The sequence below is a fragment of the Amblyraja radiata genome, chromosome 14 (assembly GCF_010909765.2).
Source record: "Amblyraja radiata isolate CabotCenter1 chromosome 14, sAmbRad1.1.pri, whole genome shotgun sequence".
Classification (NCBI taxonomy): Eukaryota; Metazoa; Chordata; class Chondrichthyes; order Rajiformes; family Rajidae; genus Amblyraja; species Amblyraja radiata.
Window position 1 is genome coordinate 8,923,484 of NC_045969.1, and position 132,973 is coordinate 9,056,456.

The window sequence follows — 132,973 nt, forward strand, 5'->3', positions numbered from 1 at the left end:
TACGGACTGACGCAAAACTGCATTTCGTTGTACCCATACTCAGTATTTGTGCAATGACATTAAAGTTGAATTGAATTGAATTGAATTGAACCTCCCCAGGGCACAAAACAAAAATGTTAACGCCGAGTGCCGGATGTTCGAGCTGAAAGCAAACACTGTCGGATATGATAGCATCTGAGCCCGGTTGTGTGTGTGGTCGGCCAGCGAGGCGTGAAGTGGCTGAGGTTGGGCGAGGGAGGAAATGCAAAATGGAAAGGAAGTTGAACAGTTAAGCAACAAAAACCAAAAACTGCAGCCCCTGGTAATCTGAGATAACAAACAGAAAACGATGGAGAAACGACAGCAAGATCAGGCAGCGTCTAATGGCAGAGAAAAGTTAACATGTCATGTCTGAGATCCTGCATGAGAATTCATCAGGTCTGAAATGTCAATAAGAACTGCAGATGGTGGTTTACAAAAACAAGGACGCAAAGTGCTGGAGTAACTCAGCGGCTCAGGCAGCATGTCTGAGAACATGGATACGTGACGATTTGACCCTTCTCCTTCCCACCCAAATCATTTCCCCGCTACCTCTTCAGGTAGAAGGTACAGGAGCCTGAAGACTGCAACGACCAGGTTCAGGAATAGCTACTTCCCCACAGCCATCAGGTTATTAAACTTGGCTCGGACAAAACTCTGAACATTAATAGCCCATTATCTGTTACTTGCACTTTATCAGTTTATTTATTCATGTGTGTATATATTTCTATAATGGTATATGGACACACTGATCTGTTCTGTAGTCATGCCTACTATGTTCTATTGTGCTGAAGCAAAGCAAGAATTTCATTGTCCTATCAGGGACACATGACAATAAACTCTCTTGAATCTTGAATTCCCTCCCCAGATACTGTCCTTTGCAACCATATGAGTTGTAACACCTGTACCTATACCTCTCCCCTCACATCATCCAGGGATCCCGTCAGTCCTTCCAGGTGATACAGAGGTTCACCTGCATCTCCTCAACTTCATTTTGTGTTCCCAATGGAGAACTCATTGAAGTGTCTCTGTTTATGACTGGACCTGCGGAAAGTGTTAGCGAAAGGCAGACCAAACCAGAACTGTCACAGAGGAATGGCACTGGAGGAGAAGGGTGTGGTCAAATGTGATCAAGATCACGTCTTACTTGGGGATGTACGGGTTTGTAGGTTAATTGGCTTTGGTAAAAAAAATTGTAAATTGTCCCTAATGTGTAGTATGGTGCGGGAGGCGCTGACTTGGTGGGCCAAAGGGCCTGTTTCCGTGCTATATCTCTAAAATAAACTAAAATTACATGCAGGTTGAAAAGTGTGGTGAGATTCCACGGTCAAAGTCATAGGAGATGGCATCATGACATTGATAAATGCCCTTTACAGTTTTGTGTTTGTTTGTGTCACGTTTGTGCAGAAGAGTTGAATAGTTGTACAATAGTACAAGTTCAAGTAGCTTCAGGTCAGTGTTCTTTTGATCCACATCCAAAAGCCCAGACATTCATCAGAAATAGGTATGCATGTTCTGAAAGCAGACAGTTGGTATAATGATAGCCTGGTCAAATGCTGGATTAAGCGATCTGAAAGATAAATTGACTATATTAAAAAAATGTGGGGGATCATGTTTGGGACAAATGAGATTCTACACAGCACTGGATCAAAAGTCAAGAGTGTTTAATTGTTATATTTTCTATGGACTCCTACACTCTATGGACAATGTACAGAAACAAATTAACCTACAAACCTGCACATCTCCAGAACGTGGAAGGAAAAGAGAAAGCCCACATGGTCACGGAGTACGTCAAGAGTGTTTTATTGTCATGTGTCCCAGATAGAACAATGAAATCCTTCCTTGCTGCAGCACAACAGGATATGTAAACATAGTACAGTAAACAATATGATAAACGAGAGAGAAAAAAAAGTGCAGTGTGTATATATACACCATCTGTAATTCGTCCAACAATGGTGGTGTCTTCGGTTAACTTGAAGATGGAGTTCGCACTGTGTCCCGCTACACAGTCATGAGTATAGAGTGAGTAGAGCAAGCGCTGAGCACACAGCCTTGAGGTGCTCCCATACTGTTTGTTAATGAGGAAGAAGTATTTCTGCCAATTCAAACAGACTGTGGTCTGTGGATGAGGAAGTCGAGGATCCAATTGCAAAGGGATGCACAGAGACCCAGTTCCGTGAACTTGGTAACCAGTTTAGAGGGGATGATCCATACTCCCCCGTGCAAACTCCATACAAACAGCACCCATGGTCAGGATTGCAACTAGGTCTCTGACGCTGCAAGGCAGCAACTCTAAAGCTGCACCATTGTGACACCAACAATAATTCTCTAATCTCCAATATGAAGGTTAATTTTACTCAATCTTCACATTGAAATTCTGGGAAATAAATCAGTGGAAGTACTTTGCCCTGTTTCTCATGCCAGTGATATCATTATTTATGTAAGATCAGAACCAGGCAAAGTATTCCAAATGAGCTCTCACCAAAGCCCCAAATAATCTCAGGAAGTCTTCCTTTATTTTATACAACCTAAGATTGCAGCTATTTTATTTTACGAGATGTCTCACTTCAAAGTAAAAATTGGCATCTTCATATGATTTTGATCTGAGATGTTAGTTTTCCCACCTACTCAACAGAGGAGCTGCTAGGACTGAGATTTTTCATATCAAGCCAGATATTGTACATTAAGACACTGTCCAATGACGTAATCACACATTTCACATTACACAAAAAGCTCACATAATGTGGTGGCAATATTTACTGGTAGATATAGAGTTATACAGATGGAAAAAGGCCATTTGTCCCGACATAGCAATGCTGATCTGTGCTAATCCTATTTTTCCCATTCTCTCTTGTCCAAAAGCTTTTTAAAATGTTGTCCTTGTATCTCCATCTACCAGCTCCTCTGGCAGCTTGTTCCATATATCCACCTCCCTCTGTGTGAGAACGTAACCCTCGTATCTCTTTTAAATATTTCCCCTCTTATCTACAAATTATTTACTCTAGTTTTTGACTGGAAAAAGACAGTGACTCTTTACCCTATTTATGTCCCTCCTAATTTTATAAACCTCTATAAAGTAACCTTTCAGCCTCCCTTGGCTATAAAGAAACATAGAAACATAGAAAATAGGTGCAGGAGTAGGCCATTCGGCCCTTCGAGCCTGCACCGCCATTCAATATGATCATGGCTGATCATCCAACTCAGTATCCTGTACCTGCCTTCCTCTCCATACCCCCTGATCCCTTTAGCCACAAGGGCCACATCTAACTCCCTCTTAAATATAGCCAATGAACTGGCCTCAACTACCTTCTGTGGCAGAGAGTTCCAGAGATTTACCACTCTCTGTGTGAAAAATGTTTTTCTCATCTCGGTCCTAAAGGATTTCCCCCTTATCCTTAAACTGTGACCCCCTTATCCTGGACTTCCCCAACATCGGGAACAATCTTCCTGCATCTAGCCTGTCCAACCCCTTAAGAATTTTGTAAGTTTCTATAAGATCCCCCCTCAATCTTCTAAATTCTAGCGAGTACAAGCCGAGTCTATCCAGTCTTTCTTCATATGAAAGTCCTGACATCCCAGGAATCAGTCTGGTGAACCTTCTCTGTACTCTATGGCAAGAATGTCTTTCCTCAGATTTGGAGACCAAAACTGTACACAATACTCCAAGTGTGGTCTCACCAAGACAACAACAATTCCAACCATTCTAATCTCTCCTTATAACTGAAGTCTCCCATTCTAGGCAATATCCTAGTGAATGCCTTTTGCACTTTTACCAGTACTACTTCATCTATTCTAAACTGTGGTGAGCACTACCGTTGTGGTAGACGAGAGGTGGGTTGGGATAGGGGAGGTACCGAGATCTACCTCAACCTCGACTGATAACAATCCTGGATAGTTAAAAGCTTTGGGGGCATGTTAACTATATTAAAGGCGCTATGTAAATGTAAGCTGCGATTGCCGTGCTGGGGAACTAGTAGCTTTGGTCCAAGACCTAATCGTGGAAAACAAAAAGTATCCGCTGTCCACCTCATTTTGAATTGCAAAAGCGCAATCGAGGTCTCAAATAGGTTGGGTTGGCTGTCGTTCAGTTTTTGCCGTTTGTGAAATAAAGACAAAGGGCGAGAATGTATCCAGCTCCCTGGAGACCACTGTGAGCGCAAGTGCTCAGAGCGCCGCTCCCTTCGTTTCCAGGGTGATGGAACTAAATATTTGATGCTGTGTCCATTCGGTACCGTTCACCCAACCACTGTTACGCACTCGCCCTTTCAGCGGAACTCGCAGGGAAATGTTGCACATTCCATGGACAACTCCCGTCTCTTTCAACCTCGTCTTTCCCACAGTAAATCGGTAAGTCGAGTTCAGCAATAGATTCGATTTCCACAAAGCTACGAGATATCTTGACCCTTTGAAAAACAATGCCAACACCATGCCTCTCCGTAAACGATTATTCTGCTTTTGTTTTATTCCATAACAGCTTACTATTTAGGGGCATTTTCTGAGATTAGTTAGTTACAAATCGTAATGTGACACAACGCCAATTTAAAAAAAAGGAATTCAATCTTCAGAAACAGAAACATTATTTTTTTAAACGATAACAAACATCAAACGTCACAAAGCTTGATAATAAAATGGGTTCTGTTGATTATCTACAGTGTTTTTGTTTGAAAGGTGGGTGCTGATGACATAACAGAGGAAATCGATAGCTGAGAGTTTTTACTGAACACCATAAAGAGTGAGAGAAACGTTGAAGATGAGAAGTTGATAAACATGATAACCATTTCTACTATCTGGCCTTATCCTAATAATATTAGCATAGAAACAAAATTAATAAGACATTTTTGGTGGTTGCATCTGTTCCAACTCCCTCTGCTCTACCAATAATTGCCATTTTTTCAGTCAACATGACTTTTAGACTTTAGAGATACAGTGTGGAAACAGACCCTACAGCCCACCAAGTCCATGCCGACCAGCGATCACCCCGTAGACTAGCACTGTTTTTACACAGAAGGGACCATTTACAATTTTACCGAAGGCAATTAACTTACAAACCTATAGTGTGTAGTGGGTACAAACCTTGGTCAAAAACCTCTCCTATCCTAAGTGTGGGAGGAAATCGAGGCTTCCGTTGAAAACCCACGCGTTCACAGGGAGAACCTGCAAACGGCGTATAGACAGCAAACGTGGTCAGGGTTGAACCTGGCTCAATGGCGCTGAAAGTAACTCTACCGTTGCGCCACCGTGCTCTCCTGAACAAACTTTTACATAATTGCTGCCATGTTTGTGGATGCATTTTTTAAGAAATTGTCTACCCATTTTTGCATGTAACCAATAATACTTTAATTATGTAAACCAATGTCTCAATTCCATGTTGTTGCAAACATGAAAGCCTATATTAGACCAATGATCAGTAATCAGACAGAGAGGGGGACCTCGTTGAAACTTACCAAACAATGAAAGGCCTGGATAGAGTGAACATGGGGAGGAATATTTCCACTAGTGGGAGAGTCTAGGACCAGAGGGAACAGCATCAGAATAAAAGGATGTACCTTTAGGAAGGAGATGGGGAGGGATTTCTCCAGTCAGAGGGTGGTGAATCTGTGGAATTCATTGCCACAGACGGCTGTGGAGGCCAAGTCTTTGGGTATTTTAAAAGCAGTTCTGGATTTGTAAGGTGTCAGGGGTTATGAGGACAAGGCAGAAGAATCGGGGTTGAGTGAGAAAGATAAATCAGCCTTCATCGAATGGCAGAGTAGACTTGATGGGCCAAATGGCCCAATTCTGCTCCTATAACATGAACTTATGAAGGTTCTTGATTGGTAAGGGTGTCAAAGACTTCGGAGAGAAGGCATGAGCATGGGGTTGAGAGGGAAAGATAGATCAGCCATAATTGAATGACAGAGTGGACTCGATGGGCCGAATGGCCTAACACTGCTCCTATGTCTTATGCATATGAATTTAAGGCAATTGGTGAATATAGCTGCAAGGAGAGATATTTTTAGAGAGCTGTCATCTGATATGAATTGCTGCAAGGTTGATAGAAGCACATACAATATTAACTTTCACAAGTATAAAGTTGAAAAAACCCAGAAGATGCTGGAAGTACTTAGAAAGTTAACTTTGATGCTTTGCCAATAGCTGTATCTCACCCTTCCGAAATGCTGCCTGACCAGTTGAATATTTCAAGTGTTTTATTTTAGACTTACTGTTTTACTTTGAGTGAGAAATAGTTCTAATTAGATAGTTCCCAAAAACAAAATGGAATAATACTCTCCTATGTTGTACGACTAAGCATCTAATGAAGCACCGGACAGCACGAACACTTTCCCAAAAAGTTAATCTGCAAGTCAAATCGGTAGTAAAGAAAGCAAACTCAATGCTAGCATTTATTTCAAGAGGGCTTGTATACAAAAACAGGGGTGTATTGCTGAGGCTCTATAAGGCTTTGGTAAGGCCGCATTTGGAATATTGTGAGCAATTTTGGGCACCATATCTGAGGAAGGATGTGCTGGCTCTGGAGAGGGTCCAGAGGAGGTTTACAAGAATGATCCCAGGAATGAGTAGGTTAACCTATGATGAGCGTTTGTCGGCACTGGGCCTGTACTCACTGGAGTTTAGAAGAATGAGGAGGGACATTAAAACATGCAGAATAGTGAAAGGCTTGGATAGATGTGGAGAGGATGTTCCCACTAGTGGAAGAGTCTAGGACCAGAGGTCATAGCCTCAGAATTAAAGGATCTTTTAGGAAGGAGATGAGGAGAAATTTCTTTAGTGAAAGTATGGTGAATCTGTGGAATTCTTTGCCACAGAAGGCTATAGAGGCCAAGTCAGTGGATATTTTTAGGGCAGAAATAGATAGATTCTTGATTAGTACACGTGGCAGAGGTTATGGGGAGAAGTCAGGAGAATGGCCTTAGGAGGGAGAGAGAGATCAGCCATGATTGAATGGTGGAGTAGACTTGATGGGTTGAATGGCCTAATTCTACTCCTATCACTTATGACCTTATGACTAGCATATACCAGAATATATTTACATAATGACTGTACCTTCCCTTAGAAACCAATATTCATTGACAGGCTTAAGCAGGGTGTGCCTTTAAATGACAAGCAACAGTGTTAATACGCATCGTCAAGGACTGCTCTCACCCCAGCCACAGACTGTTAACCCTCCTACCATCCGGGAGGCGCTACAGGTCTCTCCGTTGCCGGACCAGCAGGTCCAGGAACAGCTTCTTCCCTGCGGCTGTTACATTACTTAACTCTGCATCTTGGTGATTTCCAGCCCCCCCCCCCCCCCCCCCCCCCCCCCCCCCCGGACACTCCTTCCCCCAGAAAAATTGCACTACTACTACTGTATGTATGTATATATACTTATTGCTCATTATTCTATGTTCGCTCTTCTGGGGAGATGCTAACTGCATTTTGTTGTCTCTGTACTGTACACTGCACAATGACAATAAAGATTGAATCTGATAAAGATAAAGATTGAATCTGAATCTAAAGCACACAAAGTGCTGGAGTAATTAAGTGGGTCAGGCAACACCGCAGGAGAACATGGATGAGTGACGTTTCGGGTTGAGACCCTTCTTCAGAACCAGCATCTGCAGTTCTTCGTTTCTGCAAGCAACTGTGTTAGATCAGATTGCACAAGTATCCTACATTTATCAAAAGTTATTTTATTAACAGTAGGAGGAGAAGTGAATACTGCCCCTCCCTTATCCACTTGCAACAGTCCAACATTTACAACTGCACCCCTGTCTCCATTCCACACAGGAGAGGTTATCTAAGGACTGCATATGTAAAAATGCAAGCAAATCAAAGCCCAGATGGAACAGATTACCACAGAAGGCACAGTTCAGCAATATTTTTGAATAAACCGTATGCCTTTGATCTGTGTCATTGGTTAGCACCTGTTTTCCTTTATATTGTTGCGGCGCCTGCTAGCGCACGCAGATATCGAGCCCGGCGTTTGGAAGCCGCGGTCACGTGACTCGGGAGGAGCTGTTGTTTTCGCATGGTTTTTCCCTTGCGCGCGTTAGTTCAGCGCTGACCACCGTCGTGGGCAGACGTGTCTGATAAGCCTGTATGCTGCAACTTGAACTTTTGAATAAAGATCTGTTGAAAACTCCAGTAATCATTTCTCAGACCACTAAAATATATAATTTAACACTTTCCAGTTTTGCTATTTATCATATATGTTTTTCAAAATTATTACATTTACTTATCACAGCTAAAATATTGTACCTTGATACAATTACCATAACAGCTCCTAATCCATTCTGCCACATGTCCTTAAAACTTACCATCTAATACTTTTACGAATGTGAACAAGATAGACCAGATTGCGGTGAACTTTGTGCATATTGCACATCACTGCCTGCAGTACCTTTCCCCAGTGGCACAGGGCTGATCAATGTCACCATCTGCACCAAAGGGGGAATCCCATGAGACAGAACAAACTTCAGGAAGTGCTGGGCATCAGGTGCAAAATTGCTAACGTCCCATTTGCAGGAATGCCCTGAAGGCGTTTTACAGCTCACTGCTTTGAACTACTTCCCCGCTATAACCCAGCACTTCATGCCTTGTTGTGTAAACCAGCATCTGCAGTTCCTTGTGTCTACATTTTAAATGTCGCCGACTGAAACGTTTGAAGTCTAATCATATAGGTTCAATATTTTATATATATATAGATACACAATTTAAAATATTACAATCAATTTAAATACAGTAAAATTAAACTTTGGAATAATTCAAACATTGACTTTTTTCCACAGGGTCAGCAACGTGAATGACGTTGGGTGGATATAGCAACAAAGAAATGCAGATGCTGGTTTATACCTAGGATAGACACAAAGTGCTGAAGTAACTCAGCAGGTCAGGCAGCATCTCTGCAGAAAAAGGATGGGTGTTGTTTCAGGTTGGGGCGTTTCAGTCTGAAGATGCGTCCCGACCTGAAACGTCACCGATCCATGTTCTCCATAGATGCTGCCTGACTCGCTGAGTTACTTTGACATTTTGTGTCTATATAAATTGAGAGACTGTTTGTCCACCAGCTAGCCCTTCTGTAAAGGTGAGGGGCAGAATGCAGAGTCAAAATGCCCCCCTCTCCCCAGCACTCTGACGCTATGCCCAGGGTTGAATTCAAAAATGGAACACCAAGCCAAACCAAAAGAAAAAACATATTACAGGGCTGTTTAGAAAGAGAAGAGTAGGGCTAATCAGATTTTTCTGATGAAGACCCACCGCAGGAAAATTGAACCAAATGGCCGTCTGATGTCCATATGATGATACCTTGAAAAAATCAAGTGAATAATAAAATAAATGAATCACCAAGTGCTAAACTTTCTGGCATATAATGGTAAATTTTAAGAAAGATAATCCAAACTGTTCTTTTGTATTCTAACATATGTTTTTTATTTTTATTAGTTATTTATGTTATGACATCGGATGGAAGCTGTATACCAAATCTCGTTGCGCTTATGTGCAATGACAATAAAAGATATTATTATTATTATTATTATTATATGTTGCATTTTTAGAATATAGAACAGTATAGCACAGAAACATGCCCTTTCACCCTCAATGTTTGTGCCGAAAATGATACCAATACGAAACAAAATCTGTTTAAAAGTTAATGGTGTTCTCCAATATTTATATTTTATTTTTTGTCTTTACAGAAGCTGTGTATGATACTGTACCTTTCGGAACGACCTGCATTATTGGAGGTTTTACTGTGATATCTCATCCAAATGAAAGTTTTCACCAGCAAAGATGCAAATAGGTTATATTCCTGATCATGGCTAGTGAACAGGGTTTGAGGGACAGTTCCTCAGATCAATCCTCAAGGAGACAAGGGAAAGATTCTACTTCCAGTAGCGACAATTCCGATAACAAGACAAACAACAGCAGTAAGAGCAGCACCCCTCGAAGAAATAGTGCGTACACAGAATACTCTGAGGATTTTGACAATCACTGCAGCACTGCTGAATCATTAAAAAGAGAAAATGAAAAAGAAAAAGTGCAGGAAGCAAAGAAAGTGAAAGAGAGTGTTCAGAAAAACAACAACATAGACAATCGAACAAAAGGTATGCTTCTTTTTTCAGTCGATAAACAACATTAATGCAGTAAGATTGCTTAGAGAGGCTATGCCACAACTAATGACGTTAGTAATGATAACATTGCCAGGAAGTTGAGCCAGTGATTTGACATTTTAACAAATTGGAGAGGGTTCCTCAAATTCTCCAGTACCAGTCAAATTCCCAGGGAGTCATGAAGTTCATAGCAAAATGATTTGAGTATAAGAGCAGGGATGTTCTACTGCAGTTGTACAGGGTCTTGGTGAGACCACACTTGGAGTATTGCGTACAGTTTTGGTCTCCTAATCTGAGGATAGACATTCTTGCCATAGAGGGAGTACAGAGAAGGTTCATCAGACTGATTCCTGGGATAGCAGGACTTTCATATGAAGAAAGACTGGATAGACTCGGCTTGTACTCGCTAGAATTTAGAAGATTGAGGGGGGATCTTATAGAAATGTACAAAATTCTTAAGGGGTTGGACAGGCTAGATGCAGGAAGATTATTCCCAATGTTGGGGAATTCCAGAACAAGGGGTCACAGTTTAAGGATAAGAGGGAAGTCTTTTAGGATCGAGATGAGAAAATTATTTTTTACACAGTCTTCAGATCATCATCTGCATTTTTTTTTTTTTTTAAATTTTGGATAGCCACGACTGATCCATATGTTTCCTTCTGTAGGTTTGAGTGGGGGGGGAAGAGGAGGGGGGGGAGAGAGGGGGGGGAGGGAGGGGGGGGGAGAGAGGGGGGGGAGAGAGGGGGGGGGAGAGAGGGGGGGGGAGAGAGGGGGGGGAGAGAGGGGGGGGAGAGAGGGGGGGGAGAGAGGGGGGGGAGAGAGGGGGGGGAGAGAGGGGGGGGAGAGAGGGGTGAGGGGAGGGGGAGAGGTGGGGAGCAGGGAGGGGGAGGGAGGGTGGAAGGAAGGGGGGGGGGGAGGAGAGGGAGGTGGGGGGGGGGGAGAGAGAGTGCCTTTTTACTTCAACCCAAACCCAAACAACTATTTGCAGGCAGTGCTTTTTTACCTCTAACCATATTTTCATTTTCAAACCAAATTAAGGGTACTCACAGTGCTGTAGACATTTGTCAGTGTCATTCAAAGCTCTGATTGAGGCACACCACTTGCAGAGACTGATTGAGGCACACCACTTGCAGAGACTGATTGAGGCACACCACCTCCTGGTTTTATAGTCGCTCCCCCTCCCTCCAGCAGGGGCAGCAGAGAGAATGGGGAATGTTGTAAAAACATTAATATCTCTGTCAATTTTCATCGACGGGAAAAATCCTCGGCACACACGCGGCGGAGGGGGGCTCTGAGCGAGGTGGCCAAAAATGACGGCCGTAGGTGGCGGCGTACTCTCGGAAACCGCAGCACAGAAAGCCGAAACCGGTCAAGAACAGAGTTTTAGTAATATTAGATTAGATTAGATTAGATTAGATAGCCTTTATTGTCATTCAGACCGAAGTCTGAACGAAATTGAAGCAGTCATACATACAATACAATACAATAAAAAACAACAATAAACACATATTAACATCCACCACAGTGAGTCCACCCAACATCTCCTCACTGTGATGGAGGCAAAAGTCTTAGGTCTCCAGTCTCTTCCCTCCTCTTCTCCCTCTGCGCTGAGGCGATACCCCCCGGGCGATGTTACAACTGTCCCGCGGCTCAAACACCGCGGCCCGGGGTGGTCGAAGCTGCCGCCCACCAGTCCTGCTGACGCAGCCGCTGGCCCGCGGCCGAACCCCGGACTCAGGCCACCGCTGCCAGAACACCGTCCCAGCCACTGGAGCACCGTTCCAGCCCCGAGCCGGATCGCCCTCACGTGAGTGCCGTTACCGTCTCAGCCTCGCGCCAAGCCGCCCCGACTGGGCGCCGCTCCTCCCTCGGGCTGGGCCGCCCCGACCGGGCGCCGCTCCTCCCTCGGGCTGGGCCGCCCCGACTGGGCGCCGCTCCTCCCTCGGGCTGGGCCGCCCCGACTGGGCGCCGCTCCTCCCTCGGGCTGGGCCGCCCCGACCGGGCGCCGCTTCTCCCTCGGGCTGGGCCGCCCCGACTGGGCGCCGCTCCTCCCTCGGGCTGGGCCGCCCCGACTGGGCGCCGCTCCTCCCTCGGGCTGGGAACGCCGTACCTCCCCGAGCTCGGCCACTCCGACGGGAGCACCGTTCCTTCCTCGGGCCGGCCGTCCTCACGGGAGCGTCACAGCCCCTCACGGAAGCCCTGTTCCAGCCCCGAGCCGGGCCGTCCTCACGGGAGCGAGCTCAGTGCGAGTCCTGGCGGGCTCTGCCTCCTGAGCCTCGAGGTCGCCAGCTCCGCCATTAGGCCTCAGCGCAGACGGAGGCAGAGAAGGGGAATACGACAAAAAAGTCGCATTCCCCCGCAGGGAGAGACAGCAAGCCCCGTTTCAACCCCCCCCCCCCAAAACAGAAACTAAAAACCAAAACTAGACTAACCAAAACGAAAATAAACAACCCAAAAAACACAAAACAAACAGGACTGCCGGAGAGCCGCTGCAGCCAGAGCCGCGCCGCCACAACATATATAGATTATATGATATGAACTTAGTTTGTGTTAGAGGCTTCGGAAAAGGAAAGGTGGTTGATGATGACACCGAGGCACTGGAGTGCTTCCATTTCTAATGAAACAGTCTCAAGTGTGAGTGATTGTCGATCAGAAACATCGAAGAAAAGGGGAAAAAATACCGAATCATGCAAACAGTGGGCTTTGCAGTGATTGCAATAAAATGTCATAAATCACAGAAGATTAGTTAGTTTATGTGTTAAAAAAAGTAATTGCTTATTATTCACTCCTATATTGGTTGGGAAACATGTACCATCCAAGTAGTTGCATTTCATGACATCATCGCTGGAAAATAAAATTGTGATGTAATTACTTCAGCCTTATCAGAGTTGAGCCCGCGGTCCAAGAAATAACATGGGCAAATATTACTTTGAACACTTGGTCGCCCAGAGCATAGTTCATGGTGAGCCAGAACATACATCGTTTACAAATACAAGAAAGATTATATCATGTGTAGGAAGGAACTGCAGATGCTGGTTTAAACTGAAGATAGACACAAAATGCCGGAGTAACTCCGCGAGATAGGCAGCATCGCTGGAGAGAAGGAATGAGTGACGTTTTGGGTCAAGACTCTTCTTCAGACTAATCTTCGGATCGAGACTTTGGAAGGAGTAGGAGGGGGACCCACAGCCCCATTTATATCAACGGGTCGATGGTTGAAAGGGTCAAGAACTTCAAATTCCTGGGCGTGCACATCTCTGAAGATCTTTCCTGGTCCGAGAACACTAACGCAATTATCAAAAAAGCTCATCAGCGCCTCTACTTCCTTGAGAAGATTACGGAGAGTCGGATTGTCAAGGAAGACTCTCTCTAACTTCTACAGGTGCACAGTCGAGAGCATGCTGACCGGTTGCATCGTGGCTTGGTTCGGCAATTTGAGCGCCCTGGAGAGGAAAAGACTTCAAAAAGTAGTAAACACTGCCCAGTCCATCATCGGCTCTGACCTTCCTTCCATCGAGGGGATTTATCGCAGTCGCTGCCTCAAAAAGGCTGGCAGTATCATCAAAGACCCACACCATCCTGGCCACACATTCATCTCCCTGCTACCTTCAGGTAGAAGGTACAGGAGCCTGAAGACTGCAACAACCAGGTTCAGGAATAGCTACTTCCCCTCAGCCATCAGGCTATTAAACCTGGCTCGGACAAAACTCTGATTATTAACAACCACTTTCTGTTATTTGCACTTTACCAGTTTATTTATTCATGTGTGTATATATTTATATCATGGTATATGGACACATTTATCTGTTTTGTAGTAAATGCCTACTATTTTCTGTGTGCTTAAGCAAAGCAAGAATTTCATTGTCCTATACAGGGACACATGACAATAAACTCACTTGAACTTGAACTTGATCACTTCCTGAAGAAGTTTATATTGATATATGAGGGCCCTTTGTTCAATTGTGAATTATTACATCATAACTGAGTCACCCAGATGTATGTATGAGAAGGAAATGTAGAAACAATGAACTGCAGCTGCTGGTTTACAAAAGGACACAAAGTCCTGGAGTAACTCAACGGATCAGGCAGCATCTCCATATATTAATGCCCCTGTCCCACTTAGGAAACCTGAACGGAAACCTCTGGAGACTTTGCGCCCCACCCAAGGTTTCTGTGCGGTTCCCGGAGGTTCCCGGAGGTTTTTGTCAGTCTCCCTACCTGCTTCCACTACCTGCAACCTCCGGCAACCACCTGCAACCTCCAGGAACCGCACGGAAACCTTGGGTGGGGCACAAAGTCTCCAGAGGTTTCCATTCAGGTTTCCCAAGTGGGACAGGGGCATTAACACAATCTTACGTACACCAGGGACAATTTTACATTTATACCAAGCCAATTAGCCTACAAACCTGTACGTCTTTGGAGTGTGGGAGGAACCTGAAGATCTAAGAGAAAACCCACGCAGGTCACGGGAAGAACGTACAAACTCCGTATAAACAGCATCCATAGTCAGGATTTAACTCTGGTCTCTGCCGCTGTGAGGCAGTAGCTCTACCGCACGTCACCGTGCCACCCTTATAGGTCATTTAGTTATTTAGGTCAGACACATTTGCAGTATTGTGAGCAGTTTTGGGCCCAATATCTGAGGAAGAAGGTGTTGGCATGGGAGAGGGTTATCTGGAACCAAATAGCGATGTTTTGTGCATTGTGTGGCAGGTTTTCTGACTTGGAAACATTTGTCCTGCACTCCAGTCTAGTCCAGAGCAACAGTGTTCCCATGCCAGCAAGTGAAAATGGAGACAGAAGATATGGAAATAAAACAAAACAATTACATAATTTTCACAGAGCAAACACCCAACTCATTTCTTGCTTCAGAGAATACAATCTGAGGTGCACTGAGGATTTTCTTAGCTATTAAACTCTTCCTAGCTATACAGAAAGCAGAAAATAGATGACTGAAGGTAGATAAAAAATGCTGGCGAAACTCAGCAGGTGAGGCAACATCTATGGAAGGAAGGAAATAGGTGCCGTTTCGAGTTTCGCTCCATAGATGCCGCCTCACCCGCTGAGTTTCTCCAGCATTTTTATCCACCTTCGATTTTTCTAGCATCTGCAGTTCCTTCTTAAATTAAATAACTGATGTATGTGTAACGGGTAATTGTAAATATGCGCACAGCAATGTACCGTATTGATAGTTGCATAGAAATGAATCTAGTGACTATGTAGAAGCACCTTATATTTGATACCTTTTGAGATGGACAACATAATATACCGGCACTGTTACTCTTTTCTTCCATAGTACAACCCAAAGCAAGATTGAAAATGCTGCAAAATTGGAACCAAAATGCCTTAAAAAATAAAACACAAAAAATGACTAAATTTACCAGTATGGAGCAAGCTTGTGATTCAGTGACACGGCACATATTGTCAGCCAGACTGAACAAAACAAAGGAATTGAAGAATGAGGTGTATGACCTTCAGAGAGAGCTGGAAAACGCCCGGTTGGAAAACAGGTTGCTCAGGCAACTTCAGTTCCGACACATGAAGGCCCTGGTGAAGTTCGAGAACGAGCAGAACAACCTGCCCCAGTTGTTAGCCAGGCACGAGGGCGAGGTACAGATGTTGAAGGAGATGCTGCGGAAGTCAAAGGAGCAGGACCGGTGTGTGGCAAAGCAGCTGAAGGAGGCCGAGTTGGAGCTGTGGAAAATAAGGAGCTCTCAGCAGAAGCTGAAGACAATCTGTGATAAGAGGAACCTGGAAGAACGGGACGAGCTGACCTTTAAGCTGACGGACCTCACAAAGAAGCTTGAGATCGACCAACAAAAAATCCAGGTGAGCAGTAAATAATATGGAATAAAAGGGGGGGGGGGGGGGGAGAAATGTGGATGCTGGAATCCTGAGCATGAAACATTGTTTTATTGGTGTCCAACTGCATCCGCATACGCTGAGCGGTCAGTACAGTTTTACACTGGGTGAGATTTACAGTCTGTATTAGTAACTGGTTTTATGACTTTGATGTCTTGTCCTGTCACAAATTAAGCTTCCATATCCAAACCCTCCTCATCACAATCACACACCACTTTCCCTATGTAACATCACGGCTGTGACCACCAAATTAGATTGGCCTAGCCGGTCCCCCTCCAGAAAGCTCAGTTCATCCAGCACATCTGATATTAATTCTCTTTCCACACCAATTGCCCATCCTCATGGACTATTATCTCCCAGTCCCTCAGGTAGAAACATAGCAGCATAGAAAATAGGTGCAGGAGTAGGCCATTCGGCCCTTCGAGCCTGCACCGCCATTCGATATGATCATGGCTGATCATCCAACTCAGTATCCCATCCCTGCCTTCTCTCCATACCCCCTGATCCCTTTAGCCACAAGGGCCACATCTAACTCCCTCTTAAATATAGCCAATGAACTGGCCTCAACTACCTTCTGTGGCAGAGAATTCCACAGATTCACCACTCTCTGTGTAAAAAATTATTTTCTCATCTTGGTCCTAAAAGACTTCCCTCTTATCCTTAAACTGTGACCCCTAGTTCTGGACTTCCCCAACATCGGGAAGAATCTTCCTGCATCTAGCCTGTCCAACCCCTTAAGAATGTTGTAAGTTTCTATAAGATCCCCCCTCAATCTTCTGAATTCTAGCATGTACAAGCCGAGTCTATCCAGTCTTTCTTCATATGAAAGTCCTGCCATCCTAGATCCCTAAGAACTTTGCAGAGAATTGTGGACGCAGCCCAGACCGTCACACAAACCAAACCTCCCTTCCATTGACTCGATTTACACTTCACCCTGCCTCGGCAAGGCCACCAGCATAAACAAGGGCGAGTCTCACCCCAGTCACTCCCTCTTCTCCCCTCTCCCATCAGGCAAGAGGTACAGAAGTGTGAAAACGTATGTACACGACATGGAAAATTGTTATCTACTTTAGTGAAGAAATGACAAAAACAGAGTAAACAGAGATAAATAGAGATTGAAAGATACTTAAGTACTTGTCAAATAATATCCAGGTTAATGTGCAGGATCAGAAAGCAATTTTGAGTAACAATGATATGCTACTTTTATTGGCTTGAGCACTTGAGTACAAGAGATGAGACATCTTACTCCTGGTAAAACATAACGTGAAAGTTACCCATCATACTTGCATTAGAGGGAAAGCAGCAAAAGGACCAGCAGGTTAATTCCTGGGCCGTTAGGCTTGGTGTATGCAAAGACTTGGGCTGAACTCTCTTGAATGAGAGGTGATCTCATTGAAAGCCACAAAATTCTTAGGAAGCTTTATGAAGAATCTAGTGAGTTGATATTTTGCCCTGAATGGGGTGTCTGGAAAAAGGGGTCAGAGTCTCAAAACAGTGCGTCATTCGGGCAGACAAATTTCTTCAAGAGCAAGGCTGCGAATCATTCACATTGCCATCCAGCGGAGTTGCGGGGATGCAGTTGCAGTTGCGGGGATATGTAGTTAGTGCTGGAGAGTGGCCCTGATTGGTTACTCCTGGTTATGTTTCTTATCTTCTTTTTTAATGTAACCAAATATATGTGCAACCAACAAACATTATTCTGACCAGAGGAGCCTGTACACACTATGGATCGCTATTCTTGATTTATTCTTATTCAATAACTGATGTATAGACAAAAATGCAGATAATTGGGCTTACTCCCCAAAGGCATGCAAGACTGCCAATGATTGACTATACATCATCCCTTTCATCTTTAGGTGTGCTAATGCCCCTGTCCCACTTAGGAAACCTGAACGGAAACCTCTGGAGACTTTGTGCCCCACCCAAGGTTTCCGTGCGGTTCCCGGAGGTTTTTGTCAGTCTCCCTACCTGCTTCCACTACCTGCAACCTCCAGCAACCACCTGCAACCTCCGGGAACTGCACGGCCTCACATTTATCCACATTATACTGCATCTGCCATGCATTTGCCCACTCACCCAGCCTATCCAATTCACCTTGCAGCCTCCTAGCATCCTCCACACACCTAACACTGCCCCCCAGCTTTGTGTCATCCGCAAACTTGGAGATGTTGCATTCAATTCCCTCGTCCAAATCATTAATATATATCGTAAATAGCTGGGGTCCCAGCACTGAGCCTTGCGGTACCCCACTAGTCACTGCCTGCCATTGTGAAAATAACCCGTTTACTCCTACTCTTTGCTTCCTGTCTGCCAGCCAGTTCTCTATCCACATCAATACTGAACCCCCAATACCGTGTGCTTTAAGTGTGTATACTAATCTCTTATGTGAGACCTTGTCGAAAGCCTTCTGAAAGTCCAGATATAACACATCCACTGGTTCTCCCTTATCCACTCTACTAGTTACATCCTCGAAAAATTCTATAAGATTCGTCAGACATGATTTACCTTTCATAAATCCATGCTGACTTTGTCCAATGATTTCACCACTTTCCAAATGTGCTGCTATCCCATCTTTAATAACTGATTCTAGCAGTTTCCCCACTACCGACGTTAGACTAACTGGTCTGTAATTCCCCGTTTTCTCTCTCCCTCCCTTTTTAAAAAGTGGGGTTACATTAGTTACCCTCCAATCCTCAGGAACTACTCCAGAATCTAAAGAGATTTGAAAAATTATCACTAATGCATCCACTATTTCTGGGACTACTTCCTTAAGTACTCTGGGATGCAGCCTATCTGGCCCTGGGGATTTATCGGACTTTAATCCATTCAATTTACCTAACACCACTTCCCGGCTAACCTGGATTTCACTCAGTTCCTCCATCTCATTTGATCCCCGGTCCCCTACTATTTCCGGCAGATTATTTATGTCTTCCTTAGTGAAGACAGAACCAAAGTAGTTATTCAATTGGTCTGCCATGTCCTTGTTCCCCATGATCAATTCACCTGTTTCTGACTGCAAGGGACCTACATTTGTTTTAACTAATCTTTTTCTCTTCACATATCTATGTGTGCATATTTAACTATCTTCAGCTAAGTGTGTGTTGGGGATAAAGGTGACTTGTGATGAAGCAAAACAACTTGAAAGTCTGTACCCTGTTCTTGGATAGCTGCCCTTTTATGCTTTGTTGTAGAATACTGTGTATTTTTCCCCTTTTCAATACCAGTATCCCCAAGAGTACAATCTCCAGTGTCCCCTCATTATCTAGATTGTTCAAATGAAATCTAATTAAGTTTAACAAGACCCATTACATGGAGGATCAAAGCCAGCAGACAATGAAGAGGAACTTCACCCTATCAGTCTGGGCTGAATCAAGGGCACGGCCTGAAGAAGGACCTCGACCCGAAACGTCGCCCATTCCTGTTCTCCAGAGATGCTGCTGCACCCGCTGAGTTACTCCAGCATTTTTTGTCTACCTTGGGCTGAATCAAGACCACATTCCAGGGGCAGAAGACCTTTTGAAGCTACCACACATCATGTGACTTTGACATCATGCGACATTTTGATAGCATGGTGCATTCTGGCTTCCCAGAAAATTATTGGGCTAAAACGGGAATTGCTATTAAGGGAATCGAGGGAAATGGACCAAGAGCAGGCAGATGGGATTAGTTCATATTAGCGATGTTATCGTGGGCCAAAGGGCCTGTTCCTGTACTGTGCCGTTCTATGTTTCTAAGTTCTTTGATGGCATTAAAATATATAAAATATTGGTCTCCCTAACACTGCTTGTGAAAGATGCATATTAACTTCAGTTGCATAATTCACAGAAAACACAATACATTTTGCTGCTTTTGTGGTTCAAATATATAGTGATCTTGATATCTAGTTGATAGAGTTACGATGAGTACAGAGGTGGCTGATTAGTCCAATCTGTGCTCGATCAGTTCCTTCCACACAGGTGACAGAGGTATGGGTGATGATGTAGCATCCATTGTTTCAAGAGACTCTTTTCTTCTTTGCTTCCTCCATTCTAGCTTCCCCATATGAGCGAGCACCGCTTTTTACACGGGTAAAAATCACTAATCATTGCAAATTAATGCACTAGTTCAGCAAGCAATTCGTAGAACAAATAGTCCAATGTCTCTTATTGCATGAGGATTTGAGTACCAGAGTCTTACTACAATCAGCCCACATTCCATTTTACAGCATGTCCACACCTTGTTTTAAAGATGTTTTTGGCCCCATTCCCATTGGGGAGGATCCAATTCAACATTGGCACAAAATGGAGTGGGAGTAGTTAGTGCAACAGAGGAGGGCGAAATCTAACTTTCATGCTTCAGGATGGAGAAGGCTGGAGAATGGGGTTAGGAGGGAAAGATAGATCAGCCATGATTGAATGGAGGAGTAGACTTGATGGACCGAATGGCATATTTCTACTCTTATGACTGAGTTGGCTGATCATATGTCAAGAGTCAAGAGTGTTTTATTGTCATATGTCCCGAAGCGGAACAATGAAATTCTTACATGCAGCACTAGCACAACAGGTTTGTAAACATAGTGCTCAATAGATAATATAATAAACAAATTTTAAAAATAGTTCAATAAATAAAAAAACCAATATAATGCATAATCCCTATAAACAAAGCCTAAAGTCCATTGTACGACCCAAGCATTTCGTAGTTCCAAGTGTAGTAGGGGTTTGTAGTGTTCTTCTCAGCCTGATGGTTGAGAAGAAGCTGTTCCTGAACTTGGATGTCACAATCTATTTACTTATCTATCTATTTATTTATTTATTTATTTATCTGCCCCCTCTTTTTTTAATTATTATTTATTTATTTACTTTTCTCCTCTCTGTCTCCGTCTCCCTCTCTCCCTCTCTCCCTCTCTCCCTCTCTGTCTCTGTCTCTCTCCCTCTCCCTCTCCCTCACCCATTTATCATATTATTTACAGTGCACTGTGTTTACATATTCTGTTTTGCTACAGCAAGCAAGAATTTCATTGTTCTATCTGGGACATATGACAATAAAACACTCTTGACGACTATACCTTCTTCCCAATTGCAGGAGGGAAATGAGAGCGTGACCTGGGTGTTGTTGGTTTAATGTTTAAGAAAGAACTGCAGATGCTGGAAAAATCGAAGGTAGACAAAAATGCTGGAGAAACTCAGCGGGTGAGGCAGCATCTATGGAGCGAAGGAATAGGTGACGTGAAACGTCACCTATTCCTTCACTCCATAGATGCTGCCTCACCCGCAGAGTTTCTCCAGCATTTTTGTCTATCTTGGTTTAATGTGTTAATGAACTCTGCAACCCACCCATGCCTCTGCAGGAGTCACCTGTATTGCTAGTATATTTAAAGAAGAAACTCTGTTTTAGGTGGTAGAAAAAAATCACTGATGTCGTGATTGAAATATGTAACAGAGTATGACACACTGGTCAACCTATGGGAACACCTTCAGCAACAGATTGGTTCCACCAAGATGCAGCACAGAACCCCACAGGAGATCCTTTTTCCCTGTGGCTATCAACCTATACAGCACCTCCCCCTCCTGTCGTAGGGTTGACTGATTCCCCTTCCAGCCCCGCCCTCCCCCCCCCCCCCCCAAATCTTTACACATCCCAGTCCTGGACTTTCCCCTCGTCACTTTGATTTCATGTTTCATGGATGTTGTTGTGTTTTTATGACTGTTGGCAGACCAATTTCCCTCCTGGGATAAATAAAGTTCTATCGTATTATATCGTGTCGTATCCTACATCCAACAGATTTTGGCACTTCTTCATAAGCCATTGAAATTAAAACAAGTATTCAACTCTCTGTTCCTCTGTTGTCCAAATGGACTTCAGATAGTTTGGTTTCAGTTGTGAGCCCTTTGATTGTGATGCCACCTTAGCAGAATAACCTGTATACTATAGACTCAAAATGCCGGAGTAACTCAGCGGAACAGGCAGCATCTCTGGATGGAAGGAATGGGTGACGTTTCGGGTCGTGACCCTTCTTCAGACTGAGGTCTGTCCATTATGCATGTGGTGAATCTCTGGAATTCTCTGCCACAGAAGGTAGTTGAGGCCAGTTCATTGGCTATATATAAGAGGGAGTTAGATGTGGCCCTTGTGGCTAAAGGGATCAGGGGGTATGGAGAGAAGGCAGGTATAGGATACTGAGTTGGATGACCAGCCATGACCATATTGAATAGCGGTGCAGGCTCGAAGGGCCGAATGGCCTACTCCTGCACCTATTTTCTATGTTTCTATGTACAGCTCAATTAGCCATTGATCAGAGGGTTGCATGTGGCCGTGGAACTATTCCACCGATGAGCCCGCAGTTCAGGAAAGTAAGGGGATGTGTGAACACAGTTTTGTCCTCAGTGGCAGTATATTCCTGTGGTTTTCCTGCAGGTGCTTATTTTTTTCACTGTATCTTTAGGACATGGAGAAAATTCTGGAGTTAAAAGGTAAAAGTTTCAATCACCAGCTGGCTACAGAACACAGAAAGACACGGGATGCACTTGATCAGATAAAGAAGCTAGAATTGGAGCAACGGAATCTGAACCAAATGCTGACGGTATTACTTTAATTGACCCATTGAAAAGTGATCAATTTGTTTAAAAATTAAACAGTGAGAAATATAAGCACTCTCTTAAATCACCGGTTATAAAGTTGCAATATTAAAACTAGCTGGAGACTAATTTAGTACAGGCCTGATTTTGATACTGTGGAAGACAAAGTCATTTGTGCCTGTTGTTTTGCGAAGGAAGATTCTGTACTTCATTTCTTTACCGTTCTTCCTCCAAACTGCAGCCCCTTCTTGGAACTCCCCTTCCCACTACCCAGGGTGGTGTAAACTGACAAACTCTCTTGACAATGTTTGTATTTGGGTCGTAGCAGGGGACTTTGACCTCTCGTTGGCCATAGTCACCAACGATGATGCTGTAGCAGTAGATTATCATATCTTTCAGGTAATTAGCACCTTAGCCGCTGTTTGGATGAGAATGGTGGAAGGGCGTGTCTTCTAAACGCATGCAAGCTCACTCACAGAGACCTTCAGAGCTTCTTCTCAGATATGACTTCAAAACACAGTCTTTTGATGAATAAATGCTTTATTGTTGCTTGAAAACAGTGAGATACATCCAAGTTTCTTCCAACTCGTTACTACAATCTTCTTCGAACTCCTGCTTATCACTTTAGACATTAGCAAACTCCTCGTGTCTCCGTAACACTGGCAAGATCCGCATGATCCCACTTGATCTCCTTTAGATCTCCCATGGACCCCGCATGGCCCGCATGGTCACTAGGGGCGCTGCACTGGCAGCAGCCTCTACCTACAGCCTGTCTGTTATTTCTATCTTTTGTTTTATTTTTAGTTAGTCTAAAGTCTTGTGTTGGGGGAAACTTTTACTTTTCTATGTGGGGGAGGGGGGCAGGGTAAGGGGGAAACCGTTTCCCAGTCTCTTCCGGGCGGGGACGCGACTATTTCTCCGAGTCGCGTCCTCGCCCCCCCACCTCGCGGCCTACCAGCTGGATCGGAGCGGCCTTTCCTGCCGGGGACCGGGAACCGGACCAGGGCTGCTACAGCGGCGGCGCAGCGCTGGAGTCACCGCGGAGCGGGCGATGCCTACCCGGGTCGCCGTTTGGAGCTCCGAAGCGTTGGGCCGCTGCTCCAACATCGTGGAGCTCTGGTGCGGAGAGCTTCCAACGCGGGCGGCGCTGACCGTCATCGTGGAGTCCTGGGGCGCCTTGCAGAGGGTCTCCAGCAGCAGTATCCACCCGGCGCGGCCTGCGGACTTTGGAAGCCGCCGACTCCGGTAGGAGGGGGCCGACTCTGGTGTCCACGCCGCTGAGGACGTCCCGCAGCCCCGACGTCGGACTTACAACACCCCGGCGAGCGGTCCTGAACATCGGGCCGCCCATAGCGGCAACTGCGGAGGGCTTGGGGAGGCCCTGACCACGGGGAACAATGGAGGAAGAGACTGACTTTGGTGCCTTCCCACACAGTGGGAAACTTTGATTCTGCTGTGTGGGGATGTTTTATGTCAAACCCTATAGTGTGTTGTGTCCCTTATTTATTGTATGGCTGTATGGGAATTTCATTTCACTGTGCCATCTGGCACATGTGATGAATAAATCTATCTTGTATCTTGTATCTTGTATGGTAGAAGGGTTAAACATCCCCATCGTCTCTCCAAAACTAGTCTAAAAACTAAACTCCTGCGCAAGCATCTAAGCTCCAAACAAGCCCAAAAACACGTCATAAATCCCACCCACAATATAACGGGCAGTCTAAAATTTAAAGGCACATGCCATCCCCAATGACATGCAAAACAGGTCAAATGGCCACTTCAGATGCCATCCCTCACCAACGTTAACTTTCCATTGAAAAACCATTGGAAGTGCACCAGGAGGGGGTCTCTAGCTGATCTCTGAATGATTGTATTCCATCAATAAAATCATAACTAATGATAACTAATCACATGAGCTTATAATGTCTTAAAACGTCCATCACACAGCACCATATTTGGACACCAACCATTGTTCTTCCAGAAGCCTTTGTTTACTGTAGTTCACCAGAATATCAGGAACAAGCATGAAACTAGACTGTAGCCGTGACATTTTTATACAATGATGCAGCAAATATTACCAGTCTGGAAGCAAGCAAAGCATTTATCTTAGCAAACTGCTTATGAAGAATCCATAGTATATACCATTACAGTGGGTTGAGGAGATAGTTAAGGAGAAAGTTAAGGGGATTCTGGGGGGATAGTGGACAAAGTAACATTATAAAGAGGGGCTGAAATATTGCTCCAGTTGATTGAAATGAGAATAAAGCTGCATTTTAAAAAAATATTGCTTTCTTATTAAAACTTTCAACCTTATGGATTAGATAGGGTATTGAGTGCTGGTTTCTGAGTGCTGGTCAGGAATAGTCCCAGATTCATACTGGGTGGGGCAACAGTGGTCTGCTGGGGTTACTGTGCCCGACACTCCTGAAGCAGAGAAATGTAACAACCATCTGGGATTTCTGCTGACCAACTAGCTAGACCTTTGGGGCTCTGGAGACGAGTCCAGGATATAAAACCAATTATTATTATTAAAAAGTGCACAAATTTTCAGATTGATACAGAAAAAATAGGTGTGTGGATGGGGCATCGACGTGGTGTATATCCATTAGTCAGTAAGGAAATCCCTTCAAGAGTAGGATGGAGCAAGTAGGAAGAAGGTTAAATTATTTTAAAAAGCAAAAAATAAGTACGATGGATAAAACTATTAGTGTTGCGATTCGGCACAATGGTAAATATCACCTCAATCATAACTGTGTCTGAGCATCTGACTCACACCATGTACACATTGCTCCTTCATAGCGAGCATAGACTTGCTTACACAGAAGATAGACACAAAGTGCTGCAGTAACTCAACGGGTCAGGCAGCATCCCTGGAAAAAAGGAATGGGTGACGTTTCGGGTCAAAAGCCTTTCTTCAGACTGAAGACAGATGGAGCCTGAAGAAGGGTTTTGAGCCGAAATGTCACCTATTACTTTTCTCCAGAGATGCTGCCTGACCCGCTGAATTATTCCAGCATTTGGTGCCTATCTTCGGTGTAAACCAGCATCTGCAGTTCCTTCCTACACTTGTTTATTGCCTACCACTAGACTTACTCCAGTTATAGCATATTATACTTGTCTCATGACTATTCTGTTCCAAAATTCTAACTATCCTCTAGCGTTTTATGCAAACATAACTTTAAAACTGGTGACCAGCATTTTAAATAAATACCCATTGCAATAAGAGTAATGACTTGCAGGCGTTCCGAAGTGAACATTATTATCTGAAGAAGGGTCCTGACCTGAAACATCACCTATCAATGTTCTCAAGAGTTGCTGCCTGACCAGTTGAGTTACTCCAGCATTTTGTGAGGGGGGTTCTGTTTTATTGTGTAAACCAGCACCTGCAGTTCCTTGTTGCCAACATCTCTCAGATCATTATTCTTTGTTCGATTATGTTTCGAAATATTTTGTTTGCTTTCTTGTCTCTTGCCAAAACTGCCTTTATTTACGTGCATGGCCTGGCATGCCCTGGAGTTTGTTAGTAGACTGTTCACCATGACACCGTCCCACCCTATTCTATGCTCAAACATTTCTACTGGCGACCTTTGAGCAGAAACTCTGGCCAGTTTCCCACCTTGAATCTGTAACATGACAGCCAAATCATGACATCAGTTAGTCAACACAGAGTAGGATAAACCCAGGGTCATCGTAATTTGAACAACCTAAACATACACAGTGAAATCTTACTGAGACTTTTGTGTTATACGAATTAAGCCTTGTATCTGAATGTTTCCTACAAACTATCAATATAATGTTCTTTTTTACCAAGCCTTATCCAACAACTACTTGGAAATATCCCCCTATTTGTTTAGCCCTCTTTTCGGAAGCTCTGAGATTCACTGTTCTCATAATGATATAAACAAGGTTAGTAATTCTACAAAGAGCTCCATTGGCACTGGTTGAGTGGATTCCAGAGTAAACAGCACTGGGTCCATTGTTGTTTGTCATCTATATTAACTCTTTACATGACAATGTTGTTGACATGGTTAGCAAGTTTGTTGGCGGCAAACAATTGGAAGTGTTGTCGACAGTGAAGTATCATCTCAGCTTCATAACAGGATCTTGGAAATCAACTTGGACCAGTGTGAGGGGTTGCATTTTGGTAAGTTAAACCAGGGTAGGACTTACACAGTGAATGGTGGGTCCCTGGAGGGTATTTTAGAACAGGGAGTCATATGGATACAGGTACATGTTACCTGAACGTGGCAACACAGGGAGATAGGGTGGTGAAGAAGGCATTTGGCAGCTTGCCTTCGTCAGACATGGAGCTGCGTACAGGAGTTGGGTCGTAATGTTACAACTGTGCTTGACTTTGGTGAGACACACTTGGGGTATTGCGTGCAGCTCTGATCACCTAGCTAAAGCACAAGGATGGTGGCAAGGGTGCAGAAAAGATTCACAAGGCTGTTACCTAGATTGGAGAATTTGAAATGCGAGGAGAGACTTGATAAGCTCGAACGTTTTTCCCTAGATCTTTGGACACTCTGGGATAACCTGATGGAGGGATATAAAATGATGATGGGCATAGATAAGCTGGATGGTTACTGTCTTTTTCCCAGGGTAGGGAAGTTTAAAACCAGAAGTGCAGAATTAAGGTGAGGGGAGAAATATTTAAGAGACTTAAGGAGTAACATTTTCACATAGACGATGAAGGGGATAAGGAACGAGCTACCAGAGGAAGCTGAAGGCTGATACAGCTACAATGTTTGAAATGAATTGTCACAGGTACATGGATAGAAAAAGTCTTAAGGAATATGGGCCAAACACAAGCAAAGGCGACTAGCTTAGATAGACATCTTGGTTGGCATGGAGGAGTTTGGCCGAAGGGCTTGTTTTTTACACTGTGTAAATCTATAATTCTAATGTACCAGTAAGAAAAAAATTATTGGCCAAAATATTCTGTATCTCTACCTGCCCCGTCGTTGTGTCTCTAGTGGAAGTGTGGGCAAATTCTTGTTTTGTGCACTCACAGGGATTCTTTCATGCAGTTATACTGAGGGCAAAGCCTGATGCAGTTCTGGCCAGAGAGGAAATCTGATTAAATTGGGTCCCTTATTGGAGTGTTAGTCTCTAACAAATCAATAGACCACGTTCCATAAGCGTCCTACTGTTTGTGCCATTCCACAATGAGGAAATCCTCGAGCAACATACTCTTAGGTCTTTGTTGATAACGTTGAGCAGAGCTGTCGGGCAAGGTGTAAGTGTTTCTCAAGATTTCAAGGTGGCAGTGATGCGAGATTCAATAGGTACATGTTAACCTGCCTCAGATATTTTACATTATGTCTCACCTAACATCTGCAAATAGGCCTTAAATGCAAACAAAGAAACTATTTTAAGAATGCCTCATGTGCGCTCCCCACAATTTTCCATTCATTAAAACTAACGCAAGCTAATTATACTTTTTTCCCCTTGAGGTGCTTCTATTGTTAACACACTTCTTTAATAATCATTTTCCACCCAGTTTTCTCCCCTGATGCTGATTGATGTGCCATTCGTTTTTAGGGTTGAGCAGCTCGCTGGCATTTGGCCCACAAAATTGTACCTCAGGCATGAGTCTCAGTCAGGGCACAGGACTTAAGCCTGAGGCTTTGCATTGCCCAATATCCGTATGCAAACACTCTGCAGACTGTGGTAAAAGCTGAGGAGAGACCAATGATAGAACATAGGATTTTCTTAGCTTGCCTTTCATGAAGCATTGTGCATTCCCAAAAAGCGGTGGCCACTTCAACATAAAATAATTCTGACTTCTCAACCCCATCTTTATAACTGTGAAAATCTTTTGCCAAGGAAATACACTTCCTTTTGTTCACATTGTGCCAAGGTGTACTGTGAGGGGAAAATTAATTATCATGGTCAGATCCACAACACTTGTTTTAGGAGTTTTGCCTCATTAATTCTTGTTATCGGGTATTGGTCTGAAAATGAATATGCTTTAATGTTATTTATACCAATAATTAGAATCTTTTCCCTCAGGCATAGGGTCGCATGTGTGAAAATCAACAAGTTAAAAAGTTAATGTATCTTGAAGTCACATTGGCACGTCGAGCATAACCACTAACGGTAGTTCTGATAATAGACTTGCAATAAAATGTGTACGGTTCTCCTGATATTCCGTATGTGTGTAAGAAACTGTGAAGATTCTGTGAAGAAAAAATGTTTTTCTCATCTCAGTCCTAAAGGATAAAGGGGAAATCTTTTAGGACTGAGATGTGAAAAACATTTTTTTTACACAGAGAGTGGTGAATCTCTGGAATTCTCTGCCACAGAATGTAGTTGAGGCCAGTTCATTGGCTATATTTAAGAGGGAGTTAGATGTGGCCCTTGTGGCTAAAGGGATCAGGGGGTATGGAGAGAAAGCAGGTACTGAGTTGGATGATCAGCCATGATCATATTGAATGGCGGTGCAGGCTCGAAGGGCCGAATGGCCTACTCCTGCACCTATTTTCTATGTTTCTATGTTTCTAAGATAGTTTCCATGTATACGCCAATAACATTCATTGGGTATTTCATTAAAAAGTTACTCTTGATGCCTGACATTGGTGATATTCAGCATCTGGGGCAAATATAAAACCAAAATCAAGAATTTTTAGTGTTTCTGCGTCAAACTAATAAAAAAGTAACTTTTCACAAATATTCTTCACTCAAACAATAATGTTGTTTGTTATAACCCTGCCCTTCCTTAGCGATAGGTCCTTCTCACGCCACATCATTCCCCAGAGGACAGGTTGCTAGTTTGATCTTTTAGATAGACACAAAGTTGCTGGAGTAACTCAGCAGGTCAATCGACATCTCTGGAGAAAAAGAATGGGTGACGTTTCTTCAGACTGAAGGATCACGACCCGAAGCGTCACCCGTCCATTTGCTCCAGAGACGCTGCCTGACCCACTGAGTTAATCCAGCACTTTGTGTCTACCTTCGGCACAAACCAGCATCTGCATTCCCTATCTACTCAGTTTGCTCTTGTAGCCTGTCTTGATTTGCAGACATTCATTCAGTTAAACCAGAACAGATGATTTGGTTTGCTCTCAAAATATCCTTCTCCTTTAAGCAAAACTAACTCTTCATCAACTGCATAACCTGAAATGTATTGTCTCCCAGCATAAACCATAAGTCAGGACTTTTTGCAGAAAATCAGGAATTAAAATATCCTGGTATGGGAAGACTTTGTGGCTCCTACTTTTAAAAGCCCGCTCTGAACAGAATATCTTTTTAGATGATAGTTCATATGGATGATTATAGTGTGCATATGTCTGACAAGGATTTTAATTTATTTTCAGGACAAGGAAAGGCTCTTGGATGCTAGAAATATCTATTTTAATCGGTTCACAAAGAATAACACATCAACACCAAGACACAAAGGTAGATCAATCAGAGTGCATTCATATTTATACTATTACTAAAACTCTCATCTTGACCATGTTGTTTTTAAATTTGTTTTTAAAAGCGGTACCCTATATCGCTAGGATATATTTGCCACCTTACCCACCGTTCTCCTCTGCTCCAAGTGCATCAAGGTTTGTTCCGATCGGTGGAATATTACAAAAGTTATGAAGGTTTAAATAATCATGAGACCAGCAGATTGGTCTTCTCCCCTGTCAGTCACCATGAAGGTTATGCCCCTTCTGCCACCCGCTGGAGAATAAAGTCCGTGAGCACATCCAGAAGCTGCCCGTCCAGAAGCCGCCCGTCCAGAAGCTGCCCGTCCAGAAGCCGCCCGTCCAGAAGCTGCAAGAATAAAGCTGAAGCAGCGGAGTGTGGGCTGTGTTCGCGGGCAGGGGGCGGGCTGTGTTCGCGGGCTGGGGCTGTGAGCGCAACAGGCGCTGGGGACGGGAGCAGCTGAGTGAGTCCGCAGCCGGGTCCTGGAGCCAGGAGTGAGTTGGAGCCGGGGTTGGGAACCAGTGAGCCCACACCTCCCCCTCCCCTACACCCTCCCCTCCCCTACTCTCCTCTGGGAGCACCGATTTCCTCCCACATCCCAAAGACGTGAGGGTTTGCAGATTAATTGGTCTCTGTAGGGAGTGGATGAGAAACTATTAGAGATAAATAATACATACAAAACAAAAACTGAGCAAAACTCTCAATACATTATTTGTGTTTATGCATTCAGTATCGTTAGAGTTCTACAGTAGTGTGCAATGTCTTTACTCATGTGGCTCCAGTTTCAGTTTAGTTAATTGTCATGTGTGCCGAGATACAGTAAAAAGCTTTCACAGTGATCGATTGATCGGCCCCTTTGGGTGGCATTCACTCCCGTCTTTGAGGATTGTCCTTACAGCACTCAGCTCCTCAATGTCCAGCAGAAGAACCATAGATAAGGGGATTACAGCTGGCTGTGCCTGTGGTGTCCTTGTCATTTCAATGAGTAACACATGCTGTGGCATTCTGCTCACTTAGTTCAGTTTAGTTTAGAGATACAGCGCGGAAACAGGACCTTCGGCCCACCAAGTCCGCACCGACCAGCGATCCCCGCACACTAACACAATCCTACGCACACACACTAGGGACAATTAACACCCATACCAAGCCATTTAATCTACAAACCTGTACGTCTTTGGAGTGTGGGAGGAAACCGACGATCTCGGAGAAAACCCAAGCACTCACAGGGAGAACGTACAAACTCCATACAGACAGCACCCGTAGTCGGGATACAACCCAGGTCTCCGGCGCTGCAAGCGCAGTAAGGCAGCAACTCTACCGCTGCACCACCATGTTTCCCCATTAATGTCGGAATAACAGCTAACAGTAATCTCAGCATTAACCCATGAGGGAATACCTGTTCAATTCAGACACCTGGCTGGTCCTACGCTTCAAATATTGGAGAGCCCATGATTGATGTAAAAATATGTTAAAAAGATTGTCTCTGTGAGTCTTCATCACATTTATTTATATCAATATTTCTGCTTCAGTGAAAATATACAGGAAAGCAAAAGAAAATGATCCTACATTGAAGGGAGTGTTTAATTGTCATATGTACAGACAACAGGACAACACAATTCTTAGTTAACAGGCCCGTAAACACAATACATAATAACAAAATAGATAATATATAATTTAAAAAATTACAATAGATTAATACCAGTGCAAAGAAACCTTAAGTCCTTAGTGCAACTAAAGACAGTCCACACTTCATAGCTGAGGGTTGTGTTGTGTAGTGTGGTGTTCAAGTGCCTGATGAGGCAGCAATTATCTGTGAGGCGGCGCTGCGTATGCAGCTGCAGTGCGCCTGCAGTCCGTCTGTCTTTCTGCTTTCTTTGTCTTATCGTTAATGTTAGATGTATGTTTTAGTCTGTTTTTAGTGGTGTATTATGTGGGGGGGGGTGGGGGAAACTTTCTTTTAAAAAAATCTCTTCCTTCAACGGAGATGCGACCTTTTTCCGTGTCGTATCTCCGTTCGCGCTGAGGCCTAACATCGAGGAGCTGGCGGCCTCCAACTGGAATCGACCTTGAGGGCTCCGGTTGCAGAACCTGTGGACTTACCATCGCGGAGCTGACTGACTTCGCAGGCTGTGGTTGCGACTCGGCTTCGGAGGCTTCGTCCACGGACCCTGTGGACTGCAACATCGGGAGCTTGCAGGCCCCTGGTTGGCAACCGATTTTCGGGAGATCCAACAACAGCAGCTTCGTCCACCCCGAATTGTAAGGCTTGAATCGGCCCGTTCGCAGGGCCTTTCATCGCCCGGCGTGGCTTAAAATTGGCCGCGGGATCTTCCATCGCCCAGTAGGGGCTTCAACATCGCGAGCCTCGATCGCCTCAACGCAGCGGTTTGTCTGCCTGAACCCAGGAGAAGAAGCAAGGAAGAGATAAGACTTTTTTTTAACCTTCCATCAGCCAGGTGAGGAGGTGCCTGGAGGAGAATCACTGTGATGGATGTTTTTGTTAAATTGTGTTTTTTGTTGTTTTTTTATTATTCTGACTGCATGGTAACGGAATATTGTTTAAACTTGTTTTTGAATGACAAATAAAGAAATTCAAATTCAAATGTTGTTGGGTAGAAACTATTCCTGAACCTGGTAGTCATGGATTTCAGGCTCCTATCCTTCCCAATTGTGAGAGTGAAATAAGAACGTGGCCTGGGTGTTTGGGTCTTTGATAAATATCCCCATCAGTTATCAGGAAGACGTGATACAGAAAAGGGCAGGGCAAGCAATTGATCATGTTTCTCTTTGAGTCTGAAGAAAGGTCTCGATATGAAACGCCACCCATTCCTTCTCTCCAGAGATGCTGCCTGTCCCGCTGAGTAACTCGAGCACTTTGTGTCTATCGTCAATTTAAACCAGCATCTGCAGTTCTTTGTTTCTATGTTTCTTTCCTAAATGTTTCTCTTGTGAATTGGTAAGTGGGTTGTGGATGAAGTGCTGAAGAATCAGAGTGTCTGCAATATTTCAGTGCACTACTACAAGTTATGCAGTAGGGGGTGGCATTGTACCACCACAAATCAAAGGGACACAAAAACAGGGACCTGGAAATAAAATGGATTTTATTTTAATCCTATGAATGCAAATGGTTGCAGCCCTGCCCATTTCTCCATTATTGTGTCCGCAAATGTTCGGCATTGTGATCATTTATCAATGAATAATGTTTTCAGCACCAACAATAGATACGATATTCACAAGTGTGCAGCATATCTCGAGTATGCAATGTTTGTTAAAGGATAATAATTCTATTCTCTATTATTTTTTATCAAGCTAGGGATTAACCATAATTCAATCAGGGAGTGAGAAAGAGCAAGTCCAGAGAAATACATGCCCAATGTACTCAGCAGGCAAGGCTATAACAGAGGACCATGAGCATTTTAAACAGCAAAATCAAACTATCATTTTGGCTGAATTAGCTTTCTCCCACAAATCAAAGACGCACAAGAATTGCAGAACAAGAAAAAGTTAGAATTAATTTTAAATTGCAGAGAAGGGGGAGGGTTGGAAAGAAAAAAGGGAATGTCAGATAGAATGGAGGCCGAGAGACGCTCTCAGATGCAAATTGTGGGGGTGTTGTCTGCAAGTAGCCATAAGTGGTTCTTCTGTAACCATGAGAGGCATTTAATTGAAGTGTTTACTCCATTTCTCCCTCCATGAATACCGCCTGACCTGCTGAGTATATCCAGCATTTCCTGCTTTTAATTCAGATTTCCAGCATAGTTTTTTTGTTATTCGATGTGGTAGAGAAAAATAAGTGAGCTTCCATATTGCACCCAAATTTACAGAATTCATGAACTCCATGCATGGAAAGGTGTTGATTATATTCTTCTGCAATTTAGTTTAGTTTAGTGTATTGTCACATGTACCAAGGTACAGGGGAAAGCTTTTGTTGCGTGCTAAACCAGTCAGCTGAAAGACAATATATGATTACAATCGATCTTACCCATCTTACTCACTTTATCCATCAAATTCGTCTATTAGTAGCATCCAATTTGTTTCTGAATATGTGGCATAAAAATGATCCCATAAATCTTTTGCTGCTTGTCCAAAAAAATTCTGCCTGACTTATTAACATTTTCCTCAGTTCCAGTGTTATCATTTTTTATTTATCAAGCGTGAACCATGAAAGCCCAGGATAACAGTAAAAATGCTACCAAAGACCACCACCCACGGCACCCTATATGGAATCACGAATATTACACCATTTAATTGGCATTAATTTACATTTAATTTATTTTATTTTGTGTCACTATTTAGTGATTGATATGGTGGTTAGCCTTGCCCGACCTACATTAGTGTTCAATAAAATACACTCATATGTAAGGCAATGTCCATTTAATTTGGCTGCACTTCAAGCACAATTATAAGTGAATTAGTAGTGCTATTTGTGGATGTGCTTTAATAACTGAATAAAAGCGAACACATAGAAATTTCTCTTTGATCTGGCCTTTCGTGGATGCCACAGGTTTCATGAAGCTCTATTCATTGTTGTCTTTTGTTACACAGCAAATGTGGCCAAAGCTATACAGACAGAAGAATGCATTTCTCCCATCAAATTTTCTCTTCCTAATGTTCTTCCAACCCTCGAGAAGAAGGCTGGTCATAGTGAGGTAACGAATCTGATTTGCTTTCCTTATTATGTCATCTGTAATGTGGCCAGCAGCTTATATATTAACTGTCGGAAACCGTATTCCTGTAATAGAAGGAAACGCTGAAAGAAGTTAACGATGAAGATAGCAGAGCATCAAAATGGCAACAAAAAAAGGAAGACATTGAAATAGATTTTGAGGCGGAGAAATTAAGAAAAGGTACGTCTCTAGTCCATTTTTAAATTTAGCGGCGGTAACTCACCTACACTGTGAGCATTTATTTGAAACAATGTGTTCTTTGCCTACAAGAGAGGTTTAGTCATAGACTCACACAGCGTAGAAACAGGCCCTTCGGCCCAACATGTCCCAGCTACATTAGTCCCACCTGCCTGCCTTTGGCCCATAACCCTGCAAACCTATCCTATCCATGTACCTGTCTAATTGTTTCTTAAACATTGCAACGGTTCCTGCCTCAACTACCTCCTCTGGCAGCTCGTTCCGTACACCCACCACCCTTTATGTGAAAAAACTGCCCCTCAGATTCCTATTGAATCTTTCCCCCTTCACCTTAAACCTAAGTCCTATGCTCCTCGATTCCCCTACTCTCTCCACGGCATGGAGTTCCCGAGTCAGCCTCTTCTTACCAGAGACCGCGGGCTTCACATTGATAGAGTCCACAGGCCCTGCGTTTGGAGCTTTGATCCCCGGCAAAAGGATCGCAAGCTCCGTGATGTTAAAGTTCCGCAGACTCCCCGCGGCTTGGAGCGCCGGGTCGGTCTCCAGGAAAGGCCGCCATCTCCACGATGTTAGGCCGCTGTGGGGACGGAGATACGGTACGGAAATAAATCGTATCTCCATCGAGGTAAAAGGTTTCCCCACCCCACCCCCCACCCCACATAAAACAAACCAAGGAACACCAAAACATACTTTTAACACAAACTAAAAATAACAAAAAGAAGAAAGGACAGACAGCCTGTTGGCGAGGCAGCCACTGCTTGCCCACAATTAGACACCAGATGGAGGTTCCCCCGAGGTCAACCTTGCACCTTTACCTCCTTCCGTTTTGAGGCTGCCTTGGAGAGCTTGTTTTAATAGTGTGAGATGCATGTCTCATGGGTCAGCTCACAGATGCCATTGCTTCAGTATCTCTGTATGCCTAAAAATAAAAGCAGCACCTGTGAAACGTGCAAATCAGGTTTGACTTTTTTTAGAGGGAGAAATAATGCCAACAAATTTCTAAAAGTCAGCATGTCCTGATTTTGCAAACTATCTTTTGGTGACTTCTGATTAGTCACTGTTGCTACAACAGTTTCATTTATTGTCACGTGTACTGAGGTACAGTGAAACGCTTTTTTTTATTGCAAGCTCTCCAGTCAGCAGAAAGACTATACATGATTATAATCAAGACGTCCACGTATCCTGTACGGACACAAGATAAAGGGAATAACGATTAGTGCAAGATAAGGCCCAGAAAAGTCGGATTAAAGAGCGTCTGAGGGTCTCCAATGAAACATAGAAACATAGAAACATAGAAAATAGGTGCAGGAGTAGGTCATTCGGCCCTTCGAGCCTGCACCGCCATTCAATATGATCATGTCTGATCATCCAACTCAGTATCCTGTACCTGCCTTCTCTCCATACCCCCTGATCCCTTTAGCCACAAGGGCCACATCTAACTCCCTCTTAAATATAGCCAATGAACTGGCCTCAACTACCTTCTGTGGCAGAGAATTCCACAGATTCACCGCTCTCTGTGTAAAAAATGATTTTCTCATCTCGGTCCTAAAAGATTTCCCCCTTGTCCTTAAACTGTGACCCCTTGTTCTGGACTTCCCCAACATCAGGAATAATCTTCCTGCATCTAGCCTGTCCAACCCCTTAAGAATTTTGTACGTTTCTATAAGATTCCCCCTCATCTTCTAAATTCCAGCAAGTACAAGCCGAGTCTATCCAGTCTTTCTTCATATGCAAGTCCTGCCATCGCAGGAATCAGTATGGTGAACCTTCTCTGTACTACCTCTATGGCAAGAATGTCCTTCCTCAGATTAGGAGAGCAAAACGGTACGCAATACTGCAGGTGTGGTCTCACCAAGACCCTGTACAACTGCAGTAGAACCTCCCTGCTCTTATACTCAAATCCTTTTGTTGAAAGACAGATATAATTTTCACTCTTTCCCCACTTCAGGGATTCAAAATAGTTTAGTGTCAAAGTAGTACTTTGAAGAATAGTCAACATTGTTTTAAACATTGCAACCAATGTGCACAATGAGACAACACCAACAGCAACGTTATTATGAAGATAGATACAAAATGTTGGTGTAACCCTGCGGAACAGGCAGGGGTCGAGACCCTTCTTCAGACTGATGTTATTATGTCATTATGATGTTATTATGAAACCTTATTTAGAAGGTACACGACAACAAAATTTATCCAGGACATTTCTGTGGACTCATTCCAAGGGACTGGTTATTTTCCCTGAGAGGTGAGGTGGTGCCAATATTTTTGATTATTATTTAGATATGTAGACCGGCACCTTGGTCAGCATGGGCAAGTTGGGCCAAAGGACTTGTTTCCATGCTGTACAACTCTGCGACTATATATAGAGGAAGCTTGCCCTGAGGATTCTTGAATACGGGCAGTGAGTAAACCTTCATAGACTAGGTACCTTCACTAATGTTATGGTAAATTGAAAAATGCATAACCATGTCAGAATGCGAAAATACCTCTGGTATACATGTAGGTGCCTGCTTACAGCTGAAGGCAATTGCCATATTGTTTCAAAAGCCAGGATATAAAATTATTGGAAATATTCTAAAAGTTAAGTGCACATAGTTTCTTCCTTCTTATGTGAGCTTACCAAAGGCATTTTCAATTAAAATGGGAAAGAGAAACAATTAGGTCTCATTTGTTGCTACAAGAAACTGCAGATGCTGGAACCATGAGTAAAATACAAAGTGCTGGGGTAGGCAGCATCTCTGGAGGACGTTTCGTGTTGGGATCCTTCCTCAGACTGAAAAGCCAAGAGTATGAAGAAGGGTCCTGACTAAAACGTCATCCTCCATTGATTTTGCGTGACCCACTGAGTTACTCCAGGACTTTGTGTTTTAGGTCTCATTTAATGTTGAGCTTGTTAGCACCAAGCGGTTTAGCGAGTCCACGGCATTTTTAAACAAGGCTGACAATTAACTTCTCAGCCCACGAGTAGACTTCTCTTATCGCTTTCTTGTTCCTGGTTTTTGAACTGTTGCTGATTTATCTCAATTCTTGCCTGACACAGCAATGTATTTGACAGGGATTGCGGCTGCATTTAATGGGATCTTTGTGTTTGGTTACTGCTGCAATTTGGCTGCTTCGCTTATTCTCCTAAAGTGATTTCAGAAAATGTTGGTCCCTATCCTCTGGATGGACAAGATAGGAGGTGAGGTAGCACCAACCCTGTCAAGCCCTGCCAACTACGGCGGCACGGTGGCGTAAAGGTAGAGTTATAGCACTTGTAGCGCCAGAGACCCAGGTTCGATCCCGACTACAGGTGCTGTCTGTGCGGAGTTTGTATGTTTTTCCCGTGACTGCATGGGTTTTATCCGAGTTCTTTGGTTTCCTCCCACATTCCAAAGACGTACAGGTTTGTAGGTTAATTGGCTTGGTATAAGTGTAAATTGTTCCTAGTGTGTGTTATTGTGCGGGGATCGTTGGATGGCGCTGTTTCCACTTTGTATGATCCTACGACACTAGTACCTATATCGACCACCTCATTTAGTTTAGTTTATTGTCACATGTAGTTAGGTACAGTGAAAAGCTTTTGTCGCTGGCTATCCAGTCAGAGGAAAGGCAAAACATGATTCCAATCGAGCCATTTACAGTGTATAGATACACGATAAGGGAATAATGTTTAGTGCAAGGTAAAGCTAACAAAATCTGATCAAGTATAGTCCGAGAGTCACCATAGAAGTAGATAGCACTGCTCTGTGTAGATACCACTGGTTGTGGTAGGATGGTTCATTGCCTGATAACAGCCTCTGGCAGCTCATTCCATATATCCACCACCCTCTGTCGGGAAAAAGTTGCCCCTCAGGTTCCTATTAAATCTTTCCCCTCTCAACTTAAAACCATGATCTCTGGTTCTTCATTCCCCTGCAGATGCTATTGAGATTTTGCCACTTCAAGATTATAGATGCCAATGATCTAAATTATTCACATGTATAACATTTTAATAAATGTACATTTTTGTCCACCTACTCATCAGAATACGTGCAGGCAGAAAGGAGGTGGAAGGACATGGTCGAGAAAGATATCTTGGAAAACCTGGAAAAGGATAGAAGGGAAAAGCAGGAGAAAGAAAGAGATGCCCAATTTTTCAAGGAAGCCCTTGAAAGTGGAGACCAAGAACAAGAGGAAATCAATGAGATGAAGGAAACAGAACAGCAGAAAGTTGCAAACGATTCACTGCTGGACGATACCAAGGAAATAGATGACTCTTTTTCACTGTCAGAGTGCTCCAATAAAACTCCTTCCAGGCTCCGGAGACGTTACAGATTCACAGAACAAACTGAGAATCTACACCAAGGACTTCCTGTTTGCAAACTATCGTATGCGGCCCAAAATAACATCAAAAGGCGACAAGACAAGCTGGAAAGCAAGGAGTCGCTGGACCTGGGCGCTTCCTTCAGCAGTTACGAGCCATCCTTTGGGAAGCTCAGTAGTCGGATGAATGAACTGAGGCAACACACTGAGGACAGGCCAAGCGAGAAACCCGAGAACCGCCTTCCGTCGCCTTCAAAGAATGATAAGAAGAACACCTTCATAGAATCGTTATTTCGATCAGGCGATACTATAGAAAATAAAATCTGCAAGGACAGTGAGGCCGACGCCTCTGACAAACTAAAACAACTGCAGAAAAATAAACAGACCAGTCGAATTCAGGTTACCACTAAAAACAGATTGAATCTTCTGGATCCTGAGTTGCTGCCTGTAAGGGTTTTGGAATCATCTGCAGATGAAAATGAAAAACTTGTTTTACAATGATTAAATAAATAAAATTATAAACTTTTTATGAAAAGAATTTCAAAGTTATATCTCTTTTTCCAGCAAACAACGGTTGTCATTTGCTAAACTATGCAATTAACCTCCTGGGTATATTAGGCTATGACATTAACATGCACCATATTTTTTTTTAAAAGGGGCAAGTATATGGGTTCTGAATGTTGATCATAGTTTCAGGACAGTGAAAGAAAGGAGGAGTGACAATGTTGGGGAAGAGAAATATTGCAGTGATGGAGAGTGAGGATGGATGTCCAATAAAAATATATCAAGTTAGAGCTAATAAATAATAGAGGCGTGTTTATATTATTTCCAGGTATAGTATATACTAGACCCAAGTGCGGACCCGTTGGGCCTGGTTCCCCAAGGCAATATTCCACCACTGACCCATAGCCCCCAACTGCGCAGGCGGGGCTGACGGGTTCCCAATGTGACGCGAGTCACGGCAACCCTCCCTCAACTGCGCAGGTGCGGCCGGCAAGTGGGAGCGCGACTGCGACGTTTTTAAACTTCAAAATGGCAATAAACTGTAAAATATATGATTAATGTGAACGCATCTCACTCTCCCTTTTGTCCCATATTCGCCTACCTCCATTATCCTCCCTCTCCCCACCCTCCACCAACCCTCCTCTGCTTCCTCCCCTCACCTTCTCCCTCTTCCCCCTCCCCTCCTCCATTACCTCGCCATCCCTCTTCCTACCCCTATCCTCCTCCATTCCCCCTCATCCCCCAGCACTCCCTCCCCTCCTCTTCACCCTCCCTCTTCTTTCCCCTCTCCTCCTCCCCTCCCCAACTCCCTCCCTCACCTCTCCCTCCCTCTCCTTTCCCCTACCCCAGTCACTCCCACCCCCCTCCCTAACCCCCTCCCTCTATCCCCCTGCTCCCCCACTCCTCACCTTCCCCGTACCCCCCCACCCCCCACCCCCACCCCACCCCCACAATGAAAATCGCGATGTTTTAAAAAAAATGAAATTCTCAATGAAAATCACGTTTTTTCTTTAATATAACCTAAACACAATGTTAACTGTTAATGAAACCGGAAGGTTTTTTTTAGAATAAAATCAATGTCAATGAAAATTGAGATTTAAAAAAAATGAGATTCGGGATCCCATTGTGACGTCGAACGCTGCTGATGGCAGGGCAAGTGGGAAAGTATTTTTTGTAAAGTTAAAATTGTCAATAACTCTGAACAAAACGTGTTTAATTTACATCACAGGACAATGGTGAGTAAGGTGGACCAAAAATTGTAGCACTATCATGTACCGTTTAGGCGGAGTTTTGGGATGTCACGCACAAGCAAGCATACAAACAAGCAAGATGAGAGTTTTAGTAATATATAGATGCCGTTAACTAGTGGGAGAAATATTGAGAAGGATTTTGAGGGGAATACAGATATTTTAAAATGCCATAGAATGAAAGTGGGGGATATATAGACTGGATAGCAATGGGAGGAGTTAGCAAAGCCATAGAGGACTTTCTAGAGTTTCCATGTTCAAGAGAACTTTTTTGATCAATACATTTCTGGTTCTACAAGGAAGGCAGTATTTTCGGACATAATGCCGTTAGGTCATGAGGAACAAGCATGAATGGGTGAACATTTAAGTAGTGATGATCATTATATCATAAGCTTTCGAATAGCTATGGGAAAGCCACAGTAGAGAGAATGAAAAGAATGAATACAACTAGAGGCCACAATTATATAAAGTGGTATGAGAACAGAGTTCTCGGTGTGCTAGTGATTTATGTATATGGCTCATTGAAAGTAGCGGGGCTGTTGTGAAAATGTTTTTTTTAAAGTATATGGCATCCTGATCTTTACAAATAGATGATTTAGGTGCAAGTTCAAGAAAGACACCATTACCTTTATAACCTTTATAAAACTCTGAATATTGTGTCTTGATCCGGCTGCCAAATCTTAGTGGAGACATGTAGGCCTTCAGGAAGGGTGAAGAAGAGATTTACCAAAATATTTCAGGAAAGAGGATGGACTGTAGAAGCTGGGATTGTTCTCCTTAGGAAAGGGAATGTTGGAAGGGCATCCTATGGAGGTATTTGAAGTCATTAATGGATTTGGGAGAGTAGATGGAGAGAAACCATTTGCACGGGATAAGAACATAGGATGAAGCTAATTGGTAAAAGAACAAAAAATAACAAAACACTGCAGTGGTTAGGGCTTGGAATGCACTGCCAGGGATGGTAGTTAAGAGGGGCCTGGAAAAGTATCTGAAATAATCTGCAGAGCTATCTGCATTGAGGGAGAGTAAAGCTAGCTGGATTAATGTTACAAAGAACAATTCTGTGATTTGTGAGTGTAATATTTAAGTTTCGATTCTTCCATTTTTCATGTAGTAAACAAATGCTGACATGTTTTACACTTTGTATGCACATAGATATCAATATTACTCATTCCATTGGCTCATATATGGGAGAAAGATAAACAAGGAATGCAATGAAAAGGTTTTTTCAGCAGTGATCTGGATCTCACTATCTGTAATTGTAAAGGAAATAATCACACGGGGCTTTTATACCATGCAGTGCATAGACACTTCATGGATAATATTTTTGCAGGGTAATTTGATGTGAGGAAAACAACGAGTCGTTCTCTGAGGAGCCAGCCTAAGCTCGAAAGACCGAACATCTCCCTTTAATGGTTTATTGCTTCTGATACAAAAGGCAATGATTTCAGGTCATTATTTTGAATGTGTAGGAAGGAATTACAGATGTTGGTTTAAAACGACGATAGACACAAAAAGCTGGAGTAACTCTGCGGGTCAGACAGCATCTCTGGAGAAAAGGAATAGGTGACGTTTTGGGTCGAGACCCTTCTTCAGCCTGAAGAAGGGTCTCGACCCAAAATGTCACCTATTCTTTTTCTCCAGAGATGCTGTCTGACCCGCAGTTACTCCAGCTTTTTGTATCGATCTTTATTATTTTGAATGGTTGCCTTTTTATACTGCCAATTTTGCATTATTGCAAGTGAAATTATTCTTTATTAATAAATGGAAGTTGATTCAATGCCAAGATTTTAAAAACATTTAAAAGTGAAGTGTTGAAGATCAAACTGATAACCAGGTAAACATAAAAATATCCCGAACGCCATCTACAAAGTCTGTTCATTTATGGATCTCATTATTGCCTGAGATTTAATTTGTCTATCTAAATTTCAGTTTTGTCTACATTATGCGTCAAAACTCCAAAATCCTCTTCATCAACACAAATTAGAGTATACAAATTTGAGATATAATTGCATCCCTAAACATTTTAAACACTATGTGAAATAAGGCATCAAAATTCTGCACCACTTACTGAAGTTTAGAGTCAGCACAAATTGTTCTGAACCACGATTCGCCGATATCAACCATGTTTTCATGGCAATAGAATGCGGCCAGAGCTTCCTCACAGGGAAAAGGCAGCAGAGTGTTAAACCTCCCGGACTTCTCACTTCCAACCCTCCCAACAATAAACTCAAGACTTATGCCCCTGTCCCACTTAGGAGACCTGAACGGAAGCCTCTGGAGACTTTGCGCCCCACCCAAGGTTTCCGTGCGGTTCCCGGAGGTTTTTGTCAGTCTCCCTACCTGCTTCCACTACCTGCAACCTCCGGCAACCACCTGCAACCTCCGGGAACCGCACGGAAACCTTGGGTGGGGCGGAAAGTCTCCAGATGTTTCCGTTCAGGTTTCCTAGGTGGGACAGGGGCATTAAGTTATCCAGCCTTTATGAAATCCAGCCTTTATGCTGAATGGGAAAACTCTGCAAAGATCAGAGTGAAATTTAAGTAGATTACTCCCTGAAATGTGTTAAATGCAAAGGTTCATGCCACCAACCATGGATTATGGTAAATCTCTTTGCTAATTATTATCTATCCATCTAAAGGCAACTTTTACTTCCTCTCAAACTCAAATTCCCAATGTAATCACTGTGGTGGTACGCCGCATAATACTCTGCCATTGTTGTACTGGTTAACGCATGCTTCATTTCCAAGTCTGACAACCTTATGCCAATCACATCTACATCAAGCAGCAAGGAACTGCAGATGCTAGTTTGTGGTAAAAAGTAACACAAAGTGCTGGAGTGACTTCGCGGATCAGGCAGCATCTCTGGAGAACATGGATAGGTGACATTTTGGGTCAGGATACTTAAGAAGAGTCCCGACCCAAAACATCACCTATCCATGTTCTCCAGAGAAGCTGCCCAACTTGCTGAATTACTCCAGCACTTTGTGTCACATCTCTAGCCTTGTTCATCTCCTGCTAAGGTCTGATCCGGTCATGGGGTTTGCAAACCCAAGCTGCTGCCATATTCATAAAACGCCAGCAATTTTCCATTCAAGTGCCAACAATTCAGCTGGTAGCTGGTGGGTCTAACCCACTTAACTGGGCAGAAACCTGGGACTCAACTTTCTGCTCAGTTGATCACCAATCCTGAAACATCTAATGGACTTCAAACCTGCACCAATTCTGCAGCGATCATAGGCAAAAGCTGTTCATATCTAAACCCACATCAACACATTAATTAATGAATCAAGATACTCTATCAGTCAAGACAATCTGACTGCTCGAGTAACGATTCATTAATTAATCTGTTGATGTGGCCTTAGATATGAACAGCTTTTGCCTGTGATTGCTGAGATTGTGAGGCAGTTAACAGTTTAGTTTTAGTTTAATTTTGATACAAAGCGTGGAAACCGGCCCTTCGGCCCATCGAGTCTGTGCCGACCAGCGATCCCCATACACTAGCACTGTCCCATGTATTATTATTATAATTTTTTAAAGCATTCGAGATCTTTGTGATGGGGTAAGAATAAATGGACAAACAATATATCTTAAGCAATGAGATTAGAGGATTGAGAAATAAATCCAGGAAACACTGAGAATAATCGGTAAATCAGAAGCAGCAGTTTCACACGTAAAATAGGAGGTGATTAAATGGAAAAACAGTGTAGACTGAGGTGGGTGAAAGAAAATAAAAAATCCAATCAGTTCACTGCATGAAAGAATAAAACGGCGCAATATTTACTGCAGAAGTTGGTTGGCAGTTATTAATTTTAATTATAGCCTTAAAAGGATGCATATGTTATTCATTACTGGAGGTGACTTTATGTCCTCCAGAGATAAACACAAAGTGCTGGAGTAACTCAGCGGGTCAGGCAGCATCTGGAGAAACATGATGGGTGACGTTTCAGGTTGGGAACCTTCTTCAGACCCTCCAGAGATGCTGCCTGACCCGCTGAGTTACTCCAGCACTTTGTTTTGAATTGATGGAAAAAGGCAACTGCTTAATAAATCATAATCATGAACTACTTTGGTTGATATAAACCGTTAACTATAAAGTAGTCAATCACAGTACAATCATGGATGTTTATCCACTTCAGTGGCCTGTTCCGATTTTATTATATCCCTCAATCTCATTGGCATTGAGAAATACACCTATGTCCTCTTGAACATATTTAGGACTGCATCTTATGGCACGGAATTCCACAGGTTCACCACTCTGGCTGAAGAAACTTCTTTAGATTTTGGTTCTAAATGTGATACCCAATATCCTGAGGGGGAGATCAGGTTCAGAACTCTCCAGCTGTGTGGAATATCCTCCCAGTGTCTAGTCCTGCTTGAATTGTGTTGTTTTTTAAGTACTCCTGTAAACATAGGTCTAAGCATCCCAACTCAATAATAATAATAATAATAATACTTTATTGTCACATGTACCTATCTTTGCTGTGATGGAATATACAAAGTATGCAAAGAGTCACCATGCATAGGGTGACGACAAAGTTACAAAAGTATACAATATCGTCCCAATGGTTCCACTTCGTTCTCGACGGCCCCTTCCCCACCAGCTCCCCCGTTGTTCTCAGCACGTCTTCCCTCTCCAACCACATCCCACCCCACCCAATGTCAGGTCCCTTTTTGACCCCACCTTCCCCAAACACCTGCCCTGTTATGTCAGCCACGCTATCCTGGGGAGTCAGTCCAGTAAATTGCACTTGCAATCCCTCCACGATAAGAACATCTTTCCTCAGAAAAGGAGATCCAAACTACACCAGGAAACTGCAAATGGGTTGTCAACCAAGACCCAGGCATTGCTGCAGCAAGGCATCTCTGCACCTGCACTTAGGTTATCTTGCACCCAAGATCATGTTGGCAATCTAACGAGCACATCAAGCATACATAAGAGACCAATTACTTTGATTAGTGTGGGTGTCAGAGGTTATGGGGAGAAGGCAGGCGAATGGAGTTAGGAGGGAGAGATAGATCAGCCATGATTGAATGGCGGAATAGACTTGATAGGCCGAATGGCCTAATTCTACTCCTATTACTTACGACCTTATGAAGCCAGAAGGAGCCAACAAGGTAAAAGAAGATTTTTGAAGCTGGGAAGAGAGATCCATCATCCATATAAATACCTTGGAGTGCACCTTGATAACAAACTGGACTGGTCTGTCAACTCTGACTCCCTCTACAAAAAAGGCCAGAGCAGACTCTTTTTCCTCAGAAGGCTCAAATCCTTCAATGTGTGTAATGATATGCTGCACATGTTTTACAACACGGTGGTTGCAAGTGTTATTTTCTACGCTGTTGTCTGCTGGGGCAACAGCATTAGTGCAAAAAACAACAAGTAGCTGGTCAAACTGGTTAAACGAGCTAGCTCAGTGCTGGAGGGGAGAGTAGACTCTGGGATGGATGTGCTTGAGAGGCGTATGAGGCACAAGGTGCAGGTCATCCTGAAAATCCCCGGGCATCCCCTCCATGTAATTCTGGAGAGTCAAAAGAGCACTCGGAACAACAACCGGCTCCTCTCCCTGCCCTGTAGAACGGAGCGGTTCAGGAGATCCTTCACCCCTGCAGCCATTAGATTTTATAATTCGGACCGCTAGGCTGTAGGGGGATGCATTTTGCAATTTTTAATTTTTAACTGTTAATTATTGGTCTTTTTAAGTATTTATTGCTCTCAGGTAGTGTCCACATTGTATTCTATGTATTTTCTGTCTGCGTTCGTTTTGAATCTGTGGGTTTGTTGGTTCGGGGCTTCTGGACATCTGAATTTCCCTGAGGGGATCAATAAAGTATTTATTATTATTATTATTATTATTATTACTGCATGAATATTCCTGGCAAACATGATGGAAGAAGAGCTCGACATTGACTGAGCTATGGCAATGAAGTAAAGGGTCTGTGGATGAAGATCTTTCAGAGTCAATCAAGGTGAATAGTGAAATCACAGCAACGGGAAAGGTGGGAAGGAAGAACAGGGCTAGAAGGAAGTGAAGAGGAAAAGAGTAGTTGAAAATAGCAATCTTCAGTGCACAAATTCTGTCGGTGTAATTCGCAACCATGTACTAATTTTCCGTTAAAGCTCTGAATGAGGTGAAAGACAAAATGGATGTGTGGGTGGGGACAGCTAGGGACACAGTCAAACTCCTCGCACCACACTGCAGCTAATGTCAATATTAGGATGCCAGGCATATAGTGACTGAGGAAAACAGATTAGCGATCATCATCAGATTGTTCAAAGCATGAAAAGTATAATTTTTTTATTCACTCCTGGCCTGATAGCTCGTTGATACACAAGTTACTTTAACATTTTCTGCTAATTATTTTTCACCTCGGGGGGTTCAATGTTAGCATGGACTTTTGCCAAGTTGTGTGAGTGAGGGTGGTGCAAAATAGGACACAACATGCAAAAGCATGCAGGGACATGAAGTTAGTTGGATGAATGAGCCAACTCTCATACCTGTCTGGATATCTTGTTGAGTTGTCAATTTCTGTACACAACTATAAATCCCAAGAAGGAACAAGCAAAATTAGAGAAATTTAGTTAGGGTACCGGAAGAAATTAATGTTATCCTTCACGTTAGATCAGTTTAATTAAAACAGCAATGAATCAGGGCACTGAACTGACAAAGTGGGTAGCAACAAAAATCTGCGGAGTTGTAACATTGGTATTTGAAATACACACAGTACAATGTCCCATTATACTGTCGCAGAGGCTGATTCAATCAAATACCTATAGCCTGCATTCCCGAATGATAACCTTCTTCACATTTTGCTCTATATCAACTCTGCCTTCTCATTAGAGCACTTCACAAACTGTATTTTTATTAAGAGTGCATTTCCAAAGCTAAACTAGGGAATTTAGCATTGCACAATTTAAGCAAGACTCTTCACCAATACTATTGTATCACACTTGACAAATGTATCCGTTAATAATCAATATACAAACTAACTAGACAATTAAGTTGAGCTGAAGAGAAAGCTACATACTCACTTACAGTATAATGTTATATTTTAGTGCACTTTGCATGCCATGTAGAAACAAGGAACTGCAGGTGCCAGTTTACAAAAAAAGACACAAAGTGCTAGAGATACAAGATGCAAAGAATTTATTAGCCAAGTATGTAAGAACATACAATGAATTTGATTTGCCAAAATCATACCAGTCATACCAAAAAAGCAGCAAGACACACAACTACACAAAAATTAACATAAACATCCACCCCAGCGCACTGTGATGGAAGGCAATAACGTATTATCTTCTTCCCTCCTTTTCTCCCTTGGTCAGAGCAGTCGAACCATCTGCAGTCGATGCGATCCAAGCCCCCACGATCGGGGGGTTCGACGCTCCTGCAGCTGGAGCTCCCTAAATCGGTCCCTAACCAAGGGACCGCAAGTTCCATGATGTTAAGTCCGTAGGCTCCCGCGATTGGAGCTCCCGCAGTCAATCCCCAGCAAGAGGCCACCAGCTCCTCTATGTTAGGCCGCAGCGCGGACAAGATACGACACGGAAAAAAATCGCATCTCCGTCGAGGAAAGATATTTTTTTTAATCCTCCACCTCTCACATAATATAAACTAAAGATACACTAAAACTTACATTAACAACAAACTAAAAACAACTAAATAAAGAAAAGAATGAGACAGACAGTAGGCGAGGCTGCCATCGTGCAGCGCCACCCAGTAACTCAGCGGGTCAGGCAGCATCCATGAAATACGTGGATAGGTGATGTTTCGAGTTGGGACTCTACTATAAATCAATGTATAAATTAATCTGAAGAAGGGTCCCAATCTGAAACGTCACCAATCCATGTTCTCCAGGGATACTGCCGGTTTGTTGTGTTTGATAAATCACCGGATTCAGACAACAGAGTTTGATTCATGAAGTAATTTATGACACTACTAAATAAGGCACCTATACCCTCACGTATCTCCGAATACACAGCAGAGCATGCCGCAGGATGTCGCTGTTCTCGATCACCTGGCACCCTTGGCGACACAGTCCAAGGCTGCGGCTATCTCTAGCAAAAGGGGGCCCAACACCATGCTTTAGGGCTTTTCATAATGGAGCAGACCCTTCCCCATCATAAGCCCCCCTTGTGTGCGCAACGTTTCTGTGCTACTCGGACCCACCGAGTTATTCCGTCACTGTGACTTTGCATTCCTCTGCACTTAAGGCCAGGAAGAACCCTCCCTACAGCAAAGGAAGAATGGAGGGATAAAATTGAGAAATTCCAGACTTCAGCCAGACTCAAAGTCAAAGTTTATGTTCAGCAAGAAAATGGGTAGAAGGGGAAGTGTTATTAGTACTCTGTCCTAAGTGTCCTTTTGCACGATGCTGAGATGCACACATGGTTTTATCTGCTTTTCATCACTGTATGGTTTCACTGAAATATGAAACACATCACTTTGGTTTCAGCTGATAGGAATGAAAATAATTTTGTACAAAAAATATATTGAGAGGAGCAGATTGTGTAAATGCAAAGTCATTTTCCCAGAGATGGGAATTGAGAACCAGAGGGCATAGGTTTAAGGTGGGGGGGGGGGGGGGGGGGGGAAGATTTAATAGGAACCCGAGGGGTAACTTTTTTTTTTAACCAAAGGGTGGTAGTTGTATGGGATGAGCTGCTAGAGACAGTTGAGGCAGGTACAATCGCTACATTTAAGAAACATATGGACAAGTACATAGATAGGATAGGTTTAGCGGGATATGGGCCGAACGCCGGTAGGTGGGACTGGTGCAGATTGTGCATATTGGTTGGCATGGGAAAGTTGGGCCAAAGAGCCTGTTTCCACACCATATGACTCTTCTATGGTACGTATTTACTGCTGCTAGTCTAACACCCATCTGTAGACAATGGATGCTGATTTCAACACAAAACATCAGGTAAATATAATAATGTTGTGACTGGATGCTGATTGACTTAACAGCTGCCTGATATCTAATATAATCCAGGTCAGTGCTCGGTGATTTTCATTTCTTCTTACCTTACCCACGATGGGAGAAATCTCAGAATTTTTCTGCACTTCATGGTGTAATATGCTTTCAACAGAACGAGCAGCAGCATATGCATATTTAGCATTTGCTGATCATTTGGGAATCCCCTTGCCGCTCCCATGATAGACCTTAAGGCTTTGTCATTTACAAGGTGCTCCATATTGCTGCGTAACACACATTTTAATGATGGCACTCAGTTACTACAAGTGTACTGCAGCACCATTTGTACGCTGCCTGTTCTTACTCTTTCACTGTGGCTGAGCAGATATTAAACACAGTAATTTCTCGGATTAGAGGAGAAAGAAATTACGTGTCAGCGACCACGACTTGGTCTTTAACCAACTGGAAGGTAACGTGTATTGATTGCAGGATGCAAATCCATTATGATAGAATCAACGGACCAGACAGGGGAGTAGAGGAATGCCAAATAGAATTCAAACCAGAGAAATTCATGATAATTAATTTATGGAGGCAAGCCAAGGTCGAGGAATACTTGATAAATAGTAGCGTAGAATGACAGAGAACAGAAGCAAACCCTTTGGCCCAACATATCCATGACACTCAGAGAACCTATCCTATTTTACAGTACTTGGTCAGTAGCCTACATGGAATAGTGAAAGGCTTGGATAGAGTGGATGTGGAGAGGTTGTTTCCACTAGTAGGAGAGTCTAGGACTAGAGGTCATTGCCTCGGAATTAAAGGACGTTCTTTTCGGAAGGAGACGAGGAGAAATGTCTTTAGTCAGAGGGTGGTGAATCTGTGGAATTCTTTGCCACAGAAGGCTGTGGAGGCCAAGTCAGTGGATATCTTTAAGGCAAGATAGATAGATTCTTGTTTAGTACAGGTGTCTTAGGTTATGGGGAAAATGCAGGAGAATGGGGTTATGAGGGAGAGATAGATCAGCCATGATTGAATGGCGGAGTAGACTTGATGGGCTGAATGGCCTAATTCTATCCTATCCCTTATGACAGACAATGCCTAGGAAATTTAAGCACTTCTTCATGTGCATTTTGAGGAAGAGAGGTGCCTTTGAATCCACATCCACACATCCCTGAAGGGAAGACAAGAGATGGGCAGGGAATTATAGGATGCTTTCTTTATTGGCCAAAGACTAGAATACAAGAGCAAGGAAGTCATGCCAAAACAGTTAGGCTACAGCATTAGAGTATTTGAGGTCGTTGACCTGACAAAAGTTAACTATGAGAAAAGGTTGACTAAATTGGGATAACTTTCTTTGGAACTCAAGAAGCAAAGGAGACATTTAACTCTACAAATTTGTAAGATGCTGGATATGGCAGGTCTGTCAAACTTTCGTTTGTAGATTCCATTAACTTGGAAGCAAACACATATGGCAATTGGTAGAATTACCAGGGAGTTGTGTACATAAACCATAATCAGGATGGCTTTCGGGATGTAGGCTTCATTGCCTGGAAAGCCAGCAGGTTAAGTTACCTTCAAACATATTTGGAAAGTATTGTATCAGCAATTGATGTGGTGTAATCTGTCAAATTAAAGACGGGGGGATTGGAGATCAGATTAGGCTAGATGGCTCTTTGTTGATTTGGGCTGAATGGTGTTATGTATTTTTTATAATTCTATACGATCATTAGAAATAGGACATCTGCGTTTCTAATTATTCATTTTCACCACTCAGTAGATGCAAGTACTATGATAAAGGAAGGCCAACTGTGATTTTAAGTTCTATGATTGATATTAGCTGGGTCAATATGCAAAGAAAGGCAGCTTGCTAAGCACATCACTTCATTGGCGCAAGTGTGAAAAATCCCTGCAAGTAAATTGGTGCAGAATCCATCTATAAAGGATGCAATAGTTACTGAATAATCAAGGACAGTACCAAACATAAGGCCCCTTCCTGAATTGCACATCAACCTGCATATGGTTCCCAGAGCTTGTGCAATATGTAACAGCCAGGATGACAACTCTTCATTCACAAATGCCATTGCAGTGCAGGTTCCACTGATAAAACCTTGCCAAATGCAAAAAGGAAATAACCCCATTAAAGTTTTTTTTAACTATGTATTCAGTAGAATATTAGCACCATATTTCAACTCTGATATGGACTCTATCCATGCAGGTCTATAAATATCCACTAAGTTCACGGTAAAGACAAAAAACAATGGAATAAGGAGCAAGAAAATCTTTATTGACCGATATTACAGGCATTGGATAACCAGTGAACAGAACAGAGCTCTAGGTTTGTTTGTGTGTTTGCACAAAGTCATGCTCAGATATTTTTGCTGCAGGAAAGAAGATCTATTTTGCATTAAAAGATTTTCCTGCTTCATCGCTTCAAGCTTCACCTTGCACTCGAGGTGCATCCTTGGTGTTGCTGAAGACACACCTGCTGGCCACTGAAAGGTACCAAAAGGCCCCTGATCAGAAATCCCCAGTGTTAGATAACTTCACCAAGGAGAGGTTACAAAAGATCATGAACTCGGTACTTCAGGAAAAAAACAAAACATAACATCTTGATGTGAAGTATTACATGGTCCAAGTCCATTGCATTACACCATTGTGAAGCCAATGTTTGTTGATCTATGTGGAATACTGCACAGAGGCAATATAGTCCAAGGGGACATTACTGTGCCCTTGGACATTCTAGGCATCCTGGACATCTGCACTACATCATATGCAAACTCCACAGGTGCAGATGAGACATTATTTCAAGGTTGAATTCAAGGACGGGAAAAACTGCAGTAGTCAGAGTATAAAACAATTGCACCAAGGGTATCTAACAAAGGATAATAAATAGTCTTCTTCCTTTCAAACAATTGTCACTTAAGCACACCAATATTTGAGTAACCAGGGATAGAATGCATTCAATATCAATGGATTAATTGAATACACATTACATTCAGTTCCAAAACAAAACACAAGATATTGAAAGACACATAAAACATGCAAGAAACTCTATTTGGTTAAGAAGAAAAAGGAAGTTTCAAGACATTAGTCATTGTTTTGTTGTCATGCTTGCTAGATTCTAAAGATTAATATTTACATCAATATTTCCTAGAAGTCAGATTCATAGCTAGGTTAAACAGTGACCATCTTTCTTGCTGCTGTATATGAAGATTTGAAAAGTCATGTCACGTATATTACAAAATATAACTGAATAAACCAATTTATTTTTCAAACCCTACACCCTACAAAAACTTCTTACACATCAAGAATGATTACCTAAAGATTCTCGACTGATCTAGCAATACTACCTTTGTACATCAGAAGCCTTCTCAGTGTGAGAGTTGTTATCAATTGCAGCCTAATTCTTATCTGGGTGCAATATGAAAGGAGCTATTCAGGAGCAGTTTGATTTCATCCAACTAAGATGAATAACAGAAGCAAATCATTCTGGGTGTTCAGCCACACACAATGTCTAGCAATAAAATCAGAAATAGCATTGACAGTCCTGGGAACAAGAGCTTTACGATGATCTTCTACTAGAAGGCAGCATAGAAAAACAGCATCTCAAGTTCCCAGTAATCTGGAACGACTAGCCTACCCACTAACACATACATGAGAAGTACTGCAGAAAATCTGTACTCTAGGTTTTTGCCAGATAGAACTGCATCTGGTCAGCTATAGAATTGAAAAAAAACTTTGAAAGGGAACGTTTGACTTCTATTAAATAATGATCTTACAATAATATTCTCTTTCTAACGACTTGCAATGGTCTCATTTGTCGGTAACTCCTCATTGCCGCTTCATGTGTTTTCAAAAACATCTATTCAAGTGGATCAGTAGTTTGAGTATATTGGCATTGGTTCAAGATGGCTCCTCCACCATGTTCTGAAGGGCAATTGGGGGATAAACAATGCCAATCCAGCTGATTAAATAAAAAAATGCAATAATTGATAACACGTTTGTAGAATGTCACCATAGTCAAAGCTCCTTCAACTTACTCATTTTTTCTCTCAAAAAATATTTCCCTTCTCTGCTAAAAGTCCGTAAACATGCGTGGCCCCACCTAACATTCATGTATAAGCAAAGATGTTGATTACATGGGCTATTTTTACCATATAAGCTATTTCTGTTTAATGCTTCATCTTATCAATGCATTAAACTGTCAGAAGCTTAAACACTAGTCAACTCTACACGATACTAGTAACAATATGGTAACTCACTGCTGATGTGATTAAGATAGTTCATCCGATTAATTGAAAACCCAAGTCTATATATTATGTTATATTTCCCAACTGAGCTGAACAGGAAACAATGCAAATAAAACGCTGGAAGATCCTGCAAAAAAAGTTAGAAAATACAACATTTTCCTCTTAAAAGTTAAGTAGGTGACCTGCATGCTGATAAATATTTACCATCTTAGCCTGGGTGAAATATCATTGAACCAATTAAAGATCTGGCAGATTGGAGTGAATTTTTCCCATCTCTAACCTTCCCTCCTCTTCAAGGAGTTGACTCTCATAAGTGCACACATGTGTGATACTAATGTTACACATATTTTGAAAATGGGAATCTAATAGCAATAGACTTATTGTTCACCAATGGTCCCTTCATTACCGCTTTCCTGTAAAAAATACGTGGGATGGGTAAAATGGAAAGATAGTTGGTGCACATAAATGTTGTAGATTCTTCAATGGTGATGTCCAATAAACAAATGTCACTGAAAATGATTAAATAAATCTCTTCTTAATAAAAACTAAAATAACTTATTTCAAAGTCTTGAGTTCATATCTCCCTTGGGATCCAGGACACAATTGATGTAGTAGTGTACAAGCAAGGGATGTCAGAAGACTGGTATTTGTTTTCAGTTGCCCTTTATGTCTCTAAAGTGTATGATATCACCTAAAATACGTTAAGCCTTCCTTTCAGTTCAGTTCCCAGTTCAATTATTTTGCTTCCAATAGGCTTTTAGTTTGTACAAAACTGCAATGCAAATAATAAATCGCCAAACATACCAAATTGTAATTAGTATGAAACAGTGATCAAAACAAATAGACGATCACTGTTTCTTTACAAAACCAAGTAACCCAAAAACAAAAACTCAAACAGGCAGAAAACACCAACAATCCAGGTTGTCATTGCATCCTGTACAATTCCTACTTTTGCATACTGCAAAATTATGTTGCAACAAATGTAAAAAAAAGAGCTGAACATAAGAGTGGTTTTCCCCAGCGTTCGGCTTTAGGTGAATGGCTGCAATCCCACAGCAACGACTTTGTTGCAGACTAAGAGCCAGCAGGTAATTCCAACTCCACCTGGAGGTAAAACAGAACAGGCGATAAGTCTAATGTAGTTGTAATGCAGAGCACCAATGAACAAGCACAGCCACATACAGTACACCAAATGTGATCTGCAGAAATGAAACATGGACAAAGTTAACAAGGAAAACTAAACCACAATCTTCCCACTCATCTTCCCTTTCGATTACAAGAATGGGTGTATAATGACCAACAGGAGACAGCAAGGTACTACCAGTCGTGTTCAAGAAGGAACTGCAGATGCTGGAAAATCAAAGGTACACAAAAATGCTGGAGAAACTCAGCGGGTGCAGCAGCATCTATGGAGCGAAGGAAATAGGTAACGTTTCGGGCCGAAACCCTTCTTCAGACTGATAGGGGGTGGCGGGGAGAAGGAAGGAAAAAGGAGGAGGAGGAGCCCGAGGGCTGGGGGATGGGAGGAGACAGCTCGAGGGCTAAGGAAGGGGAGGAGACAGCAAGGGCTAACAAAATTGGGAGAATTCAATGTTCATGCCTGCCGGATGCAGGCTCCCCAAGCGGAATATGAGGTGCTGTTCCTCCAATTTCCGGTGTTGCTCACTCTGGCAATGGAGGAGACCCAGGACAGAGAGGTCGGATTGGGAATGGGAGGGGGAGTTGAAGTGCTGAGCCACCGGGAGGTCAGGGAGGTTCTTGCAGACCGAGCGGAGGTGTTCGGCGAAACGATTGCCCAACCTCCGCTTAGTCTCACCGATGTAGATCAGCTGACATCTAGAGCAGCGGATGCAGTAGATGAGGTTGGAGGAGATACAGGTGAACCTCTGTCGCACCTGGAACGACTGCTTGGGTCCTTGAATGGTACTACCAGTCAACTGGTAGTATAAGATACTACCGGTCAACTGATTCAAAGGCGAGTCAAACAGTTATCTAACTGGAACTTAAATAGTTATAGAATAATGTTGGTATTGCTGGAATTATGATGACAAAATAATACGAGTTGAATAAAGGCATATTCATAGTAGATAGATCTGTTCACACAATATGAAAATAGAGATAGACAAAATTGCTGGAGAAACTCAGCGGGTACGGCAGCATCTATGGAGCAAAGGAAATAGGCAATGTTTCGGGCCGAAACGTTGCCTATTTCCTTCGCTCCATAGATGCTGCCGTACCCGCTGAGTTTCTCCAGCAATTTTGTCTACCTTCGATTTGTGGAGTTGTAGATAGTGAGGAAGGTTATCAAAGGATAGAGCAGGTGGAATTCTCGGCAGAGAAATGGCAGATGGAGTTTAATCTGGACAAGTGTAAGATGTTGCATTTTGGAGGGTCAAATGCAAGAAGAAAATATACAGTCAATGGCAGTACGGACCAAGTCGCTAACTTAATTCCTTCGTGTCAACCGTTGGAAGATCCGCAAAGACCGTTACGGAGACATTTTACTTACAAATAAAATCAGCCCTAATCAAGCGATCTGACGAATCATCGGCCATCGATAGCTCAAATACATAAGTTAATGTACCGTTGAAATCGCATTGGTGAAAATGCTTGGTTCTCGCTAATAATGTAACGTTCACTTTCTGGGACACCAAACCTTTTAGTGTCCACCTCAACGAACGTTTGTGTAACGCACGTTGCGGTGTCCACTCAGATGGATGCAGTATTCTACAAAATGATCAGGTGAATGAAGTGGAAACAGTGTTTGCAATTTTTTTGTTCCATGTGGTATTCATAAATATAGAAAGGAATAAGAAATATGTGTACTTACTGTGCCAACCAGGTCACTGGTGGACACCACGCAACCGTTACACAAAATGTATTTGTGTATTCTGATGCCACTTTCAGATACTTGCCAACAATATGCTATCTTTTCTTATATTTGTTGTTGACACTATGTAAATCATGAACCCAATAAAGTGCTTGTCAACCTTTTAGAAGGAATTTAAAATTTGACCCCATTTGTCACCTTTTTGTGTACAGTAATGTGAAAAGAAGGTGAGATTAGTTAGATTGGATAGTGGGCCAAAAGGGACTATTCCTCAGTAGTGGACTTGGTGGGTTGATTCGTTGGTGTGTGTGTGTGTATTGTAATAAACAGTTTAACTATGTTTTTCTTTTAATCTGGGGTGCTGCCTGTAAATACAAGTATTTGTCTCTAGGAGTTAACAAATGGCAAATTTCTGCTGAACCTGCACCAATTTTTCATTTAATGACCAAGTATCTCATCTACAGAAAATCTCTCCCCATGCAAAGGTACAAAGAAAAGGTGTAGTTATTAGATAAGCTGTGCAGGACTGCAGTTTAGCCACATCCCATTTACTGAAGAAGAAACAGCATTGGTTAAGTTGTCATCAGGGATCAAGACAGTATAATAACAATTGAACGACTCCTTCTGAGATTCATTTGTTTTTAGCTTTCAGCGGGAATTCTTTTTTCACTGTAAGGCTTTGAAAAACAGTGCCTTCTAAATGAAAATTGTGGCAAAATTGAAGAAATCAAACTTAACTTATTTGTCCTGGTTCAGTACATTTTATGAAAACTCAATGCCTCAATTGCCAATTCGAATAAAAAGTGCAATAGTAATACTACCCAATATTTGCAATTTCACTTATCAAATGATCAGTGATCACACTCCAACTGTGCTCTAAACTGGAGAGAAAATGGGAGAAGCAAGACAAGACTGTTGCTATCCAGTCTGAAGAAGGGTCCCAAACCGAAACATGACCCCTCCATGTTCTCCAAGGATAACGGGTGTCATGGGTTATGGGGAGAAGGCAGGAAAATAGTATTAGGAGACAGAGATCAGTCATGATTGAATGGCGGAGTACACTCGATGGGCCGAATGGCCTAATTCTATTCCTATAACTTGTGAACTTGTGATACTGCTTGACCTGCTGAGATAGTCCAGTATATTATGTCTTTCCCTGCTGCTATCCAACTGTCAGTGGTAGCTAAAGTGTGAATCAGATAGGTCTCGGCCAGCATCAGGTTCCCTCTGTCAGGCTTGCTGGTCATCAGGTTTTGATTAAATGGATTGAAAGTTACACCATGGAAACAGGCCCTTCGGCCCACTTTGTCCACACCAACCTGTTCACACTAGTTCTATGTTATCCACTTTTAGGATGACAGGAAAATGAATGAATGATAACTTTATTGTCACGTGGACCTAGGTACAGTGAAATTCTTAGTTTTTGCATACAATGCACAAAGTACGCAAAGATTCGCCACATATCTGGTGCCAATCAAGATACAAAGTACTCATTATACTACTGATGGTCCACCATTGTTCTCTGTGGTCCCCTCGCTGGGTCCCTCTTTGATCTCGGTTGTCCCCCCCCCAACCCCGCCCCACCAGGTCCCTCTTGGCCACGTAGTCACAGGGAGAATTGATTTGATTTGATTTAATTTATTGTCATTGTCTTCAATGAAGAGACAACAAAATTATTTTTCCCTTACAGTCATACCAAAAAAAAAATAATGCAAACTCCACAGCACCCAAGGTCAGGATCGAACCCAGATCTCCAGTGCTGTGAACTCCTGCATTCTTATTTGGCGTAGTCAATTTAGTGAGGTACCAAGCAGCAACGGCCATCAACAGGGCAGTGTGATATTAAAAGACAGCCATGACGATGGGTGGGGAAAACCAAGAGTTTAAAAAAGTGAACTATGCTCAATAGAAATCAATGTTTTAAATAATCATTATTAAATAAAACAATGCATAATTCATCCAGCACCTGGCACTCCAGTTGGAAAAGCCACCATCCGCTCCAAGGGTGCAATCCATTTGTGAGGGAGCACAGTAACTGGTTCAGAATAATATTTCCATATCATGGAAATCATTAAAGCGGCCTGAAAAATAAAGAGTACAATCATTTGCACAATGGGAAATCTGATACAGAATAATAACATCAACATCCATAGATTGCTTCCCTCTTGACACTTGGTGTAGTGGCCATTTGGCCTGTTTTGCATGTCATTGATGATGGCATGTGCCTTTAAATTTTAGACTGCCCGTTATATTGTGGGTGGAATTTATTACGTGGTTTTGGGCGTGTTTGGAGCTAAGATGCTTGCAAGAAGTTTAGTTTTTAGTGTAGTTTGGAGCGAGTAGGGAGAAGGTTAAATCTTCGATCAGGTGAGCCAGAAAGGAGATCAGGCGAGCCATAAAGGAGATCATGCCAGTGTTACTCGGAGACACGAGGAGTTTTCTAATGTTTAAAGTGATAAGGTGGAGTTTGATGAAGATAATAGTAACGAGTCTGAAGAAATTTGGATGTATCTCACTGTTTTCTATCAACAATAAAGCATTTATTCATCAAAGGACTGTGTTTTTGAAGCCATATCTGTGAAGAAGCTCTGAAGGTCTCTGTGAGCCAGCTCGCATGCGTATCGAAGATATTCCCCTTATCCATGCTCATCCAAAAGGCGGCTAGGGAGTTAATTTCTCGAAAGATATGAACATCTGCCGCTACACTTGGTTTAATTTCCTCCCAGAGCCAAACCTTGAAACAGAGATGAGATAATTCATCCACAACTCCCAGGATGAAGTAAAAAAACCTTTACCCATGTTCATTTACTCCCTATTGACAGTACTCCACTCTCAGCATTAGAATGAGGGGGCGGCACAGTAGTGTAGCAGTGGTTTTGCTGCCTTACAATGCCAGAGATCCAGGTTCAATCCTGACTACGGGTGCCGTCTGTATGGAGTTTGTACATCCTCCCTGTAATCACGTGGGTTTTCTTCCAGTGGTCCAGTTTCCTCCCATATTCCAAAGACGTACAGGTTTGTAGGTTATTTGGTTTCATTAAAAATTGTACATTGCCCCCAGTGTGCATGATGGTGCTAGTGTACAGGATGATTGCTGGTTGGCACGGACTTGGTGGGCTGAAGGGCCTGTTACCGCGCTGTATCTCTCAAATGAAGTCTAAAGACACGAATTGTGTGACACTGCAAAACAATTGCGACATCCAAAAGCCGAGCACAAGATTTTCAAAATATCAAAAGTTCAAGAAAGACATGATGTGTGATCCACTAGAAATTTGAACGTTCCTATTTTATACTGGTGCACATTCCATCTGTTGTAATGTTCTTATTTATCAATCCCAATTTCCACTCATTGCCATTTCAGCTTCTGCTCTCAACTAAGATTTTCTACCCACTGACCAACTGTGCATGGTATCCTCTCAAAACACAACACTGATTTTCCCTAACTCTTGTCTTGAATGCTCATACTTTGAAACAATATGGGCACATCATTTAGCATATTCTCCTATGGTCCCAACTTAGTTGCATGTCTTCCCACTTTTTGCTAGCAGTATTGATGCTTTGTACAATGGTCTTGCACTGCCTCAACAAGGCAACAGTCTAAATCCTGGACTTTGCAGAACTGTTAGCCAAGGCTGCACATAGAGACCATTTAAAGAAAGTGTAGGCTGTTTAAGTTTAGGCTAATGACCAAGTTATTTAGGGAGGCTCGTTTTGAAAAGAAATTGGGCTTGAGAAACATAGCTAAAATAGGTGAAATATACATTGACTCTAAATATGAAGGTAAGATTCAAGTTCAAGTGAGTTTATTGTCATGTGTCCCTGATAGGACAATGAAATTCTTGCTTTGCTTCAGCACAGAACATAGTAGGCATTTACTACAAAACAGATCAATGTGTCCATGTACTATAATATAAATATATACACACATGAATAAAAAAATGATAAAGTGCAAATAACAGATAATTGGTTACTAATAATCAAAGTTTTGTCCGAGCCAGGTTTAATAGCCTGATGGCTGTGGGGAAGTAGCTATTCCTGAACCTGGTTGTTGCAGTCTTCAGGCTCCTGTACCTTCTTCTAGGAATACTATGGCAAATTCATTCTTTAGATATTGATGCTTTGTACAATGGTCTTGCACTGCCTCCACAAGGCAATAGTCTAAATCCTGGACTTTGCTGAACTGTTAGCCAAGGCTGCATATAGAGACCATTTAAAGAAAGTGTAGGCAGTTAAAATTTTTGGCTAACATCTAAGTTATTTAAGAAGGCTCATTTTGAAAAGAAACTGAGATTGAGAAACATAGCTAAAATAGCTGAATTATACATTGACACAGAATACGATTCAATTAGTAGGAATGCGACGGCTAATTCATTCTTTAGGTAAGCAACTTACAAAGACTGTAACTTTAAAATTAAGAAAATGTACTAACCTGAACAATATAAAAAACAATATTCACCACCCACTTGATCTTGGCCAACTGCGCTGTTCTTGTTTTTACTGTGAGAAGAAAAGACATTGCTCAATGGTTTAACAGGACAATCAGAGGATATTGCAACGCTGACATTTCCAGTGCAGTCCAGAAGTTGAATTTTTCAAAATCAAATAATAAGAGGGAAGGATAATTCTACAGTGACTTGAGACTTAAAAGTTTTGTAACACAAATGTTAACTGAAAGTAATGCTGTTACTTGAGAGTTTGTAATGGTGGTTATTCACAGAATGCTTGAATGTTTTTACGACTTAACGATCACCAGATAATGAAAAAGAATAGATTCCACCCAGCACATATTATCTAGTTAAAATCTTATTACATTGGCAAATTATTTGCCATAACTATAAAATCAACTAAACAATATTTTCTGTCAATTACTTGCTTAACTCATTTAATTGTGAAATTTAAAACCTCGACTACTTAATTACGAAGTCTCAACATTGGGAAGATTTGAGCCTAGGTCAAATCAACAAGTGCAACAAATGTGAATTGACCCAATCAGCCTTGGCCAATTTGCACTGGAGGTGGGACATGGAGTTGGTAACGTTCTATTGATGAACACAAAGTGCTGCAGTAACTCAGCAGTGGGGCTGCATCTTTGTAGAAAAAAAGGATGGGCACAAGAGCATTATGCAAGAGTTCATAAGTTCTAGGAGCAGAATTAGGCCATTTGGCTCACCAAGTCTACTCCGCCATTCAATTATGGCTGATCTATCTTTCCCTCTCAACCCCATTCTCCAGCCTTCTCTCCATAACCCCTGACACTCTTACTAGTCAAGAAGAGCAATGTCCCCTCGATGACCCAAAGGTGTAGACATTGGGAGAGAAGGATTAACCTTGCCTACGATGACTTTCAGTTTCCTGGCAAGTTGATCAGAATACCTACATCTTTTGATGCCCTTCTCTTTCAAAAGCAACTGTGCTACCTTTTCCCCCATTGTCCACAGCAAACTTTGAAAAAAATTAAATACCATGAGTTTTCAGTTTATCAGTCATTTTGTTGATCTTGCGCTCCAGACGTGCGTATCGAGCAAATTCATCCATCATGCTAATTGTTGCCAACTCCTGCTTCATATTTCCAATTTCAATTCTCATTTGGAGCTCAGTTTCTCCATCTTTCTGAAGAAATTTAGCAACCTGAAAAAAGGCAAGGATTTGTTGGAGAAAGATAGTAAATGTACAAGATGTGTAGAAAATGTATACTATTGTAATCTCTATGCATTTCAATAAGTATATATATATTTTTTAAAGTGCTCAAGTATACGTCCATCACCAAAGGGCAGCACAATGGCGTAGCTAGTAGAGCTGCTACCTCACAGTGCCAGAAATCCAGGTCCGATCCTAACATTGGGTGCTATGTGTATGAAGTTTGTATGGTCTTCCTGTAGCCATATGGGTTTCCTTTGGGTGCTCCGGATTCCTCACACATCCAAACAATGTAGGTTTGTAGAATAATTGGTCACTGTAAATTAACCCTAGTGTATAGGGAGTGTATGAGAAAGCGGGATAACTTAGAACTAATGTGAACGAGTGATCGATGGTTGGTGTGGAATCAGTGAGCCGAAGGGCCTGTTTCCATGTTGTATCTATAAACTAAACAAACAGCACAATGGGGCAGCTAGCAGGACCTTTGCCTCACATCGGCCGATATCTGAGTTCAAACCCGACCTGTGTAGAATTAGCACTTTCTTGTGGGTTTATCCGGGTGCTTTGGCTTCCTCCCACATCCTGAATACGTGTAGATTGGTAGATTAACTGATCACTGTAAAATGTTTCTTGTATGTAGGTGAATGGTAGAATTTGAGAGAGTTAATGACAATGTGGGAAGCATAAACAATGGGATTAATATAGGATTAGTGTCAATGCATAGTTGATGGTCAGTGTGAATTCAGTGGGCCAAGGGATCTGTTTCCACACTGCATCTCTCTCTCTCTCTCTCTCTCTCTCTCTCTCTCTCTCTCTCTCTCTCTCTCTCTCACAATGCAAAATAACCATAATATCCAGAGTAGAGTTGTTGTTGCTGTCGGCATGAACCCGCCTCTTGATAAATTCTGATTAGGAAATCATAAGCAGCTTAATTAGTGATTTGGAAGCAATCTGCAGTTTGAATGTCACTCCTCAAATGAGGCCTGAGCAACACAGTGACACAGCAGAATGCTGGTGTCTCTTTGGTTCAGAGACCAAGTTCAACCCTAATCGCTGGGGCTGCCTGTGTAGAGTGTGCACATTCTCCCTGCAAGTCTGAGAATTTCCCCAGGGTGATCTGGTTTGGTTTAGTTTGGTTCAGTTCAGAGATAGAGCTTGGAAATAGGTCCTCCGGCCCACCAAGTCCACGCCAACCAACACTAGTACACTAGTTCTATCCAACACACCAGTGACAATTTACAGAGAACAATTAACCTACAAACCTGCACATCTTTGGAATGTGGGAGGAAACCGGAGCACCTGGGGAAAACCTACGCGGTCACTGGGAGAACATGCAAACTCTGCACAGACAGCACCCGAGGTCAGGGTCAAGCCCGGGTCTCTGGTGCTGTGAGGCAGCAACTATACTGCCGTGCCACCCAAGATCCCAAAGATGTGCTTGTTAATGTATGGTAATTATATTTGCTGCTCTCCAGTCCACCAAGATCTAGTTGTTAAATTCTAATGAATTATAAAAGATTAGAACCATTGTATCTACTGTCACAGAGCCATAACTTTTGGAATCTCATGAAGAAGATGTTCAGATCTCATGATTCTCATTCATTTGCTTCGTATTCTTCCTTTTAGGATATTAATTGCTTCAAGTTTATCATTCCTTTATGTCACTATATCTACTGTTTTTGATATCAAGATCGCCCATAATTATTGCATTTACTTCATTACAAACCCCCATAATATCTTGACCACCATTTGTCCAAACGTTTGGCCCGAGGGACAACCCCCAACAGTGTTTCTGACCCTTCTGTCTTATCAGAAAGAATAAATTATTATACCAGATTTTTTTTTAATTAACACTGCCTTGATATAATACTTCAATTTCAGGGCCAGTAAAGTTCTGATAAAGGGGCTTCTACCTAAATGTTATTTCAGTTTCCCTTTCAAGTCAAGTCAAGTTTATTTGTCACATACGCATACGAGATGTGCAGTGAAATGAAAAGTGGCAATGCCTGCGGAATGTGCAAAAAACTAGAAAGCAGAATAGAACAGAATCAGTAATTACGTATTGGTGAGAAACCCCCCCAGCAATTTTAAGATGACACAACACAACAGTAGTTTGGTACAGTAAGTTAGTTTCCACAGATGCTGCTGGATCCGCTGAACATTTCCAGCAATTTCTCTTTTTAACCACATTTCTAGAATGGCTGAGTAAAGAGAAAGTGTTGGAGGAAATCAGCAGGTCAGGTAGCGTTTGTGGAGGGAACATTTCGGTTCGGGTCCATCCTAATACTGAAGTGTTCAGTCTCTGAAATGGCTGTTGGATCAAAGCCTTTCATCTGTTTGTGCCTTTTATTTCCTTATCTTGTTAAACTCAGATTTAAAGCTTTTAATTTTTACTTTTCAAAACACTTCCTCCTCACTTTGATTCTATAAATGGCCTTCCTATTATACTTGGTTTATCATTACCCATATCACTGGAATGCACTATTACCTTGACCTCTCTGTAAAATTTTGCATGCTTGACAACTACACTTTTGAACTATTCTGTTCAAAGATCTGTAGTTCACATTATGACTCCTTAAAGTCCCCCCATCTTTATGAGGTATTGGCAGGGGCAGATGGTTATTTGCCCAAACAACGGCACCACTATACTTACAACAGCTCTTCATCGGTAGTGCACAACCTTGTTTTTTAGGGAGCATCATTTTGACAATACCAATGACTTCAGAGTGTCACTCACATGAAACATACTTTAAACACCATGCTATTTTTAGTAGAATAAATGCTGGCATTTCTGTCATCGTATATTAACAGAGTAGTTTCTGTCCACATAACAGTCAAATATATATCAGACAAGAATAGTTTCCCTTTACCATGCCTGGAATGTCTCCTCCTTGTTTGGGCATTTGATCACACAATCTGCCTGTAATCATTTTTAGTCTTTATCAGTCTGCGACAATCAATAATAATATGGGCCCGCTTGCCAGAAAACATCTCAAATATCAATTGCTTTATAAGTGTATTTAAATTTCAACATAAAACAATACAAATTTAACCACCACAGTCCATGGCATTAATTAGCCATGCTGAAATGGTATACCTGTACTTTGAAAAGCAAAAAAAACAGCAGACATTGGAAATCTGAAAGAGTATATGAGTTAGCAGGTCGGGCAGCACCTGAGAAGAAATAAACAGGTTTAATATTCCAAATCAGAATGGTTCTGATGAAAGGTCATCAATTAAAACAATAATTCCAACTCTCAATCCACAGATACTGCCTGGATATTTCCAAGATTTTCTATTTTATGGCCACTTTGACACCAACTTTCTACCCAGTGACCTCAATCGCTAGGTTCAGCAAAAGCCTAAATTATATTGGATAACAAGATACACATTTGTATGCAGCCAGTGTCACAGGAAAAAACCCCATACTCAAACTGCCTCCCGAGGGAACAACACCATCACAAGAATGACAATAGCTCAAGAAGAAGAATGAGTAGGAAGGAACTGCAGATGCTGGTTTAAACCGAAGTTAGACACAAAATGCTGGAGTAATTCCGCTGGACAGGCAGCATCTCTGGAGAGAAGGAACGGGTGACGTATCGGATCGAGACCTCAGTCTGAAGAAGGGTCTCGAGCCAAAACGTCTCCCATTCCTTCTCTTCAGAGATGCTGCCTGTCCCGCTGAGTTACTCCAGCATTCTGTGCTATCAAGATGAATAATCTTCCTTTTAAGTAAACAATAGTGTTAAATGTTTTTGAATCACTGACATAAGAGGCAGACTCATTCTTCATTAATTTATAAGTAAAATACAGTTATAACATTCACATACACTAAAGATTCATCTTAAGAATGGGAAGGAAAGCACGTGTTGGCAAGATTGACAGGTGGATCCCTCTAGAGTTATTGGCAGTTTACGTATAGCAACAGTACTGAGGACTAAAAAGCAAAGAATGTCTAAATTATTGCAACAAAGATTATTTTGTGCGTAGTTGGAATATTCAATTAAATCCATCACTTTTTAGAAATGGATTGTAACATTTAAAAACATGTATTAGGGCAATAGTAAAAGTTTACTGAAGATATCCATGTACCTTGGCATTTAAGGTCATTATGGTTTTTCTATGAACTTGAGTAAGTTGAAAACAAATCTTAGGATTGGGTTCCAACAACAAATGGGAAAAGACCTTGCTGTCGAGAGCTGGAGTTTAAAGATAAATCACCCCCAATCCAATTTAGTTGTGCAAGATTATTTCTACACATAGAACCGATTTACACAATGCTACCAGCAGGAAAACGTGTACTCACATGTTGAAGAGGATAACAGTGATTCAGCTTCAGTGCACAACCCTACATTAAGGGACAAATATCCTGCCAAAGAAAATCCACTTACCTACTGTCATCTTTGTCGCCTTCTCAAAAAACTCAATCAAGTTTGTAGGGGATGAGTTGCCCTGGACAAAGCAGTGCTTGACTGTCCCTAATCGGCTCATTCACTTCTAAATGCAAGTATATCCTATCCCTAAGAGTCCTCTACAACTGCTTCCCTACCATTAAAGTGAGGTTCACCAGCGTATAATTTCATGGATTATGCCCATTTTCCTTCTTAAACAAAGGAACAACATTTGGTACTCCATGGCCTGTGACCCAAGAGGACACAAAGATCTTTGTCAAGGCCCAATTAATCTCCTCTTGTACCTCTTCCCATAACCTGGGATAGATCCCATCAGGCCTTGTGGATTTACCCATCTGAATGCTCTTCAACAGACCAAACACCTCCAACTTCTTGATCTCAAAATGTCCTCCCAAGTGGCAGTAGCAAATATCCCTGCGAGGATATTGGTTCCTCTGAGTTCAGATACAACCCATCGCTTTTGTACAGGTTCCATCTGCCCTGGAAAAGAACTCAATGATCCATATATCCAAAGCCCTCCCTCTTGCACCAGCTCCTGAACTGCACTATCTTTCTATTTTTCATTGGACAAGGTTACAATCCTGGAAGGCCTATTTAAAAAAAAAATCTACTGCCTAACTCCCTAAATTTGTTTTGAAGGACTTCAGCTCCCTCCAACCTATGTCACTTATACGTAGATGAACCTTGATCTTCAGCTGCGCCCCGCCCCCTCTTAGAATGTCTTGTGCCCACTTGGAGACATCCTTGACACTGGCACCAGGCAGCCATCGTACCAGGAACATAAAGTGCTGGTGTAACTCAGCGGGCCAGGCAAATTACTCAAGCACTTTGCGTCTAAACAATAATGCGGCATATGAAGTTCTTTGCGTTTAAAGGCATCATACCATTACTTGTGGCCACAGAAATGTCTGACAGAACCCTGGCAATAGAATCCCTCTCAATATGGCCAAGGCTAAGCCCCTTTTACCCAGCTACAAAGTTGGCAATTTATAGGAGCCAATTAACTCATCAACCAGCATGACAGGAGAAATCCAGAGAATCCAGGCAGTCTATGTAGAAGACTGTAGATAGTCTATGTAGAAGAACAGGTAGAACAAACATAGAGAGCCTCCAAGATCAAATCAAGATTTTTAACCAGATTAACACTAACCTCTACACCATTCTGACACCCCACTGCGAGATAATACATTAGCATTAGCTGATAATATCGACAGTTCTAAAATTAAACATTGACATGCAATTCTTCAGCCCATTTTCAGTCCAATAAGCCACCAAATCAATAGTAGTTTAGACTTTAGAGATACAGCATGGAAACAGGTCCTTCGGCCCACCGAGTCTGCACAATCCTACACATTAGGGACAATTTACAATTCACATAAGCCAATTAACCTACAAATCTGTACGCCTTTGGCGTGTGGGAGGAAAGCAGAGCACCCGGAGAAAACTCACGCGGTCACAGGGAGAACATACAAACTCCGTACAGATAGCACCCGTAATCAGGATTGAAGTCAGGACTCTAGTGCTGTAAAGCTATAGTGAATTATAGACATTTGCCTAAATTAGTTCATTAACTCAGACGGTGCAAGGTTTGGGAAACAATTTTCCATTTTGTTTGCAGGAGTAAATTGTTTGGAAAACAGTCAAATTTGCCATAATTGGGCGACACTTTTCTCAGAATCAACCTCAAAGCAAAATACAACGTTAAATATAATGTACTTAACTGACAAATAATCCCTTCCCCCATTTCACCCTTCTCTTCTCTATGCCCAACCTAGACTCGCACCCATTTCTCCCCTTACATTCCCTCTCCAACACCCCCCCCCCCCACCTTATATTCCTTCCTCAGGCTTCACTATTCATACTTCTATCTTTATCTCCCACCTTTTGTCTTTTCATCTCTGCTCTTTGTCCAACCATCTGCCATATCAACCCTCGCCTATACCCACCCATCACATAGGCTTTGTTCTGCCTTCTCTTCCCAAATATGTAGGGAGTGGATGTGAAAGTGGTATAACATAGAACTAGAACTTGATAGTTGGTGCGGACTTGGTGGGCTGAAGCCGTTTCCATGTTGTATCTCTAAACAGCGCTTCAGATTCAATGACTTTTCATCATTGTTACTACGGAGTTTAGGAAGAGCACAAATTCATTCAGTGCACCTGCAGATGACTAGTCACAGCAGCATTGTAATTGTTAATCCCAGGGAAGTTAAAAAGATACTGAGGATGAGATCAGCTATTCTTAAAGAGAAACAAAAAATATCTTCAAACTCTTTAATTCTTCTATAACATAAATCCACAATGCCAGAGAGATTTGCCTCAAGGAAATAGATTCTTCTTATCCATTCTGTCCCCACTCATAATTTTGTACATCTCAAGGTAAATCTTTATTCTATGTCCATTATTCAAAAGAAAATGAGCCCAGTTTAGTGTAGACCACCCCTCATTCTCTTCGTAACTATATTTCTCCAGCTCTGACTAAATCCTTATAAATCTCCTCTGCACTCTCTAATACTATTACGTTGTTGTGTGGTGACCAGAGCTGTTCACAGCACTTTAGCTTAGCTAGTGTTTGTACGCAGATCTTGCATATATTCCAAAATTTAAATATCTTAAAACTAATATAGATGGGAGCAATTTAATAAAATGCCAGCAGTCAGGGATTAACGGGTGCAGGCAGGAGAATGGGATTGCGAGGGAAAGATAGATCAGGCATGATTCTTAAACACGATCAGGCATGATTGAATGGTGGAATAGACTCGATGGGCCAAATGGCCTTATTCTTCTCCTACAACTTATGAACTTAGTTGCGATTAGTACTGAATTAATTTTAAAAGGTGTTCTGAATTCTACATTGATTTTATTGAAAACAACTAAAGTAACATTCAAAACTGTAGACTCAAAAACAAATTTAGTGTAAAATTAAATGCACGATTTTCAAACACTGTCCTCAAGTTTGAATGAACATCATGGAGTCACTTTCACATTCATCCACTGCCAATAAGCGAGTTCGGTATTCCGACTGCGCATGCCCAGGTCATAGGTCACTCGCTATAAACATTCTCGGTAGCTGTGAATCTGCATGGGTGCAGACTTCCGTTTCGTCCGTGGTCGGGCCCGGGTCTCCGGCGTTGCTGGGTCATCCCCGTCCCCTCCCTGGTGTCCCATCCCTGTCCGGGGGTGTCCGGGGTGACCCAGTGGAGGTTCGGCAGCGCTTGCGGTGCCGGGGACCCAGGTTCGATTGCTGGCTACGGATGACGCGCAGGTCTGTGTGCGCGCAGCTGCCGAGAATGTATCTCCGCCGGTTCAGTCTACCCCTCCCTCCCCGTCTCCCACTCGCATCTGCCCCTCTATCTCACTGTTACACCAAGCTCTCCCGCTACCTGGCACCCCCGTTCCTCAGATTAAATACATTTTTACACATAAATCATGAATAAAGATAAGAATTTATACAGTTTATACAGTCAGCGCTTCATTAGCTTTTTCTTTATAGCGAGTGACCTTTGACAAATCCCATGATTCCTTGCATTTTTCGGAATACTGAACTCGCTTATTAAAAGGCAATTCAAACATTCTGCACTTTGAAGGCTTAAAAATCTGTATCTACACTCACAACAAGCAGACAAAATCTCCATCTTACCGTCTTTACTTCAGCGGTGATATTTAAAATAAGTATCAAACAAATCTGTGTCATCATGTAATCAGCACCATTTGAGATTTCAATAACAAGCATTATATATGGATCTCTTTGCTTTCCACATACGGACAACTCTTCCCGGGTTAATGACAGCTGGTTGAATGTTTACAAGGTTGATAAAAGATTAAGGCTTGGCCAAAATGTTAATCTGGCTAAACTATGTATTATAGGATATATAGAACAGATTTAACATGAATACTTCAGTGCATCAATCGTTAGAAAATAGAACAAAGAACAGTACAACACAGGAACAGGCCCTTCAGACAACAAGTCTGTGCCGAACATAATGCCAAGTTAAACTAATCTCATCTGCCTGCATGTGATCCATTACCCTCCATTCCCGACACAACCATATACATATATCGAAAAGCTTCTAAAGTGCCACTATTGGATCGGCTTCCATCACCTCTCTTGCCAGCATGTCCAGTCACCCACCACTCTCTAATTTAAAAAAAAACTTGCCTCATGCATCTCCTTTAAAGTTTGCCATTCTGACCTTAAAGCTGTGCCCTCAGGTCTTTGACATTTTCACCCTGAGCAAAGAAAAGGTTCTGACCGTCTCTACACCATCTACGTCTCTCATCATTTTATACATTTCTATTAGCTCTCCTCTCAAACTCCGACGCTTCAGAGAAAACAATCCGAGTTTGTCCAACCTCTCCTTATAAGTAATACCTTGTGATCCAGGCAGCATTCTGGTAAACCTCTTCTGCGTCCTCTCCAAAGCCTCCATTTACTTCTTACAATCGGGTAACCAAAACTGCACAATGTATTCCAAATGCGGCCTAATCAAAATTTTACAAAAGCTGCGGTGGACAAAGAACGGCATGTTCTGGTACAGCACAAATAAAAACATTACTCATCTTATTTTAAAGTAATCCAAGTTAAAAATAATCGAAGTCGTTACAGATACATTGTATTCTGGAAGGGAATGTGGTAAAGAGAATTGAAAATTAAGGGGGAACATTGTCACCAATGGTCGATCTAGTATTCTGCGCCCTATAGAGTACGATAGCCAACAACAATCCTTTGTCACCTAACACCCATGTAGAAATATAATTAATAATTTTAAAATGAATGCATTTTAACTATAGATTTGTTGGTAAATGTTGTTTCACGACAAATTAAAACAAATTCCTCCAGGAGCACTACATTTTAAGCATTAGATCACAGTTTAATTCAGACACCGTCATTAAAAACATTACAAATTAATTGGAACAGGCTGAAGAAGGGTCTCGACCCGAAACGTCACCCATTCCTTCTATCCAGAAATGCTGCTTGTCCCGCGGAGTTACTCCAGCATTTTGTGTCTATCTTTGGTGTAAACCTGCATCTGCAGTTCCTTCCTACAAATTAATTGTGTTCTTGTTCAAGGCAGCATCTTGTAGTGTACAGCACAATACCTCAGTGTGCCATTAGTTCTATTCAGCAGGGAACTCGCATGGGTGCTACCATTAGCTTCCTTTTAGTATAGTGAATCCTGTCCAGAGAGTAGATGGGGTTCACTAGCTGCTTCCTGTGATGAGGTGGTTTCCTATGAGTAAAGTGGGAGCAGAGTGGGGCAAGATTGATTGGAATTTAGAAGAACAAGAGGTAATCTTAGGAAATCAGCTGTGTTTCTAAAATGTCACCAGCCTCATTGCAGACCAGTCCACAGATATGCAAATTGGAGACTGAACATTCTTTGAATCTAAATAAATTAGACATTTAATACATTTATTTTCCTTCTACAATCTTCTCTTGTTTCTACTGAAGGTGCTCAATCTTGTGGTACTGTTTTTATATTGTCTCGCTGCTTTGCCAAAATGTGTACTCTTCATAAATTAGTTATGATAAGGAATAGTTTGCATACTCTGTAAAAACGTATACATCCTGTTGCTGGCTTGTAATTCAGCACCATTCAAGACTGTTTTAATAAACCATGCTGGTTGGAAGAGCTCCAAATTTATCCCCATTTATCGACAAGAAAAACCTCATCAATCAGATTCAGGCTGGATTCATAAACCGTAACCTTCCAAAAGATTGCAAAAGATTTGAGCTGTTGCTTTTAGGTCAAGTACCTTGATTCCAACTTAGTAAAATTCATGGACATTTGCTGGGGCAGGCCCAGGTACATGGAATCTGTTCCTCCCCTCACACGCTGATACACAATATTTCAGCTAAATTAGCACTGCACCTTTTGGCTTCAAACTGTCAACCCTGTCTTGCAGACTGGATTGACATGTGCAACCAAATATGTTGTGGCATCAATATATGCTACAACATTATCTTCATTAGAAATGAATCCACAAGCCTTTGGAATGTAGCAGATGTCTTCCTTCTGAAAGACATGACTGCATAGCAAATGTGAAAAGACTGACTTGGTCTTTGTGTTTCCTGGCACCTGGCAATATCCCTGGCAACGTCCCAAGTTGCCAGATGTGTGGCATCTGGAACATTTTACTGTTCTTCATGAGGCATGGAAACGTCATCAGATCATTTAGGTTCAATAATGTGAAAACTCGTGTTTATCTATTTTTTATTCAATTGTCTCTACTTAAAATGGTGAATACAATTTTTATCGTTCTGTTCTTTGCAGAAGACCGGTGATGGAGAGAGGTTGGAATTAATAGAACACCCTGCACCTTAAAAACCATCCCTGCAGTTTCAGCTGATGAAATGTGCTTTCTGTTATGAACAGAGCAGCCATTTTTGCAAAAAGATCTCAACTAAAATAAAGAAACATCTCCCCTTCAACTCTTGACAGAGGAACTACTGAATTAATCAGAAGCACTAATAATTTAGCTCATTGTCTTATTGTCAAACATTGCCTCAGCACCACGTGAAATAAACAAATTACCTTATGAGCACGATATTTTATGGAACTTGAATGTTTTTTCATTCCAAAATGGTTTCCTTTACAGTGTTGCTGTACAGTCAACACTGCTACTCTGTGTAACAGCAAAACCCAACCCTTGGTACAGTACTGAGGGATAGCTGCACAGCTGAAAGGAACAGCTTTTGGGTATGACATTAAATCAAATCAATGACCATCCTTCTCGGTTTAAGCAACTCAATGACACTCCCCAAATCCAGTGGTCTTTAATTTACAGTCTATGGCAAATGAGACTAAAAGAATCTAAGACAGGCAACTCAAGATATACCTTTAGTATATATTGCTGGTTGCAGATGTCAGTATCCAGTGTTCGAAACTGACAGTTTGAAGCCAAAAGATGCAGTGTTAATTTAGCTGAAATATTGTGCATCAGTGTGTGAGGGGAGAAACAGATTCCATGTACCTGGGCTTGCCCAAGCAAATGTCCATGAATTTTACTTAGTTGCAATCAAGGTACTTGACCTAAAAGCAACAGCTCAAATCTTTTGCAATCTGTTGGGAGGATAGGGTTTATGAATCCAGCCTGAACCTGATTGATGAGCTTGTTTTTTTAAAATAAACGGGGATAAATTTGGAGCTTTTCCAACCAGCACGGTATATTAAAATATATATGTACCTCAATACTACCTTTCACTCAAAACTTCAACTCACACTCTCTCTCATCCCCCTTCCATAGATACTGCCTGGCCATTTGCATTTCAAGCATTTTCTGCTTGTATTTCAAATTTTAGGCAGCTTTCTTTAACATTTGGATTCCATGGTAAATGTCTTCCAGTGTTTAATAATAATAATAAATTTTATTTATGGGCGCCTTTCAAGAGTCTCAAGGACACCTTACAAAAATTTAGCAGGTAGAGGAAAAACATGTAAGGGGAATGAAATAAATAGTAGAGACATGACTAGTACACAGGTAGAGGAAAAACATGTAAGGGGAATGAAATAAATAGTAGAGACATGACTAGTACACAAAGTAAAGACAGAATTCAATTCAAAACACAATGAGGCAATTAATGCACAGATGAAAAGGGAGGGAGACGTGGGGCTAAGGATAGGCAGAGGTGAAGAGATGGGTCTTGAGGCGGGACTGGAAGATGGTGAGGGACACGGAATTGCGGATCAGTTGGGGGAGGGAGTTGCAGCCTGGGAGCTGCCCTGGAGAAGGCTCTGTCCCCAAAACTGCGGAGGTTGGACTTGTGGATGGAGAGGAGACCGGCTGATGTGGATCTGAGGGACCGTGAGGGTTGGTAGGGGGAGAGGAGGTCAGTGAGATATGGGGGGCCAGATGGTGGAGGGCTTTGTTTAGTACTCTCAGTTGTTCCTTAAAGTTTTCCTCATTCTTGGATAACAATGTGATAACTGGTGTTGGTTTAATAACGTCACATGTACAGAGATACAGTAAAAAACTGTGCTTCACATACTATCCTAGGAGATCATACCATACTTACGAATACCACAGGGGGCATGCAGAATGCAGTTTTACAGCTAGACAGAAAGTGCAGATATCAAATAAAAGTGAAAGGGCTGTATAAAGATAGATTTGAAGACCGTGAATGCATCTTTGTATCCCTAAGTTATTTGTTCCATGTGACTTTCCCCAATTGACATGCATAAGATTTCCACAGATAAACTGGAGTGTCGATTTTCCATTTTTATTGTCCTTACATTGGGTATAATTTCCATGCACACGTTGCAATGCCCCCATTTCAAAATAGTTTGATGGTATATCATTGACCCAGACTGCTCCTTTTATTGGCTATATTCCAGGTCCTTCACTGCACCCACTTTAGGTTTTAGTTGGCTGTTTCATGGGCGAGGTAGGCGTGAAAGTAACTTAAATTTTTTACCAGTACGCCACTCCTTCAGGTCTTGGTTTACTTTCACTTCAGCCCATTTGCCATGATCTGCAGCCCACAATGTCAAAGCCCCCACATACCCATCTGAATTAATATACCTCATATTCCAAGTCTTATTGGAACTAAAACATTCAAACTGCTCACACCATTATTAATAAAACAATAATGAATGTTAGAAATACAAGGAAGTGCAGAAGCTGGAATCTTGAGCAAAAAAAAGGGTGGAGGAACCCAGCAGCTGTAGCTTCTGTGGAGAGAATGGGCAGACATTTTGGGTCGGAACCCTTCAGACTCAATAGTAAATATTATCCTTTCATGAGTTTGATCGTTAATAAATGACAACGGGCAACATTGCCTTTAATGTTCAACTACCTTACCACATTCTATTTATAAACCTTACTGATCTTGCTCATGGCTAGAAATGGATCAAAGATTTCCCAACATAATGACGGCAATGCATTCTGATTAAGAAATATCCTTTTTTTTTTAAAATCATAGACAATTCAGGCTTAAATTGCAGTTGACTTGACTGAACTGAGTAGGCAGTGAGAAATAAGCATCAGAAGAACTATTGCTGAAAAGAACAAGCATATTAGATGAAATTCAATTTGGAAATTTGAGAATGTAATTTTATGAAACTGCAGATGCTAGTTTATTTCAAAGATAGAAACAAGATGCTGGAGTAACTCAGTGAGAAATCTTTCTCCAAAGATGCTGACTGACCCTCCGAGTTACTCCAGCATTTTGGGTCCATCTATGGAAATTGAGAAACTTAGATCGCCACACCTGGGGGGTACTTGCACATAGATCTTTCAGGATGGCAGAACGGGTTCAGAAATCAGTCAATAAATGTAGGTTATTGAGGGCTTAATAAATAAATGCCAGTAGTGCAAAATCCAAGAGGTTAAGACTACAAAACTCCAGTTCATTCCCAGCTTCTCAAGATTCCAGCAACTGCACTAGCTTGTGTTCAACTTTGGGCACTGGCCTTCAGGAAGGGAATGAAGGCTTGGGAGAGATTTGCAGGAACGGTTCCAGAGTTGTGAATTTAGAACTCAGCGAGTGAGGCAGCATCTCTGGAGAGAAGGAATGGGCTACGTTTCGGGTCGACACCCTTCTTCAGAATGATGTCCGGGTGGAGGCGGGACAAAGATAGTTGTGAATTTACAGTTGTGTGGATAAATTGGAGAGCTTAAGGGCCTGTCCCATTTGGGCGATCTAATCGGCGAGTTAAAAAGAGTGTCTTCGACCTTCCAGCTCGAGGGCACTCGTCTGGAATGCCTCGAGCTGGATCGACCGTCCGTGTTGAAACCGCGAGCTGGATCGACCGACCACACACACACACACACACAAACACATCGCAAATGCGGGGGCCAGGGAAGGCGGAGGAGCGCTGTCTGCGCGATGAAGATGAAGGTAAAACGGCTGCACAGTAACGGTAAGTCCTTTAGGGAGCGCGGGGGAGGGGGGGTGGGAGAAAAGGGGAAAGAAGGGGGGAGAAGGGGGGAGAAGGGGAGGGGATAGAAGGAGTGGAGACACTTTTATGAAGTATAATAAAGTTTAGCAGACATTTTACCTACCGGTAGGTCTTCCTTGGTCCTGAAACTTCAATGAGCCAATCAAAATGCCCGGTTAGCGAAGGAGATTGCCTACGGCTGCCCTCGACTGCCTGTAACTAAATAGCAACCCCACTCCACTGCACTACGATTCAAAAAGAACCATGCCGACCAAAATTACTTGCGGAAAATGTTTCAATATGCTGAGGGCGCGAGTATTCGGGAACTTCCCTCGAGCATGAAGAAGAGTTCCAGTGACCTCATAGGACTTCGTGTTGACCATGCTGCGAGTTTGAGTCGAGGGCAAACTCTTCTAAACTCGCAGATTAGGTCGCCCAAGTGGGACAGGCCCTTTAATGTGTTCTCCTAGTAGATGAGAAGACTGAGACTTGAGGCAGACATTTTATATCAAATGGATTTAGACAAATTAATTACCTCATCCCATCCAAGGCAGCACAAAAAAAGATACCTTATAGGAACTGCCCTTTGTTGGATCAGACCAGAATTTAGAAAACATTCCTTAACTGACAAAATGTATAGGAAGGAACAAATATTGATGGTTTACACAGAAGATAGACACAAAATGCTGGAGTAACTCAAACGCTTGGTCTCCTTAACTGACCTTGTGATTCCAGCTTTTGCTTTCATCGGGAGATTATAAGGGAGCCAAAGGATATTTCAAACAGGCAGGAAAGTCAATTCGAGGCCAAGATTACATCAGCTCAGCCATGAACTTATTAGCAGAACTGGCTCAATGGTTCTGGCCTCCTGCTCTTATTTTATATATGTTCTTATGAGAGTTTACAGTCTGATTATTTTTAAGAGTCTTGAAAATCAGTTGAAGGATAAGTCCAGCAACACAAGGCCTCAATGGTCCTCTATCAAAATACACATTGTGTCATTTAGCTTTTTTTTAAATAAAAGTTTGAACAAACCAAGCAACCAGCCCTTGTAATGTTCTGAACCATTAACCTTTAATTACCTAATCATCCAGAATTGTCCGAACAATTATTAAGAACACCCAGGATTAAACCATTAACACAAGAAACTAAACACCAACACGTCAGGTATTTTGTTCCAAGATAAAATAATTTTCTGTCCAAAAAATGCATATCTAAACATCACAGTACTCTGAGACAATGGTAATGAAAGTGGCTCTTAGGTCTTTAAAAAGGTTATTATCCTGTCAGGCCACCACTTACTCTGAGGTTGATCCATGCCTACTGTCTAAAGGAAGATCAGTGAATCTTAAGAAATTGCTTGGTTGTCAAAATCTAACATCTTAATGGATCTGCCAAAAATTAAAATCTACAAAAACATTAAAATAATTATGGATAACTGTTAAACAGTGTAAATATCCACATGCAAGGGAGGCGCAGCGGATGAGTTGCTGCCTTACATCGCCAGAGACCCAGGTTCGATCCCGACTATGGGTACTGTCTGTATTGAGTATGTACATTTGTCCCGTGACTTTGTGGGGTTTCTCCTGGTGCTCCGGCTTCCTCCCACACTCCAAAGACGTCCAGGTTTGTTGGTTAATTTGCTTTGGTAAAGATTGTAATTTGTTCCTAGTGTATCGGATAGTGCTAGTGTACAGTGTATAGACTCAGTGGACCGAAGGGCCTATTTCCACACGGTAGCTTTAAACTAAAACCAAACTATGAGTTCTATGGTGGTACTTTCCTAAAATAATTACTTTGTTCATTTTTGTACTCTGCAAATCTGGACAAGATATGGGTCCTCAGAAAAAGACCGAGAACAAGGGGGCATTGTCTCAGGTTAAGAGGATGACGATAACAGAGATTTCATCTCTGATGAGTAGACAAACGGTCCACAATGAAACATAGCTAAAGTCCGTGGCACTGTGAATGAATCTTCTGAAAAGCAGGGAGTAGAGAAAGGACAGAAGAGCCAATGCAGTGTTGGATACAATAGCAGACGCGTTAACAGTTGAGATGTTTCAGTGGCCACAGATGAGATTCCATAGTGGTATGTTGCCCCCTCAGTATTGGATGTCATCAAGCAGCTACAGAATATAAAAGGGGAGGAGGGTGAAGAAAATTCTGGTCCTCATCAGTACCAATGACGCACGTGGAAAGAACAAGATCCTTCAGGTAGATTATATAAAGCAGCTGTTATTGTAAAATACACATCAGGGGCCGTTTAAAGAGCAGCAGAACAGAGTTTGACACTGGCATGTTCTAATAAGCTGAAGGGATAAGGATGGGTCAGGTAACCTCAGATAACAGGAGGCTCTAAATTTGGTCAAAAAGAAAAAGGACGAATATGCAAGGTTTAGGAACAAGAAAATTTCCATTACACCACATTTAAAGTATTGCGTGATGTTCTGGTGGTACAACAACAGGAAGGATCAGGAGGCTTTGGAGAGGGTGCAGAAATAGTTGATTGAATGCTGCCTGGGATAAAGTGTATTAGCTCCCCCCCCCCCCCCCCCCCCCACCCACACGCACACAGGGTGGAGAAGTTTAAGACTAGAGAACATAACTTTAAAGTCAGAGGGGTACATTTAATAGGTGATGTGCAGGGCAAGTTTTTTTTAAAAACACAGAGCAGTGGGTATCTGCAACACACTGCCTGAGGTAGTGGTGGAGCAGATATGATTGTGGCTTTTAAGAGGATTTCAGATAGGCACAGAGATACGCAGAGAATGGAAGGATATGGATCACGTCCAGGCAGAAGAGATTAACATGACATCATGTACAGCACTGACATTGTAGGCTGAAGGGCCTGTTGCTGTGTTGTATTGTTAATATTGGCCAAAATAGACATATATAAAATGGAGGACCTTTGCATCTGCAAGACCTGCTGTGCCCTCTGTCTGTGAAAAGCTGCAGGCTGTGGATTGGCGCCAGCTAGTCTGGACCCTAGATTGATGTGCAGGATAAGGAAAGATCCAGATGTCCTCTCTATTGTTAAAATGTATGAGGACTTTACAGAGAAACCCAAAGGTGTTGCAGATACATTAGCATGATTGGCTGGCTGCAGAAGGATTGTAAATACTGTTGCAAGGTGTTTGGGTTACTGTTTGATGATTGGCTGAAGTGTGAAGCCTTGTTTGAATTGTTTATACTCCCCAGGAGAATGTTGCATTACTTGATTGATTGACTTCCTTCCAGAAGCTTCTGTAGAAACATTGTAATGGGGTGCTTTGTAATTGGGTTGGGGAACTGTCAATAACACTTTAGTGTAATCGATATCTGTGATTGGTTTGTAGGGGTACCACCCCCATGTAAATCTGCCCCACAGGGTTTGAGGTAACCCCCATTAGGTTCAAAGGTAATCCCCATGAGGTTCGTTGTCGATCTTCTGGAGGAGTGCTTGGGATTGCGTAACCTTTTGGAAGTAACTGCTTGCACGAGGCTGATGGGCTTGGACAAGCAGAGACCAGGATCGATCCCGCGGTGTGGTTAGGTATCGTATAGGGTATTCGTTATTGTTTCATAAAATAGAAGTTTAGTGGTCCAATGCTTGACTTGGTGTTTTACTGAACTAGACTAAGGGGGGTTTAGTCTAGGAGCATAATTACATTGGGGGCTCGTCCAGGACCCCCAGACACAAGTTTGCAATCGAGGGTGTTGAGCTGTTCCTGATTGCGAGGAGAGAAATCGGCGCCACGGTGCGGTTTTCGCATCGGTTTTCCCACTTCGCTAGTCGGATCGGATCGGTCATTCGCGAACTTGGGTTGGGGTTCCCAATGAGATCGTAGAACAGTAGTCCAGCAAGCACTGAGGACATTCCTGCCTTTTTGGGGTTTGAGGCCCTTCCCTTCCCAGGGGTTCGAGGTCCCCTAAAAACTAAGTCGACAGCGCTGTTGCAAAATCTAACCATTGAGTTGGCCTGACATCGAAAATTACAGTGGTTTGTGGCCCTGCCCTGACTTGGATATTGGCTGGATATTGGAAAACAGGACAGTGTCTAAACAGTACTAAGAGGCGAAGTACTGCGTCGTTGCTGGGGGTGCAAATTGGAAAGGCGGTCTAAAAATCGGCATCGACTACCAACGTGAAGCAATTATGCGCTGACACCTGGTACCAAGCAGGTGGTAAGGAAGAAGCCACTTGCAAGGGTGAGCCTATGTGGGTTCGAGTCCCCGCCTGTGTGGGAATATCTGGATCTCTGAAAAAACGGGGGTGGAGTCTCGTAAAGGTTCGGGGAACTCAATGGTTAAAGTATAAATTGGCCGAAAATACTTTTAACCAATCCTGAGAATTTCATAATCCTAAAGACGTCTGCTTAAAAATTTGAATTTGAACTTGCATACTAAAAATAATTGGACAAAGAGAAAAACGAGCTGAAAATGTTTCTATTAAAATTTACCTAAATTACCTAAAGGACCTCATATGGAGATGCTGGTTAATTCAAAGTGAGTATATATTTTCTTCTAGGTTAACCTGTGTATAATAACATTTTTGCTGTAGTTTAAAGTGTATTTCAGATTTGCCGTTGTTGCATTGTATTCACTGTGTATTGCCTATGATTTAAATTTTGAATGTTAGATATACTGTAGTAATAGTAGTTCGAATCGACTGTATAAGAACATAGTTTGATTAAGACTGCTATTATAATTGGAGTCCGACTCGTGGCTGTTCAGCCAGGGTTTCGAATCCTTCCGATCGCTGTATCGAGGGAATTGTTCCGTTGGTTGAAAACACCACAAGGCGGGATTTAAAAATATTGTGATTTGCTTTTGGAACTGCACAGTTAACGAATGCGATATTAGACGAATGCTTGTATTTTATATTGGAATGTGGTTTTGTATGATAGTAATAGGTGGTATATTCTCTTGTCTGTGTACGATTTTGCTCGCGTGTTTGGAGCTCATTTGCATGTGTTTAGATTAAGGTTGCTCTGGGAAAGAGAGACTGGCTGCAGAAGCGTGTTTGATTGTGTTTGACTGTGTTTGGTTGTTCACTGGAGCACCTTAACTTTTTGATGATTGAGGATTGTTAAAATTGTTGAAGTTGAGATTGTGTGGATTTGTGGGAGTGTTGAGGAATTTGGGTACCCGATTGAAAGGATTGATTGGACGATCAGACGACACAACAGTGATTGGGCTGATCACCAACGGTGATGAAACAAAATACAGAGTGGAGGTGCAGAACCTGGCGGACTAGTGCGCACGTAACAACTTGTCACTAAACACCTCCAAGGAGCTGTTTATTGACTTCAGAAGGTCCCATAATGGAGAATACGCCCCAATCTCCATCTACGGGGACAGTGTGGAGAGAGTGTCCAGCTTTAAGTTTCTGGGCACTCACATTTCAGAAGACCTCACATGGTCCATCAACACTGCTGCGCTGGTCAAGAAGGCACAGCAATGACTGTTCTTCCTGAGGACATTAAAAAAGACAGCTGCTCACAATCTTCTACCGCTGCACCACAGAAAGCATATTAACGTATGGCATCTCTGTGTGGCATCTCAGCTGCACGGAGGCGGAGAGGAGAGCTCTTCAGCGCGTCGTCCACAGGGCGCAGAAGATCATTGGGACACAGCTACCAGCCTTGGAGGGCATCTACCACACACGGTGCCTCAGGAAGGCCGTCAGCATCCATAAAGACTCCTCACACCCTTGTAATGGGCTGTTCGAACTACTTCCCTCCGGCAGACATTACAAGGCCTTCTACGCCCGAACCTCCAGACTCAGGAACAGCTTCATTCCCAGAGCTATAGCAGCTCTGAACCGGCCCTGCTGAGTGCCCCCCATCCCCCCTGGACTGTCTCCCTCGGATGGTTACGTCGCACAGACACATATGCACTTTAGTCTGTTTGAACTGTTTTGACTATTTTACTGTTCTTTTACAAACCATGTTCTCGGGGTACCTAAATCAAAATTTTATTAGTTATTTATGTTATGACATCGGATGGAAGCTGCATACCAAATCTCGTTGCGCTTATGTGCAATGACAATAAAACATATTATTATTATTATTATTATTATTATTATTGTTTTGTGTGAAGTGCGAGACTGTTGACGTGCTACGGAGCTTTGCCCATTGTTCGGGAGCGAGTTTGATAGCCTCAGAGATTGTGAGGGAAGTGTGAATTGGTAAGGTGTGAGTGGTTTAGGAGTTTGTTTCCATTTTCTGCAATCATGGGAAATAATGTGGAAAGGGATTTGACTGAGGACTCCGAAAGTCCATTGCACTTATTCTGCAGTGAATTTCCACATAATGCTGAAAGATTGAGGAATTTCTCAGGGACATTAAATAAAGAATTAGGGGATGAATTTTGGCACACGTTGGAACATTGAAGGGAGTGAAATGCATTGAACAGATTATTCAGCAATGTAGCAACAGTGAGGAGGCAAAGGAGTTAATTGGATTGTGGAAAAAATATGAAGAACAGAAAGCAAGTAGAGTGGTAAGTAGGAAGGAAGCAACTTTAAAGCGTGGTATAGAACTGGAGGATACTGAAGTGTACCGACCTCCAGGCACCTCTAGAGATATATAATAGAGAAAGGGAGAAGGAAATCTTCCAAAGGGAAACTGGCACCAATAGGTCTCAAATCTGAGGACCCGATGGTTGGCGTTAGTTTTGAGGGGGACGAAGATGAGTATTTAGAGGATTGGGAAAGTGTTAAAATTAGAAATTCATGGCCCCCGCCCGACTTGCGTTCCCCGCACTTCAGACACACATTGTTCAGCTTGTAATTGGAACAGACAATCAGATTCTGCAGCACAAGATTCTTTAACCCCGACCGCTCCCTTGACAATAGACAGTCCAGTAATTCACGGTACCAGAAGCAAAACAGAAAAGTCAATTCAAGTAGTTAAGGACATGGAGTGTAGGGGAAGTGTACAGCAACCAGAGTCTTCTTGCGAGCCTAAACCTAGACGAGTTAGATGAGGAGCGAGAGAGGAAAAGGAATCATTTAGAAGGTACCATGAACCCCCTAGGGAAGAGGAAGATATATCTGGGAGTGAGACAATAATTGAAGAAACTGAGATAGATCCCGATATGGCAGAAAGTATAAACACAAAACAGGTAACCCGAAGGCCGTTCCCCGTCAGGGAAATGCCTAATCCTTCTTTTGATCCGGCCAATGCAGTGACTGCAAATAATCCCCGTACAATAAAAGTCTATACCCCATGGAAGCCCAATGACTGAATTGCTTTCCCACTAATGTGACTGAATACCAAGTTTGAGAAGACACCGAACATCAGGAGTAGGCCAGTGTCATACGTGTGGAGGAATAGGTCACTGGAGTAGGGAGTGCCCAACTAGGGAAAGGAACGAAAGAGGGGGTCACAGAAGAAATTTCCAAGATCGGAGGAAGTGGAGAGATCCCAAAGAGCAACGAGATAATAGAGAGCAAAGAGGGAACTGGCAGGAAAATCAAGAACCAAGAGGGCAAATATCATTCACCCCAAATAATCCATTTACACACCTATGATTAGCAAACTTAATGGTGACTGGATGCAAGTCTGACAAAGAACCTATGCTATTACTACAAGTAGAAGGGAAAACCTGCACCTTCTTGATAGACACAGGCGCATCCATGTCATCTCTCCAATCAATTTACAATCTCCCCAAATCAAAAGGCGTTCAGAACCTGTCCGGTTGTCAAGGATAAGTCTGCCAGTATCCCATCTCTGAGCCAGTTGAAGTAGAGTATAAAGGAAAGGCAATCAAACATAGATTTGTGATAACAACCGGATTGGATTGCAATCTACTGGCTAGAGATTTACTCTGTGCTTTCCAATTGAAGAGAGAAGGTGGTGATAAAGGAATAGTAATGACCTCTGGGCTCCCTTAAGGCAATGTTATTCCATAGTGACCCCCCAATTGTGGTCCTTAGATCTGGATGAAGAACCCCCATTCCATATTCCACTGGCTTACGACAGGAGTGGGAAGAACAAAGAGCTGGAGGCCTTCATTAAATCACATGATGGACAGGCCAAGGAGGTAAAATTTTTGGCACCAGTTGAAGGAAGGGAAGGAGCTGCTGAATACGCTGACATACCAGTAAAATTATGGAAGAGAACTGCAGGAATTGCTCCTCACATTACCCGAAAGGTTAATAACCCAGCGAGTGCAAAAGATCTAGGAGCAATGGTACAAAGGGCAATCACCATGGCAGACCCGAATAATTATCAAAAGCAAAATTTGTCTAACCAATATGTTGTTGAATTCTATCAGGCCCCAAGGACCCACCTACGTCATCATCTGGGGAGTGAGGTATGCGTGTATGTGGACTTTCTGGTGTGGGCAGAAGACACAGCTCAGGTAGGATGCGTGAACATCAATCCCATCCAAGTAGAAACATAGAAAATAGGTGCCGGAGTAGGTCATTCGGCCCTTCGAGCCTGCACCGCCATTCAATATGATCATGGCTGATCATCCAACTCAGTATCCTGTACCTGCCTTCTCTCCATTCCCTCTGATCCCTTTAGCCACAAGGGCCACATCTAACTCCCTCTTAAATATAGCCAATGAACTAGCCTCAACTACCTTCTGTGGCAGAGAATTGCACAGATTCACCACTCTCTGTGTGAACATTTTTTTTCTCATCTGAGTCCTAAATTCCCCAACATCGGGAACAATCTTCCTGCATCTAGCCTGTCCAACCCCTTAAGAATTTTGTAGGTTTCTATAAGATCCCCCCTCAATCTTCTAAATTCTAGCGAGTACAAGCCGAGTCTACTGCGGATTGGCCAACTTACCGTACTTCACGACTTTCTCAGCATCGTGGATGCTCCAGTATGAATCCAACCACAGCTCCAACCGTTCAATGCGGTCTGCCAGGAGCTGCAGCTGGAAACACTTCATGCACACGTAGTCACCAGGGACACCGACAATATCCCTGATCTCCCACGTGTTGCAGGATGATCAATGCATGGGGCCGATCTCAACTGACATGGCTTACTCCCAAATTAAATCAACTCACTCCCATTATAAAAATCGTAATCCTTTAAACTGTACCTTTACTAAAAAGCACTGTACCCTTAACTCACGGTACCCTTAACTAAAAAGTACGAACAGAAAGCAGAAATACAAACTTGGGGTTACTCCCAATCAGCGGCTTCCTCTAGACCACTACTTTTGAAGTGTGATGGAACGTTGCAGAGTGGGCGCTCCAACCGCTCCTGGGCCTCTGAGAGAACAAAGCCCCGCGCTCGGTTTTTACACCTACCGCCTGGACGCTGCACCAGCCGCTCCTGGGCCTCTGTGGAACAAAGCCACGTGCTCGATTTTTAAACCTACCGACTGGACGCTGCACCAGCCGCTCCTGGGCCTCTGTGGAACAAAGCCCCGCTCTCGATTTTAAAACTCACCGCCCGGACGCTGCACCAGCCGCTCCAACCGCTCCTGGGCTTCTCCAGAAAGTAGCTCTCCAGAAAGGGGTAACACTTCCTTCAATACAGCAATACCCACTAAAACCATAGGCCATTAACAGGCATTGACAAATTGATTCGGGGGTTGCTAGAACAAGGAATACTGGTGAAATGTCAATCGATCTGTAACACCCCTATTCATGCAGTTCCAAAACCAGGAAAAGAAGGACATTATCAACTGGTACAAGATCTAAGAGAAATCAACTCTATTGTAGAACTGCTCCATGCCCTAGTGCCAAATCCTGCCCACATCCTAGCCCATCCTGAGACAAAAATCTTCTTGATAGTCGACTTGGAGCATGCATTCTTTTCCTTGCCTCTTCACAGGGACAGCCAATATTTGTTTGCTTTCACATATAGGGGCCAACAATACACCTGGACCAGATTGCCTCAAGGTTTTGTCAATTCGCCTACTTTATTTTCCAGGTGTCTCCAAGAACAATTGAGTACTTTAATTTCAAAAGGAAATCCACATTAGTGCAGTATGTCGGTAACATATTAGTGGCCAAAAACGAATCAAGTAACCGTGAAGATACTGCACAATTACTAAACCATCTAGCTAATTTGGGATATGGAGTCTCCCAGTCAAAAGTACTAATGGCACAGGAGAAAGTAAAATTTTTAGGGATCGTAATTTTTCGGCAACCAAAAGGAGTCTAGAGAAAAGCAGACTCTAACCCATCTGCGAATTCCCAGTTCCAAAAGAAGCCAAACAAATGAGGCAATTGCTTGGCATGGTCAATTATTGTAGACCGTGGATCCCTAACATAGCTCTAGAAACCAAAGAACTAACATCCTATACCAGCAAGGAGGGTGAATTTAAACTAATCAAGAAAGCACAGGAGGCCTTTGAAAATTTAAAGAGATCATTGATGCAAGCTCCAGCGTTGGGGAGACCACTGTACGACCTTTCCAGCTCTACGGCACTATTTTATCCGAGTGTGCAACCTCCGGCGGGGCTTTCTGGAGCACTAGCATGGGTGTTGTGGGCCGAAGTGACTGGTTACCAGAGGGCTAGTATGGACATTGTGGGCCGAATGGATTTGTGGGCTGGCAGCTCAGTCACTCAGGCCAGGTGGACTGGCAGCTCAGTCACTCAGGCCTGGTAGACTGGCAGCTCAGTCATTCAGGCCTGGTGGGCTGGCAGCTCAGTCACTCAGGCCTGGTGGACTGGCAGCTCAGTCACTCAGGCCTGGTGGACTGGCAGCTCAGTCACTCAGGCCTGGTGGGCTAGCAGCTCAGTCACTCAGGCCTGGTGGGCTGGCAGCTCAGAAACTGCCAGAAATTCTGCCCAAAACAGGTAAGAGACTCAATGAGAGAAGGGGGAGAGGGTGGAGAATCAATTTTAGAGATTTTTCTTCTGTTTCTGCAGATCACTGCAATGAAGGAAGAAAGTCTATCCTGGCCTGGATCTCACAGGGAGCCAATGAAGGGATGGAGAAAAATACTGGGGTGATGTTTAATACTTGCAGGGGGAATACTTACTGATGGGCCGAAGGGACTCCTCCTGGGCTAGTACAGGCCTGATGGCGAAGGGACTGTTTTAAATTTAAAAAATGAGTGAAATCTCAGTGAAAGGCACTTTTTTCTGGACTTTTCCAGGCCTGGCACGGGTCTTTTGGGCCAAAATGCTCCTCCTGGGCTAATATGGGCATTTTGGGCATAATTGACTAGTTTCTCGGCTAATAGGGGCCTTGTGGGCCGAAATTAGTGGCCAAACAACTAATTTCATTTCATTTCCATTTCCATTTCAGTTTCAAGCACAGGGCAGGCCAAACAACTAATTTCATTTTCATTTCCATTTCAGGTTCAAGCACAGGTCAGGCCAAACAACTCATTTCATTTTCATTTCATTTCCACTTCCATTTCAGTTTCAAGCACAGGGCAGGCCAAACAACTCATTTCATTTTCATTAAGGGCTAACAAATCGTTTATTGCAAATACATTGCAGTCTCACAGTTCAGTTGACTCACAGTTCAGTTGACTCACAGTTCAGTTGACTCACAGTTCAGTTGACTCACAGCTTAGAATCACAGTTGTGGACTCTCCCTCACGTCCTTCCGGAGTGATTGACTCGCGTCTGGCATCCAGGGCTTTATACCCCGGCCCCCCCCCCCCCCCCCCCCCCCCCGGAGGGCATTACCTTCATCATGGTAATTGACAGGCGAGAGGACCAATCAGATGATCTCAAGATTTTTTAAACATTCATAACTTTTTTATTTTTCAGCGATCGGAAAAATCCTTGGGGCTGCTGCAGCGGAGGAGGACTGTGAGTGAGATGGTGAAAAAATTCGTAGCGATATAGGGTCGCGATTTTTCTAAAATCAATTAACAACATAGACAGGAAGTGGTCAAGATGAGACTTTAGTATAATAAATAATAGATAGATGAGGAGAGAAATTGTCTGGGTTGCAATTGTTAATCAGAACGAGGAAATCGTAGAACCAGCTGCCTTTGAGTCACCCACCGTATTCAGCACAACAGGCTGAATTGTTTGCTATAATTCGGGCTTGCATTATTGGGGAAAATTTAAAGGTAAATATTTACACTGATTCTCGGTATGCATTTGGAATGGTACATGATTTCGGACAATTATGGAAAAATAGGGGATTTCTAACTTCAGCAGGGACTCAAATTTCAAATAAACAATTGGTGACAGATTTATTGAAGGCCTTAATGTTACCCAGACAAATTTCTGTTATGAAATGTAGCGCCCACACAAAAAGACAGACTCCAATAGATATTGGGAATCGTAATGCCGATTTAGCAGCAAAGAAAATGTAATGGGAACGTAAGATGGTAGTACCAAAAATGATGAGGAAGACTAAAAGTTCAAATAACAAGTCCCCCTCGGAGAGACTGATGCCAACCATCCAAGAAATTGTTCAATTGCAGGAGGAGGCTACAGAAAGGGATAAAGAACAATGGAGACAGCTTGGGTGTGTACTGGATTGTATGACTGGACTATGGACAACTCCAGCAGGGCAAACTTGAATGACAGATTCTTTGGCAGTATGGGTTATAGAATGTATGCACTATGCAACCCATTGTGGTGCAAGGGCAGTAGGAGATACTCTTTTGGCTACTTGGTGGCATCCAAGATTACAAACTTTAGCTCAGAAGGTAAGAAGTAATTGCCTGGTCTACCAGAAATATAATCCAGGGAAAGGAATAGGATGCGAAGAGGGAAAAGCACCATTGCCTATGGGTCACTACAGATGGAATATCGAATTAGAAAGGTGCTAGGGTTATAAATATGTACTTGTCATAGTCGATGTTACAGCCGGTGGATCGAAGCTTACCCAACCCTTGATAATAAAGCAGCTGCTGTTGTCAAGGTGTTAATGAGAGCAATTGTCCCAAGATTTGGCATCCCTATTCGACTTAGTTCAGATAACGGTCCACACCTTATTGGACAAATCAATAAGGAATTTTGTTAACAGCTGGGGATCCAGCAGCAATTGCACTTTGCTTATCGACCACAGGCTGCTGGACTTGTAGAAAAGTTATAGATATATAAAATGGAAAACCTTTGCATCTGCAAGACCTGCTGGGCCTCTGTCTGTAAAAAGCTGCAGGCTGTGGATTGGCGCCAGCTAGTCTGGACCCTAGATTGATATGCAGGATAAGGAAAGATGCAGATGTCCTCTCTATTGTTAAAATGTATGAGGACTTTACAGAGAAACCCAAAGGTGTTGCAGATGCATTAGCATGATTGGCTGGCTGCAGAAGGATTGTAAATACTGCTAATAATGTTGCAAGGTGTTTGTGTTACTGTTTGATGATTGGCCTTGTTTGAATTGTTTATACTCCCCCAGGAGAATGTTGCATTACTTGATTGATTGACTTCCTTCCAGAAGCTTCTGTAGAAACATTGTAATGGGGTGCTTTGTAATTGGATTGGGGAACTGTCAATAACACTTTAACGTAATCGATATCTGTGATTGGTTTGTAGGGGTACCACCCCCATATAGATCTGCCCCACAGGGTTCGATGACCTATAAAAGGTAACCCCCACGAGGTTCGTTGTCGATGTTCTGGAGGAGCGCTTGGGACTGCGTAACCTTTTGGAAGTAACTGCTTGCACGAGGCTGAAGGGCTTGGACAAGCAGAGACAAGGATCGATCTGGCAGTGTTGTATAGGCAGTATTGTATAGGGAATTTGTTATTGTTTCATAAAATAAAAGTTTAGTGGTCCAATTCTTGACTCGGTGTTTTACTGAACTAGACTAAGGGGGGTTAGCTCTAGGAACATAATTACAGTATTGTTCTATGTAGGTTTTGAGAAATTAGTAATCCAGGCTCTTAAACAGCTGTAAGGGAGTAAATGATGTATTTTCCCTTTTCTCATTAATAGGTCTATTACCATTGTTTAAAAAGGAGAAAAATAGTCCAGCAGAAGCAGTTTCGGCTGAACACAAGTGATGGGCAGAAAAAAAAAACTAATGAAGAAAGCTAATGGCATGTTTACCTTAATTGCAAGAGGATTTGAGTTTAGGAGCAAGGAGGTCCTACTGCAGTTGTACAGGGCCCTGGTGAGACCACACCTGGAGTATTGTGTGCAGTTTTGTTCCCCTAATTTGAGGAAGGACATTCTTGCTATTGAAGGAGTGCAGTGTTGGTTCACCAGGTTAATTCCCAGGATGGCGGGACTGACATGTGAAGAAAGAATGGGTCGACTGGGCTTGTATTCAGTGGAATTTCAGTGGAGAGGGGATCTTATAGAAACATATAAAATTCCTATGGGATTGGACAGGCTAGATGCAGGAAAAATGTTCCCATGTTACGGTGAGCCTAGAACCAGGGGGTCACAGTTTAAGAATAAGGGGTAGTAGGACTGAGATGAGGAACATTTTTTTCACCCAGAGAGTCGTGAATCTGTGGAATTCTCTGCCACGGAGGGCAGTGGAGGCCAATTCACAGGATGTTTTCAAGATAGAGTTAGATTTAGCTCTTAGGGCCAACGGAAACATCACTAATTACTGCAGCAAGCAGCTTGCTAGGTCAGTTCAGAGACACAATTAGATTGCTGTACATATGGAGTTACATAGACCAGATAGAACCGCAACAATCCAAGAGATTTATGTCGTCACTACGGGTAATTTTTATTTGCCGTACATTTAATGATTCAAATTTAAATCGCTTGCTACTATTCAGACCTTCAGTGTATGAGATCATGATGGGAATAGACCAGGTGAATGCACAGAGTATTATACTCCGAGTAAGGAAATCAAGAACCTGAGAACATAAGTTTAAGGTGAGGGGGAGAAAGATTTAATAACTTTTTTACACAAAGGCTGTTAGGTATATGGAACGAGCTGCTGGAGGTAGTTGAGGCAGGTACTATAACAATGTTTCAATAACATTTAAATCACATTTAAACATGGATAGGACAGGTTTAGAGAGATATGGGCCAAACGCAGGCAGGTGGCACGAGTGTAGATGGGGCATATTGGTCGGCGAGGGCATGTTGGGCCAAAGGGCCTGTTTCCGTGCTGTATGACTCTATGACTATGAATCAAGGGATATGGTGGGAAAAAAAAAATCAGGACCGGGGTACTGATTTTGGATGATCAGCCATGATCATATTGAATGGCTCGAAGGACCGAATGGCCTACTCTTGCACCTATTTTCTATGTTTCTAAATGTAGATGTTGGTGTATGACAGTGCTGTATGAATTCAAGCTCGTAGTGTCTTCACAAGTAATAGGGGGTACTTTGGAAAAATTGAGGGACAACACAATCAGTATTTTGGACTTGGCGTAGATTTAAGAGACACCTGATGTACCTGGCAATAAAGAGGATCAATGAAAGATATAATTTTCCTCCTCCCTTCCCAGGTGCTGCTTGACTCCCTCAGTTCCTCCAGCAGTTTAACTTTTGCTCCATTTTCTAGTGTGCGCAATGTTTTGGTTCCCCAAGATATAATATTTTATGTGGTCTACCTGGATTTCAGAGGAACTTGATAAAGACTCACCTTACATTGACTACAAAAGTCGAAGCGCTGGAAATCCAAAAGAAAGTAACATCGAATTAGAGATTATTCTTTGCCTTCTCAAAATGAGTCACTGTTTGGCAGATTTTAATGAGCACGAGTTTCCAGGGCTCAGTACAAGGTATTGTGGCCCATATTATATTAACGTATAGTAATAATAATAATAATAATATATTTTATTGTCATTGCACATAAGCGCAATGAGATTTGGTATGCAGCTTCCATCCGATGTCATAACATAAATAACTAATAAAATATTGATTTAGATACCCCGAGAACATGGATTGTAAAAAGAACAGTAAAATAGTCAAAACAGTTCAAACAGACTAAAGTACAGATGTGTCTGTGCGACGTGACCATCCGAGGGAGACAGTCCAGGGGGGGTGGGGGGCACTCAGCAGGGCCGGTTTCCGAGCCGCTATAGCTCTGGGAATGTAGCTGTTCCTGAGTTTGGAGGTTCGTGCATAGAAGGCCTTGTAACGTTTGCCGGAGGGAAGTAGTTCGAACAGTCCATTACAAGGGTGTGAGGAGTCTTTATGGATGCTGACGGCCTTCCTGAGGCACCGTGTGTGGTAGAACACACAATGGGCCACAATTGAACAGTTTGCTGCTGAACCAAAATTGGCCACATGGAGAGAACTTCTAGGTTGCATGAATCTATCATTTGACAAGATGGGAACACAAATAATAAATGGAATTCAATGCATTGAAGTGCAAGGTTTAGGCAGAGCAAACTAAGGCATGATGAGTGAGTCACATGGAGGAACATAGGAATCCCGGATCAGTTCCTGTGGACTGGAGGGTAGCCAATATAACTCACTTTTTAAGAAAGGAGGGAGAGAGAAAACAGTGAATTATAGACCAGATAGCCTTACATCAGTAGTGGGGAAGATGTTTGAGTCGATTATTAAAGATGTTATAGCAGCGCATTTGGAAAGCAGTAACAGGATAGAGAATTGATTGGCAGACAGGAAGCAGAGAGTAGGAATAAACAGGTCCTTTTCAGAATGGCAGGCAGTGACTAGTGGGATGCCGCAAGGCTCGGTGCTGGGACCCGTTATTTACAATATATATATTAACGATTTAGACGAGGGAATTAAATGTGACATCTCCAAGTTTGCGGATGAGACAAAGCTGGGTGGCAGTGTGAGCTGCGATGAGGATGCTATGAGGCTGCAGGGTGACCTGAATAGGTTGGGCGAGTGGACAGATGCATGGCATCCGATGGCAATAAAGACAGGGCATGTATTCACTGAAATTTAGAAGGATTTGAGGAGATCTTATAGAAACATATAAAATTCTTAAAGGATTGGACAGGCCAGATGCAGGAAAAATGGTCCCGATGATGGGCGAGTCCAGAACCGGGGTTCACAGTTTAAGAATAAGGGGTAGGCCATTTAGGACTGAGATGAGGAAAAACTTATTCACCCAGAGAGGTGTGAATCTGTGGAATTCTCTGCCACATAAGGCAGTGCAGGCCAATTCGCTGGATGTTTTCAAGAGAGTTAGATTTAGTTCTTAGGGCTAAAGGAATCAAGGGATAAGGGGAAAAAGCAGGAAAGGGATACATATTTTAGATGATCAGCCTTGATCATATGACGGTGCTGGCTTGAAAGGCCTATTCCTGCACCTATTTTTCAATGCGATGTGATTTCCGAGAGAACGGCGCCAATTACGGCCATCATTTTTGGCCACCTCGCTCAGAGCCCCCCTCCGCCGGACTGGACTGGACGATTTTTCTCATCGATGAAAAATCAGAGAGATATTAATGTTTTTTTTTAATTCACCATTTTCTCTGCTGCCCCTGCTGGTGGGAGGGGGAGGGATTATAAACCTGGAAGTGGTGTGCCTCACTCAGTCTCTGCAAGATGGAGGAAGCGAGAGGGTCACGTCTCTCTGAATAACACTGAACACATGTCTACTCAACTGTGAGTGCCCTTAATGTGGTTTGAAAATGAAAATATGGTTAGTTTGAAGTAAAAAGGCACTGCAAATAGTTGTTTGGGGGGTTTGGGTTGACGTAAAAAGGCACTACAAATGGTTGTTTGAGGGTTTTGGGTTGAAGTAAAAAGGCACTGCAAAGGGTTGTTTGGTAGTTTTGGGTTGAAGTAAAAAGGCACTGCAAATGGTTGTTGGGGGTTTTGGGTTGAAGTAAAAAGGCACTGCAAATGGTTGTTTGTCTAAACTTGACAACTTCCTGTTTGAACTATATTGATTTTAGATAAAACGCTACCACTTACGGCTGTGATTTTTGACCATCTTACTCAGTCCCCCTCCGCTCATCAGGTGCAGAGGATTCTTCCCATCAATGAAAAATAAAAATGTTTTTAGTGTTTAAAAAATGCTGAGAATCTCTCTCCTGTCAATCACGCCATGAAGGCCACACCTTTTCCGGTGGCAGGGGGAGGGATTATAAAACACGAAAGTGTGGGTGTGGCTCAGCCTCTGCATGATGGGGGAGGGAGAGGTCACGACTCTGTCTGAGCTGTGAATCAACTGAACACACTGAATGTCTACTGAACTGTGAGTGTGGTGTTTTGTGTGGTTTATGGTGATTTCACCCTGCATGAAATGGTATGAAGCTGCATTTGAATTTGGTGGCCTTGGACCCTGCATGAAATGGTATGAAACTGCACTTGAATTTGGTGGCCTTGCACCCTGCTTGAAGTGGTTGGAAACTGCATTTGAATTTGGTGGCCTTGCACCCTGCTTGAAGTGGTAGGAAACTGAACCTGAATTTGGTGGCCTTGCACCCTGCTTGAAATGGTAGGAAAATGGATTTGAATTTGGTGGCCTTGCACTCTGCTTGAAACGGAATTTCAAGGAATAGCCGTGAGTCAACTGCCAGCCCATCAGCTGTGAGTGAGCTGCCAGCACATCAGGCTTGAGGGACTGAGCTGCCAGCCCAAGAATCCATTTGGCCCACAATGTCCATACTAGCCCTCTGGAGACCAGTAGGCCTTGCAGCCAACAACACCCATACCAGCGCTCTAGAAAGCCCCCCCCCACTGGCCACCAATATTGGAATAATAATAATAATAATAATATATCTTTTATTGTCATTGCACGTCAGTGCAACGAGATTTAGTGTGCAGCTCCACTGATGTACAAGAAAGGTAAATAAATACAATACATAAATAAGCAAGCTGAATTGATTGACGTGACCATCTGAGGGAGACTGTCCAAAGGGAGTGGGTGGGGGGGCACTCATTAGGGCCGGTTCAGAGCCGCTATAGCTCTTGGGATAAAACTGTTCCTGAGTCTAGAGGTTCGGGCGTAGAAGGCCTTGTAACGTCTGCCGGAGGGAAGTAGTTGAAACAGACCGAAACAATATTCCTCCTCTCCACAATTGATGGAGAGGTGGAATATTGCGTTGGGGGACCAGCCCTCCCGTGTGAACATGGGACCACTTAGTCTAGTAATTTTCTGATATTCGAGTCATAGAACAGTGCAGCACAGGAAAAGGCCCTTCAGTCCACAATGTTTGTGCCGAACATGATGCAGAGTTAAACTGATCTCACCTGCCTGTACATGATCCATATCCCTCTATTCCCTGCACTTCCATGTAGCTATCTAAAAGCCTCTTAAATTCCATATCTGCCTTCACCACCACCATGGCAATGCATTCTAGGTCCCCACTACCCTGTAAAGAAATTGCACCACACATCTCCATTAAATTATCTTGCTGTGGCTTGAATGCCTTTAAGAATCTCTCCCTCTCCACCTCGGGTCTACAGCTAGTCCGTTATCATTCAAGATTAATCTTTGGGTCACTGGGAAACATCAAGGAAAGCCAATGATGTAAAAGATCTGCCATGACGTTATTAAAGCAGCACTGTGGGACTGAATGGCCTAACAGGTCTATCACGCTCCAATGTCAGAATTGAGACTTAGGGCAACTGGCGAGCTGAAGATATTACAATAGATGTCAGTGGGCCATGTCCCTATTGTCAATGCCACCACGTCTGATCACATTTGTCCATTCCTTTAGTCAATGTCAACACAATGCTGCAGATTGTTAATTAATCCAGCTCCATCAATCCCACAAAAATAGACTAGATTAATCCCAATTTGGACCATAAGGATTTATTTTAAAAAATGATAAAAAATTACCTCAAAAAAAATGTAGCAGAAACATTTATATCCTAAAATAATGCAAATCGCTGGAAGATTTTGAACTTTGTCATTTACAGACATTGTTTTTTCAGCATCTTGCACCAGTTCCTCAGTGGATTCAAGCAATATCAAGTCAAGTGTTTAAGAAGAGGATGACAACAATGCATTCCACTGCTATGTTTGCGTGTGAACACATTTAGGGAAAAGTACTCCACTTGCAATATTTCACATTATGTTTTCTACAAAAGGTGGGCACTTTCACATGTGAAAATTCTCCATTAAACATTTTACACCCACTTACGGAAGCTTTCTGCTGCAACAATATTGCCAGGTTCTTGATACATAAAGAAACAATTAAATGTGGTTTGACCAATCTTGAAAACACCAAAGTCAAATCACAATTTTCTTCATTCAGAATTATTTCACTAACACCAAGCAAAAATTTGCTCCAAGCATCAACAACAATTCTATACCAAATACAATACAATCATAAAACTGTTAATTCACCTAATTTGATTTTTAAAACAATCAAACTCCTTTCTTCAAGTAGTTTAAAAATTGCTGTCTGAATATTACATCAGTTCCCATTATAATCTATTTTATCGTCACAGCAAACTCAAGATTAAAGTTAACTTTCCAAAATATTTACACTTTGGCGTCAAACTTTGGTTTCAAGTTCAAAGGCTGCTAATTAGTCAGTTTAACGCATTACCTAACATACAAGAATTTGGCAGTTATTTCAGACTTCACATCTGAAAAACATTGAAAACAATCTACACTTCGTGGTTTTTATGTCAACGTTTTTCCCCCCCAACTCTTTATCTATAAAATAAGTCAACGATACTCATGTTAGACGACATCAATAACAAACAAGAATAACATATCCAAAAGCTACAGCTAACAAAAATAGGTACTTATTTTTTTAAGTATATTTCCACTGCAGTTGGTAGTTGCCCAATTATCCAAGGCAACACCCGAACATCCCTCCCAGTTTTGGACTACATTTAACAGGTCACAACAATAATTCATTTTGGTCAACATCATACCTTCCCCTAAAAAAAAAACTTTAATCTGGTAATTCTGGTTCCAATTGCGGTACAGCAGAATTATCAGCCACCTTCTGAACTAACAGGGATTTCTGTTTGGATTTCTTTCGTTTGTTTTTCCATGGAATAAAAAAAGATATAATATATCAGGTGTCTCGTTCCAAAGCTTTACGTTTATCGTCTTAGCAAAATATTTCTGCAGGAAAGGGGACTGGCACAATTCGAAATGGTCGCATTTTATTAACAGGTCCAGTGGCCGTTTTTATGCTTTCATCTGAACAGTTACTCTTGCTGTACATTCGTAAACAAATACTTACAAGCAAAGAAAGGGTCGGGAGCAGCATCTTAAACAGACTACATAGCAAAACGGAGCCAAGCACTAACAACCACGCACAGCTCTCCGCCATGTTTAAGTTTCCTATCATAACCCCACCCCGAAGGACCACGACAACAGTAAATAGAAGCCATTCCACTCCAATGTAATCTCTTTGCGGGGGACTTTCCTTTTCAGCAGAGCAGGTGGCAAGAAAAACAAAACTCATGGAAATATATGCAATGCAACGCCATTTATTTAATGCATCTAAACACTTAGATTTACATCGCTTCGTCCCTTTGTTAGGCTGCAAGACATGTGAGAGGATAGCTCCAATCAGCAAGATCCTGGGGAGCTCTGCCCGCTCGAGTCAACCGAACTTTAAAAAAAATAGGGGTCCCGGGGAGCCGCGAGCGAAGATGCGTCGAGCTGACCAATAGGGCAGCGCGTTACGGACGGAATGCGAGATAACAAGCGGATCCGGCCAATGGGAGGCGGCGACACATCGGAACGTTCGGCAGGACGGAGCGAGGACAAATCTGGTTCGAACTAGTTTGCTTGGCAGCATTAACGTGCAGTAGTTGCATTGTAGCAAGGTAGTTCAATACGATTCCGGGGTTGAGTAAATTGATGTTTAAGCGGTGCAATCCTCTTGCATTCTAGCTTAACCCAATTTTAAATTTTGCATTATTATTTTAATTTGTTTTTAGAAAATCCCTCAAAAACAAAACATGCCCAGGAAACAGGTGAGTAATTTTTAAATTTCCCTTTCTGGCAGAAAGGACGTGGATTAAAAAGGGAGGGAAAATTATTTATGTGTTTGCTCCTGCGTGTGATTGTGTCCGGAATGTTGTAGTGTACCGTGACGGAGTGTAGTAGTTATATAATAATGCACTGGGTTTAAAAATAATATATTTAGAAGAAAAAAAGCCTTGTTCATGATTAAAATAGCAAAGTGTCTATAACTATGGAGAGATCCCCTTCCAGACGCAGACGTGGAAAATTGCACCCCGTAAATGAAGACCACTTAATTACTTCTGCGTGGAAGGTCAAAGCAATTCTATAAATGCGTAACAGACGTTTATTAATCATCTCGCCCCAGATTTAAAAAAATAAAAGTTTTGTTTTATTTGCGGCATTTTGTAGGCGGGCTTTTTTACGGGCAAGCGATTGGGGTTAAGAACCGTGTTTTTGTTCGGCTGTCGATGCTCCTGCCTAAATTCCCAGCTCCATTTGGGATCTCGAATGTTCTGTTACCATTTGCAGGGGAGAGACTGCAACACGGAGTTCTGAAGTTCGTCCAGCAGGTTACAAATAGGCGGGAAGGATTCGCATTACGTCCCTTGTTGCGCTCGGCATCCTCCCTCCCTCCTCTCTCTCTACGCGCCTGTTTCTCGCATCCCCACACTGTTTGCAAACACAACACTGCCATCCTATGCTTAAATCTTTCTCTTCTCTCTTCCCACCCCATTTAGTGACGTTGCAGTTTAGTAATGTAATACCTTTAACATGTTTATCTTCTTCATTTAGCAGACGTCTGATACAGTAGCAGACAAGGTAAGATGCGTTTTCTTTAGCGGGGAATATAGCTTTTGAACATTCACTGAGAACTAAAAAACATTTTTTTATTATACAAGGGTGGAATTAAATTCGTGAATGAAAGAGCAGAGCTTAATTCATGGGAAAAGTATTTTTAGGCAAAATTGTGTATTTCGTGACATAATAAAGCAAAGTGATTTTCCCTTTGAGTTAACGTGAAAATGGAGATGTACAATTTTAATTCCCAATGAGCGTTAATCAACAGAGTTCTTATATCTTATTAAGATTCAAGATTTAATTGTCACGTACCAATTAAGGTACAGTGAAATTTGAGTTGCCATACAGCCATACTAAGTGAGAAACAACAATACACACAGCCACATCAAATAAAATTTAACCCACATAATGCAATTTACCCAAATACACTAAATTCAGTAGCAAATATTCCTGAAATGCTGATGAAAATTTGGGGAGAATGTACATTTTTGCTATGTAAACTTTTTTTTCTTTTTCTCAGTCCCCACCACCAATTCTCATGCAACTGAGGAAGGTAAAGTGCAAAGTGAATGTATTGTTTCTTTATTCAAATAAAGCTTTTGTTCAAATGGCTGACTTCTACTTTTGCTTTCTCAGAGACAGACAAAACGAACCGATGAGATCCCAATAAAGAAAGCAACTACCCAAGTGAGTTTTAATTGTATTTAAAAGAAATTATGTATTTTGTCTTTGGAAATATGCCATAGAGCTGCCTTTCTTCTATAGAAAAAAACCAAGACCCGAGCTAAAGCAAATCCTCCACAAGCCAATCAAGAAGCTAAAGAAGATTCTGTACCCTCAGAAAATGGTGAACGGAAAAACAATGAGGTAAATAAGTTAATCAAAATAATCATATGGAATTTAGTTTATTTTGGATATTAATACACATTCATATTTTACAGGTACCTGCAGCTGGAGAGACTGAAACCAAGTCAGAATAACATCTGTCTTGCATGTTTATCATTGGTCGATGCACCTCTTGTACAATTCAGAGGAATATTTTTATCAACTATTTTGTAAATGCAAGGTTTTAGTAGCTTAGTAATAGGCAACACACTTTGAAATAGGGAATCCCAGCACCTCTACCCTTTCTTCACACCAAGCATACATTTTTACATCTTTGGATGTTAATGTCTGAATTTTTTTATTTTTTTTTCAATATAAAAAAAACAAGTTGTGTGTACTTGGATGTTACAGGGATTTTTACTAAGAAATCCACAAATACATTATTAAATACACTAGTAAGATGGAGGGCTTTGAAAGACCATTTACAATGTAGACATACTGTAACATTCCATGGGCAAGGATGGTTAGCCCGACTCAGACATTTAAAGGAGAATTTTAATTCTGGTACTTTAAAAAAAATATATATAGCATTTGTATGATGAACAAGTTAAATGTCAGAAAATTAATGTTCCCGTTGTTGAAATTTTAATAGATAACCTTGCCTCAAATCCTGTTTTAATCTTGGATTTCCCTCTTAATAATTTGTGGCAATGTTGTCCTGGCTATATTTGTGATAGTGCTTCTTGGATTATCATTTTCTTTTCATGAAACTGCTGTGAATGGGTTCATTAAGTCTCGTTTTTGGGGTTTATAGTGTGATTTATTAGAAGCGCAAATAGGTGAAGTTGCCTGCAATGAAAACTGACCACCAGAGATGCACATCAGAAGTCTTAGGTATTTTTGGTCAATGTTGTACCCTATAGTTGCTGACATTCAAACAAAAATCATGCTGAAAAGCCACTGGAAGTTTAGAATTATGGTATTAACATTTAATTACATACATTGGAGGCTTACATTTTCTATTTCCATACAGGTTCTATGTAGGATTGTACAGGCTGTTTATAGCTGTATCTGTGTACTGGTGGATTAAATAAAATTCATGGTTGAAGTGTGTACTTTGTACAATGGGCTGAATTTTTTCCAGAATTAAAGTTTGTGAAATGTGTATTTTGAGAGGACCTGTTGAAAATACAAGCTGCATTGAATATGTTAACTTTTTACCGTGCACAAATATGAGAGGAGATTTTAATGGGAGTTGGTGGGGGGGGGGGGAAATGGCACTGAAACACATTGGAACAGGTGAGCAAGGATTAAAGAGAAGTCCAATGCAGGAAAAATACAACGGATCAATGCATTACATGGGAAGAGGAATGGTTAACATTTGAATCAATATTCTTTCATCGGAGCAAATTTTGGGGAAACTACATTTTAAATCAGCAATACAATATAGGTGGCACAGTGGTCTCCATGTGATTGGATTTTTATCTGGTCTCCATGTGAATGGGTTTTCTCCTGCTCCTCTGATTTGTTTCCACGTTCCAAAGATGTGCAGGGTTGTAGGTAAATTAGCTTCTATAAATATTCCCTAGGGTGGAACGAGTGTAAGGATGATAGTTTGGTTGGTGAGGATCTGGTTTACCGAAGGACCTGTTTCTGTATTGCCTCTGAACTAATTGGGGATATGCAAGGATAGCTTTGGAAGAACACATTTTATTTCCCTGGAAGGGTTAGTTTAAGGGTGAAAATTGTAAGTTTGAGACATTGAATTGGAGTCAACAGGAAAGCCGAGCACAAGTGAGGGCGAATGGAACATGGTACACGTCGGGGTGCTGGCAGCAGATTTAACAGGTTTCTGAAATTTGCTGCACTGACCTTTTAAAGAGATATTTGCACTATTGGTACCTTAATATTGCGAATACACTTCGCACTCCACTATTGTCTCCTTCAGTTTGAAAATCCCATCAGGTCCTGGGGATTTATCCACTTAACTTGTCTTCAAGAGCCACAATAACTCCTCCTTAATCTCAAACTACCCTTGCATATTAGTATTCTCCACACTGCCCTCCATGTCCTTCCCCTCAGTGAAATTTAAGTAAGTAAGTCGAGGGCCAAAAAGGAGAATGACGAAATAGTTGAATAAAATATTGAACAATCCTATAAAATAAAATGGTGCAAAGGAAGGAGCAACACTATTGAAGTTAACTAGTAGTATAATTTTCCAAATGTAAATGCAGAAATATTTATTGTATTAAGAAAATAAATAGCTAATCATGTTATTTAAAATATAAGTAGTGCTGTAATGGATGAAAGTCTCAATTGAGGTTTTATGTGAATTGAATTTGGAAATTTTGATCAAGTGTAGTGCATCAATCAATAACTTAAAAATAATATAGCAAACTTTGAAGGGAACAAACAATTTATCCGTAATAGGGCTGAAAGTACGTGAGCCTTAGCTGAAAACCTAGGTGAAGGAGAAGAGAATTTGTGCATGGAGTTGGGTCCAATGAGTACTCTTCATCTGTTTTCACCGAGGAGAATGACATGGAGGGCAGCGTGGAGAATACTAATATGCAAGGGCAGTTTGAGATTAGGAGGAGTTATTGTGGCTCTTGAAGACAAGTTAAGTGGATAAATCCCCAGGACCTGATGGGATTTATTCCAGGTTATTGAGAGGCAAGAAAGGAGATTGTGGGAGCTTGAACAAATTTTTTCCCTTGCATCTTCTCAAGTAAGGGATGAGAGCCTCATCTCAGTGGTAGTAAAACTAGGAGAGGATTCTTTGGGATAGGATTTGCTCCCATTTGGAAGAGAATGGGTTAATTAGGGACAGTCGGCACTACTGAAAGCAGCAGGTCATGTCTTATTAACTTGATCAACTTTTTTTTGGGGAGGTGATTGATGAGGGTAGGTGGTGGATGTTGTCTACATGGATTTTAGTAAGGCATTTAATAAAGTCCCCATGGTAGGCTGATTCAGCAGATTAAGATGCACACGGTTAACAGTGATGTAGTCATGGATTCAGAAGTGGTTTACTGATAGACAGGGTTTTCAAGGAAAATAGTCACGCTGGAGATCTGTGACCAGTGAAGTTCTGCTGGGACCTCTGCTGTTTCTGAAATAAATATACGACTTGGACGTAGGGGTAAATGGTTTGGTTTATAGTTTGCATTTGACACCAAGGTTGCTGGGGTCACAGACTGTAATGAAGGCTGCCAAGGTAACAACGGGATATTGATCAGATACAAAAAATTGTGAAGAAATGACAGATCAAGTTTAACCTGATTAAGTGTAAGGTGACGCTCTTTGGGAGGTCAAAGTAAGGGGAAAGTAGCATGACCCTTAACAGCAGTGATGTGCAGAGGCATCTTAGGACCGATTCCATAAGCTCGTAAGTAGAGCCAGGATTTTGCCATAAGTGCCTTTTCATGCCTTTTTTGATGATTTCAGGAAGATAATGCCTTTTTCACGATTGAGTGCCTAAATCAGCCTTTTTTGCCATTTTAATGTAACTTACAAGAAAATTGACACCACCGGGGCAAAACCTGGCTGTAAGTGGGTGTTAAGTGGTGATTGGAGAGAGGTGCATGGGAAAGGGTCCAGTCTTTGCAAGAGTCCAGTCAAGCTGTGAGTAGTTGTGAACTGTTGGTTGGGGTTGCCAGCGTTAAGCTTCTGTTTATCGAAACTGCAGTAGAACTCGTTCAGGTCATTGGTCAGCTGACGATTGTCCAAGGAACAGGGGGTTTTCCTCTTGTAGCTTGTGATTTCTTGCAAGCCCTTCCACACTGAAGAAGAGTCATTTGCTGAGAACTTGCTCCTCAACTTTTCAGAGTACCTTTCCTTGGCAGCTCTGATTCCTCTTCTTAGCTTGTACTTGGCCTGCCTGTAGAGGTCTGCATCCCCGCTCCTGTAGGATCTACCCCTGCAAGCGTCAAAATGCCTAAAGTCAAGTCAACACCTTGTAAAAAAAAACGGAACGATTTGGTGAGAGTGTACGGGAGTGATATATTCTCTACAGACAACTGTGCTGTTTTGCAACGCATGTGAGAAAGCAGTGAATCATGAGAAAACATTTCATCTCCATGCATGTATAGACAGCTAAACACAAGTTGGTGGCAGAGAAACAGAAGGTAGGAAATACGCAAGCTTGTCTCCTCACAACATTTATTGCTGGCTCCAATCGCATATCTGAGTTTTCGAGTGATCTGTGCAACGCATTCATTGATGCTGGAATTCCACTGTAGAAATTAGAAAACAAATCTCTGACGTTTTTTAGGGAAATACACAGGAACTTATACCAAGCGAGTCATTACACTCAAACACACAAAGCAGTCACTTGGTGCACAGATAATAACCTCTCACTCAACACATCAAAAACACATGAACTCATCATTGATTTCAGACGTAAGGCACAACCCAAGACCCCCCTACTCATCTCAGGCGAACCCATATCCACCACTGACTCATACAAATTTCTAGGCACTCACATAAGCAATAACCTCAAATGGAAAATCAATTCAAATCACATCTACAAAAAAGCCAACCAGAGACTCTTCTTCCTCCGCCAGCTCAAGAAGTTTAGAGTAAGGAAACACCTCCTAATCAAATTCTACACAGCCATCATCCAAAGCATGCTCACTTCATCAATTACAGTCTGGTTCAGCAGTTTAGACACTCACTCCCGTAATAAATTACAACGCATAGTTAACAAAGCATCCAAAATCATCAGCACTCCCCTTCCATCAATAGAATCACTCCATCACAAACGGTCTGTGTCAAGGGTGAAGAAAATCATCTCTGATCCCTCCCACCCAGCTCACCACATCTTCCACCTGCTGCCATCAGGAAGGCGCTACAGCTCACTGTCCGCCAAGACATCTCGATTTAAAAACAGTTTTTACCCACACGCAATCCGAATTCTGAACACACTATGATAACAGCACATATTCTCCCCATGCATGTACTGTATATTGTATGATGTTGTGTTTTATGTTATGTTTGACGGGAATCAGCCTACCTTGTAACATCCTGTACTGAACCTGAATTCCACCAGCTTGACTGTGTGGTCATTAAATAATCTAATCTAATTACGGAAAAATTATGTTGACAGCAACTTCAACATTGTTGTGCAGAAAATTAGAGATGAAGTTGCATGTAACAAAATATGGATCTCAATAGACGAGATAACATGCTGTGGGGAGATTTGTTGCCAATGTGGTCATAGGTACACTGGAGGCAGGTCAACCATCAAAGGAGTATTTCTTGACATCGGAAGTATTGGAGAAGTCAAAGAACTGAACTATTGCTCAGTTGTTTACATCTTCACTTGCTGTACTTTGTACTTAAAGTTCCTGGCGATGTAGGTGAAGACATACAAGGAAAATGTGAGTGATTTTAGCTAACAAAGATCTTGAAGAAATACAAAACCTAGCTAAAGTTCTTAAATGTAGTTGTAATGCACAAGATATCGACATGAATGTAGAGTTTGTAGCTTGTTTCAGGTATGCGTCAGTGACCTCAGCTGGGGTAGAAAGAAGTTTTTCACAACTAGCATATTCTGTCTGACAGACTGCATAGTTTAACACCAGATAATTTGATAAGAATGCTAGTAGCTATGTGCAACTTTGGTCATTTAATATAGTATACCTTTATAATTATCATTTTTAACCATATTTTGGTGGTGGAAATAAATGCCTTTTAATGCTTTTTTGTCAATAAATGCCTTTTAATGCTTTTTTGTTAATAAATGCCTTTTTTGTAATTTTATTATGCCTTTTTGTCTGCCTATTTCAGAGATTTTTAGCGCCTAAACATCCTGGCCCTACTCATAAGTAATAAGAGCAGCATTAGACCATTTGGCTCATCAAGTCTATTCTGCCATTCAATCATGGCTGATCTATCTCTCCCTCCTAACCCCATGCTCCTGCCCTCTCTCCGTAACCCCTGACACCTGTATTAATCAAGAATCTATATATCTCTACGTTAAAGATATCCATTGACTTGCCCCCCGCAACCTTCTGTGGCAAATAATTTCACAGATTCACTACCATCTGACTAAAGAAGTTACTTCTCATCTCCCTAAAGGAGCGCCCTTTAATTTTGAGGCTATGACCTCTATTCCTAGACTCTCCCACCAGTGGAAACATCCTCTCCACATCCACTCTATCCAAGCCTTTCCCTATTCACGTTTCACTAAGGTCCACCCTCATTCTTCAAAACTCCAGCGAGTACAGGCCTAGTGCCGTCAAATGTTCATCATAAGTTAACCCACTCATTCCTGGGATCATTCTTGAAAACCTCCTCTGGACCCTCTCCAGGACCAGCACATCCTTCCTCAGTGGTGCCCAAAATGGCTCACAATACAAATGCGGCCTGAGCAGCGCCTGCATCCTGGTCTTGTATTCTAGCCCTCTTTAAATAACTCCCTGAAAGTCCCAACACAAGTAGATAGAGTGATAAGAAGTGGTAACATGGCATGCTAGCTTTCATAGTTTGGGGTATTGAGTATAAGTCAGGAATCATTTACAAGACTATGGTTAGGCTGTGTTTGGAGTTGCAAAAAGTTGTGAACATTGTCCATTACAGTATATCACGGGTTCTGACCTCTCCACCATGAATGGGATTTACAGGAGTCGCAGCCTCAAAAAGGCAGCTAACATCATCAGAGACCCACACACTCATTTCACTCCTGCCACCGGGAAGAAGGTACAGGAGCCTTAAAAGCGTAACGTCCAGGATCAGCAACAGCAACTTCCCTAGAGCCATCAAGCTATTAAACACCTCAAATAAGCTCTGAACTACATAGATTAATATTGTTATTATTGCACTATTATTGTTTGATTTTTATGAGAGTATAATTATTATAATATAAATCAGCATCACACGGGAGGGCTGGTCTCCCAACGCAATATTCCACCTCTCCACCAATTCCAATATTGGTGGCCAGTGGGAGGGGGGGGGGGGTGCTAGTATGGGTGTTGTGGGCTGAAGGGACTAGTTTCCAGAGGGCTAGTATGGATATTGTGGGCCGAATGGATTCTTGAGCTGGCGGCTCAGTCACTCAAGCCTGTTGTGCTGGCAGCTCACTCACTCACGGCAGGTGGCCTGGCAGTTGACTCACGACTATTCCTTGAAATTCCATTTCAAGCAGGATGCAAGGCCACCAAAATCAAGTGCAGTTTCATACCATTTCAGGCAGGGTGCAAGGCCACTAAAGACAGCAAGTCGTGACATCTCCATCTTGCAGAGACTGAGTCACGCCCACACTTCTGGGTTTTATAGTCCCTCCCCCCTCCCACCAGAAGGGGTGTGGCCTTCATGGCGTGATTGACGGAAGAGAGAATCTCAACATTTTTTAAACACTAATAACTTTTATTTTTCATCGATGGGAAACATCCTCGGCATCTGATGAGCGGAGAGGGACTCTGAGTAAGATGGCCAAAAATCACAGCCATACGTGGTAGCGTTTTTTCTAAAATCAATATAAAGCGCAAACAGGAAGTGGTCAAAATTAGACTTAATTATATTGAAGGTAAGGCAACTTTAATTAGACACGGCAACTTTAATTAGGCAAGGCAACTTTATTTAGGCAAGGCAACTTTATTTAGGCAAGGCAAATTTAAATAGGCAAGGCAACTAATTAGGCAAGGCAACTTTAATTAGGCAAGGCAACACAGCTTTAGCATTTCCAAACCAAAGGCAACACAGCTTTAGCATTTCCAAACCAAAGGCAACACAGCTTTAGCATTTCCAAACCAAAGGCAACACAGCTTTAGCATTTCCAAACCAAAGGCAACACAGCTTGAGCATTTTCAAACCAAAGGCAACACAGCTTTAGCATTTCCAAACCAAAGGCAACACAGCTTTAGCATTTCCAAACCAAAGGCAACACAGCTTGAGCATTTTCAAACCAAAGGCAACACAGCTTGAGCATTTCCAAACCAAAGGCAACACAGCTTTAGCATTTGAAAACCAAAGGCAACACAGCTTTAGCATTTCCAAACTATATTTTCAAACCACATTAAGGGCACTGACAGGTCAGTAAAACCACTCACAGTTTAGTCAACATGTGTTCAGTGTTATTCACAGCTCAGACTGAGAGACGTGACCTTCTCGCTCCCCCACCTTGCAGAGATTGACTGAGGCACTCAACACTTCCGGGTTTTATAGTCCCTCCGGAAGGGGCGTAGCCTTCAGGAGAGAGAATCTCAACATTTTTAAAACAATAATACCTTTTACTTTTCATCGATGGGAAAAATCCTCTTGTCCTGCACAGCGGAGGGGGACTGAATAAGGTGGCCAAAAATCACAGCCGTAAGTGGCAGCGTTTTTTCTAAAATCAATATACAGAACTACAGGAAGTGGTCAAGATCAGGCTTTTAGTAATATAGATAAATATGTATATACACACACACACTGAACTTTCTTCTCGTTTATTATATTGCTTACAGAGTAATATGTTTACATATGATAATAAAACACTCTTGACTCTCGAGTATTGCACAAATTTCACACACAACGACATGAGATACTAAGATTTTACCAAAATCTAGGAAAATGAAAATATTTTTAATAGGTTCTTATGGGAGAGAGATGATGGAAGGACAGTCAGGAATAGACAAGTCCCATAGATCTCAGACAAATAAATGGTTTAGAGATGGGTAAGGTTAGTGGTAGAGCTACCTAGTGGAACACGAAGAATTGGTATCTCAGCTCAGACTCAAATAGGAAATGAAGATTGCATTTCAGTTCAACTTCAGTTTGCAGTCAATGTCAAAGGGACAGAGTTTGTGATAGAAGGTGATGACTAATTTGTTACTAATTTTAAAACCCTCACGCACCACTGCACTTTGTATGCTCAAGTTGGATGGTTTGCCCTGTCCACCCGCAGACTCCATCATTGGCATATCCTTATTTATAAGACTATCCTCGGTGTTCTTCCTTCATACCTGCAGAAGTATGTAATTCGAAAAAGCACAGGAACTTATCAGCTCCGCTCTGAGGACTTGTTCTTACTAACTGTACCTAAAGTCCGTACTGAACTGGGGAAAAGGGCATTTAGTTATGCTGCTCTCTTCGCATGGAACCAGCTGCAGAATGAACTGAAATTTAAGGAGCTGGTTTCTATAAACAGATTAAAATCCCTTCTTAATGATGTTGAAGCGGGCTCTTCTGTCTGTACATGCTTTGTTTGATGATGTTCTGACTGTAACTCTATTTATATGTTCTCTGTTGTTTTTTTTAAATTATTGTCTGGAACTGGAACTGTGCTGCTGCCTGTCTTGGCCAGGACTCTCTTGTAAAAGAGATTTTAAATCTCAATGAGACTTATCCTGGTTAAATAAAGGTTAAATAAAAATTAAAAAATGACAATGGTATTAGTCCTTTCAATATTAACAAAAATCTGATAATTCAATACCCAATGTTGACAAGACAGCAAGATGAGCATAAGTTCTGGCATTTTGAAACTTCAAAGAAAAATTATTGCAATATTGTGAACATCGGATATTTCAGGTACTAACTAAAATGGCATTCAAAAAGTTTTATGTCAAAAGGTTAACCAGACAAGAAATTCAATAATGGTGCAATGGTATTGCACATCACTTGAGTGGGAACAAATCTTTGACAGAACTGGGTCACCTATAACTTTGAAAACGTATCACAGCCTACAAGAATAACAAGTATTGTGGGTACCTACAATATTGTCTCAATAAAATATAAGGTACATGTAGTAAATACCGTAGATTTAGTCAAACTTAACAAAAGGTTGAGTAGGCTGGATCTCTATTTGATGGAGCGCAGGAGGACGAGGAGATCTTATAGAGGTATAAGAAATCATGAGAGGAATAGATTGGGTAGATGCACAGAGTCTTTTGTTCAGAGTAGGGGAATCGAGGACCAGAGGTTCAAGGTGAAGGGGAAAAGATTTAATAGGAATCCAAGGGGTAACTTTTTCACACAAAGGGTGGTGGGTGTATGGAACAAGCTGCCAGAGGAGGTAGTTGAGGCTGGGACTATCCCATCGTTAAAGAAACAGTTAGACAGATACATGGATAGGACAGGTTTGGAGGGACATGGACCAAGCGCAGGCAAGTGGGACTAGTGTATAACCATATAACAATTACAGCACGGAAACAGGCCATCTCGGCCCTACAATTCCGTGCCAAACAATTATTTTCCCTTAGTCCCACCTGCCTGCACTCATACCATAACCCTCCATTCCCTTCTCATCCATATGCCTATCCAATTTATTTTTAAATGATACCAACGAACCTGCCTCCACCACTTCCACTGGAAGCTCATTCCACACCGCTACCACTCTCTGAGTAAAGAAGTTCCCCCTCATGTTACCCCTAAACTTCTGTCCCTTAATACTGAAGTCATGTCCTCTTGTTTGAATCTTCCCTATTCTCAAAGGGAAAAGCTTGTCCACATCAACTCTGTCTATCCCTCTCATCATTTTAAAGACCTCTATCAAGTCCCCCCTTAACCTTCTGCGCTCCAGAGAATAAAGACCTAACTTATTCAACCTTTCTCTGTAACTTAATTGTTGAAACCAAGGCAACATTCTAGTAAATCTCCTCTGTACTCTCTCTATTTTGTTGACATCCTTCCTATAATTGGGCGACCAAAATTGTACACCATACTCCAGATTTGGTCTCACCAATGCCTTGTACAATTTTAACATTACATCCCAGCTTCTATACTCAATGCTCTGATTTATAAAGGCTAGCATACCAAAAGCTTTCTTTACCACCCTATCTATATGAGATTCCACCTTCAAGGAACTATGCACGGTTATTCCCAGATCGCTCTGTTCAACTGCATTCTTCAATTCCCTACCATTTACCATGTACGTCCTATTTGATTTGTCCTGCCAAGGTGTAGCACCTCACATTTATCAGCATTAAACTCCATCTGCCATCTTTCAGCCCATTCTTCCAAATGGCCTAAATCACTCTGTAGACTTTGGAAATCCTCTTCATTATCCACAACACCCCCTATCTTGGTATCATCTGCATACTTACTAATCCAATTTACCACACCTTCATCCAGATCATTGATGTACATGACAAACAACAAAGGACCCAACACAGATCCCTGAGGCACCCCACTAGTCAGCTGCCTCCAACCCGACAAACAGCCATCCACCATTACCCTCTGGCGTCTCCCATTCAGCCACTGTTGAATCCATCTTGCTACTCCTGCATTTATACCCAACAGTTGAACCTTCTTAACCAACCTTCCATGAGGAACCTTGTCAAAGGCCTTACTAAAGTCCATATAGACAACATCCACTGCTTTACCCTCGTCAATTTCAGCTGGGACATTGTTGGCCAGTGTGGGTGAGTTGGGCCAAAGGGCCTGTTTCCACACTGTATCACTCTATGACTAAAATTACTGGCAAAGTATGAAAAACACTTTGGGGGAACGATTTTGGGGTAAACATCATCTGGTGAATAGATTTTTGTGAATCAGCATCATACTTCCTCCATGTGTTCAAGAAGGAACTGCAGATGCTGGAAAATCAAAGGTGCACAAAAATGCTGCCTATTTCCTTCGCTCCATAGATGCTGCTGCACCCGCTGAGTTTCTCCAGCATTTTTATGTACCTTCATACTTCCTCCATTATTGTTTGTTTCTGTCCTGCCTCAGTGTATCTTCTCTTCAGACTAAAAACCACATTAGCTCTCATATGCCTCTTTCACATTATCTAAATTATTTTACGGAAGTAGGTACTTTATTTCATAGAAAATATTCTTTTAGCACCTGTTTACATTTTTACAATACATATATTTCCAGTCATATAAAATACAGAGTGGTAAAAGGAAGAGGTTCTATCATTTTTAAGTACAACATATTGGTAGGGAAGTCATTACTCAATATGCATGTCTCGGACAATAATCAATAGGTGCAAGAGTAGGCCATTCGGCCCTTCCAGCACCACCATTCAATGTGATCATGGCTGATCATCCACAATCAGTACCCCGTTCTTGCCTTCTCCCCATATCCCCTGTCTTAACCCCGCATTAACCAACCTGATCTCCCTGTGGCTCAGCACTTCAACTTCCCCTCCCATTCCAAATCTGACCTTTCTGTCCTGGGCCCTAGCGGCATAAACATTGACTTCTCCAATTTCCGGTAGCCCTTGCTGTCTCCTCCCCTTTTCAGCTCTCCCTCAGCCCTTGGGCTCAAAGATCTTATAGCGGAGCTATAGGATCTTTGCTTGGGCTCCTCCTCTTCCTTTCTCCTCCCCCCCCCCCCCCCCCCCACTCTAATAGAATAGAATAGAATAGTTTCTTTATTGTCATTGTAACATGAACCGTGTACAACAAAATTAAAAAATGTCAGCCAGTCAGTGCACCATTCAAACATTTCTAAAAGCTAACGATACATACAAGGTAAAATATTAAAAAAAAGATAAACAACTAAAATAAATATCATGAAAATAGCACGCATAAACACCCAACCCTACATCCTTCTGTCGATTTCACAGTGTACCACAGTCCCTTAGTATGTATCGCCCCTGCGTTCCTTGGCGGCTACATTTAGTGCCTTTATAGCAGTGGGGTAAAAACTGTTTTTAAGTCTGTTTGTCCTTGTCCTTGTTGATCTGTACCATCTGCCTGACGGCAACAGTTCAAACAGGGAGTGTCCGGGGTGGGAAATGTCCTTTATAATACACTGGGATTTTTTGATGCAGCGGGAACTGTGTAAGTCCTCCAAGGTAAGGAGAGGGCAGCCGACAATCCTCTGGGCGTTGTCAATGGCCCTCTGGAGCGCTTTCCTCTGAGCCGCTGTGCAGCTGGTGTACCATACGCATACACAGTATGTTAGGATGCTCTCAATGGAGCACCGATAAAAGGACAGCAGCAGTCTCTGAGTGATGTTATTCTTCCTGAGCACCCTCAGGAAGTGCAGTCTCTGCTGGACCTTTTTCAGCAGCGCAGAGGTGTTCACGCTCCACGTCAGGTCCTCCTCAATGTGGATTCCCAGGAAGCGGAAATCCACCACCCTCTCCACACAGTCCCCTCTGATAATTAATGGTACCATGTCCGTTTTATTCTTCCTGAAGTCTATTATTATTTCCTTTGTCTTTAAGGTGTTGAGGAGCAGGTTATTTTCTCCACACCACACTGTCAGCTGCTTCACCTCATCCCGGTAGGCGTACTCGTCCCCCCCGGAGATGAGTCCCACCACCGTAGTGTCATCCGCAAATTTGACAATGGTGTTGCTGTGGTGGGCGGGGGTGCAGTCATGTGTGTAGATGGTGTAGAGCAGGGGGCTCAGCACGCAGCCCTGTGGAGAGCCGGTACTGAGGCTGAGGGCCGTGGATGTGTGATGGCCCACTCTGACTCTCTGGCTGCGACCCGACAGGAAGCTATTTATCCACATGCAGGTGGAGTGTGGAAGTCCCAAGTCCCCCAGTTTGTGGGGAAGGATGGTATTAAAGGCAGAGCTGTAGTCCACAAAGAGCATCCGCACGTAGCTCCCCCGCTGCTCCAGGTGGGACAGTGCAGCATGGAGAGCTGTGGCTACAGCGTCCTCTGTAGATCTATTTGCTCTGTACGCAAACTGGTGGGGGTCAAAGCTTCGGGGCAGGAGTGATGTGATATGACCCCGGACCAGTTTTTCAAAACACTTCATCACCACTGGTGTGAGTGCGACTGGCCGGTAGTCGTTGAGGCTGGAAATGTGGGTTTTTTTGGGCAAGGGGACTATGGTTGCGGACTTCAGACAGGGTGGAACAGTGGACTGGGCCAGAGACTGGTTGAAAATCCTCGTACAGACTCCAGCCAGCTGGTCTGCGCAGTCCTTCAGCACGCGTCGAGAGACGCCGTCGGGTCCAGTAGCCTTCCTTGGATTGATGGCCCGCAGCGTGCGCCTCACCTCATGCTCCTCTATCTTGAGGGTTAGGCTGCTGTGGACCATGTGGTGTGATGTGAATGTCTCGGGTGGCTCCACTTCAAAGCGAGCAAAGAAGAGGTTCAGCTCCTCTGCCAACGAGGTGTCACCTTCAGCAGCTCCAAGGTTGGTCTTGTAGTTGGTGAGATACTGGATCCCCTGCCATACCTGCCTGCTGTTGTTACTGTCCAGGTGGTCCTCTATCTTCCTCCTGTAGTCTGATTTGGCCTCTCTGATGCCTCTCTTCAGGTTAGCTCGGGCCGTGCTGTATAAAGCCCTATCGCCAGACCTAAAAGCGGTGTTCCTCTCTTTTAACAGCTGCTGGACCTCCCGGGTCATCCAGGGCTTCTGGTTGGGGTAGACCCGGATGCGTTTGTCCACTGTGACCGTGTCCATGCAGTTTTTAATGTAACACAGTACACTGTCTGTGAACACCTCCAGGTCCTGGTGTTCAAACACATCCCAGTTGTCCTGTCGAAGCAGTCCTGCAGCTGCTGAGATGCACCATCAGGCCATGTTGTGATGGTCTTTGTGATGGTAGGAGCGGTTTTCCTGAGGGGGGCATATGCAGGAATTAAAAACAGGGACATATGGTCCGACTGACCCAGGTGTGGTAGTGGTCTAGCCCTATAGCCCAGCTTGATGTTGGAGTAGACCTTGTCCAGTGTGTTAGCTCCTCTTGTAGCACATTTAACATGCTGGTAGAATTTGAGGAGCATTTTCTTCAAGTCCGCGTGATTAAAGTCCCCTGCTATGATGTGAACACCGTCAGGATATATGCTCTGTTGACTGCTAGTGCTACCATACAAATGTCCGATAGCCGAGTTAGCATTAGCATCCGGTGGTATGTACACAGCAGTTATCATGACAACAGTAAACGCTCTAGGGAGCTTTTGCCTTCTCTCTCTGCGCCGTCTTCGCCTCCTCCCCGCGGGGATGGTGATCCACGGAGAGTCGGGGCTCCTTGCTATGTCCGCCGGGATCTTGTATGAGCGTACAAACTCGGCGGTAACCCCCCGTTCGCGACCGGCTCCAATCCTAAGAAGATACTGCCGGCCGTAGACGTTGTTCGCCCGACAGTAAGTACACAGGGCACAAAACAACACGCACACATACACAAAAAACACGAAGCACTGACCGGGAGGACATCGAGCCGCTGCAACTGTGTGCGCCGCCATTTTGTATTTAATCAATCTGAAGAAGGGTTTCATAGAAACATAGAAAATAGGTGCAGGAGTAGGCCATTCGGCCCTTCGAGCCTGCACCGCCATTCAATATGATCATGGCTGATCATCCAACTCAGTATCCTGTACCTGCCTTCTCTCCATACCCCCTGATCCCTTTAGCCACAAGGGCCACATCTAACTCCCTCTTAAATATAGCCAATGAACTGGCCTCAACTACCTTCTGTGGCAGAGAATTCCAGAGATTCACCACTCTCTGTGTGAAAAATGTTTACCTCATCTCGGTCCTAAAAGATACCCCCCTTATCCTTAAACTGTGACCCCTTGTTTCGGCCCGAAACGTTGCCTATTTCCTTCGCTCCATAGATGCTGCTGCACCCGCTGAGTTTCTCCAGCACTTTTGTCTACCTATGAATTAAACTTTATCTCTGAGTAATATTTTGTTTGTGTTTTTCTATAACGATTTTGTATTTTGCCTACGTGACATGATTGAATGGCGGAATAGACTTGATGGGCCAAGTGGCCTAATTGTACTCCTATTTCTTAATACCTTTTGACACAAGGACAGTGGTTCTATGCTACCAAATTCATTAACAATTGTGGAAAGCTGTAAAGTGTATGAGGTTAAACTGTCAGCTATGGTCGTATATTATCATTTTTATTCCTGGTACTGAGTTCAAACCTCACACCAAAGTCTGGACTACAAGATATAGATTGGTCCAATGCAATGGTTTCCAGCTTTTACAGTATTAAACCAAAGCTTTGGTTGTCCTATCAGTGAATGTACAAGATCTAGTGGCATTAAATAACACTGAAGTGTACTGAGAATATTTATCTCTGTCAGGATGAATGCCAAAGTGATAAAGGAAAACATTTATTTAAATTCCAGCAATTAGAGACGAAGAGAAAAGATACAAAAGAACAAATTGAAACTGAAATATCCAGCAATTTCTGTATAGAGAAAAAAAGTTGGTTACCTGAAATTGGTGAATTCTATATTTGACCTGATGGTTGCAATATGCCCAGTCTGAAGGGGAGGTGCTGTTTCTTGAATTTCCAATAACACGTGGAGTGGAGAACTGGGAGCTCAGGATTCCTCTTGCAGACTAATTGAGGTGTTCTGCAAACTGTTCATCCAATCTGCATTTTATTAATGGGTGTCCTAGCTAATCTGATCCTGCTCTTATCAGATATTTAACAAATTGAATCACTGCAATTGACTGAGAACCACATATTTCCTCAATCAAACATGAGAGAGGAATTATTTAATTTTTATAAAATAAAACATTGCAAATAAAGGAAAAGAAGAATTTTGAGAAATGATAGATAGGATTTTGTAGCTATCCTACTTATGCAACTTGGAGATTTGATACAAAAAAAAGCGTAATGTCTTCATCCAGAAGTTAAATGTATATTAAAGTCAAATCAGAGCACAAAAAGAGGAAAAAGAATGCTGAGGTGCAACCTTATGAATATCTTCAAGTTGGCAATATGGTAGCATGAGAGGAAAAAAAACCCAATAATTAAATAAAGCTATGTGAAGAGTTTAGAGTCACTTCCTTGAGGCACTCTAGAAGCAAACCCAACATGAATCATTTCAAATGGAAATTAAATAATTGATTAAAATAGTATAAGGCAAAGAGTAACATTGAAATTAATAATCTACATCACTGATGTAGAAAAAAATCACAACAACTGACTTGATGGGGCAAATCACGCATTTGATGCTGTAACATTTTATAGATCTACTAGACCAAGTGGGACCCGTTGGGTCCCATCCCCTCAACGCGCGGTTGTGGGGGGAGGGGGTGGCCTGCGGCGTCACACACACACCAACCAACCCCTCACTCACACACACTAACCACCCCAATTGATATTATATTAATATTATTCATTCATTCCTTTTACCCTATCCACTCACGCATAGCCCCCAACTCGCAAGCGCGGCTGGAGAGGGATAGAGAGAGAGGGACACAGAGGCACAGAGAGGGACATAGAAGTACAGAGAGGGACACAGAAGCACAGAGAGGGACACAAGAGGCACAGGCACACAGAGGCACACAGAGGGACACGGAGGCACAGAGAGGGACACAGAGGCACGGGGGGGGGGGGGAGGGGGTAGAGTTTGAGGGGTTGGGGGGACACGTAGTCAGAGGTGAGAGCTGGTTCCCGAACTCTAAAATCCCTCACTCCCAGCTGCAAAACGCACCTACCCGTTGCGGTGGGAGGTGGGGGGGGGGGGGGGCAGACGGAGTGTGAGCGGGGCAGAGAGGGAGGGGGGGCAGAGAGGGAGGGGGAGTAGAGTTTTAGGGGTTTGGGGGGATGGGTGCGTTGTAAGGGGGGAGGGCTAGTTCCCGAACCTCGCTTCAGGCTGCAGTCAGGGTCCGAGAACGAGTAGTCGGGGGGTGGGTGACGTAACTCGCATCGCAAGCAAGAAGACAGCGTGGTTTTTTTCAACGGTATTGCGAGCGGTGTGGCCAGGCGATGTGACTCGCTGCACGTGAACACAGCGTGCTGCCATTGTGACGTCATCACGCCATCAACCAAAGTGGTTTCATTTTCTAAGTAATTTGAAATTTTTGAACATTTTGATTAATAACTTGAGAAATAAAGCTCGAAACTTTCGCGTAAGCCGATTTTTGACTTCACCGGATAAATCTCTACAGGAATATGTAAAAGTTTTACCGTCAGGGCGTCGTTTTTTTCGAGCAGTATGATCACACACACATCCAAGTTCAAAGTTTTATAAGGATAGATAGATAGATAGATAGATAGATAGATAGATAGATAGATAGATAGATAGATAGATAGATAGATAGATAGATAGATAGATAGATAGATAGATAGATAGATAGATAGATAGATAGATAGATAGATAGATAGATAGATAGATAGATAGCGTACATAATCCAATTCATGATAATGTCACATTTCAAGTATGTAGCTTGATAGAGGAGCAGATAATATGAAGTGATATATTCTTAGAGGCACAGGACATGGAATACTTAATATGTATTTGTAACAATGTTCACTATGGAAGATATTAGACAGACATTGAAAGAGACAGAAATGATGGAACAAATGGATGAAGTGAAAATTGATCGACAGGACCAACTGGAAAGATTTGGATTGCTTGGACTGGATAAATCTCCTGATGTAGATGGTTTGTATATAGTTGTGAACAGATGGGCTGCCACTAATTCCTAAATACAGAGAAAAAATCTCAGAAGATTAGAACATGGTAAATGTGATGCCCTTGTTCTTGGTTGTAAGGACATTTATTTAATCTATAGGCTGGTCAGTTTAGCATAGGTTTTGGAAACAACAATTGGGCAGGGGGAGGGTGGGGGAAAAAGGTACTTGGGAGTGGTTTCAGTTTATTAGAGAGCCAGCATGGATTTATTAAGTTTGACCAACATAATTAAAAGGTTTGATGACGTAACTAAGGTTTGATGAAAGGAATGTAACGTCTACATGGAATTTAAGAAAGCAATTTATAAAATTTAGTAAAATTAAAGCTTATGAAATGAAGTCACTTAACAGGAATAAAGGTAATGCCTTAAGGACAGAAAGTAGCAACTAAATGTTTCTTGGTACACATTGGTATTTTACAAGGGTCAATGTGAGGACTTTTTTGATATATTTAAAGACTTGAATATTGGAACAGAATAAAAGTTCAAATATTGATGATACCAAACTTAGAGATGTGAAAAACAGTAAAAGAGATCAGTTGATAGCGCAAGACATAAATACCTCACAAAATAGCCACACAAATGGCACATGGAATTTATCACAGAGAAATGTAAGGCCCTACTTTTTGGAAGAAGTGATCGAGAGATGCAATACTGAACACTTTCCAAAAAGTGTGCATGAATGTCATTTGCAATTTATTAGTCCATACTGGAATATCATCTGGGTCTTGCTGCATGCAGAGCTGCTTCATTTGCTGAAGTATTGAAAAGGGGATTGTGCAATTGTGCAAAAATATTGTGCAATTTTCAATAAATATTTAATCTGATCCAATGAATGAGTTGGACCAAGGATATTTCTCAGAACTTCTGCAATGATATTTTGCGACTGAATGGAATGATTTCTAGCAACCTCAACTATCTTCCGTTTTGTAAGGAATGTCTACAATCATTGGGGTATTTCCCCGTTGAAGTGCATTAATTTCAATTGTATCCACTCAGTCAAATGCTGCTTTGATGTCAAAGGCAGTCATAGTCATGCCTGGAATTGAGCTATTTGTTTATTGTTTGGTTCATAGCCATGCTAAGGTTTGAAGGCCATGTTGAAACTTAAACTGGGCAGTGGCAAGCAGCTTATTGTAGAATAACCGTTGCTTGGTAGCACTCTCAATGGTCCCCGACATCACGTTGTCAATGAATGAGAGTGGACTTATTGGGCAACGATTAGCTTGGATCACTTGGGTTTGCCCAGACTTTTTGTGAACAGGACATACCTTGGCAATTTTTCAGATGATACATGTGTTATAACTGCTTTGGAACTATGTAGCTTGAGGCAAAGTAGTTCTGGTGCATAAGCCTTCAGTACTGGAGGTGGAATACTGTCTGGTTTCTTAGGTTTTGTATTACATATTCTCAGGTGTTCCTTGATATCACATGGAGCAAAAATGAACACATCATTTCCGGTGAGCATGTTTGCAAATGCTTCAGCCTTGTCTCTAGCAGATATATGCCATGCTCCACCATTGTTGGGGATGGGAATATTCTTGGATCCTCCTTCTACAACTAATTTTCAGCAGATATGTCATCCTGTGTTGCGGCTTCACTAGGCTAGCACCTCATTATTTTAATGGACTCCTGGCGCTACCCTTACCGCATTTCTCATTGAAACAGGATTGATCCCCTGGCTAAATTTCAGAGATTGTTGAGCTCCAAGATCTAGTGGAGCAAAAGATGAATTTGTATTTAAGATATCATATTAATTGTTTGATAGTTTCAGCTGGAAAAATTGAAAATAAAAAGAAGTGAAGTTATACTTGAGTTATATAGGTCAATGGTGAGACTGCAACTGCAGTATTAGTATTGGTCCCTTTATTTAAGGAAGAGTGTAAATGTGTTGGAAGCAGTTAATTGAAAATTTACGAGCAAATAGTTTCTTGATAAGCAAGGGCTGTTAGGTTAGTGGGAATGTGAAAATGTGAGCTAAATTATAGAGTAAAACAGAAGGGAAAATAGTCCTTTGCCCAACAATACTTTGCTGGAATCAAACACTTATTTACACTAATGTGACATTAGCCCCATTTTATTCCCACAGATTCCCCTTATAGGTGCACCATAGAAAGCTTGCTGCTCTGTTGCAGCACAGCTTGGTTTGGGAATCCACTCTGCCCAAGAACACAAGAAATTGCAGAGTTATGGACGTACCCAGTTCATCACACAGATCAGATTCCCCACCATCAACTCCACGTATGCTTCATGATGCCTCGGAAAAGAAGCCAATATAATCAAAGACTTGTCCCATCCCAGTTATTCCTTCTCGTTGCTCCTGTTGGGCAGAAGAAATAGAAGCTTGAAAGTGTGCACACGAGTTTCAGGAACAGCTTCCTCTCCTCTGTTGTCTGGCTTCTGAACATTCTTGCCATGCGGTAGGGTACTGTCCGATTTGCCTCTACACCATTGCAGACAATGGACTGTCTATGGAACTGTTGTGCTACAATGATGAGAACTATATTCTGCACTCTGTACCTTCCCCTTTGTTCAACTTAAGATAGATTTGTTCAACCAAAGAGTTTGAAGAAGGGTCTCAACCTGAAACATTACCCATTCCTAGTATCTAGAGATACTGTCTGTCCAGCTGAGTTACTCCAGCATTTTGTATCTATTTTCAGTGTAAACCAGCATCTGCAGTTCCTTCCTACACCTTTGTTCAACCTATTGTACTTGAGTTTGACTTGATTGTATCAATGTACAGTATTACATGATCTGATTAGATAGCATGCAAAACAAAGCTATTCACTGTACCTGTGTACATGTGACAATCGTAAACCTGAATCATCAAATCCCTCAGATTTGACGACTTACCTGCACACTTGCTGTCATTTACAACTCAATTAATGTTTATCATTAACCTAGCAATTTGCACATCTTTCAGGTGTGGAAGGAAAGCAAAATACTCGTAGGAACAACATGCATATTCCATAGACAGCAGCAGAGGTCAGGCTAGACAACAGATCTACTAGCAGTAGCATTATGACATCCCAAAAGTTAGTCAGGTCAGCTATGATTTATTAGTCGGTGAAGCATGCCTGAATGGTTGAGTGATTTTTTTCCTGGTCCTATGATTACTAAAAACAACTAAAAATGAAATAAGCTATTAGAAAACTGAAAAACACATTGTTTTTGGCATAGGTTTTGTGTTTATCATTGTCATATGTAATACATTATAGTGAAAAGCTTGCTTTATTTGCTATATAGTCACATTATGTTTTACAAGTACCATGAAGTCATACACAATTACAACAGGAAGTGCAAAGAGAAAAATACCAGAGTGCAGATTAGTGTTGCAATGTTATTGCATTACAGTTACAGTAAAAGTCCAGCCAAATAAAAGTGCAAGGACCGCAATGAGGTAGGTTGGGGGATCATGATTACACCCTTAGGTTAGGAGAGGACTGTTCAGTTCTGATAACAGAGGGGAGGAAGCTGCTTTTGAATCTGATTTTAAGCCTTTATATCTTCAAGGACAGGGAGAAGAGAGAATGTCTGGGGTGTAAATGGTCCTTGATTATGTTGGCTGCTTTCCCGAGGCAACATGAAGTCTTGATGTGAGGTTGGAAAGGGGGGACTGGTTTGTGTATCAAACTGAGCTACATCCACAACTCTGCAATTTTGTTCAGTCTTGGACAAAGGAGGAAGATGACTGAACTTTATTGCCTTCCATCATGGTGAGGAATGTTGATTTCATTATGGTGGATTGTTATGTTAAACTTTATTTTATGTGCTGTGTGTATTTATGCTTTTTACTTTAATATGTCTGTATGGTAACTCAAATTTTACTGTTCCATAATTGGCACATGTGACAATTAAATTGAATCTTGAATCTTGAATATTCTACTTCAAAACTAATATTAATAGAAAAATATAAATTGCAATTTATCTGTCTCTTTTGAACATGTTTACGTTTCAATGGGGTATTGAATCAGGCCAGATCTGATTAATCACATCTTCAGCCGCAGTTTTGTTGCATAACTACTAGGAAACTGCAGGAACTTTGCATCATGGACCACATGATGGGTCCAAGAAAGAGAGTGGTCAGAATGATAGCAGTTCATTTCAGTAAATTTGAAGCTTCGTGGATTATATTAGACATCTAGTGTCAACCGTACTGTTGATTTGGAATTACATTGAGCCATTCCGAGTAAAAATTGTAGATATCCTTCTCTGAAGAACCTGTGTGAACCAGATGGATATTTACTACAAAGCTATGCAGGTACAGCAGGCAGTGAAGAAAGCGAATGGCATGTTGGCCTTTTTAACAAGAGGAATCAAATATAGGAGCAAAGAGGTCCTTCTGCAGTTGTACAGAGCCCTAGTGAGACCACACCTGGAGTATTGTGTGCAGTTTTGGTCTCCTAATTTGAGGAAGGACATTCGTGCTATTGAGGGAGTGCAGCGTAGGTTTACAAGGTTAATTCCCGGGATAGTGGGACTGTCATATGCTGAGAGAATGGAGTAGCTGGGCTAGTACACTCTGGAGTTTAGAAGGATGAGAGGGGATCTCATTGAAACATATGATGGCCCTGCCCCATGGTAGGAGTTCATTCCAAGAGCTCTGAGTTTAAAAAGAATCAAACTCGTGGTAAGCACGGAGAATGAACGTAGCGGGAACGTCGGAGCTCGGGGACGTCTCTTAGCGGCTTGTAACGCTAATGGCAGGTACTCGGGAAGACTCGCTAACAGCAGGTAAGCACGGGAAGACTCGTGAAGATTTTTCAACATGTTGAAAAATGTCCACGAGAGCCCCGAGTACCGACGAGTGGCCATTACCGTAAATCTCCGAGTTCGAAACAGGGCAAACTCGGGAGAGCTCTTGGAATGAACTTGTACCGTGGGACAGGGGTTTAAGATTGTTAAGTGTTTGGACACGCTAGAGGCAGGAAACATGTTCCCGATGTTGGGGGTGTCTAGAACAAGGGGTCACAGTTTAAGAATAAGGAATAAGCCATTTAGAACAGAGACGAGGAAACACTTTTTCTCACAGAGAGTGGTGAGTCTGTGGAATTCTCTGCCTCGGAGGGCGGTGGAGGCAGGTTCTCTGGATGCTTTCTAGAGAGAGCTAGATAGGGCTCTTAAAGATAGCGGAGTCAGGGGATATGGGGAGAAGGCAGGAACGGGGTACTGATTGGGGATGATCAGCCATGATCACATTGAATGGCGGTGCTGGCTCGAAGGGCCGAATGGCCTACTCCTGCGCCTATTATCTATTGTTAAATGCAATTTCATACCATTTGGGCTTTATACTACTGGCCCCCCGGGAGGGGTGTTACCTTCATCGTGGTGATTGACAGTCGAGAGGACCATTCAGCTGATCTCAAGATTTTTTAAACACTCATAACTCCTCGGGGCTGCCTCAGCGGAGGAGGACTGTAAGTAAGATGGCCAAAAATCATAGTGATATATGGTAGCGTTTTTTCTAAATCCAATATACAGCGCAGACAGGAAGTGGTCAAGATGAGACTTTTAGTTATATAGAAGATAGAGTCCTTCCCATTCCCATACAGACTTTTCTGTCTTAGGACTCCTCCATTGCCAGAATGAAGCCACACACAAACTGGAGGAACAGCACCGCAAATGTTGCTGGGATAGCTTACAACCCAACAGTACGAACACTGAATTCTGCTACTTTCATTGATGTATTCAAGACAGATACAGCTCTTAGAGCCAACAGAATCAAGGGATATGGGGAGAAAGCAGGAACCGGGTACTGATTCTGGATTATCAGCGATGATCATATTGGCTCGAATGGCCTACACCACTATTTTTCTGTTTAGGTAACCTCTACAAACCCCCCCACCCTTTGTTCCCTCCTCCCACATTCCTTCCTCACGCTACACAATTCACACCTCATCAATTCTCTAAAGTCACAATTTGCAAGTCTCTAAGGTAGACAAAAATGCTGGAGAAACTCATCGGTTGAGGCAGCATCTATGGAGTGAAGGAAATAGGCAATGTTTCGGGTCGAAACCCTTCTTCAGACTGGGGGGGGAGGGGCGGAAAGAAGAAAGGAAGAGGTGGAGCCAGTGGGGTGAGGGAGAGCTGAGAAGGGGAGGACAAAGTAGGGACGACCTGAAATTAGAGAAGTCAATGTGCAAACTGCCCAAGCGAAATATGAGGTGCTGCTCCTCCAATTTACGGTGGTCCTCACTCTGGCCATGGAGGAGGCCCAGGACAGAAAGGTCGGATTCGGAATGGGAGGGGAAGTTGATGTGCTGAGCCACCGGGAGATCAGGTTGGTTATTGCGAACCGAGCGGAGGTGTTCGGCGAAGCGATCGCCAAGCCTACGCTTGATCTCACCGATGTAGAGCAGCTGACATCTAGAGCAGCGGATGCAATATATGAGGTTGGAGGAGGTGCAGGTGTGCCATACCTGGAAAGACTGCTTGCGTCATGGAAACATAGAAAATAGGTGCAGGAGGAGGCCATTCGGCCCTTCGAGCCAGCACCACCATTCATTGTGATCATGTCTGATCGTCCCCAATCAATAACCCGTGCCTGCCTTCTCCCCATATCCCTTGATTCCACTAGCCCCTAGAGCTCTATCTAACTCTCTTAAATCCATCCAGTGATTTGGCCTCCACTGCCCTCCGTGGCAGGGAATTCCACAAATTCACAACTCTCTGGGTGAAAATTTTTTTCTCACCTGTCTTAAATGGCCTCCCCTTTATTCTAAGACTGTGGCCCCTGGTTCTGGACTCGCCCAACATTGGGAACATTTTTCCTGCATACAGCTTGTCCAGTCCTTTTATAATTTTATATGTTTCTATAAGAACCCTCTCATCCTTCTAAACTCCAGTGAATACAAGCCTAGTCTTTTCAATCTTTCCTCATGACAGTCCCATCCATGGAATCAATCTCGTGAACCTACACCCAGGTCTCTCTGTACCTCCCCCTTACCTAACCTAACACCATTGAGATAATAATCTTCCCCCTTGTTTTTGCCGCCAAAGTGGATAACCTCACATTTATCTGTCGAAGCCTGGGCCGTACGAAGCGGCCGACAGCGCCCGCGGCTGGGGCCCGGGTCGGCACCACGGAGGAGTGAAGTGGGGCGTCGACAGCGGTGAAACCTCACGACGAGGGGGCCACAATGGCGGTGAAGTCTCGCAGCGGTGGCGATGCCTTACCTAATTTCATAATCTGTGGAGAAATCTGATTTTTAGAGAGAATTCTTCTGTCATCTGCTGAGGAAGTCGTCCTTGGCCTAACCAGTCCCCTTGCGATTAATAAGCCCACCAGTGCTGTTTCTTGGTAATGTAGGTATGTTACAAAACTTACCTTCAGCGGCGCTGCAGTTCTGCCACTGGCCGTGTGCGCGACTTTGGCGCCTTTGAGGGGGGTGACGGGGTTAAAATGCGTTTTTCTCCTGCCTGACGAGATATATTTTCTCGGGCTGCTAGCTTATGCTGAAGAACTGCCGTTCTGTGAATTTTATTTTAAACGCGGGGCAATTTCAGCGCTGGAGTAAAATAAAAACCCGCTTCTAATGCTGTCAACGCCGACAACGGGACGGATTTCCCGTACAGGACAGCTAAAGGTAAGCCGCTTATCTATATTACTAAAAGTCTGATCTTGACCGCTTTTGGCCCACTGTGCTGCGATTTCCGAGAGAACGCCGCCACCTACGGCCGTCATTTTTGGCCACCTCGCTCAGAACCCCCCTCCGCCTTCCTGGACCGGAGGACTTTTCCCATTGATGACAAATCAGAGAGATATTAATGTTTATAAAAAATTCACCATTCTCTCTGCTGCCCCTGCTGGAGGGAGGGGGAGGGACTATAAAACCAGGAAGTGGTGTGCCTCACTCAGTCTCTGCAAGATGGATGAAGCAATAGGGTCACGTCTCTGAGCTCTGAATAACACTGAACACATGTCTACTCAACTGTGAGTCCCCTTAATGTGGTTTGAAAATGAAAATATAGTTTGTTTGAAGTAAAAAGGCACTTCCTGCAAATGGTTGTTTGGGTGCTTTGGCGATGTTAAAAGGCACTACTTACTTTGGTGCTTTGGCTTGAAGTTGAAAGGCACTACTTACTGCAAATGGTGGCTTGGGTGCTTTGGCTTGAAGTTGAAAGGCACTACTTACTGCAAATGGTGGCTTGGATGCTTTGGCTTGAAGTTGAAAGGCACTACTTACTGCAAATGGCGGTTTGGGTGTGGCTGTGGTGAGAGCAGTCCTTGACGATGCTGAGCGCCCTTCGCAGACATCGCCTGCTCTGGACAGACTCAATGGAGGGGAGTGAGGAACCGGTTTTCACCACCCTCTGCAGTGCTTTCCGGTTGGAGACAGAGCAGTTGCCATACCATAGAAACATAGAAACATAGAAACATAGAAATTAGGTGCAGGAGTAGGCCATTCGGCCCTTCGAGCCTGCACCGCCATTCAATATGATCATGGCTGATCATCCAACTCAGTATCCCGTACCTGCCTTCTCTCCATACCCTCTGATCCCCTTAGCCACAAGGGCCACATCTAACTCCCTCTTAAATATAGCCAATGAACTGGCCTCGACTACCCTCTGTGGCAGGGAGTTCCAGAGATTCACCATTCTCTGTGTGAAAAAAGTTCTTCTCATCTCGGTTTTAAAGGATTTCCCCCTTATCCTTAAGCTGTGACCCCTTGTCCTGGACTTCCCCAACATCGGGAGCAATCTTCCTGCATCTAGCCTGTCCAACCCCTTAAGAATTTTGTAAGTTTCTATAAGATCCCCTCTCAATCTCCTAAATTCTAGAGAGTATAAACCAAGTCTATCCAGTCTTTCTTCATAAGACAGTCCTGACATCCCAGGAATCAGTCTGGTGAACCTTCTCTGCACTCCCTCTATGGCAATAATGTCCTTCCTCAGATTTGGAGACCAAAACTGTACGCAATACTCCAGGTGTGGTCTCACCAAGACCCTGTACAACTGCAGTAGAACCTCCCTGCTCCTATACTCAAATCCTTTTGCTATGAAAGCTAACATACCATTCGCTTTCTTCACTGCCTGCTGCACCTGCATGCCCACTTTCAATGACTGGTGTACCATGACACCCAGGTCTCGCTGCATCTCCCCTTTTCCTAGTCGGCCACCATTTAGATAATAGTCTGCTTTCATGTTTTTGCCACCAAAATGGATAACCTCACATTTATCCACATTATACTGCATCTGCCAAACATTTGCCCACTCACCCAGCCTATCCAAGTCACCTTGCAGTCTCCTAGCATCCTCCTCACAGCTAACACTGCCCCCCAGCTTAGTGTCATCCGCAAACTTGGAGATATTGCCTTCAATTCCCTCATCCAGATCATTAATATATATTGTAAATACCTGGGGTCCCAGCACTGAGCCTTGCGGTACCCCACTAGTCACTGCCTGCCATTGTGAAAAGGACCCGTTTACTCCTACTCTTTGCTTCCTGTTTGCCAGCCAGTTCTCTATCCACATCAATACTGAACCCCCAATGCCGTGTGCTTTAAGTTTGTAAACTAATCTCTTATGTGGGACCTTGTCGAAAGCCTTCTGGAAGTCCAGAATACACCACATCCACTGGTTCTCCCCTATCCACGCTACTAGTTACATCCTCGAAAAATTCTATAAGATTCGTCAGACATGATTTACCTTTTGTAAATCCATGCTGACTTTGTCCAATGATTTCACCACTTTCCAAATGTGCTGCTATCCCATCTTTAATAACTTTAAGCAATGATTTACAATGATTCCCCGGTCTCCGGGGAGGAGGCAGCCGCTCGACTTTTCAAGCCGCCCGCGCTACCTACCTAATCTACGCTAAAAATCTTCCATTCCAAAACCCGAAAAATTCCGAAATCCGAGAAGTGTCTGGTCCCAAGGCTTTCGGATAAAAGGTTGTGTACCTGTATTGATTTTAGATAAAACGCTACTACTTACGGCTGTGATTTTTGGCCATCTTACTCAGTCCCCCGCTGCTCAGCAGGTGCAGAGAATTCTTCCCATCAATGAAAAATAAATATGTTATTAGTGTTTAAAAAATGCTGAGAATCCCTCTCCTGTCAATCACGCCATGAAGGCCACACCTTTTCCGGTAGGAGGGGGAGGCGTTATAAAACTCGGAAATGTGGGTGTGGCTCAGTCTCTGCATGATGGGGGAGGCAGAGGTCATGACTCTGTCTGAGCTGTGAATCAACTGAACACACTGAATGTCTACTGAAATGAGTTTAGTGTTTTGTGTGGTTTTATAGTGGTTTCACCCTGCATGAAATGGTATGAAACTGCACTTGAATTTGGTGGCCTTGCACCCTGCTTGAAGTGGTTGGAAAATGCACTTGAATTCGTTGGCCTTGCACCCTGCTTGAAGTGGTTGGAAACTGCACTTGAATTCGGTTGCCTTGCATCCTGTTTGAAGTGGTACGAAACTGCACTTGAATTTGGTGGCCTTGCACCCTGCTCAAAGTGGTACGAAACTGCACTTGAATTTGGTGGCCTTGCACCCTGCTTGAAATGGTAGGAAAATGGATTTGAATTTGGTGGCCTTGCACCCTGCTTGAAATGGAATTTCAAGAAATAGCCATGAGTCAACTGCCAGCCCACCAGCCGTGAGTGAGCTGCCAGCAAATCAGGCTTGAGGGACTGAGCTGCCACCCCAAGAACCCATACCAGCGCTCCAGAAAGCCCCCCCACTGGCCACCAATATTGGAATTGGTGGAGAGGTGGAATATTGCGTCAGGAGACCAGCCCTCCCGTGTGAACATGGGTCCCAACGGGTCCCACTTTGTCTAGTTTTACATATAAACGTGCTTGTTAGGATTACCTTAATCCAAATTTTACGTTGCGAAAAGGTGATTTAGGCCCCATACGAACCAGCAGTGTTTTTCCTGCCGATATGGGGTTTAAATTCACCGCAACCTCAACGTTCCAATCGATCGCGTTCCACAAAATCCCACTCGCAAGATGATTAAAATGGCCATTAATTTACAGGAATTAAACACTAAATTCCTTCCATTTGGCCAATAAATTCATGACAATGAGATTTTAAAATCATGTTATATTGTGAATTCTTGTGTGAATGTTATTTGGACACTTAGGCTATTTAAAAATGTTAACCGCTTCTAAAGAAATGGATAGATGTTTAGATCTAGTAATTGAATTTTGTAATTAGCTGCAATTAGGTAACTAACTAATTATATGCTTTAATTTCAGGTCATCCAAGTAAGATTGTTTCATATTTGTTTCAGAATGCTTCAATCTATAATAACTGAAAATGTATTTCAGTTCTCTTAATTTTTAAGAAAGTTATGGGCTTTTGAATGTCCTCGATCACAGCTTTTGTGTTAAGTCAATGGAAAAGCAATAGGGAACAAGATGCTAATTTCCGAGTATGAAAATGGCCATAACTTTTTTTAATACTGAAGATATGAAAGCGAAATAGGTGTCAAATTAAAGTTCTTTTTATGCTTTATCTGATGGGATAAATTGCAGACTTGATTTTTTAAATCTCAAAATTTTGTATCATTGCCACTTAATGATGTTCCAAACAGTTGTTTTTGGTAAGCCGGAGGTTTGGCTGATGTCTCTAACAGTTTTATTCTTGTTTCTCAGTCTCATAATAGCTTCTTTGACTTTCATGGCACAACTTTGGTCCCCATGTTGATAAATAGCGATAAAAATTTCCAAAGGTGATGGAAAGACTAGGTGCTGAGAGCTCACTATACGTGCATGAAGGAGGCAATTAAACACACCTGAGCAATTACAAACACCTGTGAAGCCATGTGTCCCAAACATTATGGTGCCCTGAAATGGGGGGACTATGTATAAACACTGCTGTAATTTCTACATGGTGAAACCAAATGTATAAAAATGGCCTTTAATAAAATCTGACAATGTGCACTTTAACCACATGTGATTTTTGTCTATTACAAATCTCAAATTATGGCGTAGAGGCAAATAAATAAATGACAGGTCTTCGTCCCAAACATTATGGTGGGCACTGTAGCTTTCTTTCCTCCCATCCCAAACAGTCTGAAGAAGAATCCTGACCAGAAATGTCATGTCAGAAATCCATGTTCTCCAGGGATGCTGCCTGACATTCTGATTTACTCCAGCATTTTGCACATTTCCTTGACAAACCAGCATCCGCAGTTCCTATGGTCATACGATACGATGAAACGTTATTCATCCCCGGAGGGAAATTGGTCTGGCAACAGTCACAACACACTAGGTACATGAAAACTTGAAATTAACCGGGAGATCAGGTTTATTCAGGCCGGCTGAGCGAAGGTGTTCTACGAAACGATCGCCCAGCCTGCGTTTGGTCTTGCCGATGTATAAGAGTCCACATCTTGAACAATGGATAGAGTAGATGAAGTTGGAGGAGGTTCTCAGTTGCTGGACCCTTTAATTCTCTTTCCCATTCCTACACGGACCTTTCTGTCCTCGATCTCCTCCATTGTCAGTGTGAGGCTAAACACAAATTGGAGAAACAGCATCTCATATTTCGCTTGGGCAGCTTACAGCCCAGTGGCATATTGATTTCTCTCACTTCAGGTAGCCCCGGCATTCCCTCCCTTTCTATCCCTCCCCCACCCAAATCGCACTAGCGTCTCATTTTCACCCTACAAACAGCTTACAATGAATGGCCTGTTTCCTTTATTATCGTTACTTTTTTGCATATCTTTCATTCATTGTTCTTTATCTGGTCCACATCACGTTTCCCTTTTCCCTATCCAGTCTGAAGAAGGGTCTCAATCCGAAACATCACCCATTCCTTCTCTCCAGAGATGCTGCCAGTCCTGCTGAATTACTCCAGCTATTTGTGTCTATCTACCCAAAACATCAATCAGTTTTTTCCTTGAAATGCTCATGGATTTGCTATGTAGATATTTTTTATTCTCACTGAACTTTTATACAATATTAGTTTTTTTGCATCATTCGTTTGTGATTAATATAAACAACTTGGATGTAAATGTAGATGGACAGAAAATGCTGGAGTAACTCAACGGGACAGGCAGCATTTCTGGATAGAAGGAATGGGTGATGTTTCGGGTCGAGTAATTGAGTGTGGCAGCCTCGCCAACAGCTGTCCGTCCTTTCACCCTTTTTGTTATTTTTAGTCTGTCTAAAGGTATGTCTTTGGAGGTCTTTTAGTCTTTTTTATGTGGAGGGGAAGTGGGGAACCGTTTCCCAATCACTACCTGGTCAAGGATGCGTCTTTTCTCCGAGCCACATCTTCACCCCCCCTCGCCACCTACCATCTGGATTGGCGCGGTCTTTCCTGCCGGAGACCTGCCAGAGCTTCAGCATCGACGCAGCACTGAATTCCATCGTGGAGCGGGCGATTCCTTACCGGGAATCGCCGTGTTGGAGCTCCGGAGGGCCTGCCGACTTTAACACCGTGGAGCTGTGGTCTGCGGAGCTTCCACATCACCCATTCCTTCTTTCCTCTTTACATTGCGGAGGCCTGGGACCTTTACATCGCGGAGGCCTGGGATCTTTTGTCGAGGATCGCCAGTGTTGGAGCTCCGCCTGTGGACTTTGGGAGCCGTGGTCTTCGGCAAGATGTTGCCGATTCGGAACTCCAAGCCACTGAGTGTTCTTCCGTTCCGACGCTTCGATCATCCCGGCGAGAGGGTCTGAAACATCGGGCTGCCGTTGGGGCAACTGCGGAGGGCTCAAAGAGGCCCCGACCACGGATGAACAAGAGGAAGATGTCTGAACTTTATTGCCTTACCTCACAGTGGGAAATGTTGATTCTGCTGTGAGGGATGTTCATGTTAAATTCTAGTGTTGTGTTCTTTTTATTTTATTTGTGAGCTGCACGGTGACTCAAATTTCACTGCACCAATTGGATTATGTGACAATAAATGTAACTTGAACTTGAGTCCCTTCTTCAGACTGAAGTCTGGGGAGAGGGAGATACATAGATCAGAGGGAGAGTAGCGCGAGAGGATGTTGCAGAACTCAAAGTAGACATACCTTGAGGAGATTTTACAGTGGAGCAGGCAAAATGTGCAGGAAGGAATTGCAGATACTGGTTCAAACTGAAGATAGACACAACATGTGTATGGGTTGATTATAAGTTTGCAGACACAACCCAAATTGGTGTAGTTGGGAACAGTTAGGATGTCAAAGTATAGAGAGGGACAAAAAAAAAAATCTATTTTCAGAAATAGGCAGAGAAACGGCAGATGGGATTTAATCTGAGCAAGAATTAGGGCTTTCACTTTCCGAGAATGAATAAAAGGGGAAGGTATACAGTTAATAGCAAAACCCTTGGCAGCATTGAAGTATAGAGGGATCTGGGGTTTAACCAAAACCTTTAAAGGATCAAGGATAATTTTCCTTTGATATTGTTGGAGCTAATATCATTGGATAAGCAGAGGAAGTTGAATATACTGACATTTTTATCATGCTACATTAAATAATACCATGCATTCATATTTAAGATGCCTCTGAATCAACATGGTTAAACATTCTAAATGATAAATGAATTTAAAGCACTGATCATTTCTTGGTTTGGGCTTGCAGATTTGTAATATTGTTACACTTATTCCACAATTAAAATTAGTTAAACAAGTATTAGAATTCAGAAGAACTTTATTGAAGTCATCATCAGAAAGTTGAAATTGTTGCAAGTA

At 42.5% G+C, this 132,973-nt stretch overlaps 3 protein-coding genes across 6 annotated transcripts; 2 read left to right on the forward strand and 1 right to left on the reverse strand.

Moving 5' to 3' along the window:
- The first annotated feature begins 4,113 nt into the window (after positions 1 to 4,113).
- On the forward strand, positions 4,114 to 39,625 carry lca5l (lebercilin LCA5 like). 2 transcript variants are annotated; one of them, XM_033032449.1, is made up of 8 exons: positions 4,114 to 4,365; positions 9,693 to 10,100; positions 15,403 to 15,935; positions 22,390 to 22,527; positions 29,842 to 29,923; positions 34,487 to 34,590; positions 34,683 to 34,788; positions 38,813 to 39,625. In XM_033032449.1, the coding sequence occupies exons 2-8, from the start codon at positions 9,812 to 9,814 to the stop codon at positions 39,589 to 39,591; spliced, it is 2,031 nt and encodes a 676-aa protein (XP_032888340.1). In that variant the 5' UTR covers positions 4,114 to 4,365; positions 9,693 to 9,811; the 3' UTR covers positions 39,592 to 39,625. The 2 variants fall into 2 exon arrangements, with proteins under 2 accessions (XP_032888340.1, XP_032888341.1); XM_033032450.1 differs by lacking the exon at positions 22,390 to 22,527.
- Positions 39,626 to 52,020: 12,395 nt separating this feature from the next.
- get1 (guided entry of tail-anchored proteins factor 1) lies at positions 52,021 to 97,887 on the reverse strand. The gene is made up of 5 exons (XM_033032463.1): positions 97,698 to 97,887; positions 62,300 to 62,465; positions 61,267 to 61,334; positions 58,804 to 58,918; positions 52,021 to 55,111 (listed from the first exon to the last, which is right to left on the reverse strand). Exons 1-5 carry the CDS (start codon positions 97,803 to 97,805, stop codon positions 55,038 to 55,040), a joined length of 531 nt encoding a protein of 176 aa, XP_032888354.1. The 5' UTR covers positions 97,806 to 97,887; the 3' UTR covers positions 52,021 to 55,037.
- Positions 97,888 to 98,173: 286 nt separating this feature from the next.
- Positions 98,174 to 101,167, forward strand: LOC116980340 (non-histone chromosomal protein HMG-14-like). 3 transcript variants are annotated; one of them, XM_033032464.1, is made up of 7 exons: positions 98,174 to 98,289; positions 98,404 to 98,439; positions 99,224 to 99,250; positions 99,750 to 99,782; positions 99,866 to 99,916; positions 99,995 to 100,096; positions 100,171 to 101,167. In XM_033032464.1, exons 2-7 carry the CDS (start codon positions 98,425 to 98,427, stop codon positions 100,207 to 100,209), a joined length of 267 nt encoding a protein of 88 aa, XP_032888355.1. In that variant the 5' UTR covers positions 98,174 to 98,289; positions 98,404 to 98,424; the 3' UTR covers positions 100,210 to 101,167. The 3 variants fall into 3 exon arrangements, with proteins under 3 accessions (XP_032888355.1, XP_032888357.1, XP_032888356.1); XM_033032466.1 differs by having other exon boundaries at positions 98,178 to 98,289; positions 99,227 to 99,250; XM_033032465.1 differs by having other exon boundaries at positions 98,225 to 98,439; positions 99,227 to 99,250.
- The last annotated feature ends 31,806 nt before the right edge of the window (positions 101,168 to 132,973 follow it).

Bases quoted from the DNA above. Each gene is read 5' to 3' on its own strand.
- lca5l (XM_033032449.1), top strand. From the start codon at position 9,812: ATGGCTAGTGAACAGGGTTTGAGGGACAGTTCCTCAGATCAATCCTCA. The intron at 34,591-34,682 runs GTAACGAATCTG...TTCCTGTAATAG, and splicing joins AGAAGGCTGGTCATAGTGAG to AAGGAAACGCTGAAAGAAGT. The intron at 34,789-38,812 runs GTACGTCTCTAG...CCTACTCATCAG, and splicing joins GGCGGAGAAATTAAGAAAAG to AATACGTGCAGGCAGAAAGG.
- get1 (XM_033032463.1), bottom strand. From the start codon at position 97,805: ATGATAGGAAACTTAAACATGGCGGAGAGCTGTGCGTGGTTGTTAGTG. The intron at 61,335-62,299 runs GTATTTAATTTT...TTCTTCTCACAG, and splicing joins TGATAAACTGAAAACTCATG to TAAAAACAAGAACAGCGCAG. The intron at 55,112-58,803 runs GTGCTGGATGAA...TTTTACCTCCAG, and splicing joins TTTTCCAACTGGAGTGCCAG to GTGGAGTTGGAATTACCTGC.
- LOC116980340 (XM_033032464.1), top strand. The intron at 99,251-99,749 runs GTAAGATGCGTT...TCTTTTTCTCAG, and splicing joins CTGATACAGTAGCAGACAAG to TCCCCACCACCAATTCTCAT. The intron at 99,917-99,994 runs GTGAGTTTTAAT...TTTCTTCTATAG, and splicing joins TAAAGAAAGCAACTACCCAA to AAAAAAACCAAGACCCGAGC.